The sequence below is a fragment of the Bos indicus x Bos taurus genome, chromosome 17 (assembly GCF_003369695.1).
Source record: "Bos indicus x Bos taurus breed Angus x Brahman F1 hybrid chromosome 17, Bos_hybrid_MaternalHap_v2.0, whole genome shotgun sequence".
NCBI classification, from domain to species: Eukaryota; Metazoa; Chordata; class Mammalia; order Artiodactyla; family Bovidae; genus Bos; species Bos indicus x Bos taurus.
In genome coordinates, this window is record NC_040092.1 from 14,531,407 (window position 1) to 14,653,302 (window position 121,896).

The window sequence follows — 121,896 nt, forward strand, 5'->3', positions numbered from 1 at the left end:
ACAGACTTCGGCTTTTCTAGCACTTTGTCTCTAAAATAAGGGACAACACTAAGAAGGGAGGGAGTTTGAACAATTAAGATCGGCCTGCTAAACCAGAGCAGTACACTACAGCCTGCAGGCTGAATACGGCTCCCCGCCCCCCACCCCCAACTGTCCCTTCACATGCCTTGACCAAGATCTACCTGGGAGGGTCAAACTGCCCTCAGTCCTGACTGGGTTTATCTCCTGCACCCATCTCCAGGTGTCTGCGTCATCAGTGGGGCTTCAGCACTCAGGGGGAGGCAAGAACCAGCATTACGTTCGAAAGGGAGAAAGGCTTCTTCATACAGGATAGAGCTCAGCTGGGACATGTGCTGGCAGAAGGGCGGAGAGGGCTCAGGAATGAGCACAGATGGCCCTCATTTTCAGCCACTTCTTGCCTAAGGCCTTCACCTCACATCGAGATGCAGGGCTGGGTCTGACCCCCACTTCCTGGCCTTGTTCAGGGTGAGTTCAGGACTCACTCCCCCGTGTTGGGCACCGCCCCACTAAGTGAGACCTTGGGTTCAAAGAAGAGCACAGGATAGGACTCGCCAGGTCCCCAGGCTGCCTAGGATTGTTGGGAGGGGTCAGGGGTCACCAATGGAGTTAATTTCCTCTGATCCTGAGGTGTCTGATAGAAGGACAGATGTGACTTGTTGGCTTGGGGATGGTAGAGACATTCAAGACACCCCCTTCCATTTCTCCCCCAGCCTCACTGGCACATGCTTATCTGCCTTTATCCCAAGCATTGTTTGTGTAGGGTAGCTTGAAGGGTCCTTATTCATCCAAGACAAACCTGCTTTACGAGGGTACGGGAAAAGCTGCTCTTGACCACACTCCCAGCATCCCCCTTATAACAAGGGCCTCTGCCAGTCGGCCCCTTGAAGAAGGAGCTGGTGGAGGCAGAGGTGGGGGTGACCAGCCGACAGGAGGAGGGCACTGCCTACAGATGCTGCACAGGCCTTCCAGGATTGGAGGACAATGCAGGTATGCCCACAGGCTCACAAGCCGCCAGGCGTGGGACTGGGGTCTTGCAGGACAGACCAGAGTGGGCTCAAGCAGACCACCAACTTAGGGTATCAAAACAGACACACCACAGATTCCTGTAGGGGCCAGGCTTTTAGCTTAGTCCAAACCCCTCATTTCACATTTTGGATCCACTCGACTGCATTAACCCTAACCCACTAGATGCTTCTGGGAGGCAAAGGGGGCTTCAGAGTCTGTTCGCTAGCCTGAAGTCACAGATTCATGGCAATTCAGGGTCAAAAGACAGGGATGAGTATTTGCTGAGCATGGTTATGTGTAAGAAACTTTACACACGTCATCTATTTAATCCAAAAAGAGCCTGTGAGGAGGGTACTCTCATACTGTAATGCCTGTCTTACAAATAAGGAAACAAGCTCCAGAGCAGCTAAGTACTGAGGTAAAACGATGCTGCTTGTCCGGGGCAGAACTGGGGTTTAAGCTGGGGTCCTTCTGGCTGAGCCCAGTGCTCCACTTCCTCCGTGGGGTCCCAAGCCCAACACCCTTTCCCAATACACACACCAGCTCTTTGCAAAGCTCATTTACACACTTTAAAAACAGCTTTATTGGGATATAGTATAAAATGCACACCCATTTCAAGTATATTTTTAGTATATTTCTTAGTATATTCAGAGTTGTGCAGCCATCTCTACCATCAACTTCAGATCATTTTCATCACCCTCAAAGAAATCCCACATCCATTAGCAGCCACCCTTAATTTCCCCCATATAGTAATCTGCTTCCAGTCTCTATAAATTCACTTATTCTAGACATTCTACATAAGTGGAATTACATAACACATGGCCTTTGGGGACTGGCTTCTCTCACTAAGCATCACATTTTCAACAGTCACCATGCTGTAGCTTGTGCCCATACCTCAGTCCTTTTTGTGGCTGACTCATGTTCCACATTTTAATCTGTCCACCTGTTGATGGGCATTTTGATTGTTTCTACTTTCTGGTTGTTGTGACTAACACTGGTATGAATATTTGTGTAGGTGTTTTTCTGCACATTCTTTCAATAATCATTTTTACTCCTTTTATTAAAGACTGAAAGTTATAAACACCTGTTCTCTCATTGAACAACAGTGCAAATATTCATTGAAATGACTGAGGCATTTACAATAGAAGCAGCAGTTGGGTGTGGTGAAGGGAAAGTAGGTCGGGAGTCAGGACACAGAATTTCTTTTTTTTTCTTCATTCAATAAAGATTTATTAAAATAGAGTATAAGGCATTATATTGGATACTGAAGATTGCACATCGTAACTGTTCCATCATTTATTTAAAAAAAAAAAAATTGTTGCCCATTCTGTCCTAGAAAACAAAGATCATTCACTTATCTTCCTAGGGCCTCACGCTCATCAGCAGTGGGAACAAGACCTAGACCTGGGTATACCTGGGGGGCTGGGCAAAGCAGGCAAAATGGTATACCCGAGAGAGTCCTAGCCTACCAGGGACTCAACAAACATAATAATTTGACCCAGATGACACGAGAGATGACTTGTATTCATTTGCCTTTCCACACTGAAGGTAAAGAAGTGCTTCCTACTCAATAGTAAAAATGTTCAACACACTGGGAATTGCCTGTAGAACGAGAAACACACAAGCTTCGCTGCCTTATAGAAAACAGGTTCACTTTTTGTAAGTGGTTGAATTTTTAAACATTACCTCCAAAGGTGAAAAGACCTTAAAGCAACAGGAGTAGGTCAGAATGAAAAGAATTAATTGGTACCTGACAATCTGCCATGGAGAAAGGAAAAAGCAAAAAGACCTTCCGTAAAACCTTCAAGTTTCTGGCATTGCACTTTTCCGACTTTGCCAGAAGATGGCGACGTGGACCCACAAGGTTGCATTACTGCAACGCTGGCGATCGAAGGACAGGGACTTAGAGGGCAGCTAAGTTGTGCTGTATGGAGACTTCTGTTCCTTGTCAGTTGCATTGCAGAGGTCTAGGCACCACTAAGCACATTCGTAGGGGAGGAAAAAAGGACATGTGGAAGAATGATGTGTTTACAAAGGCTACAGGAATCTAATGCAATTTGCAAACGGCTTGAGGTATAACTCCAGATGTCACCAGAATAAAGATATTGGGGGTGAGGGTGGGCATGACGACACTAAAACAAAGAACATTATGCAATTAGTATCAAACAATTATCTTTTTATGCTACATCTATTCCAAGGAATATTATCATTCATTAAAAATCAATTAGTATCACAATATGACACCAAAACCACAAGCAACCAAAGAAAAATGAAATTGAACTTCATCAAAACTAAAACTTTTATGCTTCAAAGACCACCATCAAGAAAGTGAAATGACAATCCATAGAAATAGGAGAAAATGTTTGCAAATCATATACCTGACAAGGGGCTTGTATCTAAAATACATAAAGAAGTCTAACAATTTATAAAGACAACCCAATTTTAAAATGGGCCAAGAATTAAGATAGACACCTCCCTAAAGATGTCCACGTGGCCACTAAAGTACATGAAGAGATGTTCAGCATCATGAGCCATCAAGGATACGCTAATTCAAAACCCCCAACGAGATACCACTTCATCATCATTAGGATGGCTACAGTAACAAAGACAAGTGTTGGCAAGGGTGTGAAGTAATCGGAATCCTCCTACACTGCCGGGTGGGAATGTAAAGTGGTACAACTGCTTTGGAAAAGTCTGGAAATTCCTCAAAAGATGAAACCCATACCATACGACCCAGTAATTCCACTTCTAGGTATATGCCTAGAAGGGAATAGAAATCATATGTCCACCTAAAATTTGTACACAAATGCTCAGAGCAACATTATTCACAAAAATGCCCATCAACTGATGAATGGATAAGCAAAAGAGGGTCTATCCATATTGTGGAATATTTAGCCATAAGAAGGAATGAAGTACTGACACATGCTACAACATGAGTGAACTCTGAAAACATGCTAAGTGAAACAGGTTGGTGACAAGAGACTACATGCGGTACAATTCTATGTATGTGAACTATTCAGAATAGGTCAATCAGTAGAGACAGAAGGCAAATTGTTGCCACAGGCTGGCAGGGAGGAAGAATGAGGAATGACTGCCAATAGGTATGGGGTTTCTTTTGGAGGGATGAAAATATTCTGGAATTAGTGGTAGTGGCTGCACAGCTTTGTGAACAGGAAAAAATACTGAACTGTATACTTTAAAAAAGTGAATGAACTGTATATGAACAATTCAACTAGGAAAATAAATTTTTAAAAAAGAACAAAGAACAAAGTACTGATACATGCTATAATTGGACAAGTCATGGAAACATGATGATATGTGAAAGGAGCCAGTCCCAAAAGATCATATATGATTCCATTTATATGAAATGTCCAGAATAGGCAAATCTACAGACTAAGTAGATCGGTGGTTATCTAGGGCTGGAAAGATCAGGGGAAATGGGAGAGTGATAGCTAACAGGTACGGGACTTCTTTCTGGGGTGATGAAAATGTTCGAAAGTTGATTGTGGTGATGGCTGCACAGCTCTGAATAACACACTAACATCACTGAATTGTACACTTTAAATGGCTGAACTGCATGGTAAGTGAACCACAGCTCAACAAAGCTGCTACAAAAAATAGAGTTCCAGGGCTGCTGGGTCACACAAGGGGGAGGGGCGGAGGGCTGACACGAAATACACCATTCTGGTACTACTCGAATGATGCCCTCTGGAGTTGTGAAATGTGGGTGTTCACCCATCTCCCTGGATCAATGCATTCTTGGTAGGCAGTGACCCTGGTCACCTAACTCCACAGCCAATCTGGCATGCAGACATCTTTCTCTGCCTTGTGATCACCAAATTAGAGGTCAAAGCCCCATTCAAGGGCCATTCATTTAGTGACAAAATGGTAAAATAGGGTTGCAATTTTCTTTTGTGTTAAATATAAATATGTGCGCATGTGTACAAAAAGAGACGTATCACATAGTGGTTATCTACAGATGGAAGAATTATGAAAGTTTTTATTCTCTTTACTTCTCTTTCTATAATGTAATGTGTCACTTTGTAATTAGGAAAAATGCATATATGGATTTACACATCAACTGTGTTGCTGTCTCACATCTACATGTTGGCATTCCACTTTAAAAGCGTCACTCAGTCACATCCGACTCTGCGACCCCATGGACTATAGCCTGCCAGGCTCCTCTGTCCTTAGGATTCTCCAGGCAAGAATACTGGAGTGGGTAGCCATTCCTTTTAAACTGGTTCTACTAATCAGTACTGTATATAAATACATGGCTTCCTCAAATCTTTTCTGCTTTTTTTCATATTTACATTTATTTGGCTGCACCCCACCAGGTCTTAGTTGGGACATACAACATCTTTGATCTTCGTTGAGGCACGAGGGATCTTTAGTTATGGCATGCAAACTCTTGGTTGCGGCATGTGGGATCTAGTTCCCTGGTGAGGGATCGAATCCAGGTCCCTGCATTAGGAGCAGTCTTAGCCACTGGACCACCAGGGAAGTCCCTCCTCCAATCCTTTATAAAAAGAACCAAGCTGACAGGGAAGCCTGACACGCTGCAGTCCATGAGATCGCAAAGAGTCGGCCATGACTTAGCGACTGAACAACAAAGCTATACTAGCGTAGGTCTGTGAATGAGGCAGGATTCAATAAATGATGCTTGGCTGTCCAAGCAAAAAACGCTCTCTGGAAATCCAAAGTGACAGTTTATCCTAAGGAGGATGGTAACATCATCACCTAAGAATGTTTAGGTATTAATACAATGTTCTCAAAACCAGAAGCTTAAGATCAACACGACTTTCAATCCCAGGAGACTCTTCCAGGTCTCTGCCCTCCCTAGCACAGAGCTAGGTAGACAGTAAGTGCTAAGCGAGTACCTGCTGAACGAATGACCGGAGCTGACAATCCCACGTCACCCTCATTCGCAGGGCAACAACGCTGAACCCAGGGTTTCTCTACCTCGACCCTGCAGACACTGGGCGGTGGACAACCCTCTGTGGTGGGGGCTGTTCAAGGCACACAGACACACACGTCATGACAACCAAAACTGTCTTCATACATTGGCTTATGTCCCCTGGGGGGCAAAATGCCCCTCTGGTTAAACACCACAGGTTTAAAAGCAGCACTTTTCAGGTCTTGAGGCTAGACCCTAAAACTAGAGCCCCTGAAGGCCAGGGCTGGAAAGGCATGCTCTCAGGCACACTTTCTTAGAAAAGAAACATACTGGAGCCAAGACGACTCCAGCGGTGCAGCTCAGTGTTGCTACCCGCCATGCCATCCTTTGGGTTTGCATGGTAACTCAGCACTATTTCCTTCAAGGATTGTTATCAGTCACCGCAGGCTGCCCTAACAAGATACCACAGACTGGGGAGCTTAAAGGACAGGAATTCATTCTCCTGCAGTTCTGGAGACCGGGAATTCTGAGATCAAGGCGTCAGTAGGTTTGTTTCTCCTGAGGCGTTCTTAGATTGCAGATGGCGGCCTTCTTAAACCCTCTTTAAGGGCTTTCTCTCCCTCTTAAGGACATAGTCCTAGTAGATCAGAAGCCACCCTCACAGCCTAATTTTAACTTAATCACCTCTTCAGAGGCAGTTTATCTGAACAGATTACACTGTAATGCACTGAGGGTTGGGAATTCAGTATACAGATTTGGGTAGGGGGAAATATTATATTATATATTATAATGGGCTGAGTTCAGCCCATTATAAGGACTCTGATCAGGGTGAAAAAGGAAGTTACCAGAGCTGTGCTGAAAGGCTAAAATCCTCTTTCAGGGCATTCTTCAAACACTCTTCCTGGCAGGACCAGCAGCAAGAAGGTGAAACATTTTGCTTAAATCAAAGACGATCCAAATCCTAGACCAAATAGCAAGCTTTAAAGCAAATAACCCCTCCTCCATCTCGACCTCCTTCTCAGCACTCAGCCCACAGTGGCACTTACATCACAGGGGCTAAAAGTCAAGGTCCTGGAGCAAAAAAAGATCCAGGTTCAATCACTATCCTGGTTTAAACTACTAAGGCGATGTTTCCCCAAAGAAATTCATCTCTGAGTTCTGTAGAATGAGGATAAAAAGACCTACAACTTTATAAGCGTGGTTGTTGAGATTAAACATTTCTGGAGTCTTTAGCTCCAGAAATGATTGGAAGACAGTTGCTGCAATCACAAAGTGCCTAGGCTGGGCACGTGTGCACCTTCCGGGGCTCTGAAGCTGGCATCTATAACCTGGAGAAAAATATAACCTGTGTCAGAGCCTGGCTCCTAAAAAGAAGATGAGAAAGAACACCTGCCTCAGGACACACTGCTGTGTGAACGTGATGGGGCCAATGCAGGATGGTACGCTGTAAGCAGTTCCATGTTTTTTGTCAGGGTAGGACCAGTCAAGAGACTATCCTACTTTTCACCTCAACAAATGGGAGGGGAGGAAGAAAGGGACGGTACGGGCCCCCAGCCTGAGGTCTTCAATGGCACCAGCAGCAGATTTCCTTTTCTTTGCAAAAGGATATGCCTGAGTCCCCGTGCACAAAGTCGACGGGGCTCTGGGAAAGAGTCCTGATTCGTCGTCACCACCAGATGGTCCCTCGTCTACAGAACAGCTTCATTGTCTCAGTGAGAGGGAGCCCACGTGGGCACAGGTTTCACGGTCTCCCAACAAGGGCTACGCTGAGGACAGAAAACCTAAGTAACTGGTGCCCCCAAGTGGCACAGAGAGCAACTGTTGGCGTTTGTGCCCCCAACACCTCCTGCTCTCTCCTCTCCCCTTCCTCCCATCTCTCCAGCTTCTCTTTCCCCTTTTTTCCTTGAGAGAGTGCCCATGAGCATCATTTAACTCGGCAGTCATCCTTAAAGGTCGGAAAAGACTGCGATGAAAAGACAGGGCTTTAAGACCATATTGGACTTGACTCCATAGTTCCTCCCTCTGTTAAATCAGGTCAATGAGCTTATTTGTGTCAAATAAATGAGCCTAGCTGACTGCTAAGCGGCTGCAAGACCATTTATCTCAGGCCTCCAAGCTGGCATGCAGCAGGCTGCAGGCAGAGCTCAGGACGGGCACGGGTGTCAGGGCTTGCACTCTCAGAGCACGCCCTGGATTGCTGCCCAGGCAAAAACTTCCTCAGAGAAACTGAGTCCAGCACATGCGAGGGACTCCAGGCCTCTTGAGGCTCTGGAGGGAAGCACAGAGGATGCCAGCTCCAAATAGCAACCCATGGAGTGTCTAGAACATCTTTAGAAACTGACATCCCTCTTGCCCTCAAAAACCATCACCATGGGCCACAAACTTGACAAAACTTGGCTGCTTTAAACTCACATCATCCTTTTCCCAAAGCAGGTATCCAGAAAGATGGTCCCCCTGTGTCCTTCCCAGCCATTTTATAATTTTTTTTTTTATTTCCTTAATTGCTGCACTTAGTGATTCACTGAAATGAATGGCATAGTTGGGGAGATTTAGAGCAGGGCTCCCCCCATCTTTTTTCTTTAGCTCTCTCGAGAAAGTGGGGTTCTGCTGTGACAGGTTTCAACCTCCTCATGCTTCGTGTAGGTCAACTCTGGCTGAGGTAGGATGCCTGTAATTTATTTGTGAGGAACACAAAGACTTGTCTCCCCACTGTGTAAAAATCAGACAAAGAAAAGGGATGTAGAAAGCCAATGCCAAACTTGTGTGCAGTTCTAAAAGGGCTTTCAACCCTACCCTGACTTTATGTTAAGAGGCCGAGATGATACAATTAAAATGTACACTTTTCCCACTCTGTAAATTAATTAGCTATAATTGAGTTAAGCCAACCCAATAGGAACTGTTTATTTTAAAATATTATACAGCAAGATTCTACCTTTACGTACTAAGACAAAATATACATTTATGTACAAAAAAAGGAAAAACTTTACACCAAAACTTTAATTAGTGGTTATCTCTGGGGGGTGCTGGGGATCTGATAATTTAATATCTTTGTAATTTCCTATATTTTGAGATTTCTGCCTAGTGATCCCAAAAGATACGAAAGGGAAACCTTTTACTGAGCAGTGACTACTGCTACTGCTAAGTCACTTCAGTCGTGTCCGACTCTGTGCGACCCCATAGACGGCAGCCCACTAGGCTCAGAGGCCTTAATAGGAATTCCAAGATGCTCTGAGCATCTCAGGTTAAGCATGTCTAAATAATTTAACACTGTATTAAGGTATAGCTACAAACCACGTTCTGGGCCTCTCTGCCAAAAGGCAGCTGTTTTTATGATGGAAAACACAGCAGCTGTCTTCACAGGTGCAGAGCAGCAATACATGATAAGTTGGTCCCAGCAGAGAAGAATATGGTGTCTATTTAATATTTGAGGAGAAAGAGGCAGAAAATGGTGAGCCCCAGCTGAAATCTTCAAGAGAGGAGAAGCCCCGGTCTGAAGAAAACAAGCTCCAGATGGTTGGTCTCCACTTACCCTCTGAGAATCAGAGCCAAGGACCAAGTTGCTGGGCTCTGGTCTTGCTTCATATGTGGCAGGATCTTTGGCACAAAAATCAGAATTTTGGATCTGCAAGATATCTTAATAATCACCTGCCTATGACAAATGACAAAACCAAAGCCATAAGAGGTTAATTTACTTAAGGCCACTAAATGTCTGTGCTCTCATCAATAAAATTAGGATGCTACTCACACACTGCTGTTACACTTATAAACACACATACTCCTCCTCAGTAATAGTGACATGTGGCCACCGTAGACTGAGATCTTGAATTTCACTGATAGCCAATACCACTTTTTCTCATTTAGCAAACATTTCTGACTTTGATAACCCGGATGCAAGCTGACCAGAGCTTCCCTAAACTATGCTCCTTAAAAATATGTAAGAATTTTAAAAGTCCAAAGACTGGAGGAACTACTGCTGCTGCTGCTACTGCTAAGTCGCTTTAGTGGTGTCCGACTCTGTGCGACCCCATAGATGGCAGCCCATCAGGCTCCCCCGTCCCTGGGATTCTCCAGGCAAGAACACTGGAGTGGGTTGCCATTTCCTTCTCCAGTGCATGAAAGTGAAAAGTGAAAGTGAAGTCGCTCAGTCGTGTCCGACCCTCAGCGATCCCATGGACTGCAGACTTCCAGGCTCCTCCGTCCATGGGATTTTCCAGGCAAGAGTACTGGAGTGGGGTGCCATTGCCTTCTCTAGAGGAACTAATGACCCTACCAAAAACTAGGAAAGCACCCACTTTCAAATAAAATACACTGATAGCAGTGATCTGGTTTTGATTTTGGTTCCCTCAAAGACACTGACCTTGCAGTCCTGGGAAACAATATAGGACCCCTGTTTAAAAGTTTGAATGACAGTTGGGCCCACTCACTTTAAGTGGCTAGATGTTTTCTTTATAATATTAAAGGCTGTACTTCTATTTTTAAAATGTCCACCACTGCAGCTCTACAGCAGAGGTGAATCGAGTCGTACACATGAAGGTATGCGGCGAGGGGCTACCAGGACATGGAGCCAGCTGCACGAACACGATGACCCCCACGGTCCCCACTCAGGCCTGAGGGGGCCACCCGTTCCTCTTCCCACCTGTGAAAGCAAACCAGACGAAGAACATCGCAGCCACGTGACTGAGTGAAAACAGGGAACCTGGCACCCCAAACCGTCTTCACACTGTGACAACAAACCCTGCAGGAAGAGTCCACACAGGCAAGGGGCTTGGAAGGCAATGGACTGACGACACAGACCAGGGAAAGTGCTGTGCAGGAAAGAACTCTCACAATTCCACCAGCTTTTCCTTTTCATTATTACTATTCACTTACGTGGTACTTTTTTATAGTAGAAGGACCAGTTTTCTGAATGGGATCTGTAGTGACATTTCCCTTCCCTCCTTATCCCCCAAAGCCCTCCTTGCAAAGGGCTGCTGCAGGAGAACAAGGAGGGGAGGGGGCTGTGAGTAAACCTGAGGTTATTCTGCCCACAGGAGGGTGTCTGTGCTCGGACTGTGTCAGCATGCAAGGGACGCCGATGCACAGTAATAAGCCAGTTCGTGGAGGCAGCACTGGGCTGGTCGAGACCAGAGAGGAAGCCGTGTGTCCTGTGGGATTTCAAGGTAATTTAATCAGCAGCACTTGGGCACAACAGAAGGCAAGGGCAAGGAAATAATCAAGTCAGCTCTCAGCTCCTGGTAGTTTTTTCTCTTTAACTGAAAGGGAGGAAATGTGACCAAGAGTAGGGCCTCTCCACGTCGGCACCACTGACGCTTGGAGCCGGATCATTCTGTGTCGCAGGGGCAGTGGGGTGTTTAGTGGTATCCCTGGTCTCCGGCCATCACACCTACTGACCACCTGGCAATCTGGACTTTGCCAACTGCCCCCATTTGCTGCCCTAGATCAACTGGAAAGGTTAGTTTGTTAACAAACAAGCCACTTGCCTCTGAGAAACACAGGGCTGAGAAAGACAAGAAAAGGGGTTTAAGGTCTCCCTCAGTGAAAAACGCTCTGTAAGATAAAGACCAATGAGAGAAAAACTGGCCAAGGTCACAAACAGCAGTTCACTACATCTGAATGATAAGATGACCAATCAAAATATGGGAAGAGATCAGATAAACATCAATTAGAACACTGAGATCCATCGGCAAAGAGTTAAACAATACCATGGGGTTCTTGGGTATACATGAGACACTCATCACATACATTAGGTGGGAGTATAAATTGGTGAAAATCATTCTCAGATAAACATACAATCGTGCACGTGAAAGCGTATCATCAGTGCATTACTTACAGTAGCCAAAAAAAAGTAACAAGCTAAACGCCCTCAGCAGGAGATTAATAACATTACTGTATATCCATGAAACTGACATGTGATCACTAAAAATTATTAGATAGGCCTGTATGTCACATAGAAGAATGTTCATCAGAGGACTGCTTTCAAGAGGAAAAAGGGTTCTCATCTGCCTAGAAAGTCATGAGGAAGAGAAAAAAACAGGGGCTGATCTCTAGATTGCGTGATTTTAAGTAATTATTACTTTCATCTTGACATATTTCTAAATCACCTCCATTTTAAAAATTATCTTTCGCATGAGTTCTTCTAAAAATCGTAATGAAAACAATACCCAGAACTCTGTAGTTCCCATCCTCCCACCCGAGGGGCCTACCCATTCCCAGCCTTGTTGCCCACCTGATGCTGGGCCCCTGATGGGTGGCAGATGTGGACTTTGTGCCCAGGACTGAGCCCTCACTCACGCCGACACCTCACAACAACCCCATGAGGAGCCATCGGATGTGATCCTGTATCACAGAGCAGGGCCTGGGACCTAAAGAGGAAAGAAGACTACCCGAGGCCATGCCTTAGTAACAAGCAGAAGTTACTGACTGCAAGGCCACACTCTCTCCAGCCAGTGAAAAGCAGATTAAAGCAGCAACGTCTCTGCCCATTTACAATTTACCTGCAAATCCCAACGATGGGAACAGCTTGCTCAGAATCTTGCACACAGCTCCCACAGCACCTGTGCAGCCTCACCAACTGAGGCACTCCCTAGACAGCCTCCGAGTCAGTCTGGGAACAGGCTGAAAGCTGCAAACCCTGTTCGAAAATCCTATCCGCCGCTTTTATAAGAGCTGCAGAGTTGTTCCTTCGATACCAGCTCCAGTGCTGCCGGGTCCAGGGCCACCCTGAATCCCAGGCTGCGTTGAGGCGGGTGGCCCTTTCTGTACAGCACCCTTTTCACGGAACGTTTCTTTCCCTATCAGGACATATCTTTACAGCTCCACCAACAAGCACGGCAGTTAAGATTCAGAACTGGGGGAAGTGCTTTAAATTAGCCAATTACCTTTCACCCCAAACATTCGGAATTTAATACATTTTCTTCTAAAGGAATTCTCATTTCATCTTTGATCTTTTCCTAAAACCCAATGTGTATCACACACTTTGCTGAGCTCTGGGCATACAAAACTAAGACAAGATTCCTAATTGTGGAAACTTGCAATTGAAGGAACCAGAAACAAACCAGAGAGGGGAGTAGAGAGGGGTCCAGGCTGGAAGCCTGGGGAGGCCCATGATGTTCCAGGTCCTTGGGAGGCTTCGCTACACAGTCTGCAGTACCCTGAGTTTCCCAAAACAGTTAACACACCTCTCAACTGACTACAGTACAGAGAAACACATTCCAGGACTGAATGAAAATGACCTTTGGATTATCAACCCAATCTGACTACTTATGCCACCTCTCCTCTCTTCTGGCCTGGACAATCCAGATCTATATGCTCTCAGGGGAGTGTTTATAGATGAGTCAGCACTGGAGCAGGCGAGGGGCACCGGGAAGGACAGTGGACCACCGAGCAGCAGATGAAGGTCATGTTCTGGTTCTGTCGTGGAGACCCAGGGAAGTCACTTCACTCTATCACCCCATCTAGAAGGTGGGAACAGACAGCTTAATTTTCTACTTAAGTTACAAAGACCTTGAAAGCAGTGAAAATGCAAAACATGCACACCAATGTTCAAATACAGAGTAAACAGACACGGCTGACCTTTGATATAAACTATTTCCACAGTAAATCTACTGTGAGTTATTGCTCAAGGGTTCAAATAAGCTCAAAGGAGAGGCTTGTCAGTGACAACCACCAGGAGACAGGCTGGGTTACCAAAAGCAGTGAGATGACGAAACAGTAGACGTACTCACGCTTCCACAGAACACACACAGAAGCCAGAGCCTGATGCACACTAAATAAACTTCCTGGGATCTAACATTTAAAAACAACTGCCAGATAGTTTACCCTCTAAGAAAGTGGACTCAGGGGGACAACTAGCTTGGGAAGATAAGGGTGAGAAATAATGCGAAAGAGTTAAGGGAAATTCCCACTATGCAGACTTCAGAGATACAGAAAGGCAAAGCTCCACTGAAATAAACACCCTGAAAGCGGGCTGTAAAACCTATGCTCTGCTCCAAGGGCAGCAGCTGAACAACCGACAAAGAACAAGGGAGACCTTGACAGATCCAGAGGTTAGTGAAGGGCTCTGGGAAAGAACTGTGTGTGATAGCATGACTTCTGAGAGCAAAGAGCTGTATTATGCGACAGTCACGATGTCTTGATCTAAGTCCCAAATACTGCTGGCATTGACCAGAGGGGGTTGTTGTACCAGAAGCACAGGAGGCCCCAAGTAAGCAGACCAGCGCCTGTGCATCCTGAATCCACCGAGGGTAGATGTCTCCTTTAGCACCTTGACAGAAACTTGAGTTTTGTTCTTCGTCTCTGTAAATCATAGAGAAACCAAACGTCTGTACCTGTTACATCTCCTGAAGCTGAAAGCAATAAAAGAGGACCACTTACAGTCAGTTTCGAGATGTATCTTCACTTGGGAATCACCTTAACACTGGGTTCCCATGTCAGGAGAGGAGGAGGCCGCCCCGCAGGTGACTTTCTTGAGACTCCTGATGTTCCAGGGCTGAGAAGACCAGTCATTTCAACCAGGGCGTAGGAAACAATTAACAAAACCCTCCAGGACAACAAGGCAGAATTTCTGGTTAAAACAATGCATGCACATCAGTAAACAAGCATATCCAAACAGACTAGAAAAAAACCTGAGAGCACACAGTGCCAGATGCCAGAAAGTTAGCACAGGATGAGAAGGGAACAGCATCTGAGTTTCTAGACAATTTTAGAAGTCAGGGTGCACTCCTGAAGATGCTGTCAAAACAAAACCAAAAATAAATCAGCTTGAGAGAACATGCAAGTTTTAAGAGGCCAAAGTTTTAGTGGGTGAAGGGACGATTTCACTCATGAAACTCAAGAACACAAGAAAACACCACCAAGAACAACAATCTCCTTGAATATATTCCACTGTCAAGGCAAAACATTTTCCTACAGGAAACAGAATTTTCCCACCACTCCAAAGAAGTCCAATAAATAACTTTACAGTGAAGGGCCCGGGGAGAACACACAAAAGGGCCCACAGGTTCCCAAGCAGCCGCAGGGCTGAGGCGCCCAGAGCGCCGATGCCTCCGCCAGGTCACCCGCCGTTCTGTCTTTCTCGAATTCAACCCGCTGGCGTTTCCAACTGCTTTACGGAGCAAGTCCATCTGGTCAGCCCGGGGGCGAGTGAGGCCACAGAGCACAGCACAAGAAGTGGTCATAATCAAGTCTTCTCTTGAAGACCAGAGAAAAGCTTCACGCTGCAAGTTCTTCAGCAGCACATCCTCCCAGAGGGCCGAGTCCCCCACAGCGTCACGCGGGGAAGAGCTCGGGAGGGCTCTCTCCGTAGCAGTACTTTGCTATGGGATCCCTATAGGTGTTCTCGTGCTGCACGCTCTGTTGGCAAAACGGAAGAGGAGAACGCTGTGAGAGAGAGCGGGATGGCGGCCAGCATACGCCCCTTGCGGGAGCCCAGGTGAGCCCAGCTCCAAAATGTCACCAGGGCACCCTCTGCAACCAAGGCGGATGCTCGGCATGGAATGCCAACGAAGGGCATGAGAAAGGACAGAGCGTCACAGGACCATTTCTTTTACACACACGAGTGAGTTTTTTAAAACCCAGCTGTGACTGGGACAACCTGAGACAATAAACTTCCCTCAAATTATTTTAAGTCAGATTAAGATGCAACAGGTGTCTTGCACTTGACCCTGTGCTTCAAAGTAATTCGGTCCTTGGCACTGCACCCTGCAGAGATGAAGGAGTTGCACTTCCAATTGCTTCCATCAAGGTTTGTGTATCTAAGGGCTGGCACATGAGCAAAACACCACGGTACCACACAAATGCTTGACCACGTCTGGCCAAGCAAATGAAGTGTGACTACAGATAATCAGCCTCAATGACTAATTTTTCAGCAATTTGTTTTCATACAAGCAACTTGAATTTTTGGCTAGTCGAGAATTCATTAATTAGTCTAAGACCAAGGCTAAATATCCAAATTGTAAGTATTAATCCAATTTATAGTCGTGCAGCCAACTCTGCTTCTTGGGACACTGTTATAAAGGCAAATTGGCAACTGGGAATTTTCTCTTTACAATGAAAAAGCAAAGTCAAGAAAGTTTAGCATCTTCAGTCAAGTTTGGTATTAACTCCTGGGTTTTATCAGTTAAGGAAAGAAAACACCTGGCCTTTTTTCTATTTTCCATTTCTCAGAATGAGAGTATGAATCAAAGTCACGGGTTCAAACTTCCTCCACATTTCCTTTAAAGTCCATTCAAATGGAAAGCTCTTTCAGCAAAACAAGGCCATTAGGAATTTCTTCATGTTTCAAATACTCATTATAATCCCTGAAACATTTACCCAACAATGCTAGATGCCGTAAGAGCAGATCAGAGACATACAGAGTATCATAAAACCCAAAGGAGGACTACAGAAATCTGGCAAAGGGTGTAAGAGTTCCAGAGAATGGCAAATGAGTCATGGATCTCAGACAGAGCCAGGTCAATCTTGGAGACACCATGAAGGAAAGCCAGAGGAAATGTGCTTGTATAACGAACACATTTGGTGATTTTACAGAGAGCCCTCCAACCACCACCCAATCATAAAGGCTGAGAGCAGAGGACGGGAAGTCAAAAGGCAAAAAGGTTCAGACACTTTCAGCAGCTGGTGCCATGTTCAATGCCCAAAGAGCAAAGCATTTAATGACAACATGCTAGAAAGTACTGAAAGCTTAACAACCTACAGATTTATCTATTTTTCTACACCCACCTGCCCCATGCCCTTGAATCCTAAAATGAACCACATTTTTGTCCTAGAATAACTTAGTACCCACTCTAAATGAGTGGTGGCTTGAAAGCCTTAGTCAAATTTCAGTCAAAGACAGAGGAGAGAGCTTCTCTCAAGAATTTGACTAGTAGGACTTAAAATGCAAACAAGCTAATCAGTCAGGGAACATGCAAGTTAGTTAGACCTTGATTTAAATAAATATAAATATTTTACATCCCTAAATCATATAAATCTCACGTTGACATTCTAAATACAGTCAGCCCTCCGTATCCACAGGGTCTGCATACATGGGTTCAACCAACGGCAGATCAAAAGTATTTCAAAAAACTCCACAAAGTTCCAAAAAGCAAAACATGGCCTTTACACTGTATTAGTTATTATAAGTAATCTAGAAATGCTTTAAAGCATACGGGAGGATGGAGGGAGGTAATATGCAAACATTATGCCATTTTATATGAGCATTTAGGAATTTGGGGTCCTGGAACCAAATATCCTCAGATACCAAGGGATGACTGTACAATCAATCCCCCAAAGTTCCATTTAAATCTCTTCTCCATTATCACCCCACCAAAGGGCCCCCAGTGCGGATTTTCAAGTTTTCTTCCAGACGTTGATTCCCACTGGCCCACCCCGCCACCAGAGGCATCATGGCTTCTGACCTGGGATGAGGTTCTGCATTTAGCCAAACACAATTCAAAGTGATCTTCAACTGCCATGAAGAGGTTCTGGAATGCCACAGCTGCCCGGTTGAGGAAGCGCTCCAGGAGGAGTTGCTGTGGAAACAAAAGTTAGACCTATAATAAATTCCAAACTCAACAGCACAAGGTAACCTTGGAAACTTCTCCTAAAGTAAGAGACTGCTGATGCAGGGAGGGGAGGGAGAGAAAGAGAGGCTTACATGAGCAGGAGGCTGGTGTCCTATTCTTTAGACATCTGACTGGGAATACAACAGCCCACTCTACCAAGGCATAGCTGGAGGAAAGAGAACTACCTCCTTCCCTTGCAGACAAAGGCTACCTCACAGCAGCCATTTCTGACACCTACACCAGGTTCTCTTCTATTTTCAAAGAATCCCACAGAAAGATTCTAATGCTCAATGTGAAATGCAAGCAGCAAAATGAAAGGAGATGCAGCACAAGGAGCAACTCTCCATACCTTGTTGGGCTGCAGGCAGCAGGAGACACAGTACTCGTAGGCGCTACAGCAGCCACTGGACAAGCAGCCGTCACAGCAGTACTGCTTCGTGCCAGGGACGTTGACGTTACAGCAGCCGTTCACCAGCAAATCTCTCCTCTCACAAACGTAACCTGAAAGTCAGAGACTAACCTGAGTATACACCTAGCAGTCCCCTACCTGTCCACCAGGGGCGATCACACGGCAGCAATCAAAGTCCTGCTCCCAAAGAACACAAAGCCGGAGTCTGGAGTCAGCAGCATCCTAAAGACCACAGAGTTTGGAATCAGACGGTGTCCAATCAGAGCTTGCTACCTGCATGCAGCAGTTTATAGGAAACACAGACTCCTATTTTATAAGTAGGCTGCTGCTGCTAAGTCACTTCAGTTGTGAACAACTCTGTGCGACCCTATAGATGGCAGCCCACCAGGCTCCCCCATCCCTGGGATTCTCCAGGCAAGAACACTGGAGTGGGTTGTCATTTCCTTCTCCAATGCATGAAAGTGAAAAGTGAAAGTGAAGTCGCTCAGTCATGTCCGACTCTTAGCGACCCCATGGACTGCAGCCCACCAGGCTCCTCTGTCCATGGGATTTTCCAGGCAAGAGTACTAGAGTGGGGTGCCATTGCCTTCTCCATATAAAAAGTGTGTGTGAAGTTTTTGTTTTGTTTTGTTTTGTTTCTAATATAGGAGGATCTCATTTTCAGGAATGAACGCCTTGTTTTTTTTCCTCTCTTCAGGGAAACAAATGCCATGTGATGATTAAATGACCGCAGACTAAAAGGTCATTTAGGTGGATTAGGATGTATATAGCCTAGGCTATATACGAACAAAAAAAACTTCACACACACTTTTTATATGGAGAAGGCAATGGCACCCCACTCCAGTACTCAGGGAAACAAAGGCCTGTTCTAACCTATACAAGCCAATTTTTCATCTATGCTGGAGAAAAATTCATGCTTTTTCGAACAAAAATCTGAAGAGAGGAAAAAATACAAGGCGTTCATTCCTGAAAATGAGATCCTCCTAGATTAAAAACGAAACAAAAAACCAAAACAAACAAAAAAAAACTTAACACACACTTTTTATAAATACCTTTCATATACTTGCCATTTCACATCTAACCTTTAGAAACTGATTTAGGCTGTTTTTAAGTATACAGAGAAGGGATTCAATTAGCCCTCAGCATTAGGGAATGCCAATACTCGATAAGACCAAAGGAATAAAAATCCTAATTTCCTCCACTCATCATCTAAATACACCCCCTCCAACTCAGTTCATGCATTCATATTCAACTTTAAGAAAAGAATCTCCTCACAAAGGTGAACTTATTTTTCATAGCTGCTAAAAACAATTCTCTACACCCTTCCGGGAGTGGGACAGAAAAATATAAGCCTAAGTCCATGAGGGACACCGCCTGGCCCACGGGCAAACTCCCCGGTGCCGGCCCATGCCCACAGGTGCACACAGGTGCAGAGCAGCTGTCCTCACATCCTTCCATTCCAAATGCCCAGCTTCATAATCCTCAGAGAATGAGACCTCGTGAAGCAAGAGGGTGTTTTCAGAAACCATTCTGGAAAACAAAGTCTGTGCAAATGCAGGAGGCACCAGTAAAATAACAATGGAAGAGGCAAGAAGGGCCCTCACTCCATACTAGGGAAACTGAGGCCTCTGAGAAGCCGATCCCACTTATCTGGGTGCTGGTGCTTCTTGTCGTTGCTGTGGTAGTTTTAACTATGTGGTTTTGTCTTCTAAAATAAGAGAGGATGATCCTAATGCCACATTCAATGTTTCTGGGATTCTTCCTAACTATTCTTACTCATCATCTTCATAGGAATTACAAATTAAAAATCCAAATAAGCCAGCATGTTCCTTAAAATTCTGCCCCAAATGATACAGAGCATCTTATCATGAAATCTGTCAGAAAGATGTAAAATATTACCCTTGTGGAAATGATCTTTCTGCCCTTTTCTCTTTTCCATGTTGTAAGTGTTGGCATCTTAGGTCTTCTATTTTTCCCCAGTACAATCTGTCAATATTTAGCTTTGAAACCAGATCTTTGTAACTTCTGGTGAAAGAAAGCCTATCAAGATTTCTCCTTTTGCATCTGGAGAAGCGCACTCTTACAGACATTATTTCCAACAAGGAGTCCTGTGAGATCACAATCTCAGAGTGCGCTGCTCCTGACTGGGAAACCAACTTATAACCTTTGCAAAGTTTCTAACTCTATTGGTTGTCTTACTGAATAAGGTATAACTCTGGCAACACTCATGTTGGTGGCATCTGCTCGCTAAAACGCAAAAATTTCCTGCAAGTTTTCTTTATTACACTTTTTATCTCCTCTTGTGTATTCATGGAGCTAATATAAAACATATCATTCTTGGATTTTTATTGATTAGTTCTTGGAACTTTTTACTTAAGAAATCTGAGAGTCTTTGTCTCATTTGAATTAATCAGAGGGAAATCATTCTTTTGCTAGCTATGACCAAAGGAAAAGACAAACTGTCATTTATAACCTAATATTAAATAATAAAGTCAAGGCATAAGATTTCAAGCTTTCTCGCTGGATATCATACAAACTAAAGTCTGTAAGAAAAAAACACTGAATTCCAACTTCAGTCCTGGTCTTAGTCCTAGGTCTACCCCTGCCTAACTAGCTGGGTCATATTGTGGAAGTAGCTTCCCTTAACTGAACTTTACTCTATTAAAACAAAACACATGTTATTTGCAATTTAATCTGCTTTTTCAATGTAATCCTAAAAACAGAGCTCAACACTGTTTAGTTTTCCTGATTCTTTCCTTTAATCCCAAATAACCTCATATGCTCTGACACCTTTGAGATCTTTTAGGAAAAGTTTTTTTTTCTTAATTATTTTACTGGGGTTGCAAACTTTAAAACACACACACATATGCACTGTAGTCTCATTTTAAAGACAGTACCTGTCTTCATTTTGTTGAGCTTCATCATGTATCAATGAAGACTCTAATTCAAGGTTACTGTTATCAATTTCAGCACTGTTAGATTTATAATTCACTTGTTCTGAGACTGAGAGCAAAATTTACTCTTGTAAAACAAACCAGATTATTTGCAAACCACCAGCTGAAAAAGGAAAAAAACCCACAAAACTACTGAGGAATTCTGACCACCATTTGGATAGTCGACATTAAGGAAAAGCGGCACCAGACTGCAGGAGAGGAAGGGAGCCAGCCTTACCCAGTTCATCTGTGATGAGGTGTTTCCCCTGAATGGAGTTACGGCACTGGTTGCTGGGCCGACTACTATTGCCCAAATTAAACTGTACTTTCCATGGGATGGGTTGATCGTGATCTTGGACCTGGAGGAGATTCCGATCTCTCACTGCCCTTTCTTCCTACAAAGAGACCATAAATGAGAAGGTTAAACTATAGTTTCTTGCATTTTCACCAATTTTTCATATAAACTACAGTAACAGGACAAAAACAATATAAAAAAGCTTGCACAACAGGAAACCTCACTTGGTATAAGAAAAGTCTGGGCCAAAGTCATTTTTTAAAAAATGCAAAGTAAACCTGAAGGAAGAAGTAATAAATTAGGGCTATGCTTCAATATTTACATAAATGCCCCTGGATTAAGTACACATTATAAATGTGTACAAAAGCATTAATTTCTTAAAAAAATTTGGAGGGGAAGAGTTTTGAACTTTCTGACAGCAAATCATTTAAAACATTTTTTATGCTAAAGTAAACATTTACATTGGGGAATAGAATGTAAAATCTGAATACATTTTTAAAAGAGGAAACTTCAGAGAAACTTTCCAACTGTCATTTCAGACAATACTGGAACATATCACAGGTAACAAGGTTACTTGAATCTGCAGTGAGGAACAGTGGTAAACTAATGGGAACACTGAATTAAGAGCTTGATTTTAGGTGCAAGAGCATGGAAACTTGTAACTTTTTTCTATGAAAAAATCCTGAGTACATGACCCTTGGGGCCTCCCAGGCTGCGCCAGTGGTAAACAACCTGCCTGCGAATGCAACAGACGTAAGACACGCAGGTTTGATCCCTGGGTCAGGAAGAGCCCCTGGAGGAGTGCACGGCAACCGACTCCAGTATTCTTGCCTGGAGAATCCCATGAACAGAGGAACCTGGTAGGCTACAGTCCACTGGGTTGTAAAGAGTCGAACATGACTGAAGCAACTTAGCAAGCAAGCAATGTGACCCTTAGAATATATATCTTTCTTTACAAAAGACACCCACGTCAGACAGCCTTTACCTGGACACACAAAGTGAAGAGCTTCTCTAGAGGCAAGAGTTTAGACCTTTTCTCCTAGCCCCCACGCCGCAGTTAGACTTTCCAAACTGCCTTGTTATACTCTTAAGACAAACTAAGTAAGGTGCCCAAGAGCCAAAACACAGACCATGCCATCTTCTGATTCAGGAGACAGCCACCTTCTGAATTACTCAATCTATCTATTGTTGGAAAACAAAACAAGGATAAGACTCCCTCTGAGAGACGCTGTGTATACGGGTGTGTATATACGGGTCCCTAGTGGCTCAGTGAAGAATCTGCCTGCAACACAGGGTTCAATCCCTGAGTTGAGAAGATTCCCTGGAGAAGGGAATGACAACCCACTCCAGTATTCTTGCCAGGGAAGTCCCACGGACAGAGGATAATTGAACCATTCTACCATTTTAATAGAGCTCTGTGGCTTCTGCCATTGAGAATGACCTGTCATGTGTCATTGAGCAAAAGGGACTAAGCTTGAAGGCTGATGACAAAGGTTATACTTTAAGACAACAGAAAAGAGTTATTTTTCTGGGAAGAGTTATTTAATATTTACAACATGCATATCCACATATACTTTGGCACAGCAAACACATTTTTGAAACCTAGCCTTTAGAAAGTACCAATGTGTAAGGGTGTATTAGGATGTCCACTATAGGACTGTTTATGTGATAGAAAAAACAAACAAACCAGGAACCCCAACCACAAAGAAATGACTGAATAAACATGGATAGCTATGGCTATTACCAAAAAAAAAATAGACATGACTGATGTGTATTTACTTACAGTAGGAGTCCTTAAACATGACTTGCACATTAGATTATATAGGACACTTAAATTCTGATTCCTGAGTCCAACTCCAGACTGAGTAAAAACCTCTGTGGGTGGGACCTGGAAGTCATTATTTTTTCAAAGCACTCAGATGATATTAATAACAGGGTTGCAGATCACTGATGTCCTTAGTACATTAAGCTAAAAAACAAGTTACAGAATAATGTGCATACTACCACATGTTGTATTAAAATAATAACTGTATTAATGTATACATACAAGTTTGTAAGAGCTGAGATAAAGGCATGGAAAGATACACTACAGACCATTAACATGGAAAGGACTGGTGATTATTAACATCTTTCATCTTTGGAAAAGTTTCATTTTTAATTTAAAGTAAAATGATAAGTTATTAAAAACATGATTAACAATAGGCGACACTAGTGAGGAATCTATAGGAACTCTACCCTTGAAACTTCTCTGTAAACCCATAATTATTCCAAATTAAGTTTATTATTTAAAAAAACCATGATTACCAATCTGAAAGACATAAATATCCCACAATCCCATTACTTAAATAAAGCTGTAGCCATTTCTGCATATTAACTTCTAGCCTTTGACCCCAGCATTTATACTACAAATTAGGATGCTTCACATTCACCTCCTCTTGACACTAATTGGATGGTAAACGATTCAAGTACCTACATTATCTTGATAATCATTTTCAAGGCTATATAATAATCCATCATGTTGATATGCTGTAATTTAGTAAACACATCCTCTACAGATCAATGTTTCAGCCTGCCCCAGGTTTTTGTTATCATAAACAGCACTGCAATAAAAATGGAGACCTTTTGCTTATTCTCTTGCATCATTTATGGTAGGAATTATTATTAGAAGTAGAGTCAATGCTATAATTCATTTCAGTCAGTCGTGTCTGACTCTTTGTGACCCCATGGACTGCGTGCAGCACACCAGGCTTCCCTGTTCATCACCAACTCCCGGAACCTACTCAAACTCGTGTCCATTGTGTTGCTGATGCCATCCAGCCATCTCATCCTCTGTCACCTCCTTCTTCTCTTGCCTTCAATCGTTCCCAGCATCAGGGTCTTCTGACCTGACTGAATGAATCAGTTCTTCGCACAGTGCTAGATAATTTTCCAAAAGTTATATATGCCACTTATAACATTACCAGCATTTAAATAGCACTGTGCCACAGCAGTACTGAATTTTGTTCCTTAATTTACTAAAGGTAAAATAGTCCTGCCAGGTGGCTTTAATTTCTATTCTCCCAGCTGGTAAATAATCCACCTGCAATGCACGAGACCCCGGTTCAATTTCTGGGTTGGGAAGATCCCCTGGAGAAGGGATAGGCTATCCACTCCAGTATACTTGGACTTCCCTGGTGGCTCAGCTGGTAAAGAATCTGCCTGCAATGTGGGAGAACTAGATTCAATCCTTGGGTTGGGAAGATTCCCTGGAGAAGGGAACAGCTACCCACTCTAGTATGCCGGCCTGGAGAATTCCATGGACTGTATAGTCCGTGGAGTCACGAGTCAGATATGACTGAGCTACTTTCACTTTCCCCTCTCTTTTTTTTCTTTTGAACTAGCATCAGCATGAACAAGAAGGGTTATACAAAAACAACATCAGTATTACTTGGTTGGGGGAAGAATGGGAGCTAAATGCAGAAGCCTTGGGAATATGGACAAATCACTTAGGTGCACACTGCTTAACCACCTGTAAATGCATGCTCCTCTGCTCTGTTGGGGCTGTATCAGTTAACGAGATAATCAAGCTATGTGCAAGCTAAACTGCACTAAAATGCTACCCTAGATAAATTAATAGCCATAAAGACTTAAGAGGCTGGTCAAAGTACAGTAAACTGGATTTACAGTATAGCAAGGTTGAAAGTGCTCTTCAAACTACTCTCAAACTTTCCTGTTATTCCTCCTGAAAGAAAACAAGCGTTCACGGACAAGGGCATTCCAGAAGGACCTCTTCCACATTACTATGATCCTGGTAAACAGAAAGGCAATGCTCCCAGCATTTGAGATTGTTTTCAAACCTGAATATTCACAACCTTGCCAAAAGGACTGGGTCAGCGTTGTACAACCAGAAAAGACTGTACAAGACAGTGTGTAGGACATAATGACAAGTGTAATGAATTAGCACACAGTTGTTTTTCCAAAGGTCCACTTTTACAAAGATGTGGTGAAGGGGCACTGAAGGGATTCCTTCACTGAACAAGCCTTTCCCCAGCTGGTCCACCTACCCTAACAGGCTGTCTCAATTTTAAACATCCCCTCCCAATATGTATTTTCTCATTTCAGATCCATCCAAAGGTACCAAGTTCTTACAATGTGTTAAGGATACAGAAACAAAGGTAGCTGGGTTCTCTATTCTCAAAGCGCCTCCAGAATTTTCATAAACTACAAGCAACAATAGAAATGTTTTATTACTAACGTATATTACTTAACCTCTGATTTAAAAGGGGGTATATTGATAACTGGGGCTTCCCAGGTGGCACAGAGGTAAAGAGTCCGCCTTCCAATGCAGGAGACACAAAAGACATGAGTTTTGATCCCTGGGTTGGGAAGCTCCTCTGGAGTAGGAAATGGCAACCTGCTCCAATATTCTTACCTGGAAAATTCCAAGGACAAAGGAGCCTGGTGGGCTACAGTCCATGGGGTAGCAGAGAGTCAGACACAACTGAGTGCCAGAGCACATGAGCACACATATTAATAACTGTCCTATTTTTCAGGAGCTAGCCTAAGGGTCAAATCAGATACGTGTCCCATGTAAGCAGTAAGGCACCTAAGCATAAGGCGCTGTCATTAAAAGAGTCACTTATGATTCTCAAAAGTAAAAGAAAAAAAGGGAGATAAAGGCCAGAGGGAATCCCGAATGTCCAATATTTGGGGAATCACAAATAAATATAACCTGATCATGGAAAATTTTAGTTATAAAAAATTTATACTTAAAGCTTTTAAAGATGGGGAAAATGCATACATGTTAAGCGAAAAAAGAGTATGCCCCAACTATATGTTTAAAATATGAAAATGAAGAAAGAAAATATGCCCAAATATCATCAGTGAATCCCTCTGGTTGCTGAGATTAAAGTTAACTGTTTTCCTTGTCTAGCCTATGCAGCACTTTACAAACTCTGAAAGGTATATGTACTTTCGTGATCAGTAAAAAAAAAAAAAAACAGAAGAAAAACACAGATTAGCAACTGTCTCTTATGATTTATTACACTTTAGACAGTGTCTAACTTGAAACCAATTTACATACTTAACTACTTAAAAGATGATGATGTTCACATATTCTCAAGTAGTTATGCAAATAGCCCTGACACTTTCAGAAGTGCACTACTTGAACAACTATGAGAACAGTTATTGACATGAGAGGACCTCTAAGGACCCTTCTGCCTCCAAGACTGGGATTTCTTTCATCTCAGCTCAAACGCCCCAGAGTTAGGCCCACCTTGCTGCTCCAGCATAGTACCTTGTTTTGTTTTCTTTATATTACTAGTTGTTGTGTGAAATAATCCTGCTCATTTGCCACTTCTACCCCTCACCCCTTACAGAATACAGGCTCTTGGAAAGTCAGACTCCATCTGCTCTGCCCCCCACGTATCACCATCATCTAGCAGACACTGCCTAGTGCGGTTGGTTTTGCCTAAAACATTTGTTAAATCAGTGTGCCCAAGTCACTTGGCACCCAGCCCTCTCCCCCAATGGCATCCCCACCAAGGTCACTAATTTCTCTTGTGTTCCCATACCTACAATTTAAACTATCCCCCAAAGCATTAATTAACATGAAAACCAAAGAAAAGAGGAATTCAAAGCTGTAGAGAATAATCAACTATTCTCTAGGCAAAAAATGGCTGCATCTGCTCCAAGAGTTCAGTCTCACTGAAGCAGAGCTAAGGATCATATGAAGCTTTGGAGTTTTTCAGTCTCCTCTCAATTAATTCTAACCACTCCCACCCCACCTTCCTGTCCAATAGCTCTGTTACAGATGGAGCCTGAGTCTAGGCAAAACGGAGCCCACTCGCCTCAAGCCACTGATCTCAGGAGTGCCGAAGACCAAAACGGCAGCAGAGAACAGAGCCGGCAAGCAAACTCACAACGTGTGTAACAGCATCAGTCAGATTGGGATGATGTTCATCTCACCAAAGTCCACGGACCCTTTATACTCTTAAAAATTATTCAGGACTTCAATATGTGGGTCATTGAGGGTTATGGTTATTGATAGTTATCATATTAGAAATTAAAATATAACTTTTTAAAACATTTATTTTAAATAAGCTATTTGTTTAAAAATAACAATAATGAGCCCGTTACATATTAACAGTTTTTCATGTGCGTGTGAGAAAAGAACAACAAAGATATGTATTTGGTGAGATGAGAAAATGTTTTTACATTTCTGCAAATGTTTTTAATGCCTGGCTCAATGGAAAACAGCTGGATTCTCACAACTCCCTCTGCATCCAATCTATTGCAATACATTGTTCAGGTTGAAGTTTATGAAGAAAATCTATTTCATACAGTTGTGCAGTTGGAAGTAGAAAGAATATTTTAGTGGTTTTTCCAGATAATTATGGATAATCTTTGATAGTACATCAAAAACTTGACAAGTATAGTTTCTTAAAAGTTCACTGCAAATGGTATGGCCACTTTGGAAAACAGCCTGGCAGTTCCTCAAAAAGTTAAACAGAGTTACCAAGTGACCCATCAATTCCACTCCTAGGACCATACCCAAGAGAACTGAAAACCCATTTCCAAACAAAACCTTGAGTGTTCATGGCAAATAGTCAAAAACTAGAAACAAGTCAGCATTCCTGCCCTGAGGATTCCATGGACAGAGGATCCTGGCGTGCTACAATTCATGGGGTCGCAAAGAGTTGCAACTAAGCAACTAACACTTGCACTACTTTCACTTTTTTCAGACACAAGGCAAGTCTCCATCTGACAAAATGTGGTAGATGTCTACAGCAGAGTATTATTCAGATATAAACTACTCATACATGCTACAAGATGGATGAGCCTTGAAAACACAGGCTTTTAATTGAAGAAGCCAGACACAGAAGACACACAGTACGATTCCATTTATATGAAATGTTCAGAATAAGTGAATCCATGGAGACAGAAAGTTGACTAGTGGTTGCCGAGGGCTTAATGGGCAGAAATAGAGAGATCATGGCTAACATGTTTTTTAGGCCATGGGGTAATTAGATCCAAAAAAATCTACAAAACGAAAACAGTTGTGAACAGTTTTAGGGACTCACAATCATCTCCCCCCGACACATACACACCCCTATGATTGTGGCCATAGATCAAAAATTAAAAAAAAAAACCAAAAAACTATGTACACCAGAGTAAAAGGTAGTTGTAGTGAGAATTCCCTGGTAGTCCAGAGGTTAGGACTTCGCATTTTCACCGAAGGGCCTGGGTTCAATCCCTGGTCAGGGAACTAAGATCCCACAAGCCTCATGGCATGCCCATCCATACCCACCCCTCAGAAAAGGAGACTGTAGGGAAAGTAACACAGTAGACAGCATCTGAGTCAATAAAGGAAAATCAGTAGGAGTGTGCTAAACTGGGAAGAAAGAAAGCCACCCAATTATAAAGATTTGATTGTTCAACCAATATCTGAATAACTACGATAGTGTCTGGCAGTATTCTAGAGACTAGGATTCTATGAACAACACAAAGTCCCTGTTCTCCAAAAAATGATGTTCCAGAAGGGAAAGTGAGGGGAGACAGATAAATAAATGATCCAGAAATCCTCAGTAAGTGATTTCTACCACAAAAAAAATAAAGTACGACTATGAACAAGAAACTGAAGTCACTGAGACTGTGTCACCTGGTGTGGCCTGGGGCAGTAACAGTAAGCCTCACCTGAATTAACAACAAGACTCACCATGCAAAGATCCTGGAACTGAGCCTGGAGTTTTACCTAAATGCAATGGGGACCCAAAGAAGAATTATATCTTTTTTTCTATTCAGATGATCACCCCCTCCTGCTGGTAGAGAAAAGACTATAGGACAAGAAAGAAAGCAGAGACCTGTGGGTGGGCCCCTGCAGAGGTCCAGGCAGGCTGCCCTAGGGTGGCTACGGTGACAATTGGGAGAGAAGAACAGATTTGGGATATGCTGTGGAGGCAGAGGAAATGTTTTGCAGGCGAGGAGTGAGATAAAGTAAAGCAGAAAGCATGTATGGCCGGACTACCTGAGGAACAGTAACTAGTGAGCCTGGGAAGACTGGAGAGGAAGTGCAGGTGCTGGAGAATCAGGAGTTTGGTTTTGGACAAGTAAGAGGAGCTGACAATACATTCAAAAGGGACTCAAGCAGGCAACTGGGCAGAAGAACCTGGGGGTTTCTGAATCAGCCGAGGCTGGAGTTAGAAATTAGGATAGCCAACAGCATACAGTTGGTATTGAAACCAATGGTGCTAGAGGTGAGCAACAGCAAGTGGGAGGGAGGCAGGGGGCTGAGTCCCTGCTCACCATGGTACCCGTGGGACAGACAGGGGATGGCATGTGACCATGAGAAGGTGTCTGTGAAGTTGTGAAAACACATGTCCAAGAAGCACTGAGTTCACAGGAATGTCACCCACACATCCTAGTCACCAGAGGAAGCTTATAACACAGGTAAAAGGTGGGATACAGTTCTCTAACTTCCCTTTTTACAGCTTCCCCACCAACCTGTTAAAACTAGGGTGACCATCTCCTTTACTGTTTTTTTTTTTTTTTAACTTAGAAAATAACTGCTTTACAATACTGTGCTAATTTCTGCCGTACAACGTCAATCAGCCGTAAGTATACATATATTCCCTCCCTTGATTAGTAATTTTCTATTCACTGATACATTCTATTTAGGAACTTGACTCTTGAAAATGAAAAGAGGAGACTTGTTTTAACTCCCATCAGAGCAACAGCATAAAGCAGGGTTGTCCCGGTTACCCTCTGAAGTAGGCTCATTCGTTGTAAAAACCCAAACGCTCCTACCGAATTTCTAAACACCCTGCCCGTGCTCTGGGTAACATTTCCCACCAAAGCTCTCTGCCTGTTCTCTCAGAAATTCGCACAGAGAAGAAAAACTCAGGGGGTGGAGAGGTGAAAACAAAATTCCACCCAACCCTGTTTTGTACAGGAAGGGAACCGCGGGGATCCTGAAGTGTCTCCCTGGCGATCACTGAGCCCCGAAATTAAATAAAAACCAGGCACACCGGCGCTGGCCTCGCAGCTTGGCTACTTATCGCCCAGGAATCTCCACTTTTTCCAGTCTCCAGGTTCCCCCACTACAATACGGGGACAGTACACCCCCGCATCCCCACCCCGAACCGCCGTGAGGATGAAAGGAGAAGTGTCAGCCCCGCTCAGCCCTGGGACCGGCAGGTGGGAAGCGCTGAGCCTGGCAGGTAGGAAGCCCTGAGGGTGAAAAGAAGAGCGTTAAAGGCCCATCACAGCGGGCTCGAGTCCCAGCTCTGTCCCAGCCAAAGGGGCAGGTCCCTTCTCCCGTCTCAGCCCCGGCGCGCCGGACCCTCGGGCAGCGCGGCTGCACAGGCAGGTTCCCTCACCCGGGCAGCCCGGGGCAGCACTGACCTGCTTGAAGGTGCTGGTGAGGAAGTAGACCAGCGAGAGCCCGAAGACCAGGGCGAGCACCCACCTCTTCCGCAGGAGCCGGCGCCACACCATAGCCGCCAGGTTCACCATCCCGGCGCGGAGCGGGGCAGGACCGGGGCCCCGGCGGCATGGCCCCTACACGGCCGGCAGCCCCATGGCTCGCGGCGGGCGCCGGCCCCGCGGCCCTCAGCCCAGCCAGCTCCCGTCAGCCACCTCTCACCTCCCACGTGACCCCGCCCCACGCACCGCCTCTGCACCTCTTGCGTCACCCTCCGGGCCTCATTCAGCCTCCTCCTCATTGGTCCCTAGACAGCGGCGGCCTCTTATTGGCTAAATCTCGGGAAGGGGGTGGGCAATCGTGTGCGTGCGGCCGATGGAGCTATGCCCGGGTCTTAGCGCCGGACCTAGCGACCTGAGAGAAAAACCTGAGGAGAGGCCGGAAGCACTCGGAAGTCAGGTGCTCTCCCGGCCGCGAGAGTGATTGGCTTGGAAGGACGTGAATGATGCCGCTGTGATTGCTGAATCGTTTGTGCAGGTAAAAAGAAAACGTTATTTTTCCCCCTCCAGTATGGTCAGAGTAATCAGCCCTTGAAATCCTGGGGCGTTTCGCGCTAAACGTTGCATGCAGGAATGAAAAACGCCCACGGCATTGTATTCGAAGCGCACCTGCCTGCTTCCAATGCAAGTGCTGCAGGAGATGCGCTCTTGCGTGCATTTCTGTGCAGTCATGTAACGGCCCGGGGGTGCAACTTAAAATCTCCCATACACTGTAAACTCTTGGTAAAATCCTTCTTAGGAATGGAGTGCGATGTATTAAGCAGAGGGTAAAAAAGGCATTTCAATCAGTCATTTCAGAAGCATCCCACATGCAAACGTTTTATTCCAGAATTCAGTATGGGAATAGTTATGTACGGCCTGCTGCCAACACAGAAGCTGAAGCCCCTTCGAAAGCAAGCATCTGAAAGTGGAATCTTGGGTATTTGATTTAGGAGACTGTGGCAAATTTGTGAATGGAAACTTGGGGTTTTTTTTTTTTTTAAACAATAATTTGACTGCGCCGTGTCTTAGTTTCGGCATGCAGGATCTTCTAACTTCTTTGTGGCTTGCGAGCTCTTAGTTGCAGCAGTATATGGGATCTAGTTCCCTGACCAAGGATGGAACCTGGGCCCCCTGCATTGGGAGGACAGAGTCTTAGCCACTGGACCACGAGGAAAGTCCCGAAACTTGGGATTCTGTATTTTATTTTCCCCAAGGATTTGTAGGTGATGAGGAATCATTGTGGGGGGAGGGGGCATTAAGGCAAGATTGCAGGTTCTTGAAATAGATTTATGGGATAAGTTCAGTTCAGTCGCTCAGTCGTGTCCAACTCTTTGTGACCCCATGGACTGCAGCATGCCAGGCTTCCCTGTCCATCACCAACTCCTGGAGCTTGCTCAAACTCATGCCTATTGAGTCAGTGATGCCATCCAGCCATCTCTTCCTCTGTCATCCCCTTCTCCTGCCTTCAATCTTTCCAAGCATCACGGTCTTTTCCAATCAGTCAGTTCTTCGTATCGAGTGGCCAAAGTATTGGCACTTCAGCTTCAGCATCAGTCCTTCCAATGAATGTTCAGGACTAATTTCCTTTAGGATGGACTGGTTTGATCTCCTTGCAGTCCAAGGGACTCTCAAGAGTCTTCTCCAACACCACAGTTTAAAAGTATCAATTCTAAAGCGCTCAACTTTCTTTATGGTCCAACTCTCACATCCATACATGACTAATGGAAAAACCATAGCCTTGACTAGACGGATCTTTGTCAGCAAAGTCATGTCTCTGCATTTTAATATGCTGTCTAGGTTTGTCATAGCTTTTCTTCCAAGGAGCAAGCATCTTTGAATTTCATGGCTGCAGTCACCATCTGCAGTGATTTTGGAGCCCCAGAAAATAAAGTCTCTCACTGTTTTCATTGTTTCTGCATCTGTTTGCCATGAAGTGATGGGACCGGATGCCATGATCTTAGTTTTCTGAATGTTGAGTTTTAAGCCAGCTTTTTCACTCTCCTTTTTCATTTTCATCAAGAGGCTCTTTAGTTCCTCTTTCTACCTTAAGGGTGGTGTCATATGCATATCTGAGGTTATTGACATTTCTCCCGGCAATCTTGATTCCAGCTTGTCCTTCATCTAGCCTGGCATTTCACATGATGTACTCTGCATATAAGTTAAATAAGCAGAGTGACAGTATGCAGTCTTGACATATTCTTCCCAATTTGGAGCCAGTCTGTTGTTCCATGTCCAGTTCTAACTGTTGCTTCTTGACCAGTATACACATTTCTCAGGAGGCAGCTAAGGTGTTCTGGTATTCCCATCTCTTTAAGAATTTTCCAGTTTGTTGTGATCCACATAGTCAAAGGCTTTAGCATAGTCAATGAAGCAGAAGTAGATGTTTTTCTGGAATTCTCTTGCTTTTTCTATGATCCAACAGTTGGCAATTTGATCTCTGGTTCCTCTGCCTTTTCTAAATGCAGCTTGAACATCTGGAAGTTCTCGGTTCACATACTGCTGAAGCCTAGCTTGGAGAATTTTGAGCATTGCTTTGCTAGCGTGTGAGATGAGTGTAATTATGGGATAAACTTTCCTTCATATATGGAGATGGTGCTACTGACCAGTTTTGTTTTGGTTTGTGTTTTTGGGTGATTTTCCAAAAAGAAAGAAGGCTTCTCTGGTGAATTGTTTCTAATCAGCAGCCCTGGTAACACGAGTACTGTCCCCTGAAGAAGGCTGGTCAGGATCAAGAAATCACTCAACAGCCAATTATGGTGCCCTGAACTAAGCCAGATATCATCTTTTGTTCTGGGACAAGAAAATATTTAAGGAAGCTAAACCTATTCATGTAAAGTCTCTGGCTTTTATTTCTTCTCTAGGGTGAGAGGTCAGGGAAGAAGCAGGGGATATATAGAAAGAGGTAAAGTGAGAGACCCATTGATGTTTTACTTGTTGAGTGCAGCTCTGTGCCAGGCAGTGTTCTACATGTGGAGGTGGAAGGGCAAACTAGGTAGACAGATCCTTACTTTTGTGGCATTTACATTCTAATGGGGGACAGAGCATAAATAAATAAGCAAGCATGTAAATAACTGATCAATGCTATGAAGATAGTTGAATAGGGAAACATATGTTGGGTCAGGAGGGTGAGAAGAGAAGACCTCTAGGAGGAGGTGACATTTGACCTGAGGGAGCTAGCCAGAAGGAAAAGTATTCTGGGGAGAGGGAACAGCAAGCACAAAGGCCCTGAGACAGGAACAAGCTGGCATCTTTGAAAAACGAAAAGACCAGTATGATTGAAGCAGCTTGGTTAAAGGGAGAGTGGAGGCAGGTGAGGTTGGGGACAGGTGAGGCCTGCAGGCCAGGAACAGAACTTCGATTTTATTCTGGTTACAGTGGGTCACCTTTGGAGGCCCTAAAACATGTCTGTATTTCCCAATCAGGACTCAGAGTTTTGACAATAGGGCAAAATATGTTCAGATCATAACTGTCCTCAGGAATACTAATGAGGGATCAATGGGAGGCTAGCAAGGGATAAGGAGGCAACAGAACCATCTGCTTATAGTTCCCCGTGAAGCCCTAAGACTTCTTAGGTTCAAGGCATCCCATGGACTAGTCACTTAAGTGTTCTGTGCCATCCAGGATTTGGAATCTCTGGTAAGCTCCTGTGACCCGTGTGTCCCTTTGGAGAGAAGGAAGAGGGAGAGATCTGCTTTCTCTGGAATCCAGTGGTCACATCCCCACCTGGAACCCTGAATGCCCACCTGAGGTGTCGTCAACATGGAGTTCTGAAGTCCATGTGGTTCCTCACAGTGAACCAGGTGACGTGTCTGCATGGGAATTCACATCTTCATTACCAAATGTGAGGGCTGGAAGGAAGCTCTGGGTTCAGACACTCCACCCCTCTCCCTTTGAACCTATGGGGACTCTGAGGCCACCAAGAGGTTACTGACTTGTCCAGGGTCACACAGCAAATTAAGGGTGGCACCAGTCCAGGATCTGTGTCTCCCAAATGTCTGTCTGCTGCACCTCCTCCAGCACCTCTTTGCTTTATAGTTCACTTCTTTCTCCTCTCATGTGAAGACTTCCTCCACCTTCAAGTCTCATCCTCCTCATCCACGAATGACACTTTCCTCATGGGACAGAATGTTGATTTGAGGGTTGAATGACATAGCAGACTGAAAAACCCAGTTTGCAAAATGTCAGAAAGCTCTAGGGATATAAGATATGAGTAGTACTTATTTATAGTTACCATGGCAATCTAGGTGCTGGGAATGTTGGGAGACTCTGGTTCATGCCTGTGTTGACTTTTAGGTCTTAAGGAAAATGCAGAGACGCCACAGCAGCAACACAGAAAACGTTCCACCTGAAAGGTAGGCATCACTCTCATTCCATCCGAGGCTCTGAGCTTCAGGTGGTCGGGACAACCCAAAACTGGATTGAATATTACCTGCTCCTCAGGGCTGCTTGTCAGAAGGGTGGAGGAGACCTGATCGGAAACTGCTTTGCACAAAGATGACCTTGTATCTTCAACACACAACAGCTTGCTGTTGCTCTTACGGTAATTCTCAAAGCCTGTGCAGCCAGTGGTCCACTTGACTGTGGCAATGATTGCACCCAGGGGATTTTAATTTATAGAGGTGTCTGGGTGGGAACATGGAGAGGCTGATGACCTTGAAAGAAGATTTTTATTACTTGCACTTCCCAAGAGAAAAGGGCAGTCCATCCTACGCAGGGCCACTTGGGGAAGCACCAGGGTCAGCCAGGAGACAGAAAGGAGCAAAGGGAAAGCACAGGTCACAGCTTTTATTGTGCTTTCCACACAAAGTAAAGCAAGGCAGAGGAAACAGCTTAGCGTGGACTAGTTTGAATAATGTTGGTGGCCTCTAGGCTATAGGAGTGGTCTCTAGCTGTCTGGTACCTGGCCCTGGGTGATTTGAGGCAGAGGAAATATTGGCTGAGAATGTGAATTAGATAAAGGAGATGGTTGGGGATATAGGCTCTGGGTCACAGGGAAGCTGTAAACAAGTTTGGCCATTAGTTTGACCCTAGAATGTGTGTGTGAAAGTATTAGTCGTGTCTGACTCTTTGCGACCCCAGTGACTGTAGCCTGCCAGGCTTCTCTATGCTTAGAGTTCTCCAGGCAAGAATATTGGAGTGGGTTGCCATTTCCTTCTCCAGGGTTATCTTCCTAACCCAGGTCTCCTGCATTGTATGCAGATTCTTTACTGTCTGAGCCACCAGGGAAGCCCCATAATGAGTAGATGCCAAATAGACAAATCCAGAACCTAAGAAAACAACAGTTAAAACACTAATGAACTAGGATTTCTATCTACTTAAGCCAAAAAGAGTACAGACCATGGGGCCCTGTTCTCAGGTTGTAACAGCCTCCCGGCCCCAGCCCTCTCACCATGCTGGAACATACACCCAAGGAGCTGGCAGCCAAGCTTTTCCTATTTCAAGTCCCCTGTGACTCTGAGGTTCGCAGCAAAATCACAAAGTACTCATCAGTGCCAGTGTTGAGTTTTGCATGAAGCCTCCCTGTTCTCTGGGGGAAAGTCCTTTAGTCAGATAACCCTTCGACAAAATCCCACATCAGTCACTTCCCACTTCGGTGCCTTTGGCAAGCACGTTCACCTCTAGGCTTTAGTTCCCCCATCCATAAATGGCAGATAACAGAACTCAGGGTTGCTTGTGAATGAGTGAAAATACATAAACACAGCACCTGGGCTGTTTGATAAGCTGCGCCGTTGGAGCTTTTTCCAGCCTCCAAAGACAGAACTGCTCTCTGCTTTTAAATGAATGGTGAGGTCTTTGGGGGCAGAGATGACACTGGAAAAATAATGGCCACTGTGACTCGTGTACTTTCTTATGTCACCCTTATATTAGCCTGTGGAAGTCAGGACTGTTTTTATCACCATTTTATAAATGAGGAAACTGGGGCTCAGAGAAGGTAAGTAAGATACCTGAAGTCACACAGACAAGAAGTGGCAGGGCTCAGATTCAGGCCCCAATCTGACCTCTGCTAAGTATGTGCTTTGAGACTCCACATTTCAGCTGTCTCCTCTTTTGGTGGGTTCACTGTCCTTCCAGGTTGCTTCACATTCTAGCCTTTAAGTGGTTAAGTTGGAAGCTCAGCCTCTGCTCCCCCCAAGGATTATTCTTTCCCATTTAGGCTGAAATCTCAACTGCATTCTGGGGAAAGGCCCAGGGAAGGGAGGCCAGCTATAAAAAGGCCCTTGGTGGGTTGAGCCTTCCCTGGTTGTACTAGAGGTCCCCTGAGCCCAGTGAGCTCAGAGTGCTGGTGAGCTTAAGGCAGGCAGGAGGTTTTCCAGGGCCCCTGAGATAGTGGGGGAGAGGGTGGCCTCTGTGGGCACCTGCCAGGACTTTTGCTTTCTCAGTTCAGCTTCTTAAAGTGCATAAAAAGCTGAAGGCCCCTTGAGGATCATAGCCATGGTGTTAGTTATTGTTATTATTATCTTTATCATCATCCCAAGCTCAAGAAACTAGGCCCACACATTTCCTGGGCTTTTGGAGCCAGCAGGGATGGGCCATGGGAGGAGGGGGAATAGGTAGCCATCTTCAAGTTCCCTCCCTTGCCCGGGCATAAAGTTGGTGGTTTATAATAACTTACCCCCAGGTCAAGTTTGTAAGGCTGGTGAAGCCAGCCCCAAGACTTCTGCAGATCAGTATCTCCCCTGCCGGGTTTCACAGATATTCTTCAAGATGTGAGTAGGTTTTCTGTGGAGGAAAATAATCCTGTGATCAAATAAGTTTGGGAAACACTAGGTTTAAACAAAATTAATTTTTTCAATTGCAGGCCTTCTCAGAGCCTTTCAGAGCCTTTAGTGCACTTATTCATTCATTCTTTCAAATAATACTTATTGAGCATGTTCTGTGTACCAGGTGCATTGTGCTGGGTCATGGCAATCCAATGGAGGCAGACAGTCATGGTCTTTAACCTTATGGGGTACCCAGCCTGAAGTGCCATTCAGTCCTGAGTACGTGTTAGAGTCACCTGGGGGCTCTGAGGGACTAGAGGTGCTGCGACCCAAGCCCAGAGATTTTTTTCAAGTTAGAATTAATATTATAACTTTAATGAATTTGTATACTTCTAAGTGTTTCTTTTTCATTGATTGGGCTTTATCTAGCTGTTTCATCTTCTAATGTCCTAGGCACCTGCTTTGGTCTATGCCGCTGGCTGGGCGCTGAGAATAAAGAAGTGAATCAGATTCAGTGTGTGACCTCAAGGAGCTTACAGTCTAGTAGGAGAACAGGCCATGTAAACCTATCAGTGTACTATGTTGTAGCTTGTGGTATACTGTCCAACCCCAAAGATTTTTCATTCAGTTGGTCAACACTAGGTCCAAGGCCTGTATTTTTCAAAAACTCCCCTGAATGATTATAATGTACACGCAGGGCTGAGAGTCACAGGTAAGGAGTAAAATAATTATGATCAGTCCCATTTTGTGCCTGGATGATAGGAGGTTAGAGTACAATGAGGACAGAGAGCAGAGACTGTCATTGTCTGGGAGGTGGGCAAAGGTCCCCCGAGCAAGAGAGATTTTTGGCTGAAATCTGATGGATCAGTGTAGGTTACCTGGTGGGGCCAGCCAGTGAAGGGGCTGGGCTTGGCAAAGGCCCTCCAGTAGGAAGTGCTTGGGTAGTGAGAAAGGGGCACATGGTGAGATTGGAGTTCAGGGCCAGAGATGATCCAGGCTGTCTGGCAAGTTCATCTCTCTGAGACTGAGTCTGTGTGCTGTGCTGTGCTAACAGACTCAGTTTCTTTATCTATAAAATGGGAATGATATTAGTCCCTAACTATGGGATTTATCTGAGACTGCAGGAAGGCATTTAGAATGGGAAGCCCTTTTAGTGGGACAGTGAAATAATTGAATATATGTTGGGTTTTTTTTTTTTATTCACCCTGTTCTCTGAGTGGGGATAATTTGTATAAGGTCAAGTGTGAAGGCAGTGTAAAACCTTCCCTGGAGCCTCCCTCAGGGGCCATTTTGTGCCTGGATGATAGCTGCCGTGCATTTATTAAGCACCTACTGTATGCCCTGGGTTGCAGTGTCCAGAGGATGAGTGGAACTCAGCTCTCACTTGGAGTAAACTCGGGGTGTTTTAGGTATACTGAAGGGGTTCTGGCGTGAGAGGAGGAGGAGAGGGTGGCTCTTTGCCCCTCCCACTGACACAGCACATTAAACTAATCAGTTCCACCTGTTCTGTGGACTGATTCCATTTGAAAAGGACAAGTCCAAGAGAAGACATGACATCAGGGCTCTGGGGCCTGGTGTTTATGGGAAAGGGCACCCAGTTCAAGGCTCTCCATTCTTGGAAGAGTAACTCTAGGCTCTCTGCTCATCTGGCAGTGGCTCTGAAAGAGCATCAGCATGCTTTATCTGATTTCAGTACAAGAGGCTGTGCTTGGAACTAGAAATGGCAGTTGGCCCTGGAGGTTTTGCATAGGGATAGAGATGCCTGGAGAATCCCAGGGACGGGAGAGCCTGGTGGGCTGCCGTCTATGGGGTCACACAGAGTCGGACACGACTGAAGTGACTTAGCATAGCATAGCATAGAGATAAGAGTTCCCATTTACTTAGTGTCAGATATATTGAAAGAGGTATTCTAAATTTGATCCCCAGGAATTCTATGCATGAATGGTGTTTATACCCATTTTCCAGGTGAGAAAACTGAGTGTAGGCTTGTTAAGAGCCCTAGAAAGGGTGGAGCTAGGGTTCACATGTGGGCTTCTCCAATTAAGTCTTCTTCCCATCACTCTCTGCTGCCCTCCAAATATCAGCTGTAACCAAGGTGGATCCTCTTGGGAACTGGGAATTATTGAACTTGGAGATGACAGAGCCAGGGGAACCTGAGTTCCTGAGGTTATTCTCAAATCGTAGGTCCCTGCGCTCCCTTTTCAGTGAAGTAAAGTGGTTAAGAAAGCAGACTCCAGAGGTAGCCTTCTGGGTTTGAATCTCCCTGTACCACCCCTTACCAGCTGTGTGACTTTAGACAAGTTACTCTTTTCTGTGCCTCAGTTTCTTGATCTGTAAGATGGGGGAATTATTAGTAAGTAACTCACAGGGTTGATAGGAAGACTTAACGAGTTAAGTTAATGAAAAGCACTTGGAAAAAGTATCTGGCACATAGGAAATTTTCAATAAAGATTATAACCCTATTGCTATTATTACTTGTATTAATTTGCGAGGGCTGGCCATGACAAGGTGTTGTAGACTAGGTGGCTTAAACGACAGAAATTTATTTTCTCACAGTTCTGGATGCTGGAAGTCCAAGGTCAGGGTGTCAGTAGAGTTGGTTTCTTCTGAGGGCCTCTCTTGGTGGCTTGCAGATGGCCACCTCCTCCCTGTGTCGTCATATCATCCACCCTCTCTTGTGTCTGTGTCCAGATTTCCTCTTGTAAGGACAAAAGTCATATTGGATTAAAGTGTCAGTCGCTCAGTCGTGTCTGACTCTTTGTGACCCCATGGACTGTAGACCGCCAGGCTCCTCTGTCTATGGATTTCCCAGGCAAGAATACTGGAGTGGGTTGCCATGCCCTTCTTCAGGGGATCTTCCCCACCCAGGGATCAAACCCCAGTCTCCTGCATTGCAGGCAGATTCTTTCCCATCTGAGCCACCAGGGAACCTGGACAAGGGCTGGCACTAATAATCTCCTTTTAACTTAGTCACCTCTGCAAAAACCCTTCTTCAAAAACAGTCGCATGCTGAGGTACTGGGGTTTAGGGTGTCGATGTATGATTTTCCCAGGGGAGGGGGCACAGTTCAGCCCATGACATTATGGATACTGTCATTTGCCCCCCATCCTCCACTGCCTGACTTGGTGGGACTTCCTCCTTTCTGGTCCAGAAATCGCAGCCAAGCGCTTAGCTCCGAGGCGAGTGTGGACGAAGGCGGCGTCTTTGAGAGTCTGAAGGCGGAAGCGGCCTCCCCACCAGCGCTCTTCTCGGGCTTATCCGGCCTCCCGGCGGGCAGCCTCCCCACCACCCCATTCCCGTCCAGCCTGGTCCTGGGGGCCGCGGCCGGCGGCGGGGACGTGTTCCTCCAGATGCCGGCGTCCAGGGAGGAAAGCGGGGGCCGCGGCGAGGGGGGCGCCTACCACCACCATCGGCAGCCCCACCACCACTTCCACCACGGCAGCCACCGCGGGGGCTCCCTGCTGCAGCACGTGGGCGGGGACCACCGCTCACACTCAGACGAGGCTGGCGATGAGCAGCCCGGGACACCCGCCCCAGCCTTGTCCGAGCTGAAGGCTGTGATCTGCTGGCTCCAGAAAGGGCTGCCCTTCATCCTCATCCTCCTGGCCAAATTATGCTTCCAGCATAAGCTCGGTGAGTGTGGGGGGGGATGCGGGGTCAACGCCTGCCACTTCACCCAAGGGGTTGGGGGGTCTCCATCCCAAGTGCCAAGGGCAGGCAGTAGAGGTCCTCTTGGTGCAAAGTGCTTCAAAGGCCAGGATTCCGCTTCAGACCTGGGTTCAAATCCTGGTCGATTAGCTATGTGACTTGGGGCAAGGCACTCCCCTTCTCTGAGCCTCAGTTTCCTCATCGGTCCAGCAAGGGTTGTGATAGAAACTTCCTCAGCTGGTTGGGTGACTTGAAGGCATGGAGGAGTTCAGAATGCTCTGGTCTGAACCTGAATTCTTCCTCTTCCTAGCTGTGTGATGCTGGGGACATTATTTAACCTCTCTGTGCTTTAGTCCCATCATCCATAAAATAGGAATTAAAATAGTATTTGTACTATTCAGGGGTCCCCAACCTCCAGGCTGTGGAGCAGTACCTCCTGTCCGCTCAGCGGCAGCATTAGATTAGAAGCAAAGTGCATAATAAATGCAATGTGCTTGAATCACCTTGAAACCATTCCCCCCATCCCTGACCTGTGGAAAAATTGTCTTCCAGAAGTCAGTCCCTGGTGCCAGAAAGGCTGGGGACAGCTGTACTAGTTCATATGTTATTATATAGATATCATAGATACACATTTACTATAATGGTATGTTACAGATGCCATTAAACATACAGCTTCTGGCTTCATAAGATTGAGTAAGGTTAAATGAGTAAACACGTGTTAAGCCCTTAGGCCAGTGCCTGGCAGAGAATAAGTGCTGTGCAAGTGTGGATGATTGTCTTTATCATATTCATTGTTAGTACCTGTAGAATATTTAACGTGGAATCCTGCACTTAGCAAGTGCTCAATAAATACGACCTATTACTAGGAAGTAAAATAATGATTCATGAAGTACTTAGCATAGTACCTGACACATACTTAACATTCAATAAACGTGGTCTCTGGTCCACTGTTATTTATTTCTGTTACTGGTATTAGATCATGGTGTTGCTGTGTCCTGGAGAGTTTTAGGCTATTGTTTTTATCTTATGGTAGAAATTACAGTACAAATTATGTCATAGCCTGGTATATCCCACAAGAAATATCTAGAAGAGGTTAGGCCATCATTTGTGTCTTATTTGCCCCCTTCTGGTATGTTCCAGCTGACCCAGGTCACTTCTTCCTTTTTGGGATGCTACCATATCAGTCCCTTCTTTTTTTTTTTCTTTTTGACCAATTAAAAAATGGTGGGTTTTTTTTGGTTTTTATAATCTGTATACGCACTGGGTTCTGGGCCCTTCAGCACCTCCTTCCAAGTCTAGCGCCAGCTGGACTAGGGCTCCTGTGGCAGTGGTGCCGGTCCCCTTCTTAGGTGTCTGAACTCTTTCCCCAGGTGCTGTGGACAAAGCCTCAAGCGGGAGGTTCTGCCCCTTGCTTCTAAACTTTGCAAGCTACTGAGCCTCAACCTTTGCAGGCCCCTCCTTTCTCCACCCTCCCTTTCTCCTAATGTAGATAAGGATTCTACTGTACACCTACACCTTTTCATGAAAGAAAGTGAAAGTGCTAGTCACTCAGTCATGTCTGGCTTTTTGCAACCCCATGGACTGTACAGCCCACCGACTCCTCTGTCCGTGGGATTCTCCAGGCGAGAATACTGGAGTGAGTTGCCATGCCCTTCTCCACCTTCCTTTTTATTCCTAGAAACAGAAGCTGGCCTGTTTCTTCTTACCCTGAGTTCCAGCAAACTCACCGCCAAGTTTTATTCCCAAGTTTGGTCATATTCCTCCTCAGTTGTCACGTTTGTTCAGTTGATCAAAGAGTATAAGAAGAGATTTTGGGGTTACTGATTATGGTTTTCTATGTTTTCAATAAAGCAACTCATCTTTTATAAAGTAGATCTGGAAGCATGCATGGAATACATGTACTATTTAAAAAGTAAAAGTGAACTGCAAGCATGGGGAATTCTGTACATTGTGTAAAAGCAGAATCCTGTCCACAAGGAACAAAAAGTAGGATTTGAAAATCCCTGCTCAGGGAGAATTCTGATTGCAGCTTAGCAAATTGTGGAATAAAACTCCGTTCTTTTTCCCCCCTCTCCAAAGCTCATGTTTTCCTGTCAGCTAGGAATTCTTTTCCCTTTTAACATGAAATTTCCATTTCTTACAGTGCTGTGGTCTTTTGCTACATACGCTTTTATTACAAATAACATGCCTCAGATTCTTTTTGAAAATAGAAACACTTTGGCTACCTGATGCAAAGAGCCAGCTCATTGGAAAGGACCCTGATGCTAGGAAAGATTGAAGGCAAAAGGAGAAGTGGGCAGCAGAGGATGAAATGGTTAGACAGCATCACTAACTCAATGGACATGAGTCCGAGCAAACTCCCAGAGTTAGTAAAGAATGGGGAAGCCTGGCGTGCTGCAGTTCATGGGGTCGCGAACGGTGAGACACGACTTCGTGACTGAATGACAGCAACAAACTGCTGGAGATTGTGCCCTGTAAGCAGTATCCCTCCTTGAGTTCAGTTCTGTTATTCTGTTTTTACAGAGGAGGAAACCGGGCTCAGAGCGGTGCAGTGACTAGTCCAAGCTCACACGGAGAGGAGGTGGCAGAACTGAGGTTGAACCCAGATCTTGCCAGACTGCACAGCCCATGCTAACTGGTCCTATAAAATACCCTCCCCCAGTGGCCTCAATCCCATCCCTAAGTCAGGGGCCTCGAGGTTCCCAGCAATATACACAGCAGCCCAAATGCCCCAGAGATGGGATTTTCTCTCTCCTCTGTGGTTAGTGTGTTGACTCTGAGGAGGGAGGTATGTGTCCCGGGTCTCTAGTAAGCCAGGCCAGGCCTGACGCATCTAAGTGGGTGGTCTTGGCCCCTCCTCTGCCCCGCAGGCATTGCCGTGTGCATCGGAATGGCCAGCACCTTCGCCTATGCCAACTCCACGCTCCGGGAACAGGTCTCTCTAAAGGTGAGTCACCTAGCAAATCAACCCTCCAGCACTGCTGTAACAGATGACCACAAACTCAGTGGCTTAAAACCGCACAAATGGGTTCCTTGTGGTTCTGTAGGTCAGAAGTCTGAAGTGGATCCCTCTAACCTAAGATCAAGGTGTCCACAGGACTGTCTTCCTTCTGGAGGGTTCAGAGGACAGTCTCTTTCCTCACCTTTTCCAGGTCCTGGAAGTCACTCACGTTCGTTGGCTCCTGGCCCCTTCTCCTCTTTTGAGCCACCCACATTGCATCTCTGTGAACATCCTTCCATAGACACATCCCCCTCGACTCTGCTCTTCTGTCTCCCTCTTCTACTCTTAGGGGCTCTTGTGATTATTTGGACCAATCCCCAGGATAATCCAGGGAAGTGTCCCCAATGCAGGGTCAGCTAATTAGCAATCTTAATTCCACCTGCAACCATTATCACCATGGAACCAAACAGATTCACAGGCTGCGGGAATTAGGACAGGAACTCCTTTGGGAGTCATTCTTCTGCCTCCTACCCTGGCAGGTCCCCAGAAATGCCACCCTTCTCCCTTCCAAGAGCAACCTGTCCTCTCATGCCCCTAGCCCAGTCCTCTTACCCTCCTGACATTCAGTCAGTTCACTCATTTCCAACCCACCCTCATGGTTCAGGCCACCCCAGTGGCACTTCTGGGTGGCTGGTGGGTCTTACCACCATCATCCCCAGTGCCTGCTGATACGTGCTGAGCACTCAGTGTGTCCAGCACAGAGCTGGACCCATTTCACAGCTCATCTTGGAGATCTATCCCAGCAACTTGGGAGGCAGGCAGAATCACACTTAATTTATTTTTCCGATGAGGAAACAGTGGCCCAAAATTTCTTGGCTAAGATCTAAGTTTTCTGCCTAAGGCCATACAGCCTGTGTGAAGCATGGTGTCAGGATATGAATCCAGGCATTGTGCCCAGAGCCTGTGCTCCCCCAGGTTCAAATCCCAGCCTCTCCACCCTCCTGCAAGCCCTTGGAGGGGTGACCTCACTGATCTCATCCTCAGGTGCCACCTCTGGGCAAGGAATTGCCACACCCAATTCATTCACCCACTGAGAGGATTAAGCAAGATGGTACGTGGAACATGTTTTGTGCAGCACCTGGCTCATAGGAACAACTTAACTGAGCTATTTTTTTTAACAAGCCTGTGTATTCTGCAGCACATGGGCTTGTATCATAGCCACAATCTTCTCTGACCCTGCTTTGGGGTCATCTGCTTTCTTGGAAGCACCTAGGCCTCCATGAGATGAAAATGCCAGCTCAGTCTTTATTTTAAACAAATGAGCACGTTGAAGTCAGGAGTAGGGCATGGAGTCAGAGGTTCTTCTTGACCCTCAGTCTTGTCTTCTTCATGCCAACCCCTTTCTGTTAAAACAACAAGTTGGGACTTCCCTGGTGGTCCACAGGTTGATAATCTGCCTTGTGATGCAGGGGACACAGGTTCATTCCCTGCTCGGGGAACTAAGATCCACATGCCATGGAGCAGCTGGGCCCACATACCACAACAACTGAACCTGCACGTGGCCACAACCAGGGAGTCTGTGCTCCGCAACAAATGACCACACATGATGCAACCAAGTTCCCACATGCCTCAACTGAGACCCCATGCAGCCAAATAAATAAATAAATAAATAATTTTTAAAATCACCTGAAAGAGCAGCAGGTTGTTCAGTGTCATAGTGGGGCTGTTGGGGCTATATCTTTCTCAGAAGCAGCAACATCCTCATGGTGCCTTGACTTGAATTTTAAGGACAAAGGGATGCCTGTATCTGTGAATAGGCTTCTAGGGGTCTTTGCACCCTTTGAAGACTCAGGTGTTTTGCCTACGTGTGCATATTTCAGTGTCAGTAGGTCTACAAGACTCTTAGTTTAGGATCTCAGCTTACTACTGGAGAACTACCCCACTTGTCCTCCAGAGTCTGGCTTCTCAGGGCTTTGCTTATTCCCTCTCTCTTCTACTTTTGGTTCGGATTTACAGGGGATTAAGCTGGAATCTATTATTTATTGGCATAAAAAGGGCTGCTGAGTGGATTAATCACATTGATAAGAGCAGTTGGTTGGTCGGAGGTGGTTTCTCGGGCTGTTAACCTTGACCACTCCTGGAATAATGGGTGGATAGAGATGCATTTATTTTGTCTGCTCTATGGAAATGTGTGTTTTAACAGTGTGTGAAGTACTGAGCTGTGTCTGGAGACTGGAGCATTTACCGAAACCACAGGGAAGGTTACACTGGGAAAGTTATGACCTCATCTTATTCCAGCAATGCAGCCGCCCTGGTCCAGGAAGAGACAGGCTTTTGAGAATCTACAGCACGGGGTCTGATTATGTATCCCAGGGTACACAGGCAGGAACACCTTGCTCTACGCTTCCTCTAGAAATTTCCGGGGTTTGCTCTCAGGCTGAGAGACTACTAAGAAAACAGACCGAGAAGGTTTCCCAGCTTGTCTTCCTGGGGACGAATCAGAAACAAGTCTGAAGAAAGAGAAACCGTCTGGATCGCAGAGGGCTTTGACATCGACGTGTACGAAGCTGACTGTAGTCCTACAAACGTGCCCCTACGCTGAATGGTCAGTCCGGAAAGGTTCATACCACAAAAAGTTAGAACAGCAGTTTCTGACTTGTCGATCTGAATCGAGTGGTGGGTTGTAAAGTTGGAATAACAGGTCTTGCCACTTAGTGACCCTGAAACACGCTCCTGTGCCCGACTGAATGTTTACATTTGTCAAATTTACTTAACTCTTAACAGAACCTCACTTTTGAATAAGGGCACCGGACCTTAAAATATGTGCCCCTAAAGGACTTCCTTGGTGGAGCAGTGGTTAGGACTCCATGTTTTCACTGCAGGGGGCACGAGTTTGATCCCTGGCCAGGGAACTAAGACGCTACATGCCTCACAGTATGGTCCAAAAAAAAAAAAGTTATTAAAACATGTGCCCTTGAGCAAGAGTTGCTTAAATTCTCTGTGCCTCAGTCCCTAACAGTAAATATAATCTAACATTTCCTATATGCCAGTCACTGTTCTAAATGGTTCATGTACATTAGCTCTCATGACTTTATAAATTGATATAATATGCACCCTTTTTGCGGATGAGGAAAGAGAAATGCAGCGAGTTTAAGTAATTGCCCAGGGTTGAACAGCCCCCAAGTAGCAGATCAAGGATTTGAAGCCAGGTCATCCAGCTCCAGAATCAGTTTTGCTAACCATGGTGCCCTCCTGACTGGATAGTTCTCCAAGCAGGTTCACACATTTCTGTTACCTCCACTGTAACCATTGCTTGGGTTCCAGTGGGATGGAAAGATGCCAACACCCTTCCTTTCACCATGAGCCATGTTTCCTCCAAACCTTTGTGAAAGGGAACATTTGCCCCTTGTTGGGGAGCATTCTGGAATATTCTGCCAGGTGTACCTTTGACATTTCAGCATCCCCACAGATCTCTCGCTTTGTCTCCAGGAGAAGAGGTCGGTGCTGGTCATCCTGTGGATCTTGGCCTTTCTAGCGGGAAACACCCTCTATGTGCTCTACACATTCAGTTCCCAGCAGCTGTATAACAGGTGAGCAGAGGAGTCTGACCCTCAGTGGGAAAGTGGGGAGCTTTGTTGCACTTGGGACCCACAGCCCCTTCATTGGAGAATGATATAGTAGCCCTCAGTCACACTGTAACCTTCAGATCCTACCCTGTTGTTAAGTACACACATGCCTTGAGCAGAATTCTTGAGCAGAAATAGAATGCAAGCTGCATGTATAATTTTGCATTTTCTACTGACCACCTAGTGCACGAGGGGAAAGGACTAGCCAGTGACGGTCTCTAGCACAGGGTTGTAACTCAAGCCAAGCTTTCAGATTATGTCCATCTGTTTTCAAAATGGGCTTTGAGGAGTAAGCAGTTTCACCACTTTCTGGTGCCACCCAAAGTTGCATAAAAGCAATTTGGAGAATTCGTTCCAAGGCATCAACATGCCGCTCACACGCTGCATTAGTTGCCCGGCCCAGAAGATCAAGGTCCTGGTGGAGGGTAAAGGAGATGGAGTTTCCCAGAACCTTGGATGAATTTCCAGCTCGTGCCATTTTCTGGGCATGATCACATTCGCAGGCTCAGACCTCTGCACCCTCATCAGACCAGGGCTGAGTCAAACTGGCAGCACATGAAGAGAGAGAGTGGCTTGGGGAAAAGCAATAGAGCTCCTTTTTGATGTCAGTGGTCTAGAGTGTGTTTGTGATACCAACAACCGCTATCTTACTTTGCTTTCCAAGTGAGCAGGGTATTGCTGTTGCCATTTTATAGGTAAGGAAACTGAGGCTTAATGAAACCCTTTTTAGTGAACCTTAGTCCCAGTAGGTGAAAGCAAGTTTGAATCATCCCAGGATTTGAAGTCTGATGACCAGCGCCAGAAGGTCATAGTCCTGCCACATACCAGCTTGTGCCCTTTGGCAAATAGTGGAACCTTTTTGAACCTCCCCTAGTTTCTGCGTTTGTGAAACTGGAAGCAAGTTAATTGCTGCTTTACCCACCTGAACAGGCTAATGATTAGAGAGGCCAAATATTAGAATATGCAGAAACTACGGGGCAAACTGTGCAACATTTGATATGTCCTAATCATGTCATGATGTTATTGTTTTATGATGAATTACTGTACCTTTTGGTGGTGGTGGCTAATGGGGTGGAAAACTGACAATAAAATGTATCCGTCCATTAAAGTTCATAGTGTATCTTAGAAATAAGTGGATGTAGTGATCAATCTGTGGAAAAACACTTTGGCATCTTTCCGGCATCAAAGCCAACAGAAAAACACAAAGATGATGAAGTAAAACCCAGGTAGGTGAATGTAACAGATTGGTGTCTCTGGGATAAAATGGAAAGTGGATGGCACATCTTCATTTTTTTGCCATCAGAGATGCATGCATAATAAGAGAAGCAGGGCGTGAAAGTCAGCCCGCCAGCCTGGGATATGCCCAGGGAGGGACAAACGCAGAGACGAAGAGAGGAGCTCAGGGCCGCCCGCCTCTCCCCATATCGTAACCTGGGTGCGTCTCAGACTTGGAGATGAGGCATCCCATGGAGATGGGGCTCAGATGTGGAAGGACACTGACGGTATCATGAGAGATTGCCAAAATAGATTGTTTTCATTGATTTAGCCCATAGTCTAGCTCTTCAAAGGTCTTTATTATAAATAGAAATCGATTTTTAAAAATAAAAGTAAGAAAACAGACCATTTGACTCCTAGAATGCTCTCATCAGGGGACCTCAGTTTGCACTGTTGTCTGCCAGCCCAGCCGAGTATGTGGGAAGAGTTTAGAAAGCACTCAGTCTGGGCTGTGTGCACTGTCTTCTGCTTTTTGGGGGACAGGCAAGACTCGGAGTGGCCTTTGCTTGGAGCCTCTAATCCAGCAGAAAGAAAAGCAAGGGGCCCAGCACAATTTGGGTGCTGGTTCCAATCCTAGCTCCACATTCTAGCTGAGATACTGTGGACTCCATGATGTCATAGAACTCCGGACTCCCCAGCTCAAAATGCGATAATCATAGTGTCTACCAATTAGAGCCCTCGGGAAGATGAAATGACTTGAGACACATACAGCAGGTGGAGTAGGGCCAGCATGATGTAAAGAACCAAGGTATTATTAACATGAATAATACTGTCATCTGCAGGGGTGACAGACAGCAGTGTTGCTCCACATGTGGGCCATGGACCAGGGTCAGTTTGAGAATGACTTTTTGTCTGTCTCCCGTGAGTGAAGTACAGAAGTTGAGTGTGAGGTTGCCTTACCTGGTCACGGATGGGTAAGAGGAATTACACACTCCAAGCAGCACTACTGTGGAGTAAGGACTGAGGGCGGTAATTGTAGCTAGCACACCTGGGTTCAAATCTACCACTCTTCCTTGTATTTGTAGGACTATGTGCATGTTCCTTTACCTTTCTGTGACTCCGTCTTCTCGTCTGCGAAATGGGTAGGTAACAGTGCCTGCCTCGTAGAGATGTGGTTATCATTGTCAGTGCTGCTTGGCAGAGTCTGTAGTATGTCTATTACCTCATCGAATCCCACCAATAACCTGAGGAGGGACAGAAAGATTCCCATTTTATTGAGGAGAACACTGAGGCTTATAGAAAGAACATGATTTGCCTAGTGTTCAAAAAATGGAGAAGCCTGGATTCAAATTCAAGTCTGTCTGATACTCATGCCTGTATGCTTAGCATGCAATATGACTTTGGGCAACTTACCTTACCTCTCCAAGCTTTAGTGCCTCATTTATAAAGTGAGGGTAAGCAATGCTTACTGCATAGAACAATAAGATACAGTGAGTAAAGGGGTTAGCACACTGTCACACATCAAAACCTTTCTCCCTGCTTCTGTCTCTCCTTCCTTCATGGTGTTGGTCAGCTTTTTTTCCCTCCCTCCCTTCCTTCCAGTTTCTCTTGTGAAGCCTGTTGTGGACCCATAAAACTGGAGGGGACTTTAACTTATGATGTTCTAGGCCAAGTGCATCATTTAACTCTCAGGGGAACTGAGGCTCAGAGAGGTTAAGATAGCCACCCGAGGTCACACAGCAAGTTAGTAGCATATTCAGGAACAGAACACAGATGTCTGACTCGCAGTTTAGTGCTCTTTCTACAGGTAATATTTACAAGGCTGCCAGAGTGAGTAGAAGGAGCTGCCAAGGGCCAGTGATCCTAAATGAGCACTCTGACACTCTGACTCCTCCCCTAGCCTCATATTCCTGAAACCCAACCTGGAGACGCTAGACTTCTTCGACCTGCTGTGGATCGTGGGCATCGCAGACTTTGTGCTCAAGTACATCACCATCGCTCTCAAATGCCTCGTCGTGGCCCTGCCCAAGATCATCCTGGCCGTCAAGTCCAAGGTAGGCACAGGTGGCAGCCCCCATCACACCAATCATGCAGGGGTTCTGCTGCGCCTCCTGGAGAAAGAAAGGTTGGACTTGAGCAGAGCTGATGTCAGGTCATCAAATGAACAGAACTTGAGCTGGTAGATCCAGTAACCCACCTCTTATCATTGCTTGAAGCTGCGCATCATTCTTTATTGTCATCACCCTCCTGTCACGTCTCTACTCTCCAAGTGCATTCATTCCCTAAGTTATTGTCCAAAGCTGGCCTTGATGCCGTTTTCATCTAAATTTCTCCTGAGAAGGGAAAAAAGCACATCAACATGCCCTGGGTCCTGCTTTTCCCAGGGAAGGGTGGCTCTCACAGGTCTCACTCTTCGTGGCTTCTGTGGCATGTTCTGTAGGGGTAACTGAGGCTCAGGAGGAAAGAACTCTGTGATCTATGAGTGATGCCTGCCATGGCTGGGGGAAGAGAACTGGTGACAAGGATTCTTTGCAGTGTCATCTCAGGGAAAGGTCTGCAGCAGGTGTTGGTATGAAGAGGTCTTGGGGGATAATCATTGTAATTCAGAGAACTGGGCACTGTTAGGAAGAGACATCATCATTAGGTCAGAAAGCTCAAAATTTGTCCCAGGCCTTGGTTGGCAGAAGAACAAGTTGGAATTGACCATTCGTTTTCAGTGACAGCTGGTCAAATCACTGGCCAGGTGTGTAGGAAAAACACACTGTTGTGTTTCTTCTGTACACACACATGCTCACTACCTCTGACACCAGACATGCGGGTTTTCCACACATCATGTAATTCTCTGACACCAGCTGGGTGTCCAGCAGTTTATCTAGTTCTGACACCATCCACCTCAAGATAGTATCAGATCCCACGGGAGAAGGGCTTAGTCCCACCAGACGTCTCCTGTCCCTTCAGATGGCCAGTCCCAAGCCCCAGGTTATCACCTGTGCTTCTCATCAACCAGCCACAAAACAGAGTTCCACGACCCCCTCCTTGGGTTCAGTCACTTCTAGATGCCCTGAGCCTTTTCCTTCATAGCATTTGTGACACTTTGTGGAAGGCAGGAGATGTGAATCCAGGCATGTGAGGAAGCTGGCTCAACACTGACAGCCTGGAATAACAGTGGCTTGCAATTATTGAGCACCGACTGTGAACCTGAGACTGTGCTGTGCTTAGTCACTTAGTCGTGTCTGACTCTTTGCAGCCCCATGGACTATAGCCCGCTAGGCTCCTCTGTCCAGGGAATTTTCCAGGCAAGGATACTGAAGTGGGTTGCCATGCCCTCCTCCAAGGGATCTTCCCAATCCAGGGCTTGAACCCAAGTCTCCCACATTGCAGGCAGATTCTTTACCATCTGAGCCACCAGGGAAGCCCAACAATACTGGAGTTGGTAACCTATCCCTTCTTCAGGGGATCTTCCTGACCCAGGAATCAAATTGGGGTCTAAGAGCACTTTATGTATGAATTCCTTTTGTAGCCTCTTCAATTCCTCCCAGGGAGATACTATTTCTCTCATTGGTGATGAGACGGAAGGACAAGCAGCTGTTACGTGGTAAGGGTTGGGACTCCAGCCCAGAACTTCAGCTTCAGGGCCCAAGCTCTGCCTCAAAGTAGCTAGGGGAGGAAGATAAGGAAAACAGGCAGAGGATGGTCACTCATCACCTAATACCTTCTGCTTCTTGCTAGATTCTTTTCTATGTCTTGACTTGTGTAAGGCTCTCAGCACCCCTCTGAGAGAGAGAGAGAGAGAGAGAGAGAGAGAGATTATGATCAACTCTTGCCAGATGAATAGTTGAGTATAGTCACCCCTCAGTATCTGTGACGGGTTGGTTCCCGGATTTTCCTCAGATAGCAGAATCCGTGGATGCTCAAGCCACTTACAGTTGTCCTCCTGCATCCATGGTCCCACATCCTTAGATTTTCTACATGAGATTGGCTGAATCTACAGACGAGGAACCTGTGCTTCCTCTAGACCAGACCCTACTTCTTTCATTTCTTTCCATACACCAGCTAGTCCCAATCTGACATGTGGCAGATGCTCTTATCCCATTTTCCACATGAGAAACCTTCAACACAGAGATGCTAAGTAACTAACCCATACAGCTTCCAGAACCGGCTCTGTGCTACCCTTTCTCCTACCCACTGATCCTTCTATCTCAAAGACCTTTTTCCTTTCTTGTCTCAACCAATTCACACTCCTCCTGCAGATCACAGCCTCTTAGACATCCGCCTGCCCTTTGGATGAGGGATGGAGCCCCTGCTGGGGCTGTCCTAACGCCTTGTTCTCCCCCGTTCCAGCACTCACCACTCTGACCGTAATTGCTTGTTTAATTGTCTGCCTGCTCTGCTCAACTGTAACCTCTGTGACAACAGGAAATGAATGCATTTGGTTTCTTTGTTGATAGATCACCAGCATCTGATATGCACTCAGAAATGTTCATTGTATGTAGATATGCAGAGTAGATGGATGGATGAATGGCTATATAGGTAAATGGATGAATTGAATCGATAGCTGGAAAGGTTGGTGGATATGTGGATAGATGGATAGTCAAGTGATTGTGTGGATAGATGGATGGATGGATATTTGGATGTTGGATGGATATGTGAATGGATGGATGGATATTTAGATGATGGATGGAGATTTGAATGGATAGATGGATGGAGATTTAGATGGATGGATGGATGGATATTTGGATGGAGATTTAGAAGGATGGACAGACAGGTAGGTAGATGGATGGGTGAGTTGATGAGTTGATAGTCTAGCTAGCTACACTGACTCTCATCACCTCCTCTTGTAACTGCAGTGAGAGCTTAGACTCCATTGTCAGCTCAGCTCAGACTTCTCATGTCTGGTAGATGTCCAGACACCCTGTTGTGAAGACACCAAAATCTGCAAGGCAAAGTAGTACTCACTTCCCTGTGCTAGAAAGGAACACGCAGGGGCCTTCAAAAACTACAGCCGCCAGCCCAATAGTAATACATACAACTAAACATTGCTGAGCAACCACCAGGAACCAGGCCGTGTTTAAGTTAAGCACTGCCGTTTGTTCAAGAACAGTTGCTAAATGCCAGCTGTGTGCCAGGCACTGTTCTAAGCACAGGGGTGTATCAGTGAACAAAGTAGACAAAAATCCACATGCTCATGGAGTTGATAGTCTGCTGAAGACATTGTCTTGTTTAATCTTAACAATCCTGGTAGGTCGATACTGTTTATATCTCCTTGCATGCACGGAGCAGACACTGAGTTAAATAACTTGCCGGAGATTGCAAACCCCAGTATAATAATGCCCATGGCAGTAGGAGCAGCTGATGCGGAATCAGGCCTTCATGTGGGCCAGGCCTGGCTCTAATTCATTTTCCTCTGACATCTGTTCTAGAAGGCAAGTGCTGTTGTTTTGTGGGTTTTTAAAAATTGAGGTAAAATTCACATAACATAAAATTAACCAGTAATTATTTAAAAGTGTGTGATTCAGTGACATTCAGTACATTCACTGGCAACCATCATCTCTATCTAATTTTAAGACATTTTCATCACCCCAGAAGGAAACCTCATACGCATTCAGTCACTCCCCATTCCCTCTGACAACCACCAATCTGCTTTGTGTCTGTATGTATTTACCTTTTCTGGGCATTTCATATAAATGGAATCATACATTTTGTGACCTTTTATGTCTGGCTTATTTCCCTTAGCATCTTATTTTCAAGATTCATCCACATTGTAACAGATGTCAGCACTTCATTTCTTTTTATGGTTGAATAATATTCCATTGTGTGTAGAGACCAGCGTTTGTTTATCCATTCATCTATTGACAGACATTCAGGGTACTTCGACTTTTTGGCTATCAGGAATAGTGGTGCTTTGAACATTTGTGCAGAAGGATCTCTCTAAACAGTTTTTCTGGGTAATACTTAAGAGTGGAATGGCTGGGTCATATGGTAATTCTGTGTTTAACTTTTTGAAGAACCGCCACACTATGTCCCATAGCGGCTATACCATTTTACGTTCCCAGCAGGTGCTAGTTTTATCCCTGTTTTCCAGAGGAAAAAACAAACCCAGTGAGAGGTTAAGAGGAGGCCCAAGGTCACGCAGCTTATATATGGCTGTGTGGGGATTTGAACTCAGGCAGTCTGATTCCAGGATCGCTCTGAATCATTAGACCACACTCCCTCCCAGAGAAGTTCTCTGCATTTGCCTGGGGAAATTCCTGTGTTGACTGAGGAATGATGTCCCCATACACCATCTCTAGAAAATCCCCCCAAGGTTCAAGCAAAGTTTTCTTCACTTCCTTCTTCTTTGACGGGCACTGCTGGGGGTCAGGGGGCGGGGATTGGATTCGGCACCCCTTCTCTGCACCGCCGAGGTGTGGGCGACAGTTATTAATGCCTCCCTGGCAACTATCCAGCTCCCTTTTTCTGATTATTATTATTTTATTCGGCGAGATTAATGTGCCAGGTCAGAGCAGAATCCAGCCTGTAAGGAGTGATGTGAATAGTCTCCTCAAGATAAATTGCAGGCTTGGAAAAGGTTCGCAGCCTTTCCTTGCTTGTCTGAGTGCTCTCCCGAATCCTCATCAATCCTTGTCTGGGCAGAAGAAAAGGATGGGTCTTCATTTGCAGCTGGTGAGGGGAGGGGAAGGCACACATCTGTCAGGGACCCTAATGGCTCACAACACAGATGCTCTTTCCTGCACCTCCACGCCGTCCACTGAGAGCGTGGGTTGGTTTTTAATATTATAATCATTGTATTGGAAGGGCTTCTGGAATTTGGATTTGCCTGATGGCCCCACGGTCCCTGATGTGTGAGGCCGGATGAGCCACTGATCCCCCCACATGCCTCCAGACACCAGAGAGTCTGTCCAGGATCTTGTCACACCTGGGCCTCCCAGGATCTCCAGGCTCATTGGCCACCCAAGAAGGGAGGTGGAGTTAACAATGATGACCACCCATCTGTAACCTCAGCCCCAAACCATCACCCTGGCCGGATGACTAGAGCAGCCACTTACCATCGTAAATCTAGATAACTTATACAACCCATACATCTAGGCCCTGCCCAATCAGACTGCCACCCACTTCTCTGACCTCATCAGCCATGACCTTCTCCTCTCCCTTGCTCACCCTGGGCCAGCCAGCACCTTCCCTCTCAGGCCCTTTGCACTTAACTGCTCCCTCTGCCTGTGGAGGTTTTTCCCTATGTTTCCATGGCTGTCCCATTCCCATCATTCAAGTGTCGCTCCAGTGTAACTTCCTCTGAGAGTCTGTCACCTCCCTGACCACTCTGTTCAGAGTGGTGGTCCCCGGCCTGCATTATCCCATCACCATTCTATTTCTTCCTGTAGCATGTACCAGTATCTGAAATGACTGAATTGTGTTTATTTTTTTACCTCTGCTACTCGAGTATAGACTCACGAGGACGAGGACTATCAGGTCTGTCTTGATGCAGGAAACACACCTTGGGTATTATGGGCTGAATGAAGAGCCTCATGTTAAATTCCTATTGGGAGGTTAAAACCAGGTCTGCTGCTTCCCCCACGTAGAGTTCTTTTCAACCACCTCCCCTTTCTGTCCTCAGTCCCACTGACATTATTTGGAACTTATTTGCTTAAAGAGGCAGTGCTAGACCTTGAGAATATAAAAATGAGTAAGACACCTTCCTTGCCTTCATGCACTCCCTTATTCTCTGCGAGTAAAACTTGCTTTTGTGTTAACCTAACCCAAACCTAGTTACCAGCTTCTCAGGTGGCACTAGTGGTAAATTACTCACCTGCCAATACAAGAGATGTAAGAGACCCAGATTTGATCCCTGGGTTGAGAAGATCCCCTGGAGGAGGGCATGGCAACCCACTCTAATATGCTTGCCTGGAGAATTTCATTGACAGAGGAACCTGGTGGGCTACAGTCCATGGGGTCGCGGAGTTGGACATGACTGAAGCGACTTCACGCATGGGTAGAGGAAGTACTTGCAGAACTGACATCTACTGACAGCTGAGTCAGTGCTGAGCTGATGAGAAGTTGTAGGGTCAGCAAACCTGGATTCCAATCCTGATTTCCAGACACTTACTGCCTATGCAACCTTGGACGGGTGACCTCACTCTTTGGAGCCTTCAGCTTCCTCATGTCTGAAATGGTCATTTTTATCCCGTTAAGGTTATCAGAAGGTAGAAGAGTGGGTATCCAGTTGCTGGATGGTTAATAGGACTAGCTATGTCAGAAACGAGGAAAAGTTTAGCCAAGCTCTTTCTCCAAAGAACAGAGCACGTGACCAACTTCCTGTCTTTTCCCATCAGAACAGGAAAGAGAAAGCCCTTCCCGTGTCTGAAATCATCATAACCGACTCCTAGTGCAGTCTGGATAGCCAGCCCCCGGATGAGAGGTTTCCAGAGGGCAAGATTCCACGAGCTTTCAGCCTGGTGGTTTGTCTCTAAGTACAGGGGAGAGCCCACAAGAGCAGGAAAGGTGCTTTTCTTGGATGTGAGAGATGAGAGGATTCATGAGGCTTTTGGTGCCATTAAAATCCCTCTGTTTTCTGGGCCCTGAACCCAGCACTTTTGCTTTCAGAGTGGTTTCCCATTGATTGAATCACCTTCCCTCCTGGAGGTCAATCATTCCCCTCCGCTCCCCTCCTAAGCAGACGCAGGTCTCCACCAGGGCAGGGCTGGGTTCCTAGGTCTCAGCTGTCGTTCTCACAGTACATGATTCTGTGTATGAAAGTGCAGAACTTCTCGATGAGCCAAATGTACTTGGCCCAGCTGCCCACACAGCTGGGCTAGAAGGGGTTCCCAACTAGGGGGACATTTGGTCATTTCTGGAGATTTTTTAAAAAATATTTATTAATTTGGCTACATTGGGTCTTAGTTGCAGCATGCAGGGTCTTTCATTGGAGTGCACAGATTCTCTAGGTGTGGCCCATGGGCTCCAGAACTCTCAGCCTCAGTAGTTGTGGTGTGTGGGATTCGTTGCTCCATGGCATGTGGGATCTTAGTTCCCTGACCAGGGATTGAACGCACGTACCCTGCATCGCAAGGCAGATTCTTAACCAGTGAACCACCAGGGAAGTCCCTCGGGAGACATCTCTGATTGTTATAATGGAGTTGGGCAAGGGGATGGTATTGACATTCAGTAGGTAGAGAGCAAAGATGCTGCTCAGCATTCTACAGAGCACAGGACAATGCCCTGAGACCAAGGATTATCCAGTCCCCAGTGTTGAGTGCCAGGGTTGAGAAACCCTGGGTTAAATGTTCATTTTATGGACTGAAATGTGTCCCTTCACTAAATCCATATATTGAAGTCCGAAGCCCTAGTACATCAGAATGTGGCTGTATTTGGATAGAGTCTTTAAATAGGTAATGAAGTTAAAATGAAGCCATTATGGTGGGCCCTAGTCTAATATGACCAGTGTCCTTATAAAAAGGCAATTAGGACCCAGACACACACAGAGGAAAGACAACATAGAGACACAGGAAGGTGACGGCCATCTATAAGCCAAGGAGAGAGGCAGGAAGCAGGCCTTGCCCTTACAGCCCTCAAAAGGCACCAACCCTGCTCACACCCTGATCTCAGACTGCTGGCCTCCAGAACTGTAAGAAAATAAATTTCTGTTGTATAAGCCCTCCATCTTTGTTATGGCAGCCCTAGGAAATTAATACACCTACAGACCAGTTTATCTGTCATTCTGAGTCCTTTTGAGAATGTTTTTTCCATCTATTCAGATGTCTCTCAACTTTTCCCCCATTCCTCTCATTATTGAGGACACCATTTTTTAAATGGGTTATATAATCATAGAGTTCAGAAGTCAAAACAATATATGGTGAAAAGTCTCCTTCCCTCTCCATCCCCCAGACACCCATTTCTCCTCCTGGGAAATAATCATACAATCCTTGAATCTTTTTATAGCTACTCTGCCACATGCAAGCTGACCAATGTGTATGTTCTTCCTACTTTATATATGCACACAGTAATATTCTTTTTCTTAAACTTGGGGGTACAGCCAGTTAACAATGTTGTGACAGTTTCAGGTGGACAGCAAAGGGACTCAGCCATACATATACATGTGTCCATTCTCCCCCAAACTCCCCTCCCATCCAGGCTGCCTCAGAACACTGAGCAGAGTTCCCTGTGCTGTACAGTAGGTCCTTGTTGGTTATCCTTTTTAAATATAGCAGTGTGTGCATGCCCATTCCAAACTCCCTAACTATCCCTTCCCGTCATCCTCCCCCCTGGCAACCATAAGTTCATTCTCTAATGAACCACAAGTTCATTCTTCAAACAGTTATATTCTATACATAGCTCCCACCTTGCTTTTCAAAACAACTACACTATCTGTGTTGGAGATTGTTATAGACAAATACAAATGGAGAACACAGCACAATGGTTAAAAGCCAGACTGTCTGGGTTCAACTCCTGTTTGAGAAGTCCTCTGCCATTTACCAGCTGTGTCACCCTGCAGACTTTCACTTCCTCAACTGTAAAATGAGATCACAGTAGTCCCTACCCTTCTTAGTTTTCAACTGTTGCCTAAGAAATTACCACCAACTCAGTGGCTGAAAAACACCCATTTGTTAGTTCACAGTTCTGTAGGTCAGAAGCCAGGTGGGCTTGACCATGTTCTCTGTATAGGGTCACATGAGGTCAGAGTCAACGTGTTGGCCAGGCTGTGCTCCTGTTGGAGGTTCTGCAGAATTGACTTCCAGTCTTATTTAGTTATTGGCAGAACAAGGTTCTATGTGATTATAGTACTGAGATCCCCATTTTCTTCCTGGCTCTTGGCTGGGGATCACCCTCAACTCCCAGAAACCACATTCTGGGCTATTCCCATGGCCTCCTATATCTTCAAGCCAGAATGGAATCCTTCTTGTGCTTCGTGTATCTGTAACTTACCCTTCTGCCTTCAAAGGGCTAGTGTGATTAGAGTAGACCTAACCTCAGATACAGAGAAGGCAATGGCACCCCACTCCAGTACTCTTGCCTAGAAAATCCCATTGATGGAGGACCCTGGTAGGCTGCAGTCCATGGGGTCACTAAGAGTCGGACACGACTGAACGATTTCACTTTAACTTTTCATTTCTATGCATTGGAGAAGGAAATGGCAACCCACTCCAGTGTTCTTGCCTAGAGAATCCCAGGGATGGAGGAGCCTGGTGGGCTGCCATCTATGGGGTCGCACAGAGTCGGACACCACTGAAGCAACTTAGCAGTAGCAGCAGCAACCTCAGATATGCAGATGACACCACCCTTACGGCAGAAAGTGAAGAGGAACTAAAAAGCCTCTTGATGAAGGTGAAAGAGGAGAGTGAAAAAGTTGGCTTAAAACTCAACATTCAGAAAACGAAGATCATGACATCTGGTCCCATCACTTCATGGGAAATGATGGGGAAACAGTGGAAACAGTGTCAGACTTTAATTTTTTGGGCTCCCAAATCACTGCAGATGGTGATTGCAGCCATGAAATTAAAAGACGCTTACTCCTTGGAAGAAAAGTTATGACCAACCTAGATAGCATATTGAAAAGCAGAGACATCATTTTGCCAACAAAGGTCCATCTAGTCAAGGCTATGGTTTTTCCAGTGGTCATGTATGGATGTGAGAGTTGGACTGTGAAGAAGGCTGAGCGCCGAAGAATTGATGTTTTTGAACCGTGGTGTTGGAGAAGACTCTTGAGAGTCCCTTGGACTGCAAGGAGATCCAATCAGTCCATTCTGAAGGAGATCAGCCCTGGGATTTCTTTGGAAGGAATGATGCTAAAGCTGAAACTCCAGTACTTTGGCCACCTCATGCGAAGAGTTGACTCATTGGAAAAGACTCTGATGCCGAAGGGATTGGGAGCAGGAGGAGAAGGGGACGACAGAGGATGAGATGGCTGGATGGCATCACTGACTCGATGGACGTGAGTCTGAGTGAACTCTGGGAGTTGGTGATGGACAGGGAGGCCTGGTGTGCTGTAGTTCCTGGGGTCACAAAGAGTCGGACACGACTGAGCGACTGAACTGAACTGAACAGGACCTCTAGGACCCTGATTAACTTCACTGACCCTCAACATCCCCTTCTTAAAAATGGGAGTATCAGGATTTACCTCACAACCCTGTTGTGAGGTATAATTAAAATAACACAGGTCAAGTGATTGCTGGCTAGTTATTCTTCTTTAAGTATAGTTATTTACAATATTGTATTAGGTTTTAGGTGTACAGCAAAGCAATTTGGCTGTACATATATGTACATTGTTGTTGCTGTTGTTCATTCTCTCAGTCGTGTCCAACTCTTTGAGACCCTATGGACTGCAGCACACCAGGCTTCCCTGTCCTTCACTATCTCCTGGAGCTTGCGCAAACTCATGTCCATTGAGTCGATGGTGCCATCTCACCATCTCATCCTCTGTCACCCGCTTCTCCTCCTATCCTTAGTCTTTGCCAGCATCAGGGTCTTTTCCAGTGAGTCAGCTCTTCATATCAGGTGGCCCAAGTACTGGAGTTTCAGCTTCAGCATCATTCCTTCCAATGAATACTCAGGGTTGATTTCCTTTAGGATTTACTGGTTTGATCTCCTTGCTGTCCAAGGGACTTTCAAGAGTCTTTTCCAACACCACAGTTCAAAAGCATCAATTCTTCAGTACTCAGCCTTCTTTATGGTCCAGCTCTCACATCTGTACATGACTACTGGAAAAATCATAGCTTTGACCATACAGACCTTTGTCAGGAAAGTGATGTCTCCACTTTTTAATACACTGTCTACAAATCCACTTTTTATTCTTTTCCATTATACTTTATTACAAGATACTTAACATAATTCCCCATGTGCATACTCAGTTACTTCAGTTGTGTCTGACTCTTTGTGATCCCATGGACTGCAGCCCACCAGGCTCCTCTGGCCATGGGATTTCCCAGGCAAGAATACTGGAGTGGGTTGCTATTTCCTTCTCCAGGGGATCTTCTCAACTCAAGGATCGAACCTTCGTCCCCTGCATTGCAGGTGGATTCTTTACCAACGAGACACCAGGGAAGCCCAGAGTTCCTTGTGCAATACAGTAAATCCTTGTTGCTGTTATTAGTTATTGTTATTCTAAAGAAAATGGAGAGCATTTACGGTTTAAGGTAAGCAAGAAAGTCAGAATCTAACCATAATCAGATGGAAAAAAATTACTATTTGCTAAAATATTATTCTGGGGCCTTCAGTTCAGTTCAGTCGCTCAGTTGTAACCGACTCTGTGACCCCATGCAGCACACCAGGCCTCCCTATCCATCATCAAATCCTGGAGTTCACTCAGACTCACGTCCATCGAGTCAGTGATGCCATCCAGCCATCTCATCCTCTGTCGTCCCCTTCTCCTCCTGCCCCCAATCAGAGTCTTTTTCCAATGAGTCAATTCTTCGCATGAGGTGGCCAAAGTACTGGAGTTTCAGCTTTAGCATCATTCCTTCCAATGAACACCCAGGACTGATCTCCTTCAGAATGGACTGATTGGATCTCCTTGCAGTCCAAGGGACTCTCAAGAGTCTTCTCCAACACCACAGTTCAAAAGCATCAATTCTTCAGTGCTCAGCTTTCTTCACAGCCCAACTCTCACATCCATACATGACCACTGGAAAAACCATAGCCTTGACTAGACGGAGCTTTGTTGGCAAAGTAATGTCTCTGCTTTTCAATATGCTATCTAGGTTGGTCATAACTTTTCTTCCAAGGAGCAAGCATCTTTTAATTTCATGGCTGCCATCACCATCTGCAGTGATTTTGGAACCCCCAAAAATAAAGTCTGACACTGTTTCCACTGTTTCCCCATCTATTTCCCATGAAGTAATGGGACCGGAATGCCATGATCTTCATTTTCTGAATGTTGAGTTTTAAGCCAACTTTTTCACTCTCCACTTTCACTTTCATCAAGAGGCTTTTTAGTTCCTCTTCACTTTCTGCCATAAGGATGGTGTCATCTGCATATCTTAGGTTATTGATATTTCTCCCAACAGTCTTGATTCCAGCTTGTGCTTCTTCCAGCCCAGCGTTTCTCATGATGTATTCTGCATATAAGTTAAATAAGCAGGGTGACAATATACAGCCTTGACGTACTCCTTTTCCTGTTTGGAACCAGTCTGTTGTTCCATGTCCAGTTCTAACTGTTGCTTCCTGACCTGCATACAAATTTCTCAAGAGGCAGGTCAGGTGGTCATTCCCATCTCTTTCAGAATTTTCCACAGTTTATTGTGATTCACACAGTCCAAGGCTTTGGCATAGTCAATAATGCAGAGATAGATGTTTTTCTGGAACTCTCTCGCTTTTTTGATGAACCAGCAGATGTTGGCAATTCGATCTCTGGTTCCTCTGCCTTTTCTAAAACCAGCTTGAACATCTGGAAGTTCACGGTTCACGTATTGCTGAAGCCTGGCTTGGAGAATTTTGAGCATTACTTTACTAGCGTATGAAATGAGTGCAATTGTGCAGTAGTTTGAACATTCTTTGGCATTGCCTTTCTGCTTCCTTAGCGAGATATTATTAAAAGGTGTTGCTTCCTAGAAATGGCTTCTGTGACTTTAACTTACATTTCATCGGCCACCGCATAGTCATAATTGCTACATAAGACTTGGAGCTCATCCTACAGCTGGGTTCCAGTGGATCTAAGCAAAAATCATAGTTCTTATTTTGAAGGAAGAAGGGGAGAATGGACCTTGGGAGGCACCAGCACATGCTGTCCCAAGTTGCTTATCCCTGATTTGTAGAATGAGGGACCCGAGGCTCAGCAAGGTATATTCATTTACCCAAGAGTCACACAGCAAGCCTATGGCAGAGCTATAACTTAAGGCTAAGTCTTCAGATGCCAAGGAAGATGCCCCCAGAAACCAAGAATAAGAACATAATCAATATTCTGTTTATGATTATTGATAATCATAATAAGATGATAACTATCATGCAGCAATAACAAATAGCCAGTGTCCTTAGTACTGTTCTGAATGCTTCATAGACATGAACTTTTTTAATCTTCACAACAACCCTATGCAGGAGATACTTACTACTCCCAATTTGCAGATTAGGAAACTGAGGCTCAGAGGGGATAAGTGACTTGCACAGGGCACATAGCTGATGAGTGGCAGAGCTGGGATTTGAACTTGGGCAGTCTAGTTCCTGATCTCCCCCCTCTTCACCACTATCCAGTTGTCTCTGCCCATCTTTCCCCACCCCTGCCCTCCTGACTCAGTTTCCGCAGCACAAATAGCGGCAACAACCCCGCTTTGTGCGGCTTGGGAAGAGCCAGGACCACTCCCCACCAGTCAGGTGCCTGACACCCTCCTCTCCCGGCCCCTCTGGTCCATAGTCTTCTCTCTCAGCTGCCCTGACCCCCTTTCTGTCTCAGAGGCCCCACATCATTTTTTGTTGTTGTTTTGTTTTTTCCCCTTCCCTTCGTTCCCTGGGAGACTCAAGGTCTACATTCTGCCTCCAAGGAATGCAGTACAGATGGGCCAGAGCAGGCACCTGGGATTTCCTGCACCCCCCTCCTCCGCCCCTGGGGAAAGGGGGGGTCTTTCACCTTATTTATTTATTTATCTAGCCATGCTCTGCTCCACACCCCCCAAGCTGTTGTTCCCCACCGGGGAAGATGAAAAATGGCTTCAGACAATGGAGGACAAGGCTTGCCACATGGCCCCCGCAGTTTAATTTCCTTTAATTCATTTTATATTGAACCAAATGATACTGTTTGTTTTTAATGGCAAACACTCAACACGGAGGAGGGGCGGCCAGGCCTCCTCCTGGGGAAATTAGGAACACAGCTGCTATTTAAACTCTCCTCCATCCGCCCCCAGTGCTGGGCCTTTGGAAATCACTTTCCAGGTTGAAAGATGATACCTTTCACCGCTCAGAGTGTCACTGCATACACAGCAAGCTGGCATGGCTCCCTCCAGCTGTAGTCAACCCCTCTGAGAGTGGCTGCCCAAGCCCAAGGCCCACCCTCCACTAGGAATAACTAGATACACGGAAACAGGTCTGCGGCCACGGCTGTTGCTGGGGCCATAGCTGCTGTCAGCACTGTACTGCTCTGGCTGTCACTGAAAATTTGGGATAGGCACCTGGCCCAAGAAAGACCCATCCGGTGCCCTCACCCAGGGAAAGAGGAACACAGAAGTTGAGTACACTTGATCATTCAGCACCTGGGAGCAGCATCATGCCTCAGTCTGCATTTTAACTAGATCCCCAGGGAAAGTTGGAAAAACACCAGTCAAGAGGATAGATCCTTCCACTTCTGCCTTCAGATAATCTGACGATCCCACAGTGAGTCCAGCAGGCCCTTCTGGCTTTGGTGGGAGTCAGTTTCAGTTCCTTGCAGGCAAAGACAACTGTAACATACACACCAGCTCCCTTGGCAGAGGCTGGAGGGTTTCACAAGCTTTGTGAATTTGCTTTGTGAATTTGCTTGTGACTTTGGCAGGGGCCAGACCACCATGATTAATGCTCAGTTTGGACATTCCAGTTCAGTTCACAGTCACTCAGTCGTGTCCCATTCTTTGCAGCCCCATGGACTGCAGCACGCCAGGCTTCCCTGTCCATCACCAACTCCCAGAGCTTGCTCAAACTCATGTCCATCGAGTCAGTGATGCCATCCAAATATTTCATCCTCCGTTGTCGCCTTCTCTTCCTGCCTTCAATCTTTCCCAGCATCAGGGTCTTTTCCAATGAGTCAGTTCTTCGCCATCAGGTGGCTAAAGTATTGGAGCTTCAGTTTTAGCATCAGTCCTTCCAATGAATATTCAGGACTGATTTCTTTTAGGATTGACTGGTTTGATCTCCTTGCAGTCCAAAGGACTCTCAAGAGTCTTCTCCAACACCACAATTTGAAAGCATCAATTCTTAGGCGCTCAGCTTTCTTTACACCCCTTTTTCTCACATCCATACATGACCACTGGAAAAACCATAGCCTTAACTATATGGACCTTTGTTGGCAAAGTAATATCTCTGCTTTTTAAAATGTTGTCTAGGTTTGTCATAGCTTTTCTTCCAGGGAGCAAGCATCTTTGAATTTCATGGCTGCAGTCACCATCTGCAGTGATTTTGGAGCCCAACAAAATAAAGCCTGTCACTGTTCCATTGTTTCCCCATCTATTTGCCATGAAGTGATGGGACCAGATGCCATGATGTTAGTTTTCTGAATGTTGAGTTTTTAGTCAGCTTTTCACTCTCCTCTTTCTCTTTCATCAAGAGACTTTTAGTCCCTCTTTACTTTCTGCCATAAGGGTGGTGTCATCTGCGTATCTGAGGTTATTGATACTTCTCTCAGCAGTCTTGATTCCAGCTTGTGCTTCATCCAGCCTGGAACTTCACATGATGTACTCTTCATATAGATTAAATAAGCAGGGTGACAACATACAGCCTTGACGTACCTTTTTCCCAATTTTGAACCAGTCTGTTCAAAATTCCATGTCCAGTTCTAACTGTTGCTTCTTGACCTGCATACAGATTTCTCAGGAGGCAGATAATGTGGTTTGATACTCCCATCTCTTTAAGAATTTTCCACAGTTTGTTGTGATCTACACAGTTAAAGGCTTTGGTGTAGTCAGTGAAGCAGAAGTGGGTGTTTTTCTGGAACTCTCTTGCTTTTTCTGTGATCCAGTGGATGTTGGCAATTTGATCTCTCATTCCTCTCCTTTTCTAAATCCAGTTTGAACATCTGGAAGTTCTCAGTTCACACACTGAGAACTGTCACACATGGACATTGCAGAGGTACCCCAGGACCTCAGAGGCTGGGCTGTACTCCTGGGTTTTCTTGCAGGGGTTGGGTTTTTTTTTTTTTTTTAGTATTTATTTATTTGGCTGACCCAGGTTGTAGTTGTGGCGTGTGGGATTTTCAGTCTTTGTTGGGCATGCAGGATGTCTTAGCTGTGGCATGTGGGATCTAGCTTCCCAACCAGGGATCGCACTCGGCCCCCTGTACTGGGAGGGAGGAGTCTTAGCTGTTGGACCAGCAGGGAGGTCCTTCCCTTTTGTTCACAGATTTAGACCCAGAAAGACCTTCTTCTACAGATAAGGAAACCAAGTCTCCAAAGTTACTGCTCGCAGATCACGATTTATCCTCTCATATATTCATTCTACAAGTATTTATTAGACGTCAGCAGAGTGCCAGGCACCCTGCTAGGCATGGAGGGCTACCCAGACCTAGGACTTTCAAGCTCAAAACTCAGTCTGATGGAGTGACAGGCAGGAAGCGGAGCCCTCTTGGAAAATAGAGGGGTGGGCACCTAAACCAGCCCCCAGCAAAGTCTTCCTAGATAAGGTGACCTTGGAACTTAAGACCTTGGAGGTTTAAAAGATGGTTAGGAGTTAGCCAGGCAAAGCCAAACCAGACGGGCAGGCAAGGGAGAGGGGACAGCCAGGACCACGGCACTGCAGTGGCAATCAGTTTGGCCTGTGCATTTTTCCAGCTAACTGTTGAATGTTTCCCCCTTCTGGACTCTAAGCTCCGGGAGGGCAGGGGTGATGTCCACCATGCTCGTGACTAGGCATGGTGACACATGGTAAGTAAGTGTGCAGTGACTCTCAAGTGAACAGATGAGTGATATAAATGGCTGGTGTGAATTTGCATTCGGGGCAAGGCAGGGAGGCCCCGGTCCCTCACTCTCAGGCCCACCGTGTGCCTTTCCACACCATGTTATGGCTGTGCTGCGGCAGCCCCTACTCTGGGGTGCTGCGGGGATTAATTAGCCAGCTAATTGGTGATTATTTTGCTCCTCTCCAGCTAAATGATTAGGGAGGCAGCCAGGCTCCCTGAGGTGGCCTCAGAGACATCCCCTTCACCTCCTCCCTCTGGGTGGGCACCTAAGTTTTTCCGGGTAGCTGCCACTCTGCTGGTTTTCTGGGGTTGACTTCCTCTGCTGTGGGTGGGCCTGCCCTGCTCTCATATTTCCCTCAGATACGCCGGGGGCAAGAAAGGGGGTTACAACTGAGATGGTCCAAGGGAGCCCACCACTTACACTTCTCAATTTACGGTGTGTCCAGAAACATTCCAGAGTCATTTGGAAAGAGCTTGCACTCTGGAGGGAGGCAGATTCCTGTTTGAACTCTAGTTCTGCCATTTCTATCAGTATCACCTCTGGCCTGTCACCTCCCTGCTCCGTGCCTCACTTTCCCCATCTGTAAAAAAGGAGATAATGCTGTTTCCCTCAAGGCTTTAGGGGAGATTTGAGCTAAAACAAAATAAATTGAGACAGTACAGGTAGAGGTGCTTTCCACAGTTACTGACACGGAATAGGTGCTCAGTGTGTGTGTGTGTGTGTCTGTGTGTGTCTGTGTGTTTCCTTTTGTGTTTTCTCCCCCGTGACCCTCACAGGTCAGAATTCCACTGGAGCTTGGAGATTGGAGGTAAACAAGCTGCTCAGCGGCTGAGAGCCGCTAAGGCTTGACAGACCCCTGCCTCTTCATCTCGGGACTTAGGAATGCCAGGAGTGCCTTCCTTGAATAGGCCAAAGAAGGAAAGATATATTAACACTTCCTGCCCTGGCTGGGTCTTAGAACAGCCAGGCTTTGAATCTTGTTTGCCACTAGCCATGTATCCTCAGAGAAGCAATTTCAGAGGTTTGAGTTTCCACTGCCTCCTCCGTGTATGGGGCTGATAGACAATGTGGCTCCTGTCAAAGAGGAGCCTAGTTAGGAGAGAATGAGCTCAAGGATTTAGAAGGCTTAGCACAGAGTTCTCAGTGCCTGCTCAATCTTTGCTGTGAGGATTTTATTTAAACAAGAGGCCCAGCATTTTCATTTCCACCAGGCATTGCAAATTATGTAGCCAGTCCTGGTGATCAGAGAGGCAGCAGGGGACCACAGCACCAGAGGCCACTCCCAGCCCGGAATATGCTTTCTGGCCTCCTCCCATCCTGCCCTAGAGCCAGCCTTTCAGGGAGAGGCCTTAAACTAAGAGTCTCCGACCACTTGGTCCTGACTCTGTCCTCAAGATGGGGGAACTAAGGCAGAGTGTTTTGGTTTCCTCTTGCTACTGTAACAAACTGCCACAAATTTAGTGGCTTAAAACAACATAAATTGATTCTCTTACAGTTCTAGAGGTTGGAAGTCCAAACTGAGTCTCATGGAGCTAAAGTCAAAGTGTTAGGTTTGGGCTGGTCACTTCAGGAGGCTCCGGGGAGAATATGTTCCCTTGTGTCTTCCGGCTTCTGGAGGCTACCTGTGAGCCTTGGCTTGTGGCCCCTTCTCTCTTCAGAGCACCTCTCTCCAACCTCTTCTTCTTTCACTCTGACACCCCAGCCTCCCTGATAAGGACCTTTGTAATGACATTGCTCCCACCCCTGGTAATCCAGGATAGCCTCCCCTTCTGAAAATCCTTAACATGTAATCACATTGGCACATGCACAGAATTCCTTTTACCACAGAAGGTGACACTGAACATTATCAGGGGATCAGGATGTGGGCGTATGGGGGAGCCATTGTTTAGCCTACCACCTCCCCCAGTTTGCAGAAGAAGCTGAGGCTCAGAGAGGTGATGTAATGTGGGGAAAATTGCTCCCAGCAAAGGGGAAGACCTGCAGTTGAAGTCCTTGTCCATCTAGTTCCTCTCATGATCGCTAGATCACCAGGAAGGAGGCAACTTCTGCCCTTCTTGGCCACCCCTGCCCCGTGCACCCACTCACCTCATTCCACCCCCAGTACTTTAGGAGGCAGACAGGCTTGGGAAGTTGCTGCCAGAGCATTTGTGCCTAAGAGTGTAGCTGACACAGGGACAAGTAAGGACATCCATCCCCCTGGGACTGGAATCGAGGGAAGACTGCCTTTCTGCAGCTAACAGGGTCCCAGGCCACTTTGGGCTTCATTGTCAACACCATATAATTGGGCCTCTCCTGGGTCCTGAGGAGCAGGGCCCTGATTATGAGGAAGCTCCTGATAACACATGTTGCTGGGACACGTGGCCCGGACCCTTCCTGTTCATGGGGCAGAGGCTTTTATTTTTTATTTTTATAATTTATTTTATTTTTGGCTGTGCTAGGTCTTCGTTGCTGCACAGGTTTTTCTCTAGTTGTGGAGAGCAGGGGCCACTCTTCATTGTGGTGTGCGGACTTCTCGTTACTGTGGCTTCTGGTCGCGGAGCACAGGCTCTAGGCGTACGGGCTTCGGGAGTTGTGGCACGTAGGTTCAGTAGTTGTGGCTCCTGGGCTCTAGAGCACAGGGTCAGCAGTTGTGGTGCACAGGCTGAGATGCCTGTGGCATGTGGGATCTTCCCGACCCAGGGGTGGACCCTATGTCCCCTGCATTGGCAGGTGAATTCTTTACCACTGAGCCACCTGGGAAGCCCAAGGGTGGAGGTTTTTAAATCAAGGGAACCACAGCCAGTGAAGCTAGACGCCTGACTGCTGCTGTTGAGGGGCAGGTTTCTCCTCACAGCTGAGAGACTCTCTGGGGCCTCAGGCCAGCCCCAAGAACTCTGTGTCACAGAGGCCGATCCCAGCCATTGGCGTGGAAACCCGAGGAGTAGAGAGAGGACCAGTGTAGGAAATCGGAGGTGGGAGGGTGTGGGTGACAGGTGTTTTCACCAGCTGTGCTCTTTAATGACAGGTGTCTAGTTATCAGAAGGCAGGATGTCGTGGTGGGTGAGCACATTCATGTTGACATCAGACAGACCTGGATTCCAGTGCCCCCTCTGCCACTTATCAGCTCTGTGATCTTAGGCAAAATGATGACCTTCTCTGACCCTGAGCCTCAGTTTCTCCCAAGATTTGGTGGTTCAGGCTAGTGGGCAGTGCTGATATTCAAACCCAGGTTCATTTGAGCATAAAGCTTGGGTTTATTTTGTACCTTCTAGGAAACTGGGGTTACTGATTTGCCCCCTGCCTCTTGGTGGTGTTACAGTCAATCACTAGGCAAACAAATGTTCTGCCTGTGGCATTTTTAAGATAACACATGAGGTGTATATATATATATATATATATACACACACACACATAAGCATATATATCAGTTCAGTTGCTCAGTCATGTCTGACTTATTGTGACCTCATGGACTGCAGCACGCCAGGCTTCCCTGTCTATCACCAACTCCCAGAGCTTGCTCAAACTCATGTCCCTCAAGTCAGTGATGCCATCTAACCATCTCATCCTCTGTCATCCCCTTCTCCTCCTGCCTTCAGTCTTTCCAAGCATCATGGTCTTTTCCAGTGAGTCAGTTCTTCACATCAGTTGGCCAAAGTATTGGAGCTTCAGCATCAGTCCTTCCAATGAATATTCAGGACTGATTTCCTTTAGGATGGACTGGTTGGATCTCCTTGCTGTCCAAGGGACTCTCAAGAGTCTTCTCCAACACCACAGTTCAAAAGCATCAACTCTTTGGCACTCAGCTTTCTTTATGGTCCAACTCTCACATCCATACATGACTACTGGAAAAACCATAGCTTTGATTAGACAGACCTTTGTTGGCAAAGTAATGTCTCTGCTTTTTAATATGCTATCGAGGTTTGTCATAGCTTTTCTTCCAAGGAGCAAGCATCTTTGAATTTCATGGCTGCAGTCACCATCTGCAGTGATTTTGGAGCCCAAAAAAATAAAGTCTGTCATTTTTTCCATTCTTTCCCCATCTATTTGCCATGAAGTGATGGGACCAGATGCCATGATCTTAGTTTTTTTAATGTTAAGTTTTAAGCCAGCTTTTTCGCTCTCCTCTTTCACTTGAATCAAGAGGCTCTTTAGTGCTTCTTTGGTTTCTGCCATAAGGGTTCATGTCATCTGCATATCTGAGGTTACTGATATTTCTTCCAGCAATCTTGATTCCAGCTTGTGTCTCATCCAGCCCGGCATTTCACATGAGGTACTCTTCATATAAGTTAAATAAGGAGGGTGACAATATACAGCCTTGATGTACTCCTTTCCCAATTTGGTTTTTTCCTTTGATCCAGTTTGTGAGAGACATACGTTTAGTAAATGGGAAACAAGTCTTTCCCTGCATGCTGAAAGCTTTCGCTCTTACTTGGGCTTTGAACAGTTTCACACAGCTTTCAGTTAAACTTTGGAAAACATAGGTTTGTAAGTTTCCAAACATTTTTCTAGCTACTCCAAGTCCTGGGTACAAGCTCCATGGTGGTTTAGTCACTAAGTTGTGTCAGACTTTTGTGACCCCCATGGACTGTAGCCTGCCAGGCTCCTCTATCCCTTGGATTTCCCAGGCAAGAATACTGGAGTGGGATGCCGTTTCCTTACATTGAGAGAACAAGCTCCATACATTGAGGGAACAATCTCTGCAAAAACTTTTGTTCATCTAACTTGTAAGAAACATTAACTCGTAAAAAACATTCATTTTCTCCATGGGAAACAAACTTCTGTGAATGGCCTTCATCTTACTCATGTTTATATATTTATTTATTTTTAATTTTTTGGTTGTGCCACGCAGCTTGTGGGATCTTAGTTCCCCAACCAGGGATCAAACCCAGGCCCCCTGCATTGGAAGTGCAGAGTCCTACCTACTGGGCCACTAGGGAAGTTCCCTTACTCACCTTTAAGATACAGAAATGTGTGCAGCTTAAGGTAGCTTAGAAGAGCAGTATTACAGATCTCTTCAATAATAATACGTATATGCATCTCACTTAAAATATATCTTCCATTCAGTGAAAGAATATAGTGCATAGTATTTCCTTATTGCAACAGGAAACTATGTGTTCTGTATGTTTGTAAACAACAAAGACTCATGTACCCAGCTTAAAAAGTAGAAAATTAACTCATGGCTTAGAAACTCCCTGTGCCCATCTCCTAGATTCTATCCCTCTCCCTTCCTCCCTTTGTGCATGAGAAACCAGAGTTTTGTGGTTACTACTACCTCATTTTCCTTGAGTCTGCTTTTCTGTAGTTTTAATGTCTCCTTCCTTGCTGAGCTATTATTAAAGCCAGGAGGAGGGGATTTCCCTCATGGTCCAGTGCTTAAGAATCCTCCTTGCAATGCAAAGGACACAGGTTTTATCCCTGGTCAGACAACTAAGATCCCACATGCTGTGAGGCAAGTAAGCCCACACATTGCAACTACTGAAGCCTGTGCACCCTCGAGCCCATGCTCTGCAATGTGAGAAGCCCCGCAATGAGGAACCCCATCTCCACAACTAGAGAAAGCCCATGTGCAGCAGCAAAGACCCAGCACAAAAACACTAAATAAATAAAATTATATAAAAACAAAAGACTAGAGCAGGCATAAACATGTATAACTTCCTCCCTTCCACACCTAATTTCTTATCAAGTTCCTCCTCCTGCCCTCTGTCTGTTACCAAGCAAGGGCTCTGCTAGTTGGGAAATCAGAACATCAAACTTGTCAGTTCTGTGAGCATACTTAGAATTAGTAGGCTCTGAGTGAGCACCGGAGAAGGCAGTGGCACCCCACTCCAGTGTTCTTGCTGGAGAATCCCAGGGATGGGAGCCTGGTGGGCTTCCATCTATGGGGTCGCACAGAGTCAGACACGACTGATGCGACTTAGCAGCAGCAGCAGCAGTAGCAGCAGAGTGAGCACCAGAACGGTTTTGCTGTGAATAAAGTTATGTGTACCAAGAGGCTTGGACTTCTTAGAAAGTAAATATAAGCCCAAGCTTAAGCCCAAATGAGCCTGAGTTTGAATATCAGGACTGCCCACCAGCCTAAGCCAACAATTCTTTGCATTCACCCTAAAAACATTTCTTGTGTATCTGTTGTATGACAGGCACTGCATAGGTATGGGAATACAACGGTGAATGAAACAACAGGGTCAGTGCTTTCATTGAGTTGGGAAGAGCACCGTTAAACACAAACTTAAAGCTTCAAACTGCAATAAGCACTAAGAAGAAAATAACACAGAAGTTATGGAGGATTCTTTTAGGAAGATGGGAAGGACTTTCTGTGTGGAAATGATATTGGAGCTGAAGCTGGTACTGCCTTGCCATCTGATTGTAGTTAAAATAAATTCAGTTTTCTCATCTGCAGAATGGAGCTGGTAATGACCCCCTCACAGCTCTGCTCTTGGTAATGGCAGTGACTCAGTGCCTGGCTTAGCACAGCCACTCAGAAAATGTCATCTCCCTCCCTCCCTGTCATCCTAGGCAGTGGATGCTGCTGGAGAGCAAATGATGAGCAGTAAGTGATGGAAAATCTGCTGCTGGCAAGGGAGTTGAGCCACCCTCCAAGAGGCGCTTTCACTAGGCTGTCTTTGACTGCCTTTGATGGCTGACCTAAGGGGGAAGGAGACAGGTGAGAGGGTATATTGTCTACAGTTAACAGGAAAGCATCCCCTTTTGTTGCAGAAGGTAGTGTAGAGTAATACAAAGTCTGTGCTGTAGAATCAAATCCTGGCTCTGCCACAAGTCATTTCACCCCTCTGAGCCTTCTGACTCTTATCCACAAACTAGCCCATATACTCTTAATACCTTTTCCATGGGTTTGGCATGTGGAACTGTGACTTTTAATATAAAGTACCCAGTGCATGGTGGGCACCCAGCAGTGTGGCCATGATCATTGTTTCCACCAGAGCAAGGAGGAACTAGGATAAAAAAGTGGATGTTTGGGGTGCAGCTGCTGCTGCTAAGTCACTTCAGTTGTGTCTGACTGTGTGTGACCCCATAGACAGCAGCCCACCAGGCTCCCCCGTCCCTGGGATTCTCCAGGCAAGAACACTGGAGTGGGTTGCCATTTCCTTTTCCAATGCATGAAAGTGAAAAGTGAAAGTGAAGTCGCTCAGTAGTGTCCGACCCTCAGCGACCCCATAGACTGCAGCCTTCCAGGCTCCTCCGTCCATGGGATTTTCCAGGGAAGAGTACTGGAGTGGGGTGCCATTGCCTTCTCCCTGGGGTGCAGCTAGAGAGAGCCAAAGGGTTAAAGAGTCCTTGCTGCAACCCTTTCCTAGCTGGGTAACCAGGGGCAGGTGTCCCTTACCCCTCTGAGCGTCAGTTCCCTGTCAGACATCTAAGAATAGAAGTTCTTTCATTTAACGTCTGTGAAATCACGCGTGCAAGTCGCCTTGCACTGCTCCTGACCTCAAGTTCTGGGGAGCTGCTGCAGTCTCTCCCTGATAGACATGTGGCCTCAGTGGTGACAGGTTCAAATAAGTGGGCAGGGAAAGGTGCAGCAAGAGTGGAAAAGGTAGCTTTACCCTTCTGAAACAGCCACCTCCTTTGTCCCCGAAGGCTTAAGAGCCAGGAGCTGAGGGGCTTGCTTGGTACTGATGGCAGGGTGCCCAGAGACCCTGGCAAGGAGCCGGCGCGCAGACCTGGGCAGCCAGGGGCGCGGGGCTGTGACCTCATCGCCCGGCGCCGTCCCGCGGGGCCATGAGATCATGAGATGCCGGCGCTTGCCGTGGAGTCGATTTGTTGGGAGCACGGGGACAGCCGGCTGCCCGTTGCGGTGATCTCATCCGGGCCCGGGGGAGGAGGAGACAGGCGGCCCCACTCGCCCGCGCCACCGGGAAGGGGATTGATGGCCTCCGCCGCCACCGATGACGTCACCGGCAGCGCTTGTTGCCGGGTAACGTGCGGCCGCCTGCCTCTGGCCCCGCCCCTTCGGACCCCGCCCCCCACCCCCCACCCGTCGCGCTCCCATCCTCTATATCCAACCTGGCTCACTCTTATTTCTTTTTTTATTTATTGAGGCATAACTTACATATTGTAAAGCAGTCTAATTATAAGTGTACACGCTCGATGAGTTTTTACATATGTATGTATCCATATGTAAAATATGTATATGTATATCCATATGTTTCAAGATATCACCAGTGCTCTCCAACAGAAATATAGTAGAAGTCACATAAGCAATTTCCAATTTCTAAGTAGTCACATTAAGCAAGCAAAAAGGAATAAGTGACATCAGTTCTAATAATATATTTAACCCAGTATGTGCAAAGTATCGTTTAAACATGTAATCAATATTAAAAAATTTAATGAGATATTTTACTTTTTGTTGTTTTTCTAAGACTTTGAAATTTCCTGTGTATTTCATACTTTCAGTACATCTCAGTACAGATTTAGCCACATTTAAAGTGCTCAATAGCCACACATGGCGACGGGCTACTGTATTGGGTGGCAGAGATATGAAACGCTTCCAGCACCCAAAAATCTATTTCATTCTCTATTCTGGTCAGAACCCCTACAGGTCCCTTACCCCCCACTCAGAGACTCTGTTCCCTAGACTGTCAGACAGCTAAGAATAGAAGTTCTTTCAAAGGACCTCTTATCTGAATCTCATCCTCACTCTTTGGTTTTCTACCCTCCCACACACCTTGTATCTTTTCTTTCTCTCTCCCCTCTCATCTCACTCTTAACTTCTTAACTTAGAGTCTCCTCTTAGAGCACAAAGCACAAGATGGGAAGTCAGACTGGGTTTAAACCTGGCTCTACCGCTGTCTAGCACATGGGAACCCCTCAGAGCCTCTGTTTCCTCGCCTGCTAACTGGGACTGGTAAGAACAGTGTCCATCTCCTAGGGTTGTCAGAATTGGGGGCCCCATGCAGGTACTAAGTGTTCCCAGAGAAACTTTCATCACCAAACTGAGCTGGCCCTTGATCTTCTCTTTTGCTGCTAGTTTCTTGTCTCTTCCCTCTTGTACATATCTCATTAGCTTAGTCTCCCATGCTTTTTTCTTGCCTCCCTTGCGTTTGTTGAGATTTGTCATCCGAGAAATGGAACTGGGTCATAGCTACCCTACCAAGGGAGCATTTGATGTACAATTCTTCGCCCATGATATGTGCTTAATAATGGGATTACTTTCTCCTCCTTGGCCTCCTCTGTGCTGGTCTCTCATTCCTGGGTGCCCTTTTTCTCCTGACCTCTAACTCGGTCATTCCTCCCCGCTCTTCTTTTGGGCACATCCCCTATTTCCCCTCCTGTGTCTCTCCCCTTTCCCCACCCCCTACATTTCTCTCTAGCCTTCTTCTAGTCCCAGTCCCCTCAACACCTCTTGCTCCCAGCACTCCAGGCCAGGCTGTTCTGAAGGCAGTTACCAAGCTCTTTCCCCACCCTTAAGCTTTCTGAAGTCTGAGCTGGCCCTCCTGCCCCTTAGCCGATGGGCACAGCACTTCAGAGGTCAATGTTGTGGCTGTTTTGTTCTGAAGGGCTCTTTCAGCTGCTGTTCCCCTGGTGCAGCCAGCAATCATAACAGACCCACAGGATACCTTCCCAAGAAAACAAGTCTTTGTTTTCAGCCCTTTGCACTGGCCCAGCCCACCCATTTTGGAGCAGGAAGCGTGGCCCTGTCCCTTGAGGCAACCCAGAGCTAACTAGCAGTCTAGGGCAACAGAAGCAAATGAGGGCAAGCACCAAGAGTCTGGACACAGTTACTGTTTATTTTCCCCACATTAAAGGAGGGCTCTGCAATGAGGACTCCCTTTGGCCCTGTTCTAACTTAAACTCAGAGAAGCTTTCTGGCCTCCTTTTCCTGCCACTCCCCTCTCTATGGCGGAAGCACCTCTCCCTCTACCTGTGGTCCTGTTGCGGCTGTCAGCTGTGGCACCCCACCCACTCCTGCCCCATGTGACCAATTTATCTGACTCTTAGCAACCCCATGGACTGCAGCCCACCAGGCTCCTCTGTCCATGGGATTTTCCAGGCAAGAGTACTGGAGTGGGGTGCCATTATAAGGACACTAATCCCATTAGTGAGGTCTCCATCCTCATGAAGCCCTTCATCCTCCTGAAGGGCTCCATCCTCATAACCTAATTACCTCTCAAAAGGCCCCTTTCTCCAGATACCACCATACTGAGGGTAAGGGCTTCAGAGTAAGAATTTTTTGGGGACACATTCAAACCACAGCACTGGCTGAGTATCCTTAGATGAGTACTTTAGTTGTTGTTCTTTCTTTTTTTTTCTTTCTTTTGGCCTCAAACAACCACCATTTCATTATTTCCTATGATTCTGTGGGTCAGGAGTTCAGCCAGGACACACTGAGCACAGCTGGTCTTCATGTGATGTACAGTGAGTCTGGACCATCTCAGATGGCTTTTTCACTCATGGGTCTAATGGCTCAGCTGACACGGGTGGGATGAATTGCCCAGAGTCCTATATTTGCTGCCTCAGCTCTCCCTGTTGTCTGGGTTCCTTGCTTCTCCTCCATGTAGTCTTGCTCAGAGCCTCTCCCTCTGCACATGGCCTCTGCATGTAGTCTCCCTTTGGGTTTTTCATAATGTGGTGCTGGAGGAAGAAAGGCAAGCGAGGGGGAGGCCCGGACAGCTACCAGGGCTCATGGGGCCTGGGCATCCCAGATAGCACCTCCGCCTCATTCTACTTCAGTCCTATTTCTTTGAACCTGGGGTGCCCCATCTCTGAAAGAAGGTGACAGTAATAGTGCCCGCATCCCCAGATCATCATGAGGTTCTCTCCTGGCTCTCATCATGCACTGGGCCCTTTCTGGGTACCTATATTTTAGGTTCATATGCTCACTCAGTCCTCCCAATCACTGGTGTATTGGAGCCAACTTGCACAGGCTTGTGAGAGTGGATGGTTACATTTTCAGGAAATTTTCCAATAGTCCTTAAACCCTAGGTACCTTGAAATTGGCCTGGTGGGAGTATTTACACCAGAGAAATTGGAAACCTACATATTGGGGCCCTTTTTTGGGGGCGGGGGTTGTTTTCCACTATGTGTGTTTGTTTTCAAGCCCACTTACAGATGAGTAAACTGAGGCTCAGAGAAGTTTAATTATTGCCCTAAGTCAACCAATTTAGTAGGCAGCATATTTGACCCTGGAGCCCCAAATTGCATGCCCTTAACCACTGTGCTGTCCTACTTCTGTAGATGAGAAAAATGTGTATGAAAGAAATTCATAAACAGGTAAGGTCTCATAAATATTCATTATTAATTTTGATGCAGAAAAAAATCGTCTTTCCGTGTCTGTCTAGTGTTTATGTCTTTGTACATTTATGCTGCTAACAACTCTCTACTTAGGTCTCTGTCCCCTTCCTCTTCATCCCTGTAATCCTTCACATCACCCTTCCTAGGTGTGTTTCTCCAGAGTGCTCTTTCTCTGTTCCTTTCTTTGGCTTCTCGGCATCCCACTTGCCTTCACTTCTGACTCCCTTCCAGAGTCAGCTCTCTCTTGTTTCCTAGCTTCCCAGTTCACGTGTGGTCCTTCCCTCCCTCCTCCAAGCAGTAAGAAAGTCAGAACTGAATCTGCCTTCTCCATCTCGACTGTTACTGCCCCCTTTATCAGAATCCCAGCAGCAAACTCTCCATGCCCAAGTTCTGCAGCAATTGCTACTGTTCCCCCTTCACGGGTGACAGGGAGGCCAGACGGCTCATAATCTGATCGCTTTCCTTGTTCTCTGACACCCTGGAGAAACCACACATTCCATTTGGTGGTCGTCAGAAATAACACGCTTAAGCAACCTGGAATTATAAAACTGCTTAATTAGAGAGAGATGGTTTCACTGGGATATGCCCAGTTCTCCCTGGTGGTTCTATCTCCTTCTCCAAGTGCCTCCCCCTACCCCGCCAGCAGCTAATTGCTACCTTTAGCGCTCTCTCTCCCTTTATTTTATTTTCTGTGACATCAGGGCTTGTTTATAAAGAAAAATACTCTCTTCCATGTTCCAATTCTGTTTCTCCATCAGCAAACTCTAGACATTGACCTGAGTAATAAGGGTGGAAATCTTGTGCTTCCAAAGTGTCTAGCTCTTAAGTAAGCACCTACTTTGTGCTGCGTGCTGGTGATATGACCAGGAGCCAAATTATCTTCATGCTGATGGGGCTTACAGTCCAGAGGAAGAGAGAGATAATTTTTTAAATATTGTGAGAGGTGATCTAAAAGAGTGATTTAAAGGGTGTAACAAGAGCACCTAATTAAGTAGTTGGGGAAGAGTCCTCATAGTAGGTGACAGCTAGCTGAGACACAGAAGATATTCAAGTGTTAGCTCAGCAAAGAGTATGGGACCAGACATCCATCTGCAGAGAAGGAGCTTGGCCTTCATAGCAAAGCACCTGAAAGAAGGGCCCAAAAGCTGTTCCCTGAGTCTGCCCTGAAATCTGGGGATATGTTGGGAGCCCCCAGACTTGACTTATCTAGCTTCTGATGTGTAGATCAGGGGTCAGTAAACCACAAACTGCATTGAAATATGCCCCGACACCTGTTTTGGTAGGTAAAATTTTACAGCCTTGCCTATTTGTCTGTCTGTTGTCAGTAGCTGAGGGGTATAGTGGTGACAGAGGCTGTGTGACCTCAAAGCCAAAGTAGTCACTATCTGGCCCGTGGCAGAAGAGAAAGGTCGCTGACCTTTGTTCTGGATTCACTCATTAGGCCAGTGGGAAGTGTGGGGTCTGGGCCAGGGGACCAGCTCTCAGCCAGTGGGGCCTGAGAACTGGGGGATCCAAAGACAGTGACAAGGGAACAGAAATGGCAAGGTAGCTGGCAATAGGATCTGAGTCCAGGCTGTGTGGTTCCTGCGGCTGCACTCTTCCCACCAAGCCGGACTGGTGGCACAAGATCAGCCTGAGAGGGGACAGGAGGGTCTGTCCCCCAGAGCCAGTCAGATGAGCAGGCAGGGGTTCCCAGAGACACAGGGACATAGGACCTTTCATGAGGTGGTCATATCCTCACCCACCATGGGGCCAGGTGGACAGAACAGGAGGCTTCCCAGCAAGATAGCCAAAGACTGACCACCTTTTCCATCACCCCTGGGCTTCTGCAACACCTTTCTTCCCTCATAGTCCCCACGTTACTGCACGGTCCTTCTTCCACTTATCCATTGAAAGAGAGCTTCTCAAACTTAAACGTGCACACCCATCACCTGGGAACCTTGTTAAATTACTGATGGTTCTGGGCTTCAGCAGGTCTGGAGTGAGGTTCTGATTCTGCAAGGTCAGACATGGGAGTGAACGGATGACTGGATGCCCGTCCTTGGTCCTTAGCAGATGTGGGTACATCCACTTCAAGGGGTCCCCTTGCGAGTGACCTGTACCCAGGCCATCAAGACAGAATATAGCAACATGGATATAAAGTCTCTATCCATAGCCTTTTACATCATCCATGTGTGGATACACAACATGTTTTTATAACCTTTTTCTCCCTCTAATTTAAACACATCATATGTTCAGTACTGAAAAAATTGGAAAAGACAGAAAACCACAACGAAAATGAGTAGTTTCTGCATTCTGTGGCTTTTCCACTTGGAACTATAATATGAGCATTTCCCTGAATCAATAGATATCTTTTGCCAGGATTATTTCTTTTTTAATTTTTTATTTTGGAATAATTTTCAACTCAGAGCAAAGTTGCAAAAATAGTGCAGAGTTCCCATGTACCCGTTGCCTAGCTTCCCCTAATGTTACATTTAATATAATCATAGTTCAGTTAGCAAAGCCAAGAAATTAAGATCAATTCCCTTACTAGTAGCTAAACTGCAGACCTTGTCACATTTTGCTCATTGTCCCACAGATGTCTTTTTCCTGATCTAAGGACCAAATCTAAGATTCCACATTGCATTAGTCATGTCTCCCTAGTCTTGGCTTAGATGGTAAAGAATCTGCCTGCAATGCAGGAGACCCAGATTCAGTCCCTGAGTCAGTAAGATGCCCTGGAGAAGGGAATGGCTACTCACTCTTGAAGAATTCCATGGACAGAGGAGCCTGACAGTCTACGGTCCATGGGGTTGCAAAGAGTTGGACATGACTGAGCAACTTTCACTTACCTTCTTCTCCAATCTAACAATTCCTTGGTCTTTTCTTGGTCTTTCGTGAATGTCATGCTTTTGAAGAATGCTGGATAGTTATTTTGCAGAATGTTCCTCAGTTTGGGTTTGTCTCTTGTTTTCTCCTGATTCAATCGAGGTTCTAAGTTTTTGACCAGAATACACAGGAGTGATACTGTGTTCTTCTCAGTGCATTGTATCGGGGGTTTAGGCTTCAGTGATTTATTACTGGGGATGTTAACCTTAATTAACCTTGGTTAAGGCAATATGTCCATGGGATCGCTGAGAGTCAGACACGACTGAGTGACTTCATTTCCACTTTTCGCTTTCATGCATTGGAAAAGGAAATGGCAACCCAGTCCAGTGTTCTTGCCTGGAGAATCCCAGGGATGGGGGAGCCTGGTGGGCTGCCATCAATGGGGTTGCACAGAGTCAGACACGACTGAAGCAACTTAACAGCAACAGCAAGGCAATATGTGCTGGATTTCTTCACTGCGAAGTTGCTCGTTTTCAGGATGGTGCTTGGCTGGCTGTATGGCTTTGCATTATTGATCTGTATCATAACCAGATCCTCTTTGTACACATTTACTTTGTCACCTGTTTTTTTTTTTTTTTTTTTTTGCTCTGTTACAATGAATGCTGCAGTAGCCATTCCTACTGACATATCTATTAACCCATATCCCTGATTTATTAGGATAAATTCCTAGAAGTAGAATTGCTAGAACAAAAATTTTTCACTTTTTAAAAAACATTTATTTATGTATTTATTTATTTGGCTGCACGGGGTCTTAGTTGGGATCTTTGGTCTTCATTGTGGCCTGAGGAATCTTTAGTTGAGAACTCTTAGTTGCGACATGTGGGATCTACTAATAGTTCCCTGACCAGGTATCAGACCAGGGCCCCCTGCATTGGGAATGCAGGGTCTTAGCCACTGGACCACCAGGGAAGCCCCTGTTCATATTTTTAAGGCTGTGCATGCCTGGGGCAGGGCTGTTTGTTTCTGTTTGTTTCTTTCAGTCGGCTTTATTGAGGTGTAGAACATTGTATATCTGTACAACAAAACACATAGATTTGAAGCACACATTTCAGTGAGTTTTAGCAAATGTACGCACACAAATAACCACCACCCCATCACTGTACACAATATAAAATTTTATATAGACAATCTGAAATTTCTTTCATTCCCCCAAGTTCCCTGATGCCCGCTTACAGTCCGTCCTCCCCCATCTCGCCCCAGGCAACCACTGATCTTGTTTCCATCTTTGCAGTTTACCATGGCCTATTCTAGATCTTCATGTAACTCACAATGTCACAATATGTACTCTTTTGTGTCTGTCTCCTTTGATTGGCTAGAATGTGTGAGACTCATCCAGGCTGTTGTGTATCACAAACATTTGTTCCTTTTTTATTGCTGAGTAATACCCTATTGAATAAATATACCATAATTTGTTTATCCATTCTTCCATGAATGGACGTTTGGGCTGTTTCCAGTTTGGGGATATTATGAATAAAGCTGCCATGAACGTTTACCTGTGAATGGACATATATTTTCCTTTCCCCTGGGTACACACCTGGGAGTGGAGTGCTGGGTCCTAAAGAGGTTTCTGTTTAACTTCATTGAACACGGCAGGGTAGGTTATTTTCATGTCCATTTTATAGCGCAGGCCCCAGAAAGCTGAGGGACTTGAATAAAAGCTGGGAGAGGAAGAGAAGGAGAACCCTAGATACTTTTCCTGTTATTTCCTTTAATCTTCAGAGCCACCCAGAAGGTAGCAGGTGCAATTCCCATTCTGTAGGTGATGACAGTGAGGCTCGTGGACATGTAGCAAGTTGAGGTTCTGAGTCCCCCCAGCCTGAGACCCCAGCCCTGAGTCCATGTTCTTTCCCCACATATGATCCTGCCTCCTTGGAGACAGTAGGCAGGGGAGCTGGGCCATCTTTTCCTCTCCTCTTCTCTGCCTATCCTTCTCTGCATCCTGTGGTCCATCCTGCCCCTGCCACTGAGGGCAGTCACCCACGAAGCTGGGGCCAGCCCCCTAGAGATGAGCGTGATCTGTGTGCAGGGCCCGTGACTATTGCCCCATGATCGGCTTGAAGCCCTCAAAGCCACAGCAGGCACCAGGGAGTGACCCCCACTCCAACCTTCTACCAAAGGTGTCCAGTTTCTGCCTCCCTGAAAGGTGATCCTCAGAGCGTTGATCTCCTGGGCTGGTGGGCAGCGGGCGAGGGCAGCGGGCAGGGGCCTTGTCTCCCCGGCCACATCGCAGGCCCATTAGGAGCAGGCCTGAGTGCTTTCCAGAACTGATTAATGGGCTGGCTGTGACCTGGAATGTCATTACTCCCTGGGCTGGAGGGCCCCTCAGCTGGGTCCTTTGGGTCTTTACTGCTGATAATAATTGATGCTTTCTGTGTGGTTGCAGGGAAAGTTCTATCTGGTCATCGAGGAGGTGAGCCAGCTGTTCCGATCCCTCGTCCCCATCCAGCTGTGGTATAAATACATCATGGGTGATGATTCCTCCAACAGCTACTTCCTGGGAGGGGTCCTGATCGTCCTCTACAGCCTGTGCAAGGTGAGGTGGCCTGGGGGCTAGAGGGCTGGCCTAAGGACGACCCATTCACCAGCTGAACCTGGCAGGTGGGTGGGGGGTGCAAGTGAGGAACCTGGATAAACACCCTTATCTCTTTCTGTTTAACTGAAAAGCAAAATTCACACAATACAAAATTATTTTATCATTTTATAGTGAACAGTTCAGTGGCATTTAGAGTCTAGTTCCAGAACATTTCACAAAGAAATGTCCACAAAGAAAGGTGGCTCAGTAGAAAAGAACCTTCCTGCCAGTGCAGGAGACACAGGTTCGATCCCTGGCTTGGGAAGGTCCCCTGGAGAAGGAAATGGCAATCTTCTCCAGTATTCTTGTCTGGGAAATCCCTTGGACAGAGGAACCTGGTGGATCACAGCCCATGAAGTCACGAAGAGCTGAGCATGACTTAGCAACTAAACAACAGCAGCAGCAACTTGGGAAGCATCACTCCTCATTCTTCCATCAGCCACTGGCCACCACAGGTCTTCTTTCTGAAGACTCTCTGGATTTACCTTTTCTGGGCGTTTTCATGTAAATGGAATCATACACTCTGTGATCTTTAGTGTCTGGCTTCTTTCAGTTAGGGTCATTTCTGAGGTTCCTCCACATTATACCATATGTCAGTATTTTCCTGCATTTATGGGTACAGCCATCCTAATTTCTTGCCCATAAAACTCACTATATGCCATCCTTTCTCATTGTCTTCATAACAACCCTTCCAGATACATTCCATTATCATGTCAATATTATGGGAAGTGTACTGAGGTCCAGAGAGAAGTAACTTGTCCAGCGTCACTCAGCTGGAGATCACAGAACAAGCATCAAACCCAGGCAGGCTGCCTCCAGAGTCTGGAGATCTCAACCCACCAACAGCACAGCCATGGAATTTGTTTTCTGTTCCTCTTAAATTGCACACCCTCAACTCTGCAAATCAGTATAGACCACTCCTCTTTTCATCATTAGTGCAGAGTCAGATTCCCCACTCCTGACAATAAACACATCCTCCTCTTTCTTTTTCCGTATCTATTTCTGGCTTTAGAGAATCCTGGAAGAATCATGTGTTCCCTTTCTTTAAAGCAGGACTAGCCAGGCAGTCCATGTAGAGTCAACCACTGGGGCTTGTCTTGCCTGCCAATTCTGATCTGCTGGCTGTGGCTGACAGGAGTGCTAGATGGAGAAGGATGATCACAGCCTGGCTCAGAAGAAGAGTGATCGATTAGCAATGCCTGCCCTGGGCTTATGGCGGGGGAAGAGGCAGTAGGCATGCCATATATTCGCCATCCTGGCCCCACTGGCAGAGGAGACTGCTGATGGGTAGCAAGACAAAAGCCAAGTAAAACTGTTGGGAATGGGGAGTTTTAAATGGGAGGATGTACCCTGCAGATGTTCAAAGATGAGGCCCATGATGAGAAAGATCCTGAACCATCCTTGGATAGTTTGTAGCCATCCACTCACTCTCCTTTCAGTCCTTCGACATCTGTGGCCGCGTGGGCGGAGTCAGGAAGGCCCTGAAGCTTCTCTGCACCTCTCAGGTGAGTTGGCTTCTGATGGGCCTCACCGAGCTCATAGGAACCAGGAGCTGGGAACAGACCACACTGTGCTTCCGAGGGTGCCTATCCAGCAAGGGGCCACAGCTGTGTTTGTGTCTTTCTCCCTCCCTTCTGTCAAGCAGAATTATGGAGTCCGGGCCACGGGGCAGCAGTGCACAGAAGCTGGTGACATCTGTGCCATCTGCCAGGCTGAGTTCCGGGAGCCTCTGGTCCTCATGTGCCAGGTGAGCAGGGCCGGGCGGGACCGCTGGAGATGGGCGCCACGGGACCACAGGGCCCTGCCCCATGCAGGAGTCCCAGGTGCCTGTCCCCTGCCAAGCCTCGGGGCGCTGGGCTGGGTTTCTGGCAAAAGTGTGGTGAAGCCTGGAGTCTGTCAGACCCAAGTATAAAACTCAGTTCTGCCTTTCCCAGCTGGCTACCCTGGGGCAGGTTACTTCACCACTCCAAGCCTTGGTTTCATCAGTAAAATGTAGAAAATGCACATTTTGGTATGGTACAGTGTCAGAATGTTCTGCACGTGAATCTTAGCGGGTGTGTGGACCCCAAGTGGCTCAGTCCATCTCCCCAAACCTTGGTTGTTTTCATTTATAAAACAGATATCATAATAGTGCCTACTTCATTTAATCATAAAAGCTATTCTTATCAAATGAAATCATCCCTGGGAAGAGCTAAATTTGAAATACTCAGCCCTAAAACTTTATACTATTACAGTTATTAGTATCATTATAATTATTACTACCACTTGTTTTCATTATTAGTTGTGGGTCACCAACTCATAGTTCTGGTCAGTTACTTTTAGCTGCCTAAACTTAGCCCTTCTCCTCCTCCCCCAACCCTTCCCCCTCCCCCGCACCTTCTCCTCCTCCCCCAACCCTTCCCCTTCCCCCGCACCTTCCTGACATGGGGGCGGACTAAGATGTCAATTCAGCAAATGTGTATGAGTCAAAGCATCCTATCAGATACCGGGCAGGGGAGGCAGGGGGCACACAGACCCTGTCCCCTTCTCTAGAAGCACACAGTCACCCTGGGGAAACAGACGCATACATAAATAACTATGAAACAAGGCAGGCAGTGATAAGTGCTGTGTAAGAGAGATTCATGCAGCGTCCCAGGGGACCGGGCCAGAACTCGATGAGTTGGAGGTTGAGAAGGCTTTGGGGGAGGCATAGCCTGCAGACTGGAAGGAATGGGAGAGCAGACGGCTCTCCCCCTGTCCCCTTGCCCCCACCACCCAGGGGTAGGAGTACAAGAGGTGGGGGCCTTTTATGGCACCAACAAAATTTTTTTGTTTGTGCTGTTTGAGGATGTTTAAGAGGTTCATTTTTAATTGTATTTATTTTTAAAATTGAGAATAAATTTGTGTGACTCAAACATTCAAAAAGGAGATGAAGAAGTCATGATGATTAAATGCAATGTGGGACCTGATACAGAGAGAGGACAGGAGAGAAAAACCAGTGTCGTAAAATCCGAAGAGAGGCTCGAGTTTAGTCCATGGTCATGCCTCTGTGTGGGTTTCTTTCTTGGCTTTGACAAATCGACTATGGTGATGCAAGAGGATGGTACTGGGGAGACTGAAACTGGGGGAGGGGTGTCCAGGAACTTTGCGTACTACCTTTGCAGACTTCCCTGGTAGCTCAGCTACCACCTGCAACGCAGGAGACCCTGTTTTGAAAGACCCCCTGGATAACGGATAGGCTACCCACTCCAGTATTTTGGGGCTTCCCTGGTGGCTCAGTCAGTAAAGAATTGCAATGCAGGAGACGTGGGTTTGATCCCTGGGTTGGGAAGATCCCCTGAAGGAAGGCATTGCAACCCACTCCATTATTCATGCCTAGAGAATCCCCAAACAGAGGCACCTGCTGTGCTGCAGTCCATGGGGTCACAAAGAGTTGGACACGACTGAGCGACTAAGCACAGAACAGTACAAGATTATTTCAAAGTAAAAAGTTCATTAAAAAGATATTCTAAAGATACAAAAAGGGAAGTGATGACAGGGCTCCTTCACTTATCCCTAGCTCCCTAGGCCCCCAAATACCCACACAGGCAACCATTGTTGCCAGTTCCCTTTATATCTTTCCAGAGATGCTCTGAAAAGTTTAAATACACAACACACACCATGAACATATCATTTCCAAAAAGACCTAACTCGTGGCCCATTCTGCATCATTTCTTTTTGATTTGAAACTCTGCCTGAAGAGATTGCTCCTTATTTGCATAACATCCCATGTTATGGATTGACCATCTTTGTTCAACCATCCTCCCATTGACAGGCCTTTAGTGGTTCATAGTCTTTTGTTACCACAAGTATGGTTGTCAGGAGGGATCAGGGATAGGGAGATCTGTAGCACCTACCTGGACTCACTGTGTTGATTAAATGAGTTGATTCAGGTGCTGCGTCTAGAACTACACGTGGTCAGGGTTCCATAAACACTAGCTCTCACTGGCACGTATTCCGTTCCACACGTGTGCAAGCTCTTAGTAGGATACACTCCTAGTAGTGGAATTCCTGGGTCAGAGGGTATGCAGTCTGACAGATACTGCTCAGTCGCCTTCCGTAAAGGAGTGCATCTGTTTGCGCTCCCAGTGAGGAGTGTGACGTGCCCTCTTGCTTCGCCGCCCTCACCAACACACCACATTATCAAGCCTTTCCTGAGCCTCGCCAATCTGACAGGTGACAACGCTCTCTTGGTGCAGTTTTCACTTGCATTTGTCTAATTATGAGAGCAGATGAGCGTCTTCTCATATGCCTCAGAGCCATCTGTATTTCCTTCTCGGTAGCAGTGATTATTTGAACATGATGTCAAGGTGAAAGTTTTTCTTCTTCCTTGATGGCAGTCTCTCCAAGCCTTAGTCTGTGTGTCTCTCTCCCATTCTTCTCCTGGTACCAGTATGTGTCCCCATCCCTGGATTAGAATTGGTGGGAGGGGTTGGACAAGACACCGCCATCCCAGAGCTAGGAGCAGTGGCCACACCCAGTGCTGCTGAAGCCCACATACCTGGCCAGGCCCAGTACACGCCTCAGTCTTGCTCTGCTCCTGTGAGCTGGGCTTAGAAGGACAAGGACAAAGATGCCTTCCACAGGGAAAAGGGCCTCAGTAATTCCTAAATGCACCGAATGAATGAGCAAATGGATGAATGAGTCACGTGTTACATCCTCATTCAAGGCTTCCCTGATTCTGTTTCCCCAGACTAGTCAGCACCCCTAGCTATGCAGCCTCCAGATCATATGTTTTTCCTTAAGAGCATCTATCCCAGTTGTCAGCTAGATGGCTAATTGGGCGACTGGTTAGGTCAGGTCTGTCTCCTCTTTGCCAGATTGTAAGCCACTTGGGAGTGGTGACCATGTTGTCTTAGTAGTGTAACCACAGTACTGACTCAGTAAACAATGGCTGGATAGAAGGAATGGGATGGTTGGAGAGATGGATGGATGGGTGGATGGGACAGATAAGATGGATAGAGCACCTCCTGAGGGCAGGATCTCTCCCAAGTCCACACTCCAGGATACATAGCCAGGGAAGGGTTAACCATCCAGCCCCGCCTGTGATCCCCCACCAACCACAAACTGACCTGATGCTACACATCCCAGCCTGGAAGGACCCCTCTGCCCCCTCCCTCTGTAGACACGCCTTTGTTTCTCTAGATGTGGGAGGCAGTCCTAGGTCATGAACTCCTCCAGCCCTGCCCCTGGGGTCCTGTGTGCTTTGAATCTCTTAATTTGGCACTGGATTCTGTCCTGTCTGATTCTCTGAGAAGGAGACCATGAGCTCCTGGAGGCCAGGGACCAGGTCTTCATCATGCTGGTATCTCTAGAATCTTCCACCTAACCTGCATGGGAAGGCATTCATTTGTCAGAGTGCAGGCCGGGGCTGGGCAGTGGGGTTACAGCAGCAGCAGTCACTGCCCTGTGGAGCTGCTGGGCCTGCTGACCCCTGGATCCTGCACTTCAGACCTTGGTGAGAATCTGGGCACGGCCTTCAAGACTCTGCATGGCCTCCTCACCTCCTCCCCCCAACTACCCTACACCCTGTAGCCACTTAGAGCATCTCGAGATTCTCAAACACTTTCCCATCTCAGGAGGTTTGCACAGCTGTTCCCTTCAGCCTGGAATGCTCTAGCCCCACCCCTTCTCTTCCCCCAGTTAACCCCTAAACATCCTTCAGACTTCAACACAAGCATCACCCCGCCTCCAGGAACGTCCCTTGACTATGCAGAGCAGAAATCGTCTGTCTTGTTCACTGCTGGGTCTCAGCTCCTAGGACCGAGGCGGGCATGGGGTGGATGCTGGGGGAGGCGACCCCAGTGGTCCTAATTGCTGTCCCCCGCAGCACGTGTTCTGTGAGGAGTGCCTCTGCCTCTGGCTGGACCGTGAGCGCACCTGCCCGCTCTGCCGCTCGGTTGCCGTGGATACCCTGCGCTGCTGGAAGGACGGGGCCACTTCGGCACACTTCCAGGTGTACTAGGGCTGAAGACTGTGGCCCTGGGGCTCGCAGGCACACCAGGAGATGATGGAGGGTCAACGGTGTCAGGACCACCTCTGAGAGCTTCCTTGAAAACAGCCCTCGGGCCCCAACTGCCCTCCCTCCTGCCTCTCTCCATCCAGCCACCTGTCCCCCACCCCACCCCCGCCCTCACCTTCCTCTCTTGTTTGCCTCCACATGGGGATGCCTTCTCACTCACACTTGGTCTCCACCGAGGTCAGTCTCCCTCCTCCCTCCGAGTCAAAGAACTGATAATGGACCAGATTCTACCTGTTGGTGATCATAACCCGTGGTGACCTGACACCTGATGCTGCAAACCGGAGAGAGGCCTTTCAATGCCGCCTCCCCACCAGGGCCCCAGGTCTGCAGATGAGAATCACTGTGAAGTATTTTTCAAATGCAAATGCTGGGCCCCACCTTATACCTACGGGAACTTCGTGTATCAGAACCCTCAGAGTGAGCCAGGCAGGGTCTCGAACTTTCGGCCCAGATGACCTCCTATAACACTCACACCGCCCCAAGGTGGAGGTACTGTTGTCTCCTCTGTGTCACAGATGAAGAAACTGAGCTCAGAGCTCCATGTGGAAACATTTCCAGGTCACCCGGCGAGCAGTGATGGACCAAGCTTGCAGCCCTGGCCTGTCTGGCTTTGGAGCCTGCCTCTTACCCACACACTGATGTGCTGCTCAGACACTGCGGGCATGAGGCCCCTCAGTCATGTTTTTTTTTTTTTTCAACGCACAGGAGGTGATTCTGACGTCATCGGTGACTCAAGTATGTAGTGTGTTTCATTTGGACTGGGTTGAGGATGCTAATAGTGAATGCCAGCTCTGAAAATCTAGTCGTGACTGGGTTCACAGGAAATTTTGGTCCTTAAAGTTGCTGTTTAGCTGGATTCCTGCCAGGATGCTCAGTTGTGATTGGGTATCTTCCAAGTGGCACAGTGGTAAATAACCCATCTGCCAATGTAGGAGACATGGGTTCGATCCCTGAGTTGGGAAGATCCCCTGGAGGAGGAAATGGCAACCCCCTCCAGTATTCTTGCCTGGGAAATCCGATGGACGGAGGAGCCTGAAGGGCTACAGTCCACAGGGTCGCAGAGTCAGACGCGGCTGATCGAGCACAGCACATGGCACATCAAGAAAGGCCGGTTCCAGAGACCTGCCCGGAGGCAGTGGCTAAGACTCTGTGTCCCCAGTGTGGGGGCCTGGGTTTGATCTCTGCTCAGGGCACTGAGATCCCACATGCCATGGGACGTGACCTGAAAATGAAAAAATAGAAAGGCCGCCCCTGGTCCAGATGCGGGTGTTACTGGGTGTCCCCTCCCGTATTTATTTCTCTTCTCCTTTTGTCCTGTCCCTCATTTAAATCTCAGGCTTGTCAACAGCTCCTGTGGCCATTGCCTTCTCCTCTAGTAGCCTTCAGAGCAAAAGGCAAGATCCTTGTTACGGATTTTTTTTCCACAAGCCAGTATGCTGGCAGAGAGCACAGCAGCGATCCATGTTTCCTGGAATGTCTCTACCAGAGCTCCTAATCTCTGTAACACAAGCTCTCCACCCACGAGACCCTCTCTGCTCTGAAATCTGGGAGGAGAAGGCACAAGTGGCCCCTTGGAAGCCACTGGAATCTTGCCTGGCCTACCCACCCTCCCAGCGCTATTCTCTCACTGTCAACCTCAGTACCACAGGTCAGTGCCAACAGCATTAGAGAGCATTCTGGGTGGCTACTGAGCAGATTAGCAAGAAAGTCCCGAGAGAAATGGTGGGAGCCTTACTGCCACCTCACCCTCAGCCAGGATTCTCATGCCCATCCCATCCCCAAGAGATTCAGGGCATTCACCCCTTTTGTGCTATCAAGTCAGGACCTTTCCTTTGCCTGACATCCCTGGCTCTTTGCTGGTACCCAGCAAGACATCCCTTCCAGGGCAGCGTGGCATCTTTCAGGCTCTGTTACTATGGCAATGGCCGTGATGTTAACAATCCCACTTGCCTGGATAATCAAGTCGGAAGGGGAAGTGGGGCCAGGGGGATTTGGCTGCTCTGCCCCCTTCCCCCTCTCCCCCGCCCCCCACCCGGCCACCTTGAGGAAGAACTGAAGGGACACAACAGGAGCTTCTACAGCTGATTTTTATCACAAGGATCATCCTGCCTGCAGATGCCATCAAAGAAGCATGAGAAAATGCCACTGAAGAAGACTTACTAATGTGCCAGCGTGTGATGGAGCAGACAGAGCAGTCTGCTGCGAGTCAGGCCTGGAATTTTGATTTCAGACTCCACATGGCTTTGGGAAGTCACTTTACCTCCCCGTAGCCATCTCCAGGGTGACAAAGCCTAGTGCATTATCTGCGGGAACCAGGGAAACCAGCAATGTAGATTACAGATGAATACCCCCAACCATTTTGTCAATTACACTCATGCCACCAAAAAAAAATATTGAACGTTCTGCAAATAATGAGCCATGTCTCAGACACTATAAAGACTGTCACATGCGGGGGACATTTGGGGAGGGGGGGCAGGTGGGATGATTTAGTTAGATTTTATTTATGTATCCCACCCTCAAGTCACGTTCTGGAGGTTTCCTTTTGGGGTGGGAGGATTTAACTTCTGCTCAAGGCAGAGAAACAGTGGCCAGGGGCAGAGGTTTCCAGACATCAAGCTGCATATTTTCCCTAACATGAGAAAAGCAGCGAAGAGTCACCATTGGAAAGAAGAACAATGCCACTGTCTTTTATCCACCTCGGCTCTGCAAACTCATTTGTTAGAGGCAGGGTTAATTGAGTGTCAGGTGGGAGAGTCCTGCTCTTAATATTTTATGATTCACTGGCTGAAGTTCCACGGAGTCCTTGGAAATGGCTCTCCTAATGTAAAAGATCTTGAGCGTAATAAATACGAGATGAAAAAGAAAAAAAAAAAAAAAAAAGCTTTGGACCTGGATGTCATAGGTTCATTATCTCCCTAAGGGGAGCATGTGAGAGGCATGGGAACACTTCCAAGCTGCCAAGACCTGGGGTTGGAAATAGGAAATGTAAAGTGAGTCCTGGAATCTTAGTATGTTTGCTCTGGGCCAAACAGAGCCGCCTTTGGTGTATTTAACGTCCCCTTAAGTTGCAGTCTGCCAATAAATATGATGTGTTGATAAAAGTTACATCTGGGTTTTGAGTCTCCATTTTCCTCTTGAAGCCAGGTGGACCTGTTTTAGGACAACTTTGAAGAGATGTTTTGTGCACGGGGTGGTTCTCTGATGGCAGTTTTTCCCCAGAGTGGATCCCATTGAGTTGCACATGATTTATTAAGGAAGTGCTCCCAGGAGAAACCAGTAAGGGAATGGGTGAAACGAAATGGGAGAGGGAGGAGATGCAGCCCAATAAGAGGGCGACTTTCAGAGAAGTCCCAGCTCAGCTTGGTCCCACGGGCAGCTCTGGAGCATGAGCTGCATCTCAGAATTGGTCCAACCCTGAGGTTTCTGTGCTCCCAGCCATGGGCTCATGCGGGAGGTGGGAGGGACTCTCAAGCACTCCACTCAGGAAGCCCCAAGCCTCTGAAAGTGTCAGGTGCCACAGAACACACTAAGATGCAAGACAGCACTGAGAACTGGTAAGAGGGATCAGAAGGGATCTCGGTGTGGCATCTACAGTGCCCACTGCAGCCTTCACTATAGGCTGAATGATACCAGGTGCATGGGCTGATTCAAGAAGGGTGTTCCCAGACCCCAGAGGATGATGGGTATTTAAAATATAAATATCAGTAGTGACACCTGGTGCCTCTCAGGTCAGCATTAGGAAGCCAGCCACACAAGCATCATCAGGCAGAACCTTTTGGTTGGAATCATTGGTAAACCAAGTCAGCTATGTCTTGAATAAAAGGACTCTATTTGGTTCATGTAAGAGCATGGGCTTCAGGTACAGCTGGATTCAGGGGCTCCAGGGACATTAGAATCATGTCTTTCCATCCCTCGGTTCTGTTTTCCTTTGAGATGCTTTGATTTTCAGGCTGTCAGATCCCATGTGTTGGGAAGAGGGCACCCCGAAGCTCTGTGCTTGTGTTCTACCAGCTTCACAACCTCAGCAAAGAGCCCCTGCTTCCCCGAAGCTCCAGCAGGAGTCTTGAGCCTTATTCTCATTAGTTTGTTCCCAAACCAACCATTTTAGCTCTGAGGACTCAGAGCGCTGAACAAGCTTGTATTGGGTGTTGTGCTCTGGACGTCAGAGCAGAGTTGGGTGGGAAAGGAGGTCCATCCCTCCAAATCTTATGGACTGAGAGTGGGGAAGCAGTGGGTCCCCAAAGAAGAAAGGACCTATTATCTAGAAAAACAACCTGTCCTCAACCTACCATTCTTCGGAAGAAACTAGAACTTGGTCTCTTGGTACGACTCAGACCAGATAAATGCAGGTGAAAGTACCCCACCCAGAGCTGTTCATTCATCCTTAGCTGAAGACATGAGTCTGTAGGCTCACTTGCTTATTATCTACATGATGTCATGCATAAATGATGCTTTTGTGCACTGACCTTGGACTGTTGGACACGTTCCCCCAATCTGTTGCTCAACCCAAGGGTACTGCTTAGGCCAATCCTCCCCTTGGGGTGTTCCCAGGAACCTGACAGGAGATGAGTGTGTGGCCTTCTGTCCCAGGGAAGGGTGGCATGTGCGGCCAGATCCTTCCATAGTCCTTGGGGACCAACCTTCCAAGAGGAAATGAACACGCAAAGGCCTTTGGCTGGAAGCACACAACTAGTTTGTTTGTTTTTTAATAAAGTCATTACAAATATGTACAAAGCGTCTCCAAGGTACGAAATTCCTCTTACAAAAGAGCACAACGAACCAGCAAGGGTAGAACCCAGAACGGAATGTCCCCAAGCTTATTGCCCCTCCAGCGGAGTCAGAGGCCTCACTGAGGATCCAAGCAGCCCCACAGCTGTCCCCACCACACACGGGGTTCCTGGGCGCTTATAGTGCAAAAGACCTTGAGGGGAGGAGATTGGGGGTTTGAGTTGGGGAGGACACAAGGAGGGGAGAAAAACTTCCCGTGTCCTAGGAAGTAAGTCAAACAGACCTGGTTTGCAAATGAGATTCTTGTCCCAGGACCTTACAGAAACCAGGAACACAGAGGGCCAGGAACAGATACAAAATCCCCAGCTAAGCCATCCAGCCTGTCCTGGAGTGCCCCCAAATGCAACCTAAGCGGGGCTCCCCTGCTGCTTGCTGGGCCCCAGGCATGTGCTTGCCTTTGAACTAGCGATGCTGTGGAAGGAGCTCAGTGGAGCAGGACGGTTAGCTCACGGGCTTGGAGGGAAGTGGGACCGGGGCAGCAGAGGGGGGCGGGGTCACAGAAGCCTGAGTCCAGACCTTGGCTCAGTCACTTCACTCTTCGCATGCAACTTTAGCTAAGTTGCATAGCCTCTCTGAGCCTCAGCTTCCTCAACTGGGAATAATACCAGCACTGTCTTCCAACGTGGGCGTGAGGAATAGCTAAGGGGTAAACGCAGAAAGCACTTAGCACAGCTTCTTTGCTGTGTGAAGCAGCAAGAACCAGCCTTTTCGTGCTGGGAATGAGTTGAGGTCATCGGCTTTTGAATCGCCTTCATGAGAGTGTAGCTCTTAGTAAATATAAATTCTGTAGAACAATCTGCCAGCAAGGCTTGGGGTCACAGCGATGACCTGACAAATCTGTTAAAAACCATGAACCAGACTGGAAAGAGACATTGAGTATCGTCTGGTTCTAAGCGGGTCTACCCCTCCATTATCAATACATAAATCTCTTCCCAGAGGACATTCTACAACCTGGCACGTTGTAGGTGCTCAATAAATAGGTGTTGAATGAATTAGTTAAACTTTAAAAAAGTAAACTTTCAGTTTACACTTTAAAATGACACTTTTGACATCAGCTTACTCCATCAGTTCCCATGGGACTAGGCTAAAGTGTCTAGCCTGCCTCCTTCATCCCCTAAACCAGCTTCTGACCCTGTGATGGGCCCAGGTGGACTTAAGGGGACATTCAGAAAAGGAAATGGTATCAACATAGAAAAACAAAACCTGTATTCTGATCACTGCAGCCTCTAATACCAGGTGGACACACAACAGTTCCAGAGTGGCAAGCCAGTGTCCCCAAAAGACATCTGTATAGCATCAAAGAGGACTTTCTTAATTTCCCAAGCAAGAGGGGAAGTGATATTTTGTCACTGTCAGGAACATGAAAATAAAGGTAGGCGTGCATGAAATCAGATCCATGAATTGTGAAACCAAAGTCACAGGTCCATTGTTCTGTGACAGTACTGTTTAAATCACCCTTTCCCCCTCCCCAAACTAGAAAAGAACTTTAAAATGAGACCACTGGAAGAAGTGGGGGGAAAGTCTCCAGGATCCCAGTGAAAGAGGAACAAAATGGGAACTGGGTTCTAGGAAATACACCATCTAGAACCATGGACAGCAGCCAGGGAGGCACAGGGCTCCCCAAAGAACTCTATTACTCAAGCTGTGTCTATGTCCAAGGGAATAGGAAAGGGAACCCCAAATTTTAAAAAGGGAGAAGAGATCGTCTCTGCTCGTGGGAGTTGGGGTAAGGGAGAGAAGCTTCCAGAAGGGAATGGATCTAATCTGGAATGTGGAAGTCCCAAGAGGATTCAATCCCTGTGGCTCCTTGATCCCTGCCTTCTGAGAGCAACCAGAAAGAAGGAGGCCCTTCTGTTTGCTCCTCACCTCATTATGCAGCAAGCTACCTAAACGATGATCTCAGAGGCCTCCCTCTGCTTTGCACGGACACACACACAGACACACACACACACAGACACACACACACACACTCTCTCTCTCACTGCTGTCTGCTGAAACCTGATATGAGGTCTTTTTTAAAATTTATTTCAAAGCCTCCCTCCCTCTCTCTCTCTTCACAGACGCTCTGCAGTGCAGCTAATCAAAATCAATGACTCCTTGGCAGCCAGAGAAAAGCAAGGGGGTGGGGAAGGGGGAGAGGGAGGGATGGTGCCAGCACTTTGCATGCTGTGGAAATATTTAAAAAAAAAAAAACACCACCCCACTATCTCATGCAATCCAAGTAATGCAACAGGAGAGACGGTGGAGACAATATATACATATATATCATGCTTCAATTTCCTAATACAAATGTCCATCAAGAAGTCAAATCTCATATAAAAACAAGCATTAAAAACAACCCCTTGTCAAAAATCGGGGCAGTGGAGAAATGCACTCAAATTAATGATGTGCAAGAAAAAGCCAGGGTTAGATAAATACACAGTTTCTAATAATACAAGAGAATATGTACAAGGGACTTGGCTGTAAAGCTCCATCAGGAGGGTCCTGGGTGCCCAGTTCTCTCAGCAGTGTGACTTCATTGAAATGAAAATTGCCCCAAACCCCAGCACTTGGAGTGTGTATCCTCCAGTGGAAATGTCATAAGCTAGTCAGGGTCGAAAAAGGGGATTCTCTGACCTTTAATCTGTGTCCAGGTGGTCAGCACATCCCCACTGTGGTCTTGAAGGTGCAGCCTTAAAGCAGCAGAGAGCTGTGATCAAGAACAACTATGGTGATGAAAACCCCCTCCCCAGAAAATGGGGTCAGCTGGAAAGTCTAGCATCTGCCTAGGAAAGTGACTGACAAAGCAGAGGCTGTATTTCATTTCATTCTAGTGAATTTGTCTTCTCTGAGTTCACGGCTTGGTGGGGATGTCACCTGCCGCTCTCTGACAACTGTGCCTACACACCCATCCCCTGTAAACATAACTGCAGGAAGGGCTCCAGCCATGAGGGAAACAAATCGTCTATAAACAAGCTTTCCTTTTGGCTCTGCTGAGTTCCAAGCTGTCGGGGAGGAGAGGGGAAGCTGCTCTCACCTTCAGCAGTTCTGGGTTGCACGTTTCTTTAAAGGGCTATTTAGAAAAACATAAGGCATGGACTTACTTATTTTTCAAAGAAAGAGACAGCTCCCAGCTTGCAGCAGCACTGAAAGCTCCTGCATTCTAAAGGACCTGGTAATTTTCAGCAAAGCCCATGAGAAAGAACTGTTGTTTCAGCCCTTAAAACAGATGATCCCTCTGCTGGCTTCTTGGAAGGGTGTCTGCAGAACAGACCAGGACACCCACTGTCCACAGGTACTGGGTGGTGATTTGCAAACCCAGCCTTGTAGAATGACTGTCTGGACCTACAGTCTGGTGCCTCACCACCTCAGCTTTAAAAACCGTAGGGTGTACCCTGCACAGAGGAATAATACCTGTTGTTGTTGGATTTTTTTTTTAATGAAAGCAAAAAATAATCATTGCTCCCTGAAGAGTCTTTGCAGCCAAGTCTCAGTCCAGCACACATCTTTTTTCTTTTTTTTTTTTTTAGCCCTTCTAGAAACTTCTGAAAATAGTAGCTTATCCTGGAGAAAAAAAAAACAAAACACATCAGACCTTCAGTCAGTGAGATGCTGGTGCATTTCATTTAAATGACCCCGCTCCCTCCCCCAACGTCCCTGGCTTATAAATCACCCTTGACCAGAACTTAGCTGTTTCTTGGCTCTTTAATCCATAAAACCTAAGCCCTGAAATCCCCTTGGGGTGTGGGGGAGGCTGTGGACTGAACTCCCAGGATACTTTTTGTGGGGGTGGAAGAGACAGCAAAAAAGCCGCATGTGAGGTCAGCTTTCTGCCTCGTGACCAGCAAGCCACTCGGTGCCATCAGCGTCCACCTCCTCCCTCCCAGACCCCAAGGTTTGCTCCAAAACACCTCTGGATATTCATCCCCACGCAAAGAAAGAGAAAAGACTCTCAAGTGGCACTTTTGTGACTGATCCCTTTTAAAATAGAATCCGAAACAGCAAAATAGACATCTCTCTCGTTCCCTGGCCTTGCGGGTCTGGCAACAGAACACCATGGCAGCACCAGCAAGAACACGCTTAGCACCAGCAAGATTTAAGTGAAGCACCAGAGACACCAGATTGGTCGGGGAAAAGAAATGCCTTTTGTCTTGATGTGACAGTGGGACTAGCCATCTATCTAGGCAGACAGAGAGAGGCTAGGATTTGTGAAGACAGAAATGGAGGTGTCCCCGGGCTCTGCCCCTACGACATCGGCCCCTGGTCCTCCTAACTTTTTTTTTCTATTTTGCCTTTTGCCATTTCACCTCTTCCTCCACCAGCATCCCTTCCCAGGCAGTTGGTCGCCTCTGAGGCTAACTCCCACCAGTCTTTGCAAATTTTCTAGGTACACAGTAAGCATCTGTCTTCCAGTGCCCCCAGACATGAAAGAGCATCAGAGTTCACATCGGAAGGTGCAGAAAAGGGAGGGGACCACGTCCTCGACAAGGCATGCACTGAGTAGTAATATTCATATTTTCTTTTTTTATATATAGAGAGCTGTATGTAAATAGTGTTGGGGTGTCTTGTGTCTGCAGCTGGACATCCAGAGGGCTTCCCCAGTCCCGTTCCTCGTTGCTACTATTGCTCCAGGCGCTGTGTTTATTCTCCACTTCCTTCTCGAAGTGCCAACTGTGGCCTTTCAAGCTCTGGGCTCCCCCTTGGGAAAACAGGAACCAGCTTTCTCCAGGACACAGGGTTTTCACCAACCTGCAGAAATAAAGACTTGTATTTCAGTCAGTAGGCATGTGCAGACAGCCGCTGGGGATGATGTCAGCGCCTTGGACTGCTGCACAGCCAGCCCTGTGTGTCAGGGAGGGGGATGGGTGAGAGCTGCTAGATACCAAAGCTCTGATTTGGGAGGAAAGGTTCCCCCAAAGGTGGTCTTGGTGCTGCCCCTCCCCACAAAGCCCTGTCCACATAGCAGCCTTCTCTAAACATGCATTTATGAGTGCACACACACACACACACACACCTGGCTCTGCTTTCAAACCTAGATGGATTTTACATAGGCATCTTCTGTGATTAAAAAAGAGAATGTAAAGACACTACTTTTTTGCTCCTCCATGTCAGGAAACAGGACCTTCATCTCTTCATTTCATAGATCCATCTTCAAGGCAGACTTGTAGGACAGTCTCTGCTTTCATCCATCCACCCACCCACCCATCCGTCCATTTGTTCACTGATGAACATGCCAAGCACAACCTAAGGTGTTAAACATCCAGCGATACAGTTCTTACCCTTCAGGGGCTCAGAGGCCAACAAAGGGAAGATGGGATGAAATCAGTCATGACTGGGTCATGGGAAGAGCCTGCAACCTGGATGAGCATGGGCTATGAGGGACCAGAGGAGAGGTAGCTTGTGAGGGAGGAGGACGAGTCTGAGAAAAGCCCTCAGAGAAAGAGCAAACAGACCCCTGCTGAGTACTGAGGGATACCAGTGAATTAGCCAAGTTAAGGTATTCTGGGCAGGGCTGAAAAAATAGTACAAACCCAAGAGGGTGGAAGCTATACATCCACAGAAAAACTTGTACACAAATGTCCAGGGCAACATTATCTATTAATGGCCCCAAAGTGGACACAATGCAAAGGCCCATCACCTGATGAATGCATAAATAAAGTGGGGTATTTCCATACAGTGGAATATTATTTGGCCATAAAGAGGAAAGAAACACTGATACATGCTACAGTACAGATCAACTGTGAAAGACATGATGCTAATGAAAGAAGCCAGACACGAGAGGGACAAATATTGTATGAGTCCATGTATAGGAAATGTCTAGAATAAGAAAATCTATAGAAACAAAAAGCAGATTCATGGTCACCCAGGGCTGGCAGGAAATGTAAACAGTTGCGGGGGTAAATGCTAATGGGTCCAGGGCTTCTGCTGGGGAAATAAAAAGGCTCTAAATTTGACTGGGGGATGGCCTTACAACTCTGGAAATATAATAAACACCACTGATATGTGCACTTTATTTTTTAAAAGATCGCTGTGTGTCTGTGTTAGTTGCTGTCATGTCTGACTCTTTGCAACCCCATAGACTGTAGCCTGCCAGACTCCTCTGTCCATGGGATTCTGCAGGCAAGAATACTGGAGTGGGTTGCCATTCCCTTCTCCAGGGGATCTTTCCAACCAGAGCCACCAGATAACCAGGTTATCATCTGAGCCACCAGACTGCTAGTTTATTTTTAATATTTATTCATTTATATATTTATTTAGCTGTGCCAGATCTTAGTTGCAGCATGCAGGATCTAGTTCCCTGACCAGGGATTGAATTTGGGGCCCTCTGCATTGGGAGTGTGGAGTCTTAGCCACTGGACCACCAGGAAAGTCCCAACTTGTGCACTTTAAAAGGCTATAAGGAGGGGGAGAGGGAGTAGAGGAAGGGGGAGGGGGCTGAAGGGAAGGAGGAGGAGGAGGAATGGAGAAGAAACAGGACCCAGAGGAATGACGTAGCATGACAAGGTCGGGGAGCTTGATGAGGCTCAAGTGAAGACTGGGCCACGGGGCCCTGGGAGAGATGAGGCTGGAGAGTTAGCAGAGGAGACAAAAACAATTCACACGTTCCTCTACAGCAGGTGGTAGGGAAACTGCCTTGTGCCTGTTACAAACCACATGGGGTAGGAGAAAGATCACTTGATGACCTTCAGGTAGGCAGCAGTCCCGGATTTTGACCTGTCTGAACTGCACCAACAGGCTCTCTTGGGCCTGTGGCCTCCTGCAGGGTCTAGTTCTCAGAAGGCAGTCATGGGGCCACAAACAGGGCCACAGATCGGCCAGAGCGCCTGCCAGGAAGCTCTTGCCATAGCTCCAGGTTCCTGTCCTCACCTTTAGGCCAGCCTGCCAGGAAGGGGTGGGGGGCGTGGTGGTGGAGACGGGACTGCAGACACCCCCACAGATTTCCTAAACCCTGCCCACATGTTGCCATCGAACCTTTACTAAACTCTCCTCTGATAACTCAGTTTGGGGGTGCTCTCTGCCCTTACTTGGACCCTGGTCAATACATAGAACTGTATGAAAGAGGGGAGTCACAATCATGTGGACCCCACAAGCTATTCGAATGACCAAAAAGTCGGTTCGGGTTTGTCCATGAACTCTTTGGCCAACCCAATGCATCCGTATCAGAGGGTCACAAGGATCTGAACCAGCAACTTCAAACCTTTTGCTTTTGACCGGCTCAGGTAGAAGGAGAAGATCCCTGCAGCCCGCCAACCACCACCCCAACCCCATTCTCCTCCTGTCTCATCAGGGCACAAGCGCAGAAGGTGTTCTATTTAGCCGCTGTGTGTGTTCATGGAATACAGATTCAGAGTCACTGTCAACACAACTGTGAAACACGCTTGATTTAGTTCACAGAAACCAGCTTCTGTAACTCCTAAAAATCTTACTTTGTTGGTGCCTAGTCATACTCATCTATAGAGCCAACGTCAGTGGAACCCTGCAGTATTAGCCTAAGGCAATTATGCTGCCTTAAATACCAGTACAAAAAAAGAAGGATGGGGGGACTTCCTTGGTGGCCCAGCAGCTAGGACTCCACACGCTCAATGCAGGGGGCCTGGGTTCAAACCCCCATCAGGGAACTAAATCCCACATGCTGCAACTAAGACCTGGCACAGCCAAATAAAAAAATAAGTATTTTTTTTTAAAAGAAAGTAAAGAGAGAATGCACCTACTGTGTGCTATCAAGTGTGACTTTGTACTAATACGCATTGTTCCCTGCTCTAGAAAAAGCTCAGTTTCTGCCCTCAATTGGCCTCCAGTCTTACTGGGGAAGACATGAAATACCAGAGGTCAGGACTGCCAAAGACCATTGTCTGCAGGTGTGTGTAGAGCCTAGAAATCGGGATGCGGTTATATCACCAGGAAAGTTTCAGAGAGGAAGCAGGATTTCATCTGGGTCTTGAAAATACATGGGAAGTTTTTTTCCCTATATTTGGAAGAATGGAAAATGGTTTAGGTGGGGAAGAGGCTGAGCAAGGCTCAAGGACAGTGACAGGTATGGCTCAAACAGGAGACCCTGATGAGCAGGGAACTGCATCAGAGAGTTGTGACAACCGAGACTGTGTTGATACTTGAGTAGAGATGATGAAGGGAAAAAAAGGTGGCATCAGGCAAGAAACGGTATTGTTTTCTTGCAAAACTAGAACCAGCAACTGATTTTCACTTTTCCTACCTATAAATCATTGAGCCAATAATGAGTCTAAGGCTCTCCCAGGGCTGCTAAATGGACAAATTCCTGTACCAGTTGGCATCCTGATTGCAGGCTGGTATCCACAGTGAAGGACAAACATCAGAAGCACCTCTCTGCACTGCATGAAAAAACCAGCGGGCACATCATCACATCACCACGTCCCACAATCAGTGGGTGGGCACTTCGCTTCTGTGCGTACACTTCTAGGGGATTTTAAATTGGACACCCTACACTAGCCCACAGAAGTAGTCACATGAGTGTACCTAAGGATGTCCCCTCTAGCGTTATTTGTAACAAATTCGCAATTTATTACAAATCTGGAATTTGGAAACAACCCATGTGTTTATTTTTATTTATTTATTATTTTTGGCTATGCTGGGTCTTCACTGCTGCACACAAGCTTTCTCTAATTGTGGCAAGTGGGCTTCTCATTGAGGTGGCTTCTCTTATTGCAGTGCACAGGCTTAATTGTGCCAAGGAATGTGGGATCTTAGTTCCCAGTCCAGGGATCAAACTGGTGTCCCCTGCATCGACAGGTGGATTCTTAACCACTGGACCATCAGGGAAGTCCCCTATGTGTTTACTGACAGGAGGCTGGACTAACAAGCCTCATGGAAGTTAGAAAGAGGTAAATCTAAATTAGATAGACAGAGGAGGAGAAATATCATATGACATCCCTTATTTGTGGAATGTAAAAAGAAACGATACAAATGAACTCACTTACAAAACAGAAACAGACTCACAGACTTAGAGAACGAACTTGTGGTTGCCAGGAGATGGAGGAAGGATGGGGAGAAGGAATTGTTGAGTTTGGGATGGATATGTACACAGTGCTATATTTAAAATGGATCACAATGGATAACAAGAATGTACTGTATAGCATAGGGAACTCTGCTCAATGTTATGTGGCAGCCTGGATGAGAGGGGATTTGGGGGAGAATGGATACATGTATATGTATGGCTGAGTCCTCTCATTGATACATGTATGGCTGAGTCCTTTCACTGTTCACTTGAAACTGTCACAGCATTGTTAATTGGCCATACCCCAATACAAAATAAAATTTTTTTTAATGTATTGAGATAGAAAGTTGGCTATGATTTTTAACTGAAAAGAGCAAATAGCCCAGGTCTTTTTTTTTCTTTTAACAAATATGTGTATTTGTGTATGTGTATACACAGACATTTATACCTATCTATATATCCATATAAAAAGTATTGCAGAAAGGCAAAAGAGTTTAATGGTTAAGAGCGCAGACTCTGGAGCTTAATACCTGAGTTGGAATCCTGATTCAGACATTTAAAAGCTGTGTGACTTTGGGCCAGTTAGTAACCTCTCTGGGCCTCAGTTTCCTTATATGGAAAAGGAGTGGGGCAGTATGTTGAATCTCATTGTGTTGATGTTAGGACTGAAAGCACCGACCCATTTGTTATTATGATTGTTACTGTGGTTATATATACATCCAGACTGAAAGTTACACCAGGGGCGTAGCTTTAGGGGCCGAGTAAAAGAACACTACAGTTCTCTATATACTGTACTTCCATATTCTTCCATATTATTTACTTCCCGTTTTTTTTTTTTTGCAAGGAGCAAGGAGTCATTATACAATTTAAAATTAGTTTAAAAACATAGTCCACCGCCCGCTATGAGCCCAGTTGTCCTGCCCCTGGGATTTTCTTCCTCAAACTTGGCTCATAAAGCATTTTCTCAAATGCTGACTCACAACCAAAGCTCACAACTGGGGAGATTCATGAAACTTCTGTTTTTCAATGTCCCTGTTTCCACTTTGCACCCACAGAGTGGAGGTGCGGGGTTGGGGTGGAGGTGGGGACAGGAAGCCTGGAGACCCCACCTGCCTGGGCTGAGATATGGCAGGTGGGGAGCTGTGAATCCCGCTGCAGCTTTAGATGGGACAGAAGTCTCACTCCCTTTTCCCTACATCAGAGAAGAGTTAGGACTCTTGGGTTCCCTCCTAAGGGGTCCCAGTTTTAAATTAAAAAAAAAAAAACTTTTTTGTTCTTGCTGTTTGCATATGTGGTAAGTTCAGTTCAGTTCAGTTCAGTTGCTCAGTCGTATCCAACTCTTTGCGACCCCATGAATCGCAGCACGCCAGGCCTCCCTGTCTATCACCAACTCCCGGAGTTCACTCAAACTCATGTCCATTGAGTCACTGATGCCATCCAGCCGAAGTTCCAAATAGCAGAGAAGGATATAGAAATAAAAAGAAAGCCGCCTTCACCTCCACCCCCGAGCCACCCAGGACACCTTCTGTGCATGTACACACCAAGTCTCTCCCTTGATCATGTTTCCTCAGGGCCCAGCAGCATGCCCGGCACACAGTAGGTGCTCAATTCAACCTGTCGAGCGACAGTGGCTAACTGAGCACATGAATAATGGTAGTAACTTCCCAACTTTTCCATCTTTGGGGATTTTTTGTTTAATCTTTAAAATTGATTTTTACTGGAGTATAGTTGATTTGCAATGTCGTGTTAGTTTCTGCTGTACAGCAAAATGAATCAGTTATTATTGTTGTTTTCCAGTCGTTAAGTCGTGTCTCTCTGTGATCCCCATGGACCGCAGCACGCCAGGCTTCCCTGTCTTTCACTATCTCCTGGAGCTTGTTCAATCTCATGTCCACTGAGCTGGTGATGCTCTCCAACCATCTCATCCTCTGTTGCCCTCTTCTCCTCCTGTTCTCAATCTTTTCCAGCGTCAGGGTCTTTTCCAGTGAATCGGCTCTTCGCCTCAGGTGGCTTAAGTATTGGAGCTTCAGCTTCAGCATCAGTCCTTCCAATGAATATTCAGGGTTGATTTCCTTTAGGATGGACTGGTTTGATCCCCTTGCAGTCCAAGGGACTCTCAAGAGTCTTCTCTAGAACCACAGTTCAAAAGCATCAATTCTTCAGCACTCAGCCTTCTTTATGGTCCAACTCTCACATCCATACATGACTCCTGGAAAAACCATGGTGGTGGTGGTTTAGTCACTAAATCATGTCCGACTCTTGTGATCCCGTGAACTGTGGCCTGCCAGGCTCCTCTGTCCATGGGATTCTCCATAGCTTTGACTATATGGACCTTTGTCAGCAAAGTGATGTTTTGCTGTGATGCTCTGCTTTTTAATCAGTTATACACTCTTTTTTAGATCCTATACCCATATGAGTCATTACAGAGTATTGAGTAGAGTTCCCTGTGCTTTACAGTAGTCCTTATTACCCACTCTTTCATCTCTGGTTTCAACAAGTTGATTGTGACCATGGGGTTCAAATGGTTCCAGTAGTAGGTCCTAATGTCTAAGAACCATGGGTACAAAGTTCTTCAAGTGGAATCCTCCTAGAGGGAAGATGCTCTGGTCCATGTTATCATTTAAATCTCCACCTGTGTCACTCATGCTGGCCAGTTAGGAACACTGGGCTCTGAGGAGACGGTGGTTGAGGGGACTAACAGAGCAGAAGGCTAGGTTTAGGGTGTACGAGAAAGGAAGCGGCCATTTATTTGGCAGCTCCTGGAAGAAGTGTTTGCTTCTCTCTGCCTATCTGTCTGCTGCCCCTGTTATCTGTGAATAGTTATCAATTCTATCCTTGAACAGTGTTTCTTAATTAATTGCTGTATTTATTTTTTGCCTGTGCTGGGTCTCCGTTGCCGTGCGGGATTTTCTCCAGTTGTGGTGAGCGGGGGCTATTCTTTGTTGTGGTGCACGGGCTTCTCATTGTGGCAGCTTCTCTTATTGCAGAGCACAGCCTCTAGAGCACAGGCTTAGGAGTTGCAGTGCACGGGGTTAGTTGCCCCGAGGCATATGGAATCTCCCTGGACCAGGGATTTGAAGCTGTGTCTCCTGCACTGGCACGCAGATTCTTAAGCACTGGACCACCAGGGAAGTCCAGTGAACAGTTAGTGATCACATAAAGTCTGTGGAGAGAGCCCAAAGAGCTCAAAGCTCCACCCACTATGAAGTTCTGGCAGGTGGGCCTTGAATGCCAAGTTCACTCGATGTCCAGAAGGGTAAGCACTGAGAAGCTGGGGAGGCAGGGAGTAGCACAGCACAGAACTGACGCCAGATCAAATGTGCAGATCCTTCTTACAGCAATCTCACCACGTGCATCACGTTATCACACACTCATTTTTTCACTCAACAACTTCACCTCTAGGAACTTCACTTTTTTTTTTGCAAAGTTGTTCAAACAAGAATGTTCACTAAACCTCATTTATGAACTATCAGAAAATGACAACAGTGTAAATATCCCTGGGGAAATGACCAAATAAGGAAATCGTGGTCCATCCAAGCAACTGAACACCAGGCAGCCATAAAAAGAGATGATGAAAACCTCTGTTGACATGGGAACATCTCAGCAACCTATTTTTTTTATTAGGGAAAAAGCAGATTACAAACAGCAGGACCAGAATGATCTCATTTATTTGAAATGGGACGCATGTGTGGGTGTGTCTATGCATCAAGGGACCTCTGGTGGGGTGGTCTCCAAAATCAGGGGTTGTCAATTTAAACGCATCAGATCCAGTGCAGGAGGGGCCACAGTCATTGGACAGTTTGTGTCCCATCTAAAGAGGTTTCTGATGCTCATCTGCAGCCTTTCACTGCCACATGGGACTTGGTATTGTCAGATCTTTCCATTTTTTCAAGAAAAACGGAAAATGTGGGCTTCTATATGGAAGTGCCTGGTTTGTAAGTGTTGGGGAGAAAGCATGCAAGTCAAATAAAACTCAACAGAAGGCCAGTTTCAGCCAGGAGACCACCAGGTTTTGATCTCTGCCTAGACATGAAGGTATTCTTAGACAAGGACAGCTGGCATGTAAGCCCACATCCTTTTAACCCTCAGAAGCTCTCTGAGCCTCAGCTTCATCATCTATAAGGTGAGGAGTTGGGTTTGGTGGTTTCCAAAGTCCTCTCTAGCTCTGGCTATGCTTCTGGAACAGTGATCTCTTGGGGTCCTAGATCTTTTGAGACCCAGATCAGAGCTATGATTTCTCTCGAAGTGGGGGAGATGAATAAAGGAGCATGAATCAGCCAATTGTATGTCTCGTTTCTGGGGGGGGTCCCAAATTTACTAGGCCTCTCCCCAACTCATTCATTCATTTACTCATCCATCCATTCATTCAGTAGTTAGTGAATGCTTACTCTGTACCAGTCACCATGCCAGGTGCTGGGGATAAGTGATGAATTGGGGTCCCCTGGGGACCCCAGGGCTAGTGTCCCCCAGGACAGTAGGGGAGTCCTGTCCCCTAGGACAGTTGGGGAGTGGTGGTCTGGAGGTTCCCCCTGCCCTGGTACAGTGACTTAAGAAGGCTGTTGGTGATCCACAGGGTTGAGGAGGCAGGATTGGCAATTCCTTTGTGCAGAAGGCTCAGAGAATTCCCTTAAGAGCTCCCACCATACATTGAATATGAGCCCATGGACTGAAATTTACACCAAACAAGAACACATATCCTGCACTATCATTTACCACTTTATACCATTTTCTGAACATCAGTGACACGTCTTATACTGCTCAGAAGGTAGAGAGGCCTGCCTACGGTCACACAAGTGGGAAATGGCAGATTAGGACCTGACCTGAGAGTCAGACTGACTTGAAAGTTCACGTCACTTTCCACCAAGCTGTCCTACATCGGCAAAAAATATGGGTGAGTTAGATAAACAGTTACTAGCAGTTCAATTTTCTGAATCAAGAGTGAGGTTCCACAATGCGCTAACAGGCTAAAACATTTTCAATCTGGGCTGTCTTTGAAAATGGTGCGTGCTGATTGCTAAATCGCTTTAGTTGTGTCCAACTCTGCAACCCAATGGACTGTAGCCTGCCAAGCTCCTCTGTCCGTGGGGATTCTCCAGGTGAGAATACTGGAGTGAGTTGCCATGCCTTCTTCCAGGGGATCTTCCCAACCCAGGGATTGAACCCCTGTCTCTTATGTCTCCTGCACTGGCAGGGGGGTTCTTTATCACTAGCACCACCTTGGAAACCCATGAAAATGGTACCTTTTCTTAAATCTATCTCATGGCCCCTGGCAAATTCCCATCCTCAGAAGACCCCTCCAAAATCACTTTGTCTAAGATTCCCTGCCATCATTATGTTAGCATCCTGCAGTATTTATTAAGTACCCTGTGCCAAATCGAAGAATATCAGATGAACGTGGTGCCATAATGACAAGTACAGCCCGGCAGGCAGAGAAGTCCTTCAAACTTGGTGACACTGCTATGACTTGCAGCCTTTTCCTGAAGTTGGGAGGGGCACGCCAGCAGTCATCACACTTACGCACTCCAACAGCAGCTAGAGGTGTGCTCTATGGAGAATATTCCATAAAAACACAACACAGATTTAGCTGAGGATGGCAACAGCCAGCTCCAGAGTCAAGCGATAACCACGTTACGGATCGTGGCCGGTGACATAAATGAGAAATGGGAACAAATGGCAGAATTTATCTAGAACCCACAAGATTTTATACTCCTTAGACATCCTTTATAATAAAAGAATGTTTACGTACACTTCTGATACCAAAGTTCCACCTGTGGGCCTTAAGAAAATCTCTGTGATGTCCCTGAAGAGTGACACCCAAGGACGTTCTGTATGGCAACTGGAAACGATCCAAACCTCCAGTGATAGCCGAGTGAGAAGGCAGATGATGGAAGAGCCAAACAGAGAAATCCTAAGTAACCTCTAAGAAGTGTGTCACGGAAAATACCATAAAACATGGAGAAATGTCCATGATATAATGACAAAGTCAGATTACAGAAAATGTATTTACAGGGATTCCATTTGTTAAACTACTTCTCAGTGCATTTTTTTTTTCAGCCACGCCATGTAACATGTGGGATCTTAGTTCCCAAACCAGGGATCGAACGCATGCCCCTTGCAGTGAAAGCATGGGATCTTGATCATTGGATGGCCAGGGAAGTCCCCTCAGTGCATTTATTTTTTAAATGGAAAGAAATCTATCAAAATGTTAACAATGGGTAGCGAGATAAAAACAATCGACTAAAATGTTCCTTTATTCAGTATTTCCCAAGTATTTGACAATGAGCTTGTAATATTTTTCATAATCAAGAAAAAAAGCTATTTTTTTCCTAAAAAGGTAATAAACTTTATTACATAAAGTTTCCCAAAGCTATTTAATTCCATCTTGCCCAAGTCCGTGGCGTGTGGAGCAAAAGTTTAGAGATGGTGATAGTCTGTGGAGTAGTCAATTTTCTCTCCACAGGGCAGGTAAAGGAGCCTTCTCGTTTCCTGGTGTACAGTGCTACTGGAAGGTCACATCTCACTGACCTGGCCCAAAACAGAGATCCCCACCCAATAGCAGGGGCACCAGTTTAGGGCAGGAAGGAGGGAGGGAAGACAATACGGAATTGAATGGTGAAAGTTCTTAGGTGACGGAAATCCAACCTGTATCCACAACCGTCTAAGGGCACTGAGGGTTGGTCATCAGAGAGCCGGTACAGGGACCAGAATCTCTCAGACCTTAAACAACCTAAATAGTTATCAACAGAGGAATGGATAAAGAAGATGTGGTTTCTACACACACACACACACACACACACACATGTATATGTATACACACATGTATATGTATACATACATGTATATATACATGTGAACTGGGCATGGAACAACAGACTGGTTCCAGATAGGAAAAGGAGTACGTCAAGGCTGTATGTTGTCACCCTGCTTATTTAACTTCTATGCAGAGTACATCATTAGAAACGCTGGGCTGGAAGAAGCACAAGCTGGAATCAAGACTGCCAGGAGAAATATCAATAACCTCAGATATACAGATGACACCACTCTTACGGCAGAAAGTGAGGAGGAACTAAAAAGCCTCTTGATGAAAGTTAAAGTGGAGAGTGAAAAAGTTGGCTTAAAGCTCAACATTCAGAAAACTAAGATCATGGCATCTGGTCCCATCACTTCATGGGAAATAGATGGGGAAACAGTGGAAACAGTGGCTGACTTTATTTTTTGGGGCTCCCCAAAAATATTATCACCCTGTGCAGCTGTGAAATTAAAAGGTGCTTACTCCTTGGAAGGAAAGTTATGACCAACCTAGATAGCATAATAAAAAGCAGAGACATTACTTTGCCAACAAAGGTCCATCTAGTCAAGGCTATGGTTTTTCCAGTGGTCATGTATGGATGTGAGAGTTGGACTGTGAAGAAAGCTGAGTGTCGAAGAATTGATGCTTTTGAACTGTGGTGTTGGAGAAGACTCTTGAGAGTCCCTTGGACTGCAAGGAGATCCAACCAGTCCATGCTAAAGGTCAGTCCTGAGTGTTCATTGGAAGGACTGATGCTAAAGCTGAAACTCCAATACTTTGGCCACCTCATGCGAAGAGTTGACTCATTGGAAAAGACCCTGATCCTGGGAGGGATTGGGGGCAGGAGGAGAAGGGGACAACAGAGGATGAGATGCCTGGATGGCATCACTGACTCGATGGACATGAGTTTGAGTAAAATCCGGGAGTTGGTGATGGACAGGGAGGCCTGGCATGCTGCGATTCATGGGGTTGCAGAGTCAGACACGACTGAGCGACTGAACTGCACTGAACTGATACATACACATAAACATGTATGTATACATATGCATACATGTATATGTATATGTGTATACGTACTTATATATATACACACACACACACAAGGGAATATTACTCAACCATAAAAAGGAAAGAAATTGGGTCATTGGTAGAGACATGGATGGACCTAGAGACTGTCATATAGCATGAAGTCAGTCAGAAAGAGAAAAACAAACCATATATCAATGCATAAATGAGGAGTCTGAGAAAATCAGCATAGACCATCTTATTTACAAGGCAGAAATAGAAACACAGATGTAGAGAACAAATGTATAGATATCCAAGGGGAAAGGGCAGACTGGGATGAATGGGACGATTGGGATTGACATATACACACTATTGATGTCTGGTGTGGGCTCAGTTGCTCAGTTGTGTCCGACTCTTTGCAATCCCACGTACTGTAGCCCGCCAGGCTCCTCTGGCCATAGGATTTCCCAGGCAAGAATACTGGAGTGTGTTGCCATTTCCTTCTCCAGGGGATCAGCCTGACACAGGGATCAAACCCGACTCTCCTACATTGGAAGGCAGATTCTTTACCACTGGGCAAACAGGGAAGCCCAGTTCTCTTTCTTGCCTCACATCTAATCCTCTGCTTATAAAGCACCTCTTCCTGTGCTGTCAGCACTTATGACTCCCTTTACAGCAGAACTCACCCTCTCTACCATGGCCTGATCTAGCCTGTCTGCCACCTGACTTCCTCTCCCCCTAGTTCATGCGGTCTTCGCCCACTGCTCGTTTTTCTCTTCCTCAAACATACAGTGCAGAATGTCACCTCCCCAGAACACCTTTCTTCCAGACACCACACGGCTGGCTCCTCATCACTCAAGTCACTGGTCTCTTGGTTTCTCCTCGAGTGGCCGTCACCATCCATTGCAGGTAGGAAAGCACTACGCTCCCTCTATGACAGGCATACGTCAGAGAATTCACAGTTGATTTTGTTTTTTACAAATGGAAGGTTTGTGGCATCCCCACGTTGAGCAAGTCTATTGATGCAAGTTTTCCAATAGTATTTGCTCACTTCATGTCTCTGTGTCACATTTGGGTAATTCTTGCAATATTTCAAACTCTTTCATCATTATTGTATTTGTCACAGGGATCTTTGATCCGTGATCTTTGATGTGGTTATTTCAAAAAGATTACAACTTATAGAAGGCTCAAATGATGGTCAGCAGCATTTTTTAGCAATAAAGTATTTTTTAATTGAGGTGTGTACATTGTTTTTAAAGATATAACCCTAGTGCACACTTAATAGACTACAGTATAATGTAAATGTAACTCTTACATGCTCAGGGAAACCAAAAAAATGCACGACTTGCCTTATTGCAGTGGTCTGGAACCAAACCACAGTATCTCTGAGGCCTGCCTGTACATTATCTCTGTGCGTTACCTTCAGAGCCCACAGCACTTTCTAAAATTCTGTGTTTATACTGCATAATCCAAAGATGGCCACAATATCTTCTCTCCTATTTGCTATTCTAGAACCTTGCCATTCATGGGGTGGGATCTAATTCCACTCTCCTCTAAATCTAGACTGACTTGTGACTTGCTTTTGATCAAAGTGATTTCTTTCTTTCTTTTTAAAACATTTATTTGGCTGCGTAGGGTCTTAGTTGAGGCGTGCGGGATCTAGTTGCCTGACCAGGGATCGAATCCAGGCTCCCTGGCCTGGGAGTGAGGAGTGTTAACCATTGGACCACCAGGGAAGTCCTTCGACCAAAGTGATTTCTGAAGCTGGGTCAAAAAAGACAAAGCAGCTTCCATTTGGCCCTCTGAGACGTCTGCCTTTGGAGTTCTAAGACACGGGGTCAGATTCCATCTACCATGAGGCTGCTATGCTGTGGGGAAGCCCAGGCCACAAGAGGAGACTGAGTATAAATGCTCTGATTGGCAGTCCCAGCCGATACCCAGCTTCAACAGCCATACCTTTATATAAATGAAGATCCCACTCCCATGACTCCAGTCCCCCAGTCAGCCTGGAACAGAGACGAGTCACCCCTGCTATGCCTTGTTTGGATTTTTAACCCTTAGAATGTTTGAGCCTAATCAAATAGTTGTGGGGTTTTTTTTAACGTTTATTTAAATATATAATATGTAAATATCAATTTAAGTATATAATAGTTTAGAATATTTATTTAAAGATTTATTTGGCTGTGTCGGGACATAGTTGCAGGACACCGGGTCTTAATTGCGTTGTGTGGGCTCTTTCATTGCGGCACACGGGCTCTCTAGTTGTGGCGCTCAGGTTTATTTGCTCTGGCATGTGGGATCTTCCCAGACCAGGGATTGAACCTGCATCCCAGGCATTGTAAGGCAAATTCGTAAGCACTGGACCACCTGGGAAGGCCCTCAAATAGTCATTTTAAGCCACTAAGTTTTGGAGTCATTGGTTACACAGCAGTTGTAACCGGAACAATCTTTAGTGATTTATCATCTGTACTTTCCCCCTAAAATGTAGGCTCCATGAGAGGCAGGGGCTTCTAATGTCTTGGTCGTTCTGTGTCCATCATGCCCTGCACACAGCAGGAACTCAAGAATTACTAGGTGAATAAGTGGAAGAAGCTGAATTTGGGAAACAGTAATACTCATCTGACAGTTTCTGAATGACTCATATACCGTGTTCATCATAGTTATTTTGTATCTACTATGCCACAAGCAAGTTGCCATGAGCTGGGGACAGTGTGGGGCTGTTCACTCGTTGCTCCGGTGAAATCCTACCACACAGAGTGATGACCAGAAGGGAAACCGAAGCCCTCACTATTCTGTGTCCTCCCTTTTGAGAACCAGCATAGGTCTCAAAAGCTGACGTTTCAACAACCAGAGTTGCGGTTGCCAAATCCACCCAGCCCACATCTGGAGGTGTATTTAATTAACCCCGGGTGTGGCTGTGTTTACATCCACAGCTCAGTCACTTGTGCCCTGGCCTCTCGGCAGGCAAGCGAGTGACTCCAGACAGGGACCATGTGGCAGGAGGGCTGCCACAGTCCTGCACATCTGGCCCCTTCCTAGGGGGTGGGGGTGGTCCTCCCCAACAGCTGTCTCCCTCCCTTCTGTTCCCTCCTTTCCCTCTCCCCCGCCGAGGCTTTCAAGCTCTAAAAGTCATTCTGGCAGGGGTGCAGCCTGGGAGGGAAGCCTGAGGGATGTGCCTCCAGGTTTAACCACTTAATCCCCAAAGTACCTGCCAAGAACCAGTTAGCATGTCTGGCGGGCAAGCCAGACCGTCATTAATTCATTAAAGCCGGCTCCTGCTGGCCCATTATCTTCCTTGCCGCTGACCACGTCGCCTCTTGGGCGTGCAAGAGTCCCCCTTTTTCCACTTCTCCTTAGTCCTAAGGCAAGATTCTGCCCACCCCTAGCCCCCTCCCCCTGCCAGAATCCTCCTCCTTCTCTTCCCCTCCCCTCCCCCTCCCAGGGCACACACTTCTCCCTAGCACGCCTCCGCCAGCCAGCGCTTACCATAAAGCATCTTTTGTTCCCTCTCCTGTATCTTTGGAGCAGTGACTGGTTAAAACACACCCATTCTCCTCCGGGCCTCCCCAGCCTCCAGGGAGCCTCCCCCACCCCCCACTCCCCCGAGGCTCTCTCAGAAAGGGAATCTCTCTAGTGCAGGAATTTGAGGCTCACCACCCCCTTTGCTTGCTGCTCACTATCTTCTCCTCCCTTGCACCCCTCAAGTCATCTGAGGGGCGGCCAGGTGAAGGTCCCTAAAGACAGACCCTCCAATGTGAGTTCTGACTTTGCCCCTGATCCTTCAGGACAACTCAGGTGGATTTTCTCTGCCTCGGTTTCCCCTCTGAAACAATAAGAATGGCATTAAACATTTCATAGCATCCTCTAACAGAGAAGGCAATGGCACCCCACTCCAATATTCTTGCCTGGAAAATCCCATGGGCGGAGGAGCCTGGTAGGCTGCAGCCCATGGGGTTGTGAAGAGTCGGACACGACTGAGCGACTTCACTTTCACTTTTCACTTTCAGGCATTGGAGAAGGAAATGGCAACCCACTCCAGTGTTCTTGCCTGGAGAATTCCAGGGACGGGGGAGCCTGGTGGGCTGCCGTCTATGGGGTCGTACAGAGTCGGACACGACTAAAGTGACTTAGCAGCAGTAGCAGCAGCAGCAGCAGCAGCAGCAGCATCCTCTAAGGATTGAACTAAGTGTCAGGCACTGCACTGGGCATTTGAAATGGATGACCTCTTATTGACCTCCCAGCAATCCTGACAGAGATATAGCTGAGGTTTACAGATAAAGGCTCAGAGAGGTTATGGTTCTTACCCAAGGTCACACTGCCAGAAAGTTCTTGGGCTGGGACTTAAATCCAGTTTTCATCTGATCCCTAAACCCATGCTCTTCACCAATATACTATCTGGGCCCGTGTGGCCCTGATTCCCCAAAATGGCAAGTAGAAACAGTGTGGAACCACCAGCAAGGACAATGGCAAAATGTTGTCTACTTTCAGAAAAAAAGGCATTAAATGCACAATCATAGTCAAACACAGGTATTAAATGCACAATCCCTTCTTGATGCACAAGGAGCTGTTTTGGAGCTTTCTGTATATGACCTCATTTTACCCTCTTGACAACACCTATGCATTTAAGTACTGTTACTGTCCCCACATTACATATGGGAAAACTGAGTCTTGGAGGGGAGGTTGGCTCTTTGTTTAATGATGACTTCTGAGAAAAGTATTGGTGGCTCACAGTAGAAGCTCCAGACCACTTTGTTGAAACCGCTGTCCTATGTATAGCTAAGCTTGCCTTTAACGCCTAAGAGAATGGTCTGCTGTGGATGGAGGATTCAGGCCTCCCTGAAACCCCTAAGGTACCCTGTGAGCATTTCCATTTCTCCTCCAGGGTAGGAAATGTGGAGAGGACCACACACAGAACTAAAAAAAAAACAAACCTGACTTTCCCCAGGGGATTTCCTTTCACTTCCTAATTTACCAGAGGTTAACCAAATATGGGTTTCCCCCAGTTAAGCCAAAAGCACAAGAAAGGCCCGAGTGGCGGATAGCAGGGAGAGAAGCCAAGTCCTTGGTATGGGAGCCAAGCCTGGAAGACCCAGCCCAGCGAACCCTGGGATGGTAGTGGTATACACTCTACCATTCTATAGGCGATCTGAGAGGGTTGTGGGCATCCTAGGGTCGGGGCACACAAGGAGGAAGGACCCTAGAAGGGTGTGACTGCTGAGGACACCCGGCAGGGACACACAGGCGGGAGGAGAACCCAGGGATGTGCTGAGGAGGTGGCCTGGAGTCGGGACGCAGCACGAGACTCTGCGGCAGAAATAGAGTGAGGAGGGGGAAATAAACTCCGCGGAGACGATGCTTAGCCGACACCACCCCAGCGAAACTCCTCCCCGTCCCCCTTCCGGGTGGCATGGGTCCTCCCGCTCGCCCGAGCGCAGAGCGGCGCGCTCCGTCCGCCCCGCGCGCCCTCGCGGAGGTCTCGGGCCACCTCCCCGGCGGCAGCCTTCTCCTGAGGACCCCGGGAGCATCCCCCGGCCCCGAAGCGAACACACAGTCGGGCTCTGGCTGAGCGCCCTCCGTCCCGGGGGTGGGACGCCCAGCATCCCGCACCGTCCAATCCTGAGACGGGAGCGCTTCTCGAACCTCGCCTGGACCCCAAGACTGGAGGAAACGATGTCCTAACCTTCCTCCCCATTTCCACTGGGTTCCTCTCGCTTCCCATCTTTCTCATCCATGTTCCCACTGTCTTGTTCTCCAGGAAGTCTCTCTTTTTCTCCAGCTTCTTCGACTTTCCTCGTCTCGCCGCCGTTTTTTTTTTTTTTTTTTTTTGGTCTCTGCCTCCTCTCCCACCTTCTTTCCGCCTTTCCCTAAATTACACACTTTGGGCTTCGCGTCTCTTTCTTGGCTCCTTTTCCTGCCGCCCCCCCCCCCCCGCCACCCCTTGCCCCATCCAAAATTTTTTTCCTGCCCCCAGGATCCTGCAGCCCCCGCCCGGCCCCCTGCAGCCGAGGGTAGCTCCCTGTCTCTCTTTCGCGAGAGGGAGAAGCGAATGGGACCTCCGGGAGCCGTGCAGAGGGCGCCCCGAAGCGCGCACCTCTCTTCGCCAGCGCCGGGGCTGCGCCGGCCCACGCGACATCTGTCACCCGCGCTCCCGGCTCACACCCCGCGCACCCCCGCAGCTCCCCGGGCGTTGCCACCCCCCACGCTCCGGCTGCCGCCTCTCCCTGCAGGCGCCGCGCCAGCTTCCCAGGGTGTTGGCGCACCGCGGGGCTCGGCCGCGACCCGAGCGTTTGGCGTCTGCGGGCCGTGACTTCGGGGCTGGCTTTCTCACTTTCCGGCCCTAGATCCACCTGTGGTGGGCTCAGCCTGATTCTCTCCACCCCCATTCTCTGCAGCTCTCCTCTCCATTCCAGAACCTGAAAAGACAGTCCTGACCTGCTGTCTCCCCTTAAGTGCCTAGCACAGTGCCAGGCACACAGCTGGTGCTCAGCAATTCCCCAACCCAAGGACTTAGCGCACAGTAGATGCCCAGTACCTTTCTTCCACTGGTACCAACCATGCTAGGCGCTCACTACTTACTACGCACCCCCATCACCATCCTGTGCCTAGCATACTGCAGGCTCTCAAACATTCCCTCCAACTACAAGGCCTAGCACCCAGAAAAAGCTCAATGAATGCTCTTTCATTAAGGCCTTCCCCTGGAGTTTCCCTAAGAGCCTCAGATTCCCGCTCATTTGGGGACATCGCCTTCATCTCAACTCCCTCCGTTTGGTGAAGAGGAGGCCGAACTCCTTGAATGGGACACCTCAATGGAGAAGGAGAGAAGTTGGCAGAGCGGAGGAAAAGTGCAAAGTTTTAGGGAGAAAGAGGGAGCCGGCCTGAAACCTGGAGGGGGAGGAAGTCGCGACATGCGCTCCGGGCACCGGAGGAAGGGCTACAGAAACTGGAGAAGGGACACTGAAGGAGAACAGGGTTTGGGGCGGAGGTGATGGAGACGGTGGCTCGTAGGAATGGCAGGCCGCAGGAAGAGGACTGAGGACTCGTCTTGAAACCGCGATAGATGATAATTCTTTGGCGTGGCTTGTAACTCTGTTCTCTGAGCAAGCACACTTTTTTACTTGGCACTGTGTGTTTGCTTGAAGGGTTGGTGGGACTTAGGGAGGCTGAAGTCCTCCCAAAGCCCCTCGATGGAGGGAGTGGCAGGATGCGCTTAAGAGGAGTTGGAGACAAGGGGCAGAAACGGTGGACCTGGTACATGGAAGGAGAGATGGGGACTGTCTAAGAAGGGGAAGAAGATCCCTGCGAGAGAAGGGAGCAGAGAAGATGGGAAGCCGCAAACTTGCGGCTCTCCGGCTCCCAAGTCAGCCTCACGTCTCCAGTCCCCAGCCGCCGCGCCCTGGCGCTAGCTCGCGTACCTGTTGCTCGCTCCGGCTGGGTCTCGGCTCCGGCCCCACCAAGAAGCCCCGCGTTCCTACAAGTTCCGCCTGCCGAGCAGCCAGGCCGCCAGCGCTGCCACCTGCGCGGCCGCGCACAGCCAGGGCCAGTAGGTAGGGAGCGCGCCGGGCGCCGGCGCCCTCCGGCTCCGCGCGCGGCGCCGCCACATGGTGCGCTGGTGCAGCTCGTCGCCGAGCGCCTTGAGCCGGGCTGCCGTGAGCTGCGCGGCGGACGAGCGCAGACCCAGGCGGCCGGCGCTGCAGGCGCACACGGCCGGGGGGCCGCGGCCGCGGTGCAGGGGGCACGGGCACATGACCGCTCGCCTTGCTCCCTCCCCGCGTCCGGCCGCCCCTCGCCTCCTCTGCCTCCGGCCTCCGCGCCTGCCTCCGCCGCGCTCCAGTCGCCGGGGGCCTCCCCTGGACACCAAGTTTCTCCTTGTGTTGTGCGTTTGTTGTGCTGACGGCGCTATTATTAATTAAAGTGTCACATGGTGGAGGGGGGCGGGGAGGGCGCGGGGAGGGGGTTACATCATCCGGCCCCGAGGGTGGGGGGGGGGGGGCTGCAGGCAGAAGAAACCGAGAGGTAACTTTTAACCCTAACGGCGCCGGCCGCGAGGGGACGCGCGGGTTGGGAGAGGAGGAGCGCGGGGCTCTGGGACGCCTGAAAACACCGCTGGGGTCTCGGGCTGGAGGGGTCGCAGGAGACCCTCAAGGAAGCATGGAGCGCCGGGGGAGGTTTTCTGCTTCTCTTTTTCCCGAATTAAGCTCCGATTCCGATTTGGCGATGGGAACAGGCTTGTTTGCCGTTTTGGATGAAGTGATGTCGAATTCGGCTGCGTTAAAAAAAGAAAGAAAAAAAAAATGTTCCCAAGCTGTTGTTTTGAATGGGAGAGGTGGGTCGGTTCAGAATCTCCTGAGAGGGCCAGATTCAACCCAGCTTGCCTACTTTGGGGTCTGACTCCGCACCTGCAGGCTGCGGATACAAACACACCCGCACACCGCACCCCCCCCCCCCCCCCGCCCAACCCCCATCAGAGATACGCCGCGGGACCCTAAAGCGCCCCCAGCGCCGCTGGAAACCTTGATGTAGGCCAGAGGGAGGGCTGGGATTGGCCTTTAGCCTTGGCAGTTTGCAGCGCACCGCGTCTCCACCGGAGAAGGACCCTCACTAGGGGTTTTCCAGGAGGAAACTTATTTTCGTATGTTTCTTTTGTCAGTATTACTTTCCTGCCCGGGTTAGTCTGTAGCAGTGATCTCCATTTAATGCGCAATAGAGACTCTAAGGGATTGGGGATGGGGCGGTGGCGCCGCAGACTTCAGCTTCTTTTTTTCCAGTCCTAGAGTTGCCCCTGTGCCCCTCCAGACTGGAAAATCTGGATCTGTGTCTGCTGGTGAGGGTACAGATGGGCGAGAGGGCCCTCGGTGGTTTCTTTGGGGGAGAATGAGACCCTGACCTACCTTGAATCCACTGGGGATTCAGAAAACTGGGGGAGCCTGGAGAGGGCTCCAAGCCGGCCTTCTAGGTCCTGATGAGGCAGCTCGATCGTCTTCTCCCCAGGAGCAGAGTCTTGCTAAGGCCTGACAAGTCCTTTGGTCACTTGAAAAAGATTCTTTAAGACTATGAACTTAGTTTGGGTTTGGATTTATCATGGAGAGATTTCCCCGTGGCCTGCAGCATGGTCAGGGCTGAGACCCCAGCTCTGCTGTGTGATCTTGGTGCCTCTTTATGTCCTAGCTGCTTCTCTGGTGGTTCAGACGGTAGAGAATCTGCCTGCAATCAGAAGACCCGGCTTCCATCCTTGGGTCAGGAAGGTCCACTGAAAAAGGGAATGGCTACACACTCCAGTATTCTTGCCTGAAAAATCTCATAGACAGAGGAGCCTGGCCGTCTACAGTCCATGGGGTCGCAAAGAGTAGGACACGACTGAGCTCATTTTTGGATCCACTGGGTCCCAATTCTCCTACCCTTAATAATGGTCAACACTTATTGAGTGCCTTCTGTTGTAGGTTACTGGGTCGCTGTCTACACTGCCTAAAGTGAGTTTCCCAATTCTAGGGTGGTGAGAATGTGCTATTACTATCCTTTTTTACAGATGAGGAAACTGAGGCACAGGGAGGTAAAGGCTCTTGCCAGGAAATCACAGAGTTGGTGAGGAATAAACCTGAATCTAAATGAGGGCAGTCTGCTGCAGGCTCTAAGCTCTTAACCATGGTTTTATACTGCCCCCTGTAATCTAGGAATAATAATACCTCCCTCCCAGGATTAGGGCAGAGATTAAATGCGAGAAAAGTGTGCCAAGCACCTGGCAGGCATTGGGCCCTGGATAAACCTTGGTTCCTTTCGCTTCTGGCCAGAACCACTTCCCCATTCTCCCGGGACTCACCTCCTTAATCCCCGCTAGACTTTGCAGAGGGGACCGGATCCGTTGCCCAATGTAGCGTTCCAAGAATGAAGATACATTGTCTATTTAAAAAGCCCTTTGGATTTAAATTGAACAATTCCCTCCTCCTCCCCCTTTTTAATCTGCACGCTTTTAACGGCTCACTTCATGGACATTAATTTTAATGGGACGATTATTACCCTGTTTGGAAGCGTGCCCCTCGAAATGCTGGGCTCATGAGGTGGCGCTGGGTCGAGTCCCAGCAGCTTGGATGTTTTCTGTAGTGGAGAGAGTGCAGTCTTGGCCATGGGGACTGTGGACTTGTTGTCCAGCAAAGGGGGTGATGGAAAAGAGGGGGAAAAGGGAAGATGTCCTTCTCTCCCCCGACACTCTGCAGGTGACAGTCAGTCCCTAACTGTCTCACTTTTGAGAGGGCCCATCATTCACTTACTGGGGAATGTGGCCTTGAGATGAGGCTTTTTGGAGCCTCTGTTTCCTCAACTGTAAACTGAGATTAATAATAGTACCTGCGTTACAGAGTTCAATAAGATCATACCTGGAAGCCCTGAGCACGGTGAGCACTCAATAATAATAGTACCTGCGTTACAGAG

At 46.9% G+C, this 121,896-nt stretch overlaps 3 protein-coding genes across 6 annotated transcripts; 1 reads left to right on the top strand and 2 right to left on the bottom strand.

Moving 5' to 3' along the window:
* Nucleotides 1–14,778: 14,778 nt before the first annotated feature.
* C17H12orf49 (chromosome 17 C12orf49 homolog) lies at nt 14,779–30,725 on the bottom strand. 3 transcript variants are annotated; one of them, XM_027566699.1, is made up of 6 exons: nt 30,485–30,558; nt 22,887–23,072; nt 21,047–21,203; nt 17,816–17,967; nt 17,320–17,433; nt 14,779–15,274 (listed from the first exon to the last, which is right to left on the bottom strand). In XM_027566699.1, the coding sequence occupies exons 2-6, from the start codon at nt 22,914–22,916 to the stop codon at nt 15,191–15,193; spliced, it is 537 nt and encodes a 178-aa protein (XP_027422500.1). In that variant the 5' UTR covers nt 22,917–23,072; nt 30,485–30,558; the 3' UTR covers nt 14,779–15,190. The 3 variants fall into 3 exon arrangements, with proteins under 3 accessions (XP_027422500.1, XP_027422498.1, XP_027422499.1); XM_027566697.1 differs by lacking the exon at nt 22,887–23,072 and having other exon boundaries at nt 30,485–30,725; XM_027566698.1 differs by lacking the exon at nt 22,887–23,072 and having other exon boundaries at nt 30,549–30,719.
* Nucleotides 30,726–30,819: 94 nt separating this feature from the next.
* Nucleotides 30,820–93,046, top strand: RNFT2 (ring finger protein, transmembrane 2). Of its 2 annotated transcripts, none has more exons than XM_027566694.1 (11): nt 30,820–31,040; nt 34,166–34,344; nt 34,838–34,896; nt 40,397–40,878; nt 43,764–43,840; nt 47,324–47,424; nt 50,576–50,729; nt 83,713–83,862; nt 85,341–85,406; nt 85,547–85,648; nt 89,750–93,046. In XM_027566694.1, the coding sequence occupies exons 2-11, from the start codon at nt 34,321–34,323 to the stop codon at nt 89,882–89,884; spliced, it is 1,350 nt and encodes a 449-aa protein (XP_027422495.1). In that variant the 5' UTR covers nt 30,820–31,040; nt 34,166–34,320; the 3' UTR covers nt 89,885–93,046. The 2 variants fall into 2 exon arrangements, with proteins under 2 accessions (XP_027422495.1, XP_027422496.1); XM_027566695.1 differs by having other exon boundaries at nt 30,847–31,040; nt 34,166–34,385.
* A 1,565-nt stretch (nt 93,047–94,611) lies between these two features.
* Nucleotides 94,612–119,364, bottom strand: HRK (harakiri, BCL2 interacting protein). The gene is made up of 2 exons (XM_027566700.1): nt 118,887–119,364; nt 94,612–99,457 (listed from the first exon to the last, which is right to left on the bottom strand). The coding sequence occupies exon 1, from the start codon at nt 119,216–119,218 to the stop codon at nt 118,943–118,945; it is 276 nt and encodes a 91-aa protein (XP_027422501.1). The 5' UTR covers nt 119,219–119,364; the 3' UTR covers nt 94,612–99,457; nt 118,887–118,942.
* Between the last annotated feature and the right edge of the window lie 2,532 nt (nt 119,365–121,896).

Bases quoted from the DNA above. Each gene is read 5' to 3' on its own strand.
- C17H12orf49 (XM_027566697.1), bottom strand. From the start codon at position 30,595: ATGGTGAACCTGGCGGCTATGGTGTGGCGCCGGCTCCTGCGGAAGAGG. The intron at 17,968-21,046 runs GTAAGGCTGGCT...TCTGACTTTCAG, and splicing joins CCTCATCACAGATGAACTGG to GTTACGTTTGTGAGAGGAGA. The intron at 17,434-17,815 runs GTATGGAGAGTT...TTGTTTCCACAG, and splicing joins GCTGCCTGCAGCCCAACAAG to CAACTCCTCCTGGAGCGCTT.
- HRK (XM_027566700.1), bottom strand. From the start codon at position 119,218: ATGTGCCCGTGCCCCCTGCACCGCGGCCGCGGCCCCCCGGCCGTGTGC.
- RNFT2 (XM_027566694.1), top strand. From the start codon at position 34,321: ATGTGGTTCCTCACAGTGAACCAG. The intron at 40,879-43,763 runs GTGAGTGTGGGG...TCTGCCCCGCAG, and splicing joins ATGCTTCCAGCATAAGCTCG to GCATTGCCGTGTGCATCGGA. The intron at 83,863-85,340 runs GTGAGGTGGCCT...CTCTCCTTTCAG, and splicing joins TCCTCTACAGCCTGTGCAAG to TCCTTCGACATCTGTGGCCG.